Source organism: Pezoporus wallicus, unplaced genomic scaffold (assembly GCF_028554395.1).
Source record: "Pezoporus wallicus isolate ANWC-B61680 ecotype Strahan unplaced genomic scaffold, APGP_CSIRO_Pwel_v1 scaffold_2696, whole genome shotgun sequence".
Classification (NCBI taxonomy): Eukaryota; Metazoa; Chordata; class Aves; order Psittaciformes; family Psittacidae; genus Pezoporus; species Pezoporus wallicus.
This window is the reverse complement of record NW_026637439.1, coordinates 243,375-385,240: the sequence shown is the minus strand read 5'-3', so window position 1 is coordinate 385,240 and position 141,866 is coordinate 243,375. Positions and strand designations below refer to the sequence as shown.

Genomic DNA, 141,866 nt, shown 5'->3' with positions numbered 1-141,866 from the left:
GCAAACAATATTTGTAAAGGAATCTTTAAAAAGGACAGAAATGCTGAAATGAAGATAACAAGATAGATGTAGTGAATCTGTAATAACACAGACTAATATCTCCTGGGGAAAATGGAAAAAAAAGCAATCTCAAAGAGAATTTGGAAGAGCATGGGGGCTCCCAGAAGCTGGTGAAGTTTGCCTTTTCTCTTCAGTAGGCACAAGACAAGGCTCTAAATGACAATATCAGAGAAACGCAATAACAACACCAACTGACTGTTTTTCAATTGCACGATTCAAGGCTTTGTGTTGGGGAAGGATGTTATCCTGGTCTGCCCTTAGGCTTCAGTAATTGCAGGGAGAGCTGTTCCTACAGCCCAGAGCAGTCAGAGAAAGAAAGTTTCAGACAAAAACTCCATCATGAATGGTTTTGGTTGTGGTTTTACTCTTAACTCCTTTCCACAGAGAGCAATAGATCAGTTTTCCATTTTTGGTAACAGATCTTAACCATCAAAAGTACTCCACCTGTCCTGGTGACTTCATTAATCCCCATACTTGCATATGTTTTCTAGAGAGTTCAGTAAGGAAGAGCCACAGTGCAGTGACAGACCCCAGGGAAATTGTGACTCAAGGGGTAATAAATACATAACTATATGTATAATGCATATTGTATGCTCCCATCCAAGGGTGTGAATCCAGATGATAATTTAGACAGAGAAGCTTGATAGTTGCTGTGTTGATGCTGTTCCTGAGATTATGGAGGAGACTTAAAGAAACACAAAGTACATGAAGAAGCTAGTCTGTTGAGGGCACAGGTATTAGCAACAACTCTGCTTCTGTAGGTAGCATGTCCAGCCTGTCCCAGCATAGCCCTTCAATGGTGTTATCTAACACTATGGGATGCCCTGGCCCAGGAAGCTGAAGGCATGTGGCTTAGATAAACCCAGATGAGAAACCCAGAAATGGAAATAAGCTGGTGCTTTTTGCCTTCCCATGTTTGTGCCAGGAGCTGCACTAAGGAACTAAATCCAGTGTATGTGGACCCTTTCACACTACTCCTCCTTGGGATGCTCTTGGGAGCGCTGTAGGGCTGTGGGCATCCTCCTTTCTGGCCCTAGAGGTGTAGCCAAGAGCCAGGGCTGGGACGTCACTGTGCTCCTGGGAGCCCTCCAGCTCCTCTCTCTCTACCTGGAGTTTCTTCTTAGTAGAAAATTCTTCAAAAAGAAAAGGAGGACAAAAGTGATTTAACACTACATTTGTCTTCACAAATAGCAGGGGTCTGTGTGGCTTGGACTGAGGGCAGTTAAGGGTGTTGGTGTTCTCTGAGAGCCAGTGTGACTGCCTGCAAGGACAGCACTCTCAAATCGTGTGAGGAGTACAACACATAGCGGGAGACAGCAGATTTATTTAGGTTTGCTACTGGGGGTAACTGAAGGAAGGTGGGAACCTGTTTACTGGTGGACATCACTGCAGTGTAAGCAGACACAAGGGTTTACCATAACTTCCCTATGTTCACTTGTGTTAGGCTTCTGACTAGTGCAAGAAAAGGAGCTTCAGAAATCTTGCTGTTTGAATAGAATCATAGAATCATAGAATCATAGAATAGTTAGGGTTGGAAAGGACCTTAAGATCATCAAGTTCCAATCCCCTGCCATGGGCAGGGACACCTCCCACTAAACCATCTCACCCAAGGCTCTGTCCGGCCTGGCCTTGAACACTGCCAGGGATGGAGCATTCACAGCTTCCTTGGGTAGCTCATTCCAGTGCCTCACCACCCTCACAGTAAAGAACTTCCTCCTTATATCCAATCTAAACTTCCCCTGTTTAAGTTTTAATAACAAATCACCCCCAAAATACCCTCTACAGAAACACCCTGTACAGGGAGGAGGAGTATCGTTGAGATCTAGATAGCTAGATTGCCTAGTGCCTGCCCTCCTCCCGCAGTCAGACCAGTGTTGCGTCCAGGGCGTAGGGCTTCAGGACACCCCCAGAAGATGCCCTCTGCATGGGGGTGAACCACTGGAAAGAGTGCAAACTGCTCCTGGACAGGTTCAGTCGCTTCTGAGCTGGCCGTGTAGGGCCCAGATGTTGTAAATTGGTTGCCGTGCCTTGTCTCCCACCTTCCCATTTTTCTTTTGTTTCACCGTTATTATAAAAAATTGGTAGATGGCTAATATTACAAGTCCAGGACAAAACTACTCATACGTTTAGTGTAAGGACATTTAAATATTTAAAGCAGATGGTTCCCAATGACCTTACATGTCTCCTTTATAAATGTATGTACTGTCTTATAGAACCATCTGCATCCCAATATGCAGCTCATATGTTTCCAAGTGTTTCCTCGTTAACCAGCAGAAAACTTCATCTTCCTTCTGACATGAGATAAAGGTTCAAGCTCAGTTACAGTTGTGCAAAGCAGCACCCCAGCTGGGAGCAGCATTTACCCCATGGCAGTGAGGTGTTGGTGCCTTACGCTTTCCATTCCAGGTGGATTGACAAGGGTAGGATTTGGAGTGTGCCAAGAGAGACAGGGTTCCTCACAGGAGCTGAGCCTGGGAAGTCCAACAGGAGAACAAATGACCTGCAAAAGCACAGTCACTGATAATGACAGGGCATACGCATTGCCTGGTGCACCTGCACTGCCTCAGCAAGGCTTTCTGCAAAATGCAAAGCAATGCAGAGCAATGCATTATTTCCTGGCCCCTACACCAGCCCTGCTCCTTGCTCTGTTCTCATACAGAAGAGCAGAGCTAAACTAGTAAAAGCAATTTTCCATTCTCTGAGGGACCCAGGGGAGATGAGCTCTGATCTCGTGCTTGTCTCACACTCCCTTGATTCCCCAGACCAGCAGGCTTTCTGTGCGAGTCTCCACTGTGCAGAGGTGCTCTGTCATTAGAGCAGCATGATTTCCTCACTCCTTTCAAAGAAAAATCCTTTAATTTTTAGGACTCGCCCTGTGACTGGCTGTGTGCTGCATGCACTTTTTTTGTAGAAAATAATCTTAAAGAATTGTTCATAAAATATATATAAGTGGCAGGTAGATGGGAAGTGGCATGCCTCTAATTTAAATTTCGATTAGAAAAAAATACAGAAATGTATTACATGAGGAACTGCTAAGAGTTGTATGGAATATTGTGTTTTAAGACCTACTGTAGATCTATGTCGGTGCCTGTGAAAGAGAGGATAATTAGTGCCCGTACTCTCAGTCATATCAGACTAAAGGTAATGGGGTGTAAGAAATGGTTCATTAGGCTCTCTCAAGTACTTTTACTGTGTCCATACTATTTATACCAGCAGAAAAAATTCAGTGTCTTTCAAATCAAGTCAAAGCATTTGCCTTAGATTCTTCAGTTTAAGAAATAACATTGAGTGATGATCTTTTAAAGTCAAATGGGAAAAAAATGTACATAAAAAACCCCTTAAACCGGTTTTATTAGCATTCTGTGTCACTCCAATGCAGTCTCCATGCCTATGCAAATCCTACCTCCTTCATCTGTGCTTCCCTCCATATGTTTAGCTTGAATAGGGGAAAATTTGTGGACACATGAGGCAAGCAGGCAAACACATAGCATTTATTTTTGAGAGAAACACACATATGGAATATGATTTGCTTTCTGGTCTGAACAAAGGGATAAACTGTGTGGAGAACAGCAACAAATGTAAGAGAATGGAGAGAATGACTGATAAAAAGGGGTTAAAAAACAAAATATGTGTAGCTTGACTAAGTGGGGAGGACAGGATGGCATGCTACAAATGTTTGAAAGGTACAGCTATCAAATGAGGGTGGGAAAGTTATTTAGGCTGACAAAGGAGATATAAGTAGGAGTAATAGGATGAAGTTAACAAACGAAAAATTTAGGTTAGGAATCAGGAAAAGCTTCCTGACAGCAAAATATATAATACAGCTCTGGAGCAATTTCTCATGGGAAGCAGAGGAGCCCCACCACACAAAGCCCTGTGCATTTAAAATTAAATTGGAAAAGCATTAGAAAATATAAGGAGAATAAAATATAAGGCACTCTTCTGTGCACTGGAGGCTGGATTGGATAGTGGGGGGCTGCTCCCCCCACGCTCTGTTTCCGTTTTTTTCTGGTTCTTTGCTAACAGTGTGCCATTTGCACTTTCTAGAAAAGTAACTAGCACAGCAAGGGTAAATTTGGGAGTCAGTGTATTAGCATAAATTACACTATATATCTACAAGATAATAAGGGCATAGCAAAGACACATTGTACTAATACTGCATGCAATTCTGAGTGCACTTTTGAACATACCTCATTTTTTGATCTGTAGTCTCAGGCATCTGCCCCTACGTAGGTGCTTTGTCTGCTACCTTTGCAGTCTCTGTCAAGGACTGAACAAACTGCATTAGAAACCATGCACTCCACATGTGGAGTGGGAGACACTGCCAAAACCACGTGTGTAAGCACCCACAGCTCCCACTGGCTCAGAGGGGGAGTGGTAGTGCTCAGCACCTGTTGGTGGCAGGTCTTTGCCATGGCTCTCAGGTCAGTGGCTTGTGTCACACAGGGCTATGGAAATGCAAGTCCAGCAGTTTGAGCTTGGCATGGCTGGAAAATGTTTTGCAGGGGTAGAAGGTGAGAGCAGGTTAGCATGATGCTGTGGTGTCCTAAACTTGTATCCCTTTGCTTTTGAGCACCAGAAAGGGGCTGCATAAATCATTCCAGTACCCCTGGGACAACATGTTTTTCAACTGACCTATCTAGGGCACAGATTGGCCCAGTGGCCATACTATATAAAGACAGGTAGGACACTCAACTCTTTAACATACAGACAATGAACACCTGCACCCAGAGAGAATACATGGTTAAGGCATCCTGATTAATCTGATATCACAGAACAGACATACAAGCGGGAGTAGACACATCGTGAAAGAGGTAATTTTCTACCTATGCAAAACATATAACCTGTGCATTTAAGTGCCAATTTAAACTTGGGATGTTGCCACCTGTTTTAAAATTGCCCAGTGAAAATATTATTGGGAGGTTTAGTTATACTAGCATCATAAATTGCCTTTGCACACATTTTAGAAGATGTGGTGTTTTGGTCTTAGGAGGTTCAGGTTCCCTCACATAAAAGAACAATTACATCTTGGCTAAAACCAGTTTAATGTGAAGATGGGAGTATCTCAGAGGCATTTGTCTTTATGTGTACACAAATAAATGGTAACCCATGACCTCTACCCAGGGAAGTGTTTACGCATAACTTTCAAATTGTAGGGACCAGGTCATATGTTTCAGATGAGCTGTGCTCCAGAGCTTTCGTGGTGGTTATGATTGTCATGAGCACATGTAGGCTTTTGTGATGAGGAACCTCAGCATTTTCCTGCATTTCTTCAGTCTTTCACAGAAAGAATTTTGGCTTACCCTGATAATTTAGGTTTATTAAAAGCAGCCTCTACAGCCCTTACAGGGACAAGAAGAAATCCTCAAAAGCTACCAACTTCAATGTTTGATGATTTCTCTTTTTCTCCTGCACTAGCACCACAGGGCCACACCTTAAGTACTTTGTGAGCTGAGTCTGAGCTTTCAGCACTCCCTATGTTTGATGTTTGCTCCTGGAAAACAGACTGAAAAATAGTTCATATATTTCGTATTTGTTTAGAAAGCAACAACATCTCCTCTATGTGGAACTGTTATGGTTTAAACCCAGCCAGACAGCTTGTTCACTCACTTCCCCCCCTTCTTGCCCTCCCGCTACTCCCAGAGGGACTGACAGGAGAGTCAAAAAGAATGCAACTCCCACAGGTTGAGACAAGAACAGTTTAGTAACTAAGGTATGACATAAATCACTACTGCTACCACCAATGACAATAATGATAAAGGAAATAACAAGGGAAGAGAATACAACATCTCACCACCAGCTGACTGATAACTCACACCTCCCCCCCCCCCCCCAGCCCAACCAAGCACTAACCAATACCTCCTCCAACCCCACAGTCTCCCAGCCCTTCCGGCTAACTCCCAGTTACCTCCTGGGCATGACGTGCTGTGGTATGGAATACCTCTTCGGCTAGCTTGGGTCAGGTGTCCTGTCTCTGCTTACTCCCAGCTTCTCCTCCTCCCTGGCAGAGCATGAGGCTCACAAAGTCCTTGGTCAAACCAAAACACCATTGTTATCAGCTCTGTTCCCAAGCCGAAAGTCAAAACACAGCACTGCACCAGCTACCAAGAAGGAGAAAAATGACTGCTACTGCTGAACCCAGGACAGGAATGCAGAATGAAATCTGCCCTTGTGTATTAGCAGGAGAAACGTTTATCAAATGTTTGGTGAAATTCTGGTGTATGCTTGCTTTACTCAAAACCATTCTGTAAATCAGCCTGCATTTGTATTACTTCTTAAAAAGTTCTCCTCCATCTTGTGGAATTGCTTAGGGGGACCAGTAATGAGCCAACAGCCTGCTGTGCCAGGCCCTGTGCAAACAGAGAACCAAAAGATGATGCCTATGTGGAAGAGTCGATACTGTTTTATATGTGAGAGCACTAAATGATGCTTGCATCATGTTTTCTCCATGGGTGGAAAACTCTGGGGTAATTCTTGCTGGCACCAGCTAAGTCTGGTGCCTTCGGCAAAGGTAAGTCAGGTCCTCCATAAGCTGTGAAATCAGGGAAGATGACAATTGAGACTCCGTGCCCAGTGCAGGGGCATAGCACATCTCTCTTCTCTGCCATGAAGAGCACAGCACTCTTGCAGTCATGCAGAGCTGCATGTTGCAGGTGTCTTCGTCACCCTGCCGTGACTCATTTCAGTAAAGCGAGGCATTTCTGCACAGAAACACCCTTTGTAGCAAACTTTTAAACCATTTCACAGTTTCACACAGGGCACCTTTGAAAATAAATCACTCTTCATACACCACTTAGTGGCTTTCTCTAGTTACACTTCCCACCACCTCCCCCCTTCAAAAATTCAGGGGAATTCCAGACCATTTTGCAATTAGCTAAGGATTATATTTCTTTATTTTTATTAATTTTATGTAAAGTGGGATTTATCAGTGGAGCATTCATTGACACTGACTTCAATTTATTCTGATGAAACTGACTGACATCTGTGTGTGCTGTTCATCAGTCATAATTTGAACCATTCTTAATTGCATTAAATGTAAATTAAGACATTCAATTTCAGCCATTATTTTTCATAAAACACTGTGAACTGAATTTTAGTGGGTCATGAGATCTTACATTCAAAATAAATAGGGTAAATTTGAAACTTACCATTGATGTTCATATTTCACCCTTTGTCGGGTGTATTTCTTTTGTAGCTTACTAGATTGGAACAATTAATTTTCTCTCTGAAGGGAACATGAATGACTAAAGATGGTGTAGCTGGGATTTTTAACAAATGATTTTATCATTTCTAGAGCTTGCTTGTTACCACAATGTATTAAATATATTAAGAGAAAACACAATTAACCTTTCATCTAAACCAAATGATAAATTAAAACAGAAAACGCAAAACATGCCAGAATCAGCCCTCTGATTTTGAATTCACAAGGCTATGCTGCTGAATTTATTCCCTGAGCTTTCTCTAGGAGAAACCTAGAGAAAAAACCTCTTGCAAAACCTCTTCAGCAATGAGGACTTGGGTCAGGCAGTGCTCAAAATAACAGAGGACGTGCAAGCTGCCCTTTGCTGTAAAGGAAGGTGGTGTTCTGTGAGTGGCTTGCAGACTGTCTGGGCAAGGTCAGATACCTCATTTTTGGAAGTTAAGACCAAAGTCCCTGTTTGAGGGGTTTGACCAGCAAATCCTAATGTTGTGGAGGTGATTTTTAAAGTTGAACATGTTTTGCTCCAGATCAAGGGCTGGACTGAATGCTGTGTCTTAATGGAGGGAGCATACCAGGCAATCTAGCTTTTTGTTGGATTGTGACAGGACTAGACTGGGCTGCTGAGCTGTTTGGCAGGATCAGGATCTCAGGGAAGGGCCACAGGGTTTCTCTCTCTGGTTCCATGCTGCAGATTTGGATGGGCAGTTACCCACCTGTTTGCCACCTTATATTGCAGGACCGCTGGTCTGGGAGTGGGGGTCATGTTGGTGTCATTGGGTGTCCACACTGGCTTAAGCCAAACAATACACTCATTTGGGATAGCTTTCCAGCTCAGCTTTAGCATCTGCCTTGTTGCTTCTCTAGGCTATGTGCCCAGAGGGTGCTGGTGTGAAACGGTGCTGCCCCCCCCCCCCCCCCCCCCAGTGCTAGCTTTCCTCCCAACCCACTGTAAAGGAAGTCCCTGTTACACAGCTAAAGCCCTTGCATGCCCCAAATCGGGGCTCTGCTTTGGATTCATTCTTACAAGTCACTGAGTAAGGCTACTCATGAGGCTACAGCTCTTCAGGATGAAGTGCAAAAAGTTGGCCAACAACGGGGGTGAGCACAGACCTCCCCCCCTCCACGTGTAGTAAAATTTTATGTAACTATTACATATGACATTCACATTCCCATGCCAGTTCAACTGATGGAGAATGAAGTGCTGCAATAAGTCTGGAGACGGGTAGTGATGCAATCATTCTCCCAGTTTCTTGCTATTAATATATGTCTCTTACTCATTTTTAAAGATAGCATAAATGAGAGTACTGAATATAAATGGCTTTTGTAAGTCATTGAGGTCAGTGAAGCATGTCATTGTTTGCAACTTGAATTCCATGAAAGCACTGACTGGCTGAGAGGCACACTATATATTTTTCTCATAAATAAAAAACACAAACAATATTCAGCATGTTTAATGATAATTATAAAATAATACTGTGTACAATGAGTTTCCAAAGCCAAAAGTAGTTGTGAGTGCTTAATAATATGACCTTACAGTGTCATCTTTAGCATACGTGATGCCTATATGCTAGCAATGTATAAATTATTCCTCTGGCTGTACATTAGCAAACATTTGATTATGATTTATTTTGGGGTTCTCTGAATGATGAAGTAAGTTCTTAAATATTAGCATTACTAATGATTTTAATGAGGCATTAAAATGTTGCAGTATTGTAGGGACATTTTTCTTTTTTAATATTATTTCATTAATAGTTTACATGAATGTTAATGTTAAATTGATTATGGAACCTGAAAGAGTAATCCACAAAATGTCAAAGTGCCATTAGCACAATGAAAGAGCCCCCCAAAGGCAGGGATCTGGTAAGAGCTAATGAGATATCTCTGTACCACATAACACTGGAGCAGCTTTTTCTAAAATTAAGGCTGAAAATTAGGTTTTAATATCCTTCACTTTGGGACTCTCCAGCCATTTCAGCAAGTGAGTGTTCAGCCTCAAGCACGCAAAAAGCCAGCTCAGACCCCGGTCCCAGGGACTCGCACAGAATTTGGTCTTATGTATATGAACCTCAGTTAAAAACTTAGAAAAGCCACCTCCTAGAAGATTAAAAATAAACAAAAAGGTTTTTCAGAAGACGTGGTGACTGCATTACCCAACTATCGACACCTCTGCAGAGTGGATCAGCCATAGGGATTTGTGTTTCATGTGCGGTGTACTGTGTATATTGCTCTTCAGTTGAGCAAGAGGGTGCGATGAGCACTTCTGGTAAGTTTTGCAAAGCAGGTTTTTAGCTAATGCTCTGTTTTCTCACCCCAGAGGGCAGGTATGTTCAGAGGAAAACACATGGAAATATGCTGCATTATAAAATGTAAGTGGCAGTAGCAGGTAAGGAGGGCTGGGAAAGGATGTGACACACATCTGTGAGGTTGTCCACTGATTCACAGATATGGGAGCTATGAATGTTTCAAGACTTGTCCCACAGCAGCTCTGACTTTAGCAAGTGGCACTTGTGCAGCGGATGAATCAAGGTCTCACTGACCTTGGCTGCTCTACAGGGGAAAAGTTAATGTAAAGATGAAGCATTCTCAGACAATTTATCTGTGTGTTAAGTAAATCCATGCTCTCACATGCTGTCCATATATGTCTTGAATTTCTAATGATATTTCTGTTGTGGCTGGGGCAAATAACATTTACTCTCTAGATATGATTTCTTCTATATCGTAAGAAGAAATTAAGAGGTGTACTGGGTCATTTTATGGTTCCCCTCTAACTTAGCCCCATGCTATGGAACACATAAGAGTATCCAGGAATGCTAATTTGTGTAAAAGCATCATGTTCACACCAGAGATAAAAGTATACTATCTTTTAAGTATGATCATCACTAGGCATGCCTAATTGCAGTCTCCCAGCAGCCTGACAGCTACTATGGTATTCCACATCAAGCCTTGACTACTGATGTCCAGCAGTTATTTCCAGGATCCCGATTTCACCACCAGGACCAGCTTTCTCCCTGCACCTTTCAAACAGCAGTGGCCAGAATTTCAGATATCTGAGGGTCCTGGCATCACAGGGACAGACCAAGGACAAGGTGCTAGGGCAGGGGATGTGGCCCTCAGTGCTTCAGCATGAAGCATGCTGGAAGCAGGCTGGGGCTTTGGCACAGCACAGTACCCTTTGCTGTGTTTGAACAGCATCCTAAAAGCACTAAGCTCTTTCATTATGCCAGCCAAGACTAAACTTCAAGACTGAACTGTCGAGCTTGTGGTGTCTTGAGTTCAAGTGCAGAGGAGAATTTAGGCTTTCTACGAGGCTGCCAGATGCTGGCTCCCTTACGGGTGGTGGAGGGAGCTGAGTGCCCAGGTGCAATATGGACATAAGCAGGGTGCCAGCCTGGCAGCTCTGGGTGGTGTATGATTTGACAGCTCCAGGTGTTCCTCTTCAAGGTCTTCCAAACAACCACAGTGCTCAAATGAACCCCAGGAGCAGCAGGTGCTGGAGGGAAAGCCCGGTACTCCACAGCCTGAAGCTGTACTGTGCCACCCTCATCCCTCCCAGCCATCTCCCTCTGAGCCAGCGCTCAGGCTGAAGCTGAGCAAAGAGCTCAGCCTGAGATGGGACTGATTTTCTCACTCTTTTGTTCATGTAAGACTCTGGTAATGGTAATTCATTAGCCCAACAACACCCTTAGGGAAAGCGCTTCTCTGTCACACATGAGGAAACTGAGGCTCCGTAGCCCATAGATTGATCCTGCTTGTCCTCTGTAAAAACTAGTGAAAATGCTTTCATGGGCCAAATGAAAAGACTACAGGTCCTCTTCTATAGGTCTTTTCCTATAGATGAAACTTACAGAGTACTCATTATTGCTGGAAACAAAAAGGGTTTGTGAAAATTATTCTAAACCTCTGTATTACAAAATTCCATAGTGGATGTTACTCCCTCTACCTTCCCTATGAAATTCCTTGGTTGATTTCAAAATTCATATACACTGAATATCTTAATTCAACTTCATCATTGTTTTGTTTTGGCTTTTTTCCCCATAAGCAGAAAGTCTGGATTGAAAAAGGGGGTTGAATGATTTTCTTTTACCATGGCTTGCTTGTGTCCCTTTGCCTGAAAAACTGGTTTAATGTAGCTTCACCCAGTACATGGAATGAAGTCAGCAACTTGTGCTAAGCATCACTCTATGGCCAGAGAGCTCCTGGGTTTCAATTATTCCTTTCTTCTCTATGGGGCAACAGGCAGCAAAACACATTTTCACACAGCCTTGAGAAAGCACTTCAAGAGGCAGAACAAGGAGGCAGTGGTCTCTTTCTTTACTCTCCCACCTCAGAAATCAGTGATGGCAACCTTACTCATTAAATTAACAACTTAAAAAAGCAGCTAAGTAATTAATGAACAGATCATTTTCCATTAATAATGAAATGATCAGCTGAGAGAGAGAGAGAGTTCTGTCTTGTAAGCAGAATTCTTTACTCCTCTTCAAGCCCATGCAGAGCTCTTCTTCATTTTGATTTCACTCAGGAGTTCTGTGCAGAAGCTGATGGTATCATCTGGTCCATTATACTTAAGAGGGCATATATTTATTATCCCATTTATTTATGTTATCTGAATATTCCAGCTTGCATCTAATATATGGAAATTACAAATCAGCTTGATATGATGTTCTGAGTGCAAGGAATATGCTTATCCTGTAAAGACCTGTTTTGTTAAAAATGAGTGCTAAGGTTAATATGACACTAAAATGCATTGCATTACTCCCTACACTGCTGGCACAAACCTAATGGCTTCTCCCTGTGGTCGAAAGTATAAGAAACTTCCATCAAGCCTAATACGAGATTTTCCCTGTGCAGACACCACTGTTTTGCCCCTTTATCTGTTCCTAATATTGGTGAATAAGCAAAGAGTTAACCTGGAATCCTTTGCCATTTGCAATCTGGTGTGCTGATTTCCTGCTAGGAGAGCTCAGGGTGAATTCATTTTCATCTGAATATGTCATTAAGGAACAGGATTTATTAATGACTTATTAATGCAGACAGAGTCAAACTGAACTCTAGTGCAAGTCCTCTAGGGTTTGAAGGAAATACACAACTGCTTATGGGGCATGTGGTCTGTATAGTTCCTGCCATCAGATGTGGATATATGGGCAATATAAAGTATTCTGTTTAACAATGTACACTTATATTCATTACCACTCAGAATAATAAAAACTTCCCATTTACAGTGACATTTATTTACCGCCCAGCATCAGCCCAGGTGAAAGAACTCCCAGTTCACTCCTGTATATAATCTCAGAGTCTGTCAGTCACATGTAGAAAACTCGGCTCTCTATTTAGCACAGTGTTGGTGAAAGATAGACATTTACAGGGCCCCTCTGCCCTTGAGCTGTTCCATTAGTGCATGGAAAGCACCTTGCAGCCTGTGACAAGCGCAGCAGATCGGCACTAAATCAAAAATCAGTGCCAGCCAGGGATCTAAGCCACCATGAAGGTCACAGCCATCAGCTGCATGCCATCTCAATCCAAACAAAACATGCTGGATACAGGGGGATTTTCACTACTCACAATAGGAGACAAACACATCATGTTAGAGTAATCCCCTGATAGCAGTGAAATTTTAACTGACCTTTTAAATACTTTTGAGTATTTAATAAAAGTTTGAAGATGGGGAAAAGAGGTGTTGGTAATTTTTGGGTGCTTTTTAAAATGTAACTGAAGCGTTGGCTCTGTGTTGCAACAACCCAAAATGTTAACAAAGAATTTCTCTCCTTGTGCTGGGAGAGCTTGTATGTTTTAAAAAGCTCACTAATTAATTCTCTGTACTCAGGTTTTCCCCCTAAATAAATGGCCTTATTCAGTGTTATTTTCTCTACTGAATGCTAAGAAACTTATGAAAGTATCCTGAAGTGGTTGGTCAATCTGAAAGAGATTTAAGTGAAGATATAGTTGTGCATACCATCTTTCCTAAAACTATAACCCAAAGCAACGTTCAGTTGTGTACAGTAAAGCAGCACAAAGCTAAATAAGGGAGAAATACAGGGATAGGAGATTGAGGTTTAAGTAAGGCAGTCAAGGTAGACTACTGCCTGAGCTGAAAGGAGATGAAGAGAGATCAAACGGCAGGATCTGAACTGACCAAGCTGTGTGCCTTCTGTCAGCCAGGCTGTGGGAGAGGAATGAGGTGTCTGGCAGTGCTGTGTATGAACCCTCACACTGGTACAGACATGCACAGGCCGATCTTACTGGGGTCTTGCACCAAGGTGCCCATGTCCTACATAGCTCTCATCTTTTCTCTATAGAAAGTGGCGTCAAAAACTATTTCCCTCTAAAGGAGTTCTCAGGGTCAAGAGTACAGAGAAGAGAGAACAGTGAAGGAGGAGAGAAGATAAATAATTCCTTCCCCTGTGGCCACCAGTGGGGCTGGAGATCAGAGCCTCCTCTTCCTCCCACAGACACCTGGCCTCAGGGAAGGGCGGGTTGATCCACAGTGGACCTGAGTACAGTGGTTTATGTTTGGGGTGCCCTGGCCTTCTGCAAGTTCCCCCTAGGTTCACAGAGAGCTTTGGGAAACTGGAGGACTTGGGAGTTAAACTCTAGCACCATTACATTTATTTTGCCCCTTCTCTTTGGGCAAATTTTGGAGTAGACTCCCTAAGTGAACTTCAGAGAAAAAAGCCTTCCCTTTTCCAGGTCTCTTTCCTCAGGCTTTGCTCAAGGGGAGCCCTTTCCTTTCTATTCCCTCAGAATGAGCTATGTGCTCTAATGGAGTCTCATTTCCTCAGAACTGATGTTCTGCAGGCTAAAAAGAAAAAAACCCAACCAAATATACTGCTTGTGTGTCTGTGGCATAGAGGGTGTGTGAGAGCTCAGGATGGTTTCTCTTTCTTCACCATCCTAAACTGCAAAGCTCATATGCAATTATGTGAGAGGAGAATGAGGCCCCCTTAGAAATAAAATGTCAGGAGAAGAAAGGTAGAACTGCTTCCCCTTGGAGATCTCCACTTCCAGTTTTGGGAAGGACTGTTCCTGTTAGAAATATGAAATGTTTAAAACAAACGGAAAGACCCTGAATGGGTAGTATAGAAATAACATGTATGTAATCTACTTGAACAGATCTATTGAACTATCAAAGCTTATTTTAGCTATGGTATTTCAGCCTTTGTCAGACTAATTGACTGCGTTATTAATTATATAGAAAGCTAATTTAAATAAGATGCAAACCAATGCAATGGGTCAGGCTACAGGTTAATCAGTGCCCACCAGTGGATACATTTTCTGAAGAAAGGAGTGTAAGAAACGGCACATACAGAAGTAATCCCTTCTGTAGTGTTCTTCTATGGCTCAGTCAGATGCTGGACTGTCGTGGTTAAGAAACATCAATGAACATACCTTTCACATGAGTACCTGCTGCTTTCCTGAAACTATTTCAATATACTGTCATAAATAAAGATGAAAGACTTGCCAATGTGTTTCGGGCAAATAAAGGTTTCTCTTAGAGGAAAATGTTTGTATACATGAATAGCCTGTTAACATCACATTGCTGCCCTAAATGCTCATTTTTTTGCATTTGGAAAAATGTACATCCACGTATACGGGCTGATTCATAGATTAAATTTTATACAGGTTATATACCTCTTATTTTTGTGTCAAAATTATAAATGTACCATGTACGTGCGTGCATACACAAACACGCACAAGAGCTCCACAACCTGTCGTAGGCGTTCCTACTACCAGGTGCCAGCTAAAGGCAGCGCATTTGAATACCACGTGCTGTGAAGCTACTGCGAGCAGAGGGAAACCCGGCGGAGTTTTCCTCCAGCGCGAGAAGTTCCCGGGATCGCGAAAAACCCCGCACCGTGCCGGGAAAACGTGCGCTGGGGACGGCTGCCACCTGGTGGCACCAGCGGCGAGCCCAGAGCCGGGGCGAGACTGCGGCTCCTGCGCAGGATTTTCCGCCCTTCGGCTGAAACCCCGGGTCAGGATGTTGTTTTCCTTGTGCCAGAGCTTTCCGTAAGACCATGACCGCCTCTGAACGGCATTACTTGGTTTAAGTTCTCCTCAGCGGGGGTTTTGCAGACTCTCAAGCGACGGAAGCGCTTGAAAAGGAGCCAGCATGAAGCGTCCTCTCCTAATTCCTTTTTCTGTTTCTTTTTCGTTAATAAACTTCTTGCATTCATTATTTATCGGGAGTCATCCTGAGAGCGTGGTCTCTTTAAGCACTCTGGCTTTTCACTTAATGCATCCCATCTGCTTCTGAAATAGATTGCAATAATCCGTGTTTAATGTTAATCAATGTATTACTAAATATGCAAATTATATTAAAAGACGTGGTTTGAAAAAGCTTTCATTTGTAAATATGGTAGCTTAAAACAGGAAGCATATCTAAAAGCTATTTAGATACAGTAGCCTAACTCTAACAGTGTGGCTGATTTATAAAGCGGTTTGCAAGTCGATCGTTCTCCCACAAGGGGATATGTAAAACTGTTGCATATCAGATTTTGTTAACATCTGATGGGTTACTGCTAACACTGTAAAAGCCTAATATTCACAACCATGTCTCTTATTTAAATTAAAGCAATCTTATTCCAGCTTTCTAATTTTTGTGCTCATCCTAACATATGAATTTACATGAAGAGTTTATGAATCACAGTGAAAGCAATTTGAACAAGCTTTTCAATCAGTACTACATCTTAGTGCCTGATTTAGGTAATTCATTGTCTAAGGGACTCTTCTAGACTCTCCCTCTCCTTTCCAGGGGCTCTGGTCTATTAAGCTGGCTGTCCCTGAAGGTGCGGCCATGGTCTCCCAACTCCAGCACACCACTTTGCAGGAGGTGCCTGTGCAGAACCCTTGAGATGCTGCTCCTCATGGTGATGCTCCCATCACCAGTGTGGCTTTGCATCCCAGCTCACAGAGGACCTATAGCATTGCTTGTGCCACTGTGTTAGACATACAGTAGAGGGTCATTTGCAGTCATTGACTTTCCATGGGACAGTGGTGTTGCACATTGTGGAAGTGTATGTGCTGAAAGTTTACAGGCAGGACACAACCTCTGCACTCAGCATCATGGAAAGGAAACACCTAATGAAGAGCACTGGAGAGAAGATCCATCCGGGAAGGTACCTGATACACCCAGTGGACGGTCTGCTTGATGAAACCATCTCCTCTCCATGGTGGAGCAGCCCTACCTGGAAGACCCAAGGTACTGCAGCCACCAGCAGGTAGAAGAGGGAGCTGTGACCACTGCAGCACTTGCTCTTACTGAGGCAGAGGGGAAGCCCATGAGGTGCCTATCTCCATGGCTGGGGCTGCCTGTGTGACAGTAGCCACTGCAAATCTCATCCTTCCCTGAAAATGGAAACAACTGTCTTCCTAGCTTATAGTTGTCCTCCAGCTGACAGCATTTGCTCAGTTTGCATTTAGTTTGCCAACATGATTATTTCTCCATGCTGCATTACAGAAAATTCTTGATGTTTCAGGATGTCGGTTAACCTCTAAACATAGTAATTTGAAGGGCAGCTTATCTCCTACCCTGAAGAAGGTTATGTCATAACTGTATGCAGAGTAGTTTCTGGTTTGCTTTGCTTTTTATTGACCTTTTTAGTTCTTTTCTTTTTTCCCTGTTGCAGCTTTCTATGAAGCAGCCAGTGAAATTTACTGAGATGTACCAGAGAGAAGGACCAGGAAGCCATTTTATCATAAATGTACCTGTGCTCGGCAGGGCTTTCTTGGTTCCTTACATGTTTGCTGTAGTTTATACATCCTTGAGAAATGGGGCACCATTCTGAATTAATCTGAGACTAAAAAGAAGTAAACCTGGGACAGTTTTGACTGGACGTCTTTCAAATGACCATTTGATGACATATTGTGAAATGTTCTATGGCTTTGCCACACTTTTCACGATTAAGTGGGCACAGATGACTTAGCAGCTAAGTTTTGCTCCAACTTTTTTTAGATGTCCTGAAAATCAGGCCTGAGTATATGTGTGAGCAAACTTCCTAGGAGCTAAATGTGGGAGCAGGGTTATCAGAAACCCTGTCCAAACTGCTGAGTTCCACGTGGATGTATATGTGACACTAGTGATACAGCTCCATCGCCATGCAGAACCATGTGTGAGGTAGAGAGGGGGAGCAAGTGTGAGTGCTACTCATCTACTGTTATGCTTTTACATTTAAACATATAGAAGCATCCCCTTTTTTCACCCTATAAGCTTAATAAAAGTATTTTGGAAGATGAAATGCTGAGCAGTAAGTAAAACTTCCTACTTTTTCGTGGAGAAGAAACAAGAAGGACAAGCGTACAAACAAGATTTCGACAGCACTCAAAACCTGTTGGAGAAACAGCTGGGTTGAGGGCTATGCTTGCCCACATGGCATGCAGCTCTGAGGGAAGGTTAAATTGATGAACTAGTTGCTCCTAGATTTCCTTGTTGGATCGTTGTGCATGGCACTTACGGGATTAATAGCACAGGTCTAGACATTCCTGAGGGCACTCTGGGCAGGGTGACACAGACCCCTCTGTCCTTCTTGGTGGGCAGAAGCCAGATGTGAGCTTCCCCCACGAGGTACTTTTCACTGCCACATAACTGCAAGTTGAATGTCCACTTCTGATTCTGAAGTAGCAGCTTTGTTTGACCTTTCCTTTTCAAAGCAGTGCTCTTCCCTCACATCATATAGCCTAGGGTTTTCCCTCAGCCCTCTGGGGCTTTCAGTGATGGCATTGTGTTTGGTGACTGAGATTTTGTATTTTGTTTTTAATCTCCTCTAGTCAAATTGAAAAGTTAAAGTAACAACTAGGTCTGGAATGAAGATCCTTATTCATAGAGGATTTATTGACAGTACCTTTGAAAGTACTGTTTAATATGCAAGGTAAACAAATTAAAAATCCCAGCTTGTGATCCAAGGGCATTCACAAATTAGAAATGACCCCCTGCCTGCCCTGAGAGTGATAATGATGTAAAAGCTGAGAGGAGCTGAAGTCTCTCGGGAGAAGAGAGTGGGTCAGAGGGGCTTTTGTTGAATGTACCAATCTGTTTGGCTTTGACAGCCTCTTTGTCTAACTTGAGAGATGACAAGAGGAGCTGAGCCGTCTGGCAAAGGTGGGGATGTCAGCCTACATGGAGCCGCAAGTTTTATGTATTCTTCATTTTGTATTCGCTTAGCAGTTGGTACCTCTTGGCTGCCTGAGACAAGGGGAAAACATTTCCCACTGCCTGCAGCTACAGGGAGAGAGAAACAGCAGCCTGACATATCAGAAAGTGTGACACAAGAGGGGGCTTAAATCACAAATCCAGTAACTTCATTTTGCTTCACAGAAATTTTAATCACAAAGGCTGTCTCTAACCCAAAGCTGGGAAAACAAAAAGGTCATCCAGTAAACTGTGCATCCACATCTCACTCAATGGCTCTCATGAAGAGCAGAGCGGAAGTGGTGGCAGCATTGGTATCAACTGCAGCAATACATTGGTGTGATCTGAAGGCTGGGCTGGGTGTCTTGGTGCTGCCAAGGACCATGCACAGGAGCCAGTCTTCTCTCCAACACACACTGTCCCTTGGCCTCCAAACCACACTGCTGTCCATGAAAGCCTATCTTGTCCTTTTTTCATTTGCCCAGGTGGGCTGTTTTGGGGATTTTTATACCTTGCACAAGAAGGCAAAGCTCTCACCCCAAGGATGCATGCACAATTTTCTTTGACTCTAACAGGAATTTAAGTGAAATTTCTAGCTCCACTGGAATAAAAAAACCCTGTGCCATCAACTGCAGATAATGCTAAGATGCATGTCCAGATGGAGAGAGACTCTTCATTAGGGACTGTAGTGATAGGACAAGGGAGAATGGGTTCAAACTTAAAGAGGTGAAGTTCAGGTTAGATATAAGGAAGAAGTTCTTTACTGTGAGGGTGGTGAGGCACTGGAATGGCTTGTCCAAGGAAGTGATAGATGTTCCATCGCTGTCAGTGTTCAAGGCCAGGTTGGACAGAGCCTTGGGCGACATGGTGTACTCTGAGGCATCCCTGCTCATGGGGGGGTGGGGGTGGGGTGGGGGTTAAACTGGATGATCTTAAGGTCCTTTCCAACCTTAACTGTTCTATGATTCTATGATTCTATGTATATCCAGGTGAATATCCATAGAAATCCAGATAGATGTCTAAGAATTGAAGGCAGGGAAGCCTGGCTCTTCCTTGGCTGGTGTATGAAGGAAAAAGAGTTACCCTCATCCTTTTCCTTTGCTTCTCTTGAATTCTCACTTGGATGCAGAATTGATCCAGCTAAGATACCATGTGGGTGTAAGTGCTGCTACAACAAAAAAGGAGTAGCACTTGCACAAATGTAGCGCTTGCAGAAATGGAAATAAATAAAATTGTTCAATAATCAACTCTGATTTTAAAAGCTGCTGCTGGAGAAGGCCTCACTGGCAGTGTAGCACATTGGCTGGTTAGGTGCAGAGCTGCTTTAGCTACTTTGAAAGCCTGCATGTTTCAAAAGCTGTTCCTGATTTTTGGCTGTTTAGAATTCCCCTTGAGATATGTTTTCCAGAGGCACTGAGCACTGACAGTTGTGGGCAGCCCTCCTTTGGTGGGCAGCGCAAGCATTTCTGAAAGTGAGCCTAAAGCCTGGCACCATAAACCAAAACACCCCCAAATGTGTTCATTTAAGATGGAAGCTACTGAGCTTTGTTCTATAAAGGTGCACTGTATTTAGAGTCTTGGTAGTTCTTGATGGGAAACATGTCTAATCACTGAAAATGTCTATAGCAGAGAAAAGCAGGAGATTGACCAAAGGAAGTACAAGAAAGTACATGGACGTGCAGGAAAATACTTAGTTGCTCACTCTGCTGACTCAACATGGAATGAATGAATTAACTATTGAAATCTGGCAGAAAAAGACACACCAAAATCCTTGTGGTTGGATGGTATAACCAGACAAATTTCAAGAGGTTTTAAAAAATTTTTTAACAGTGAAGTGAATCAAGCTCTGAACCACACTTGTGTCAGATTCTGTCATGGGAGATCCCTACATGGACAGCAGCTGCCTTTATGAGGACTCGCTGCAGCTTGCATGGAAGCTTGCTATAGAAATGGTTGGGTAAAGATTTCTGTTCTTTGCAATAAGAAAGATGGGAGTTACTCAATATAGTAGTTCCTTCCAGCTTAATTTTTTTCTGAAGAGTTAGACTTCTTCATGAAGAATGGCCAAGAGGAAAGAAGTAAGAAAGAACTGAAAGCCTATTAAAATGTCCTTCAAGCCTGGACACCAAGGAGACCAGGGCACTACTCAAGAAAACAGTATTGAATGAAGAGATAACCTCGCCTGGTGTTGGCATCAGTACAGCCTGTCCTGTTCTAAGAGGGATCTTGACAGGCTTGAGAGGTCAGCACGTACAAACCTCATGGAGTTCAACAAGGACAAGTGCAAGGTCCTTCACCTGGGTTGGGCAAATCCCAAGCACAGATACAGACTGGGCACGGACTGGGTTGAGAGCAGCCCTGAGGAGAAGGACTTGGGGATGTTGGCTGACAAAAAGCTAAACATGAGCCAGCAGTGTGTGCTCACAGCCCAGAAAGCCAGTGTATGCTGGGCTGCAGCAAAAGGTGCGTGACCAGCAGGTTGAGGGAGGTGATCCTGCCCCTCTACTCTGCTCTCATGAGACCCCACCGTTCAGCTCTGGAGCCCCCAATACCAAATGAACATGGAGCTGCTGGAGTACATCCAGAGTAGGGCCATGAAGATGGTCAGAGGGCTGGAGCACCTCTCCTATGAAGACAGGCTGAGAGACCTGGGCTTGTTCAGCCTGGAAAAGAGGAGGCTTCGGGGAGACCTTATAACAGTCTTCCATTATGTAAAAGGGGCCTACAAGACATCTGAAGAGGGACCTTTTACACAGGCAAGTAGTGACAGGACTAGGGGGAATGGCTTTAAACTGGCAGAGGAGAGATTCAGATGAGAAGCTAGGAAAAAAATTCTTTACTGTGAGGGTGGTAAGGCACTGAAACAGATTGCCCAGAGAAGTTGTGGATGCCCCATACCTGGAAGTGTTCAAGGCCAGGTTGGATGAGACTTTGAGCAATGTGGTCTAGTGGAAGGTGTTCCTGTCTGTGACGGGGGTTGGAACTGGATGAGCTTTAAGGTCTCTTCCACCTTAACCATTCTATGATTCTATGAAAGTGAGGGAAGAGGAATATGATTCTGAGGATCCCTGTTTAGTCAGAGGAACTGATTCTCCTGAAATTCAGGTTGCTTTTACACCAGCTTTGTTGTTTCGACCAAGGCTCTGGTCTCATCCGTCACCCTTATTAACTGTTCTTACATTCTTCTTTTGCCCTTCTTACCATGAAGAGAACAGTGCAAGAGAACAGGCTTTTGGGAATAATTTGCGCACTAAGCCAAAGATTGCAGCTGTCATGTAACCTTCCTTGCAGCCCAGGTGCAGCATCTGCCTGTACTTGTTCTGGAAAACAACCATGGCAAGTTTCATATGGGTGGAGGTGAGGAAAGCCAGCACAGCAAGAGGACAAATGACACAGCTGGTTAGCTGGCGCTCAGACACCCTATGCTACACCATCCGGACTCTTCTGCCACAAAATTAACTTGAAAGCAACACTTCTAAGCTTCCAGCTGTACATTGTGCAAGGATTTATGAGATCAAGGCCAAAGAAAATGGGGCCCTCTTCTGACTTAACCTTACTCATTACTTCAAGGGGGAATTTGTATGAAAAGGGAGCAAAGGATATGGCCTAATACTGCCGTCTTTTTGTGGCATTTCAGTACTTCCATACATAGAAGGGAGTCAGAATCAGAAAACCATTTTATTTAATGATATACTGTGAATTAACATAGCAATATTTTTTAACCATGGTACACGTAGAAAGGAACTGTTCCCTAGCTAATCTTCTAAATCATTATGCCTCATCAATTATAATTTTTGTTTGAACTTACTATGCAAAGTTGAATGACATTTTATTTCAAACTGTGCAGACTGAAATGTGAAAGAAAAAACCTCAGTATATGGTGCTCATGTAACCTACGCTCCAGCGTGTTTTTTGACTGGAGTGCTGGACTTTACAGTCAGGCCAGATATCACCTTTTACTGGGGATATCTCCTCCCCAGTAACTTGATGGGAATAAATGAGTGAAATAATGAAATATTTTCAAGGATTTGTCTTTATTGTGTTGTTCTGAGTGGGCAGATTTCTCTTGAATAACAGAAAGGGTATGCCACATAAAATTTAGCTAACAGCATGTGGCTCACATAATGTTTGGGCAACATACTTAAACACAGATAGGCCTTTTAATATTTTGGTGACCCAATTCAGATAGTGCACATCGGAAATGTGGTGGAAATACTTTGCTAGATTGGACCTTGGCACATAAATGGTGAAACTTCCCCATCACTCTCACCCTCAGTTTAGAGATCAAAGCAAGCTATATGCATTTTTTTTATTCCTGTCTGATTGTATGGCAGAAGTGGTACCTAGTGGCCTTGTGCCAGCCTGGTGCAGCAAGACAGGAGCATAGGAAGGGATTTCAGAGGGCAACCACTACCTCTGTCCCTACAGGCCCTTTCTGAGGCTGTTCATATGCACAGCCCCTTAGGAGCTTTTCCTACCAAAACTTTGCTTTTGGTTAAAAACCCTTCTCCATTCTCAGGTTTCTTCTAGGGTCTCCACGATACACTAGGGAGAGCTGTTCCGCTCTTCCCTCTTGTGCTTGGTTGAACTGAATTTCTGGTGTCATCTGATGTGATCAGCCTTAGGGTTACAGTGACTGCTGCCTGCTCACATATGTGTGTGAGTTAACATTTTCTGACTGAAGGACAAGGCTTTTGTACATAACACAGTGAGTCAGGTCTTGCTAGCATCCTGTATATTTGTCTTCATAAATCCATATCTGTACTAGAAGTATTTCACCCAGATTTGTTGCACATTTGTGTCACACTGCCGATGTATTCATATGGCCAGGAACCAAGCGTCACTCCAAAGAAATGAAACAATTAACAGCAGAGGACATTCAACAACTTATTCTTTGGCAAGGCCTCAGAGGACACCAGGAAGTGACCAGTCCTCTAGGCATGGTGACTTACTGTGCTGCTGTAGGTATTGAAAGCTTTTGCTGTAGCCACCGGGCTATTCATGACAGCTAAGGCAGTGATGCTTCTTCCATTTTGAACCTCTTTCCTACAAGCATAAAACTTTATTGTGATCAGCTGTCAGGCTATCCTTTACCTCTCAAGAGGAATTACAAAATGGCAAAGGAATCTCTCGACCATTTCTGAATTAGGGAAGAAGAGAACACCCTGTGACAATTTTTGCACTCACTGTGAAGGAGACAAGCCATTAAAATTATAAGTCTATGCTTAACATAGACTTAACACAACCATACCTAAATCCCACTAGAAAATACAGGATGAAGAAAATGTGATTGATAAATAGGAAGATAACTGAGCAGAAATATGTCACTTGCTCAGTGCAAGACAGTCTAAAAAGGCTTGTCATAAGTCTTGTGCACAAACATATATGGCTTTGTTTCAAAATATGTTTAAATTAAAAGAAATTTTTCATTTGTCCAGCCCAAAGCCCAGTGATACCACCTGCAAGTGACTGGTATGAATTACAGCTTAATCCCTAAAAATATAGCAAAATGACTTTTCAGATGAACTGCTGAGGGGTTTAGGGCTGAAACACAAGACAGATGAAAGTTTGAAGTACAAATTTTCCTTCTGTGTCTCCTGGCTACTCACAGTCTCACAGTGCCACAGCAATTTGGGTTTTGTTGCTTTAGGAAGTGTGGTTGATGATACTCTGACTTAGTGACTCCTCCTAAAGTACACTATGAAAAATATCCAGGGCAGTGCATAGGTTGGTTTTTATTTATGACCTGTTACATACCAATGTATTTTAAGCAGTAATTTAAATTAGTTCAATTTGCTATATTAAATATGATTACTGTGTATTTGTGCTGATGTATGCTACTGGAATCTTAAAGAGATACAAAGATCCCATTTGTATGAGTGCTGCACAAATAGAAATGAGAATGGTCCACCTTTTAAAGAGGTTATAATCCAAACACAAGCAAAGAGACTGCAAGGAGATGCAGGTGGACAGCCCATGGTGATCGTGACTAGATGACAATTATGGTTAGTCCTATAAGGACAATCTGCAGTATATCAGCCCAGTGGTTTCTAAAAATGTTGTGGGTTTTGTTGCAAAGGCGAATTGAAAGAAGGGATTCAAGGGGGCAGTGATATTTTTCGTGTGGACTCACATTGGTGTCCACCAGCAAAGTCACGACTGTTCATGAGATAACTGAGAAGGAAAAAATACACTGAAAGAGCAACATGAGACCCCAGCCTTTGAGCCATGAATCTGAGGAAACAAATGTTTCACTAGGGAGCAACTCAAATGAGGAGCTACCTGGAGTAGTCTAAGTCTCTGTGAGAGCCACCCCTCGCCTGGTGAATGAAGGAGCTGAAGATCAACAGTCAGCACCCTCAGCACCTAAAAGGGTGCCTAAATTTCAAGGTGCAAGTTGTACTCTTTGCAAAGGTCTACTTTTTCTTCCTGGAAAGGAACAGAAATCCCATCAGAATCACTTTAGTTTCATGTAGCCATAATATCAAATTCTGCCTGGATTTCATTGTGATCCAGCATCAGTTAATAACCATGTGTTGTAAAGTACCAGTCATAATTGGATTTACGCTTTCATCATAAAGTTGTTGAAATGTAACTAATTTTACTGTAATTGTGATCTTTAAAATTTGAATGGTATCTTTTCTTGAATAGCTGTTCATCATAAGTTTATGGGCTTTAATATCTGGACTATAGTATAATCTACACGATTCCATTAAATGTCTATCAGACTTCAAGCTGGGTTTGAGGCTATTGCATTTGAATTATCAAAATGTATACAAATTGGAAATTTAAAAACAAAAAATCAGAGTACAGCTTTAATTTTTTTTGTTCAAATCTACCATGAGGGTGAAGAAAATTTCTTTTTAAACAAAAGAATCAGATCTGTTCCTCATGAAAACAAATGATTTAGAAAAAACAAGGTTAGAATGCCACCTGGGGGTTTATATTGCCATCACACTTCACTTCGGAGTAGAGCAGCTTGCAATTTGTACTGTCAGATTAAAAACCCAAAAGTTTGCTCCATTTCCTTCACAAAATACAGTCAGACTTTTAGGAACTCATGAAGGGGTTATTCTGCTTTATGGCACCTAACTCCTCAGTCGTTCAGCAAGAATATAATACAAGAAATGGGCACTGAAGAAGTAAATCAATTCGCTTTGCAAAGGAAAACACAGGGTTATAGCTCTGTGTGTTAATGGCTCTTCTGCTTCTTTTCACAGAAGAATGCAAATGAAATACAAGATACAGAAAAATACATATATTTAGTCATAAAATACAATAGCAAACAGATTACATCAGCCATATGACAGAGAAGGCCATGAAGTTTGTGGAGACAGAAAAGTAATAATCCAAGCACAAATAAACTGCATAATGCCGCAAATCAAAACATTAAAAATGGGAATATATAGACCATATCTCTAATCTATTAAATCAGTATTTAAAGTATTTCCTTGATTTTACATTTGGGGATTGTGAATTCAGTGTGACAAAAGTGAGAACTGACCTGAATCTTTGCCAGAAATTACACGTAAATAACAATTTTTTGTTAGAAATATGTAGGTAACCTTTCCCCACAATGCAATATTCATGTGCACTTTTAGTGAACTTTTATATTTCAGACCAGATAGGAGAACTTAATACACATTTTGTACACCCAGATGTTAAATGTAAAACCAAGGGGAGAGAGGTGATCCCATTTCCATGAGAATTTTAGTAAGTCACCATTTAATTTTCCCTCAGTCAAACACAATAAGATACCTTTCACTTTTCCCCAGTCTTTTGAAATTCTCCATGAAGGGGCAGATGGGAGCACTGCACTACCTGACTCCATTTCATCTTATATGATGAGCTGCATCACAATCATAAGACCCTAAAGCACTCATGTACCTACTGTTGGATCCTTCCATCAACTGAGCTGCTCCTGGGTAAAAGACCTGAGGACTTGGCTGTCCTTGTAGCAAGGTGGATCATGAACGATGTCTGTTTCTAGGGGCAGAGGTGTTATGTATTTATGCTCACATAATGGATCACTTGATCAACAGAGAAATAATCAGCATGCAACATGTGAGTTTCTAGTGTGGTTTTAAGGGTATCCGAAGCTGTTGACTGGTAGGGGTGAGAAATGTATTTTTGATAAAAATTTGCATTTTATAAAAAAAATCTGATTAAAATGCAAAACTATTTATTTGCACTTATGAATCTGAGTCCATGCATTTCTTTGGCCCGTGGGCAGCTCCAGCAGCTCTTGATAGGCGCAGATAATTTTTTCTTCAGGGAGGAAACATATCCACTCTCGGAGACAACACTGAGACTGATGCTGCAGATGCCCTCTTAGGATATATAGGGTCAAATTAATTATCAGCCATGGCTGAACTTCCATTTCCTTGCAAGTTCGTTGAGGAGTTGAGATCTACCTTCACTTAAATCAAGCTGACAGCCCACATCTGGGTTCAGGCTAGGAAGGGGAACTCAATGTGCTTAGGTGGTTGTTGTTGGATGATCTCCTGCCTGCCTCCTAAACCTCTGTATGCTGATGGTTAGATGCAAAACAGGTGGTGATGTGATGAAATTCATGGAAATCTTGAAGGAAAGCCCTCAGGTTGTCCTGGTGGCATGTTGTAGGTTGACCTTAAGCTGGTGAGAGCCATAGGGTCCATTTTTTAATCAGTATTTTCAGTCACTAAATGAGCTTGTTAAACAGTGTGGTCTCAAGCACTAGAAGGGTACAAGTGACACTTCACTGTGTTATCCCCCATCATCCACGGTCACATCATACCTCTAAGAGGACCTATGGATTGCAAAAGATAACTTCTTTGCAGGAATAACAGATATCTGAGCATTTGTATCACTCACCTGGTCTGGGGAATGCAAGGATACCCATTTCCCTAGGGGCTGGATTTGAATATAAGCTGCCTTGAGCATAAGGAACAGTAGAATGGATCTTCTTAGGCACATATGCTGACATATGCTGGTCCTGGAGGAGTGTAACATATGATGTGCATTGAAATATCATCTGCTGGCTGGGCTACTCTGCTTCTAACTCTGTTTTTTTAATATGTAAAGTGTTTCAGACTGTATTTGATCTTGTTGCCTTGGCAGGCACTTTTCAACTGATGTATTTAGACGACATAAGGGAAAATACTGTCTGGATTAGGCATGAACTGAATCACACTTAACTGTATCTTGAAGGTATATAGCCTGGTTTAGAGAAGTCACCTTTAAAATAAAATTTTTAGTACCTTCTTTGTGAAAATCTCTCCAAGTAATTCTAAGATTGATTGTAAACTATTTACTTGTCCCTAGCTGCCCCGTTCATAGTAGAAAAATTTGAATTGTAATAAGCTTCATCAATTTGTAAACAGAAAAGCAACATCAGTTCATTAAGTGGCTTTTCTCTCTCCTATATATACAATTAAATTCTGATGTACATATATGATAGCTACAGAGTTATACCTGTGTGCTTCTGTGTCTGTGTGTATATGTTCAGATATCTGTGCATATATATATATGCAAGTTCATGCAGCAAACAAATCGGTCCATTTGATTAAGTGTCCTGATGCCTGCAGTAAACTAAAGTATTATGCAGTTTAGTGATAGGACTGCAGATGACTGTGCAAAAAGGTTCTCATTGTTAATGATTATTTCAATGATAACGTGATGGGAAAATGAAAATGCCATATATGAATGTGACACAAGAGTGACAGTATTTGGAGGAGACTTACAAATGTTAAGCATCCAAATCCTGTGGTAATGCTGGACAGTACTTTTACTTTGCAAGACTCAAGGAACATTTATGTTATCAGTCTGAGGTGACTGTAAAATCACTCTGAAGACTCAGAATTTTTAAAGGTTTATCTTAGTGTATTTGGTTGATGTAATAAGACAAGCTAGGCAAGAGATATATACAATTAATGTGACATATTAGAAATGTTAGTTAAGAGAGGAAGAGATAATCCAAACAGTTTCTATGCCTAATTACAATAGCAGAGGCCAGGATCACACTGGGGTGAGTTAAAAGAGAAGCCATTGTGCTAGAAGCTAGAGTATTCCTCCATTCAGCTACAAAGGCCTGGGGACAAGAAGCGCCACATTTGTGGAAGAGAGTCTCCTGTTGCAAGTGTAATCATAACTTGTGCTGCAAACATCCTGCAGTGGCAGCTAGCCTCAAGCTGACCCTGTATTAAGGTACTAAGAACCTTAATACAACCCTTTGCCAACGGCCAGTGGTTGACAGCAACAAGCCATTACACTGCACAATATTCTGCATCTTGGCCTGACAACTAGAATGCTATGGGGATCGCACTCTTTACCTTGATCTCACAATAAACATAGCACCTGTAGAAACTGCACTGCAAAATAGAGAAGTTTCTGCTTCCAGGAAGTGTACAGTACATTAGATGTTTGGAATAACAACTCTGTTGAAATTTTTTTTTTTAATATTACAAGAAGGTTTTAAAAAAGAAGTATACAGAAATTAATACAAAGGTAGAGAAATGGAAAATGCAGTAAAAACTCTGGAAGCAAACCATGTTGTTTAAAGAAGTTATTCAAAGATGCTCAGAAGCAGAGTTCTAAATTCAGGTCTAATTAACGAGGCACAAGGCACTCTCCTGAAATCCTTCTGTGGTGGGTTGACCCTGGCTAAATGCCAGGTGCCCAACAAGCTGCTTGTTCACTCCTCAACTGGACAGAGAGAAAATGTAATAAATATATGTGTGGGTCAAGATAAGGACAGGGATAGATCACTCACCAATTACCTTCACAGGCATAACAGTCTCAACTTGGAGAAATCAATTTAATTTATTACAAATCAAATCAGAGTAGGATAATGGGAAATAAAAACCAAAACTTAAAACACCTTCCCCTCACCCCTCTTCCCAGGCTCAATTTCACTGCTAATTTTCTCTGCCTCTTCCCCCCTGGTGGCACAGAGGACAGGAAATGGGGTCTGTGATCAGTTCATCACATGTTGTCTGTGCTGCTCTTTCCTCCTCACACTTGAGGGGTCACCAGTCCTGCCAGCAATCCTGCTCCAGTGCGGGCTCCTCTCCCCACGGGGGCACAGGTCCTGCCAGGAGCCTGCTCCAGTGTGAGCTTCCCATGGTATCACAGCCTCCTTTGGGCATCCCCTTACTCTGGTGTGGGGCCCTCCATGGGCTGCAGGTGGAGATCTGCTCCACCACGGACCTCCATGGGCTGCAGGGGCACAGCCTGCCTCACCATGGGCGGCACCATAGGCTCCAGAGGAATCTCTGTTCCCATGCCTGGAGCACCTCCTCCCCTCCTTCTGCACTGGTCTTGCTGTCTATAGAGTTGTTGCTCTCAAATATTCTCACTCCCCTCTTCCAGCACAGTTTTTTCCTCTTTCTGAAACATGCTATCTCAGAGCCACTTACAACCATTGCTGATGGGCTCAGCCTTGTCCAGCAGTGGGTTCCTCCTGGAGCTGGCTGGCACAGGCTCTCTCAAACACAAGGGACGTTTCTGGGACCTTTTCACAGAAGCCACCCCTGTAGTCTCCCCTGCTACCAAAACCTTGCGACACAAACCCAGTACACCATCAGAGCCATGCAAAGCTCCATGTTCACTGTGCAGGAACCTAGCGCATTTCCATCTGTTTTGAAGAATACATTCCAGCACGGTCTTTGCAAAGACAGTGCAACACCTAGAGCCTCCAGATGCTGCCATGAAGGCCAGTGTATTTATAAAAACAGATGTTGTTTGGTGTGGTACTGCACTGGATGTATTCTGTCCTGTCTCCTCCAGATGTGTGAATTGTGATACAGCAGAACAGGTTGAAACAGGGAGGCTTGAAAGGAGAGGTAAAGTCAAGCAGTGTATTTTCCTCCCTGTATTAAAGAAGAAATAAGATCCTTACTTATGCTGTTAACCTGAGCAAGCACCATTCCCCATCTCTGTATCTGGTGTAGTAAGAACTCTTCCCTCTCTTTTGTTTTTGGAGGTATTACTATGGATACCTCTAAAAACATTACCTATGTTTTTACCTATGGATAAGTATTTGAGAATTACAGGACAGAACTATAAGTAGTGTTACACTGTGTAGTCCTTCCAATAAATGAAATGCAACAAAATGAGTCAACACTTGCCAGTTTGGGGAAGATATCAAATTATTTAGTGAGACTAACGAAAAGCAGATTGGCGATGACAAAATATTGCCATGGAAACCCTGGCAGATGTACCTGTATACACAAAGTCATCCTACCAGCTAAGCCCTTCGTCTGCAAGGACAGCACCTCTGAGCTGGGAATCTAGCACAACTGAACTGTAATGGAAAAGCAGGAGTGTGCTAAACATCTGTTTTAAAAACAGTTTATGGCTGTCATCAACTTTAGTTAGCTGAAAAGCTGCAGAGAAGTCTCAGTAGTTAACAAGTGGCAATACTCAGGTTGCACGCCACCAATACTTGTCACATTGTGTTGTGACAGTGGCATTTCATCCTAGACTTCGGATGCCTCTCGTGCTTTCCACACACAGGTTGGTCACTACTAGAAGTTCAGGTTTTAGCAAATCACCATTATCTCCTGCCCTACGTGTTTGGGAAACCTCAGGTATGCCTTGTGATACCATGTGTTATTGATTACCTGAAACAGCACTGGTGAAAAGGCAACCCGGCAGGTGAATTGTGTTCATTCAGGTACACAGAGCAGTGCCTGTTGGAGGCCTTTATACACATTAGGGGTTTCTTTTTTGTCTGTGTTTGCCCTAGAATGGGGTTTGTGTAGCCTTTTGGCTTGGGCTCTGTGACCTTGCTCTGTGTGCACGGAGAGTTCAGAAAGGCTGCCCAGACCATGGCACTGAGGACCAAGAGGAGCAGACTGAAGGAGGCTGCATTCAGTCCCGTGGTGCTGCCACACTGCTAAGACACAGTGTTTGTTCAGGAGCTGTTACTCCATCCTGACAAGGATACCGTAGAACTAAAGCAGGTTCAGCGAAGGAAAACAGCCACAGCAAAGGAGATCTGTTACAGGCAGAAAAAAATGGTGGCTGTTTACTTCAGGAAACAGGTAAGGCGGTCACAATAAAGCGGTAGTAACTATTCCTTTGTAGTAGCATAAAATTGCAAGGCAGCAAGTACAAAGACAGTATTCTATTTGTCCATTACACGGAAGGAACACGCTTGGCAGTTACGCTGCAGACACTGCCCACAGGCTGACGTGAGCCACGCTGCACCTCCCGCCACTGCACCGCCCCTCGCCGCGCCCTCTCGGCGGCGCCACGCCACATTGTCGGCGATCGACTGCTCAGGCCCTCCCGGCCCCGCCCGCTGGAGGGCTGGTCTCCGCGCGGTCCTCAATTGAGGCGGCCTTTTCCTCCTCGGGAGCCCCGCCTACGGCCGGCCAGCTGGTGCGGCGGGCGCTGGGGGACGGGGGCAGCGCCGCTGCTGTGCCGAGCTTACAGCGTCGGCGGGGGACAGGGACAGCGTCGCTGCCGTACCGAGCCGCCGGCGGCGGCGGTCGCAGCAGCCGCTCCCAATGCTGCGGTGGCTCATCGGCGGCGGCCGTGAGCCGCAGGGCCTGGCGGAGGTAGGGTGGCGGGCTGGCGTGGTGAAAGGGGCAGATCAGCTGGAGGCGGGGCTAGGGGAAGCGGTGTCCCCGCCGGCGGGGCCAGAGTGCTGCTCCTGTGGACAGCCGCTGTCCTGCGGCGCCGCGCCGGTGGAGGGCCTTAGACAGCAGTGGGAGAACCGGTGTGAGGGCGGCGGCCTTCCCGTCGGGGCGGGTCGCTGGCCCTGTGGGACCTACGCAGAGCTCCCGGGAGCAAGGGGCCTTCGAGGCTGGCGCGCAGCTTGTGAAACCTCCTGGCCGATAGAAGGGGTTACAGGCTCCGCTGAAGAGAAAGAGTTGAGAGGGAAAAAAACGAAAGCAAATAGCAAATCCCGCAATCTGAAGGGACTGGGAGCTGTCACTGTCAGGAGGGCGCCAGCTTCCTTCCGCCTGTTCAGTGCGTCCTGAGCAAGTGGGGGTTATGTTTTGTAGCTTCCAACGTATGGAGTCCTGCCCTCGGGACTTCCCGGTCAATGTAAATTATAGGCAGTAAGTTATTATTTGTGTGGCCTAGTTGTAGTTTGTAGTAGTCTTGCAGCATTTCTTCTTCGTTTCTCATCATAAAATAAAGTAAGTTATGTGAGGTGGTGTTACATCCTGTTGCTTCACTTGGGAAGAGAGTTTTACTGGGTTTGGGGGAGGGATTATCAGGATGTTCTTGTCCCTTAGACACTGCTGAAGTTCTGAGCTTGGAGTTAACTGGAATTCATTAACACTATTGCAGGGCTCCTTACACTTAGTGGTTTTGTAGTCTGGACTGCTGTACATGAACAAGTCATGACAGTATCATGGTGGCTTTCAAACACCAGTAGTTACTTTGGTGCAAATTTGAGTCTGCACCAGTTTGGAATGACAGTGTCTGGAAATGCCACTGACCTTTATCATTAGTCAAAATGTTGGTTATATTGCAGTCATAATTAGCAGCTTTGTCTGCAGTTGTTTTTAGAAGAGTATGGGAAATACAGAACAGCTTTCTAACATATCCTAGAAAACTACGTTGGTCTGCCTTCCTCTCCAAAATTTAAACTCTCGCTGTTGTTTAGTATTCTGTGATTTGAAAAAAGCATGAGTCAAGATGTGTTCCAGTTCTTCCATTTGTAATTTAGGTAAACGGTGGACAGGGTCGTTGTTGGTGACATGGATAGTGGGATTGAGTGTGCTCTGAGCAAGTTTGCTGATGACACCAAGCCTTGTGATTTGGTTGATATGCTGAAGGGAAGGGATGCCATCCAGAGGGATCTTGGCAGGCTTGAGGGGTTGGCATGTGCAAATCTCATGGAATTCAACTAGCCAACTACAAGGTCGTGCATCTGGGTCATGGCAGTCCCAAGCACAAATACAGACTGGGTTGAGAGCAGCCCTGAGGAGAAGGGCTTGGGGGTATTGACTTACAAGAAGCTCAATATGAGCCAGCAGTGTGTGCTTACTGCCCAGAAAGCCAGCGTATGCTGGGCTGCTGCAAAAGGAGTGTGACTAGCAGGTTGAGGGAGGTGATCCTGCCCCTCTGCTCTGCTCTGATGAGAACCTGCGTGGAGTACTGTGTCCACCTCTGCCCCCGTCCCCCCAACACAAGGGGGACATGGAGCTGTTGAAGCGAGCCTAGAAGAAGGCTACGAAGACAATTGGGGGCTGGAGCACCTCTTCTGGAGACAGGCTGAGGGAATTTGGTTTGTGAAGCCTGGAGAAGAGGAGGCTCTGGGGAGACCTTATCACAGTCTTACAGTAACTAAAAGGGGCCTGCAAGAAATCTAGAGAAGTTCTTTTTACAAGGGGGAATGACTTTGAGCTGACAGAGGAGAGATTTAGATGAAACATTAGGAAAAATTTCTTCACTATGAAGGCTGTGAGATGCTGGTACAGATTGCCCAGAGAAGCTGTGGCTGCCCCATCCCTGGTAGTGTTCAAGGCCAAGTTGAACGGGGCTTTGAGCAACCTCGTCTAGGGAAAGGTGTCCCTGCCCATGGGAGAGAGGTTGGAACTAGATGCTTTTTAATGTCCCTTTGAACTCTAACTGTTCTATTATTCCATGGTTCTGTTTCCATTCCTACCACTGTTTTGCTGAAAGATGGTGATCAGTTTGCTTCTCTGTTGAAAAAGTGAAGAACAAACGCTGGTAAGGGTTAGTCCTGGAAGTACTTTTCTCCTGCATTATGTAGTATTGTTTTATCTAAAGGTCGTCTTCATAACTATCTCTGTGCTCTCCTTAAATAGATAAGGAAGCCCATAGCAGTGTGTGGGCTATGGACTGACGAAGTTTGTTCCATGTTCTATGGCATCAGCCAGTTACGAACAGGCCACATGTATTCAAGTGACGTTGCACTGGGTGAATCATAGAATAATTAGGGTTGGAAAGGCCCTTAAGATCATCTAGTTCCAACCGTCCCTGCAGTGGGCAGGGACACCTTAAGCTAAATCATATCACCCAAGGTATCTCCAGCCTGGTCTTGAACACTGCCAGGGATGGAGCATTCACAGCCTCCCTGGGCAACCTATTCCAGTGCCTCACCACCCTAACAGGAAAGAATTTCCTCCTTATATCCAATCTAAACTTCCCCTTTTTAAGTTTTAACCCATTACCCCTTGTCCTATCACTACAGTCTCTAATGAAGAGTCCCTCCTCAGCATTCCTATACGCCCCCTTCAGATACTGGAAGGCTGGTATGAGGTCTCCATGCAGCCTTCTCTTCTCCAGGCTGAACAGCCCCAACTTTCTCAGCCTGTCTTCATACAGGAGGTGCTCCAGTCCCGTGATCATCCTCGTGGCCCTCCTCTGGACTTGTTCCAACAGTTTCATGTCCTTTTTATGTTGAGGACACCAGAACTGTACACAATACTCCAGGTGAGGTCTCACAAGAGCAGAGTAGAGGGGCAGGATCACCTCCTTCGACCTGCTGGTCACACTCCTTTTGATGCAGCCCAGGATAAGTTTGGCTTTCTGGGCTGCAAGCGCACGCTACCAGCTCATGTTTTCTCATCAACCAACACCGCCCATAGGATAGACAGACGTTCTGGCAAAGCTGTCCTAAATTTGTGAAATATAGATTTCTCCTTACCCATTTCTTTTTTTACTATGGAGTTGAAAATCATTGAAGACTTAAGCTCCTGAATCTTTTCAGTTGGTGTACATCTCTAGTAGTGTGGCTCTGGTAATGCTAACAGCCTAACTTCAGTAGCATCATCGTCAACATAAGCTAATTTCTCATGCTCCATGATATACATATAAATATATCTGTGTACTGTTGTTTTAATATTTTTAGTGAGTTGCTTTTGAAAATCCCTCTTCTAAGGACATGAAATCACAGGGGTTGTAGGAAGTTCTGATGTTGAGATGAACATTGTGCATTTTTTACTGATGTAATGATGCTTACAGGTCCTGCATAAAAACATGCAAGTTGGCAGTGGATTCCATTAGTGTCAGCATCTAGCCTTCTCTTCTAAAAACTTGGTGTTGCAACAGGAGAGTTCAGTTATTAGTTTATGTAAAAGATGGATTTATTAAGAGAAGGAATGTACATGTAACCCCACACTAGTAAATATTAGTAAAGATCTGAAGAGAGAATATAGCTTGTCGTATGACAGTACTGGGGGAAAAACTGTTATTTTGTTGTTATCTATAGTATATCATCAGCACTGTATCTTTCAGTATTCACAGGCATTCTTAGAAAGAGCAAGATTAGACACATTGTTCAAAAGAAGTAGCACAGTCTTGTACTAAATAGAAGACAACAACAGAATATAGAATTGGGATGTTAATGTTACAAATTCTGACTTTTTAAAAGCAATTGATTTCTGAATGTGTATTTCTATTAGTAAATAAAAATGGAAGTCTTCTACAGTATTGCTAATGTCATCCAGTGATGCTGAGATTTGCTTAGGATTTTTAGAACTTTTTTTTAAGGAATGTTTTGATGAGCTTTTGACATCTGAAGTCCCAAGTTTCATGTTTGTCCAACTTTTCTTTATAACCATGCAGACTCTACTTCATTATTTTAAATGGGAACTACTATTCTCACATAATTGCATAAAATGAGGAACAGTTGCTTCATGAAATACATCAGATAGCACAAAACCAAGATAAAATCACAAGAACTTGCATTTTGACAACCTCTTCATTTTAAAAATAAACAAGATTTCTTTCCCTGTTTATTAGCTTTGTCATTCTGAAGTTCTGAAGAATAGTATCATAGTACCCTTATGAAAGTAATAGAATATAATTTATATTACTGAAAGAAAATGTTGAAGTTTCTGGGGATAATATGTATGTCTTTCATGTAGAATTCCTAGTCATGTATTCTGCATGTTGTGCAGTATTCGGTAATTACTGTTTTACAGTCTAGGTTCTGTTGAAGTCCTCAAAGAAGAGACAGTCCTGAAAGTAAGATGGTGTTGACTATTGCATAAAATGAATCTAGGAGGAGAGTGCTGTCACTAAGTTAGTACTGAGCTATTTAGATTTATATATTTTTAAAATAATGAATAATAGCAAGTTGTTCCAGAATGTGGAAGGCCTTTAAGGTAAAACAGTTGTCATCTATTGAAACAAACTGATGATTGAGATAAGCACAACTCTTGCACTTTGAGACTGCAGTCCTGTGCAATATTTTATTGACCCTGTCTGGTGATCAGCCTGATTGATTGTTCTTTTAATTAATAGTCTAGTTGGGGGTAATTGCAGATGCTGTTCTGTAAAATGATTAACTGTCCTCGTTTTTTTTTTGTGTTTTTTTTTTTTTTTTTTTTTAATATGATTTGCTTTGGTATTTTGTGAATGGATTCCCAATGGATACTTTATATATTATGTAACAGAACAGCATTTATTCTTGTTTGTTTTAAATATGTCATCTTTATATAGGATTTTAAAATTGAATGGCAGGTGAAAGATATGAAAGGTTCACAAACCTCTCAGGAGAGGTGTATTTTAATGAAAAACTGAATGTGTGGATATTGAGTCATGAAGGTGACTCCACATGACAGCTCATGACTAAACTGTTTTTTCATCTTGGTGTATCAGTGATTAAAGCAGTACAAACAGAAAATGCTGTCTTATCATTCAGAATACATGCTATAGAAAGATATTATTTACTTGAAATAATACATTATCTTTTGTAACAATTTTCATTAAGGTAAAATTATATTTCAGTAACTTAGTTTAACTTCGAATATAACTGTACATTTGCATGATTCATATGTAGGTTGTTAGACATTACAAAGACCTAATGAAAATAATGATGTCAGTACAAAATAAATTTCATTTCTTTTTTATGAATTTTAGAAATCATCTGTACAGACAGTTGGTGAAGAACAAATACAGAATCCTTACACGGAGCTTCTTGTGTTGAAAGGTCATCAAGACATAGTACGATTTCTTGTGCAAATAGATGATTGCAGGTATGAAAATTAATTTCAAATTGTTTACAGCATCCTTGGCAATACTTCAGAAAATATGAAAATTTTGTAATATTTATAATTCAATCTTTTCATTTTTGGTGGGGAGGGCAGGAAAAGTCTGAGGTTAAAAAAGGCCTTTTCTTGGTATTTTACTACATCTTTTAGCTTCTCTTGTAAGTTATACTTTCATGAGAAAATAATGGTGATGGAGTTACATTTCTTGGTAAAAATTCAGTAGTTTGAAAGAAATACCTTTAACTAATTCCGCCCTTCTCTTTCAGGCTTTCTCCCTGGACAATATACAGTAGTGTCTGCTTCTGTTCTGAGTGGATGCATGCATTAGGTTTTTGAATTGAGGGCAGCTGCTGCTTCATCTTTTGGTTCTACAAAAGAATGTAATAGATTTCTACAGATACACTATAGCAATTGAACATGACATTCTCAGCATTTTTAGCAATACTGAATGTTGCTGTTTCTTTCCAATCTTGTATTATACTTTCTTCTGAAACTTAAGTGCTTAATTCACTTGAGTTTCAGTTAATGCAACTTTTTTCTGAACTTTTCAACGCTTCACTTAGAATGACTTCTTAGTAAAATTCAACATATGCCTAACCTCTGCATTACATATCTCCTCCAATTTGGTCTTGTTCAACTTGCTGTTCTTCTTTATAGCTTAGTGGTTGCTTTTTTTCCTCTCATCTAATTCTTAGCTTTTTGTGCTTTTGTTTTATATATTCCCTGACAGTCTTTATCTGTTCCTTTCTTAGTTCCTTGTAATTAAGTCCAACTCTATTTTGAACTCTGAGGACAGAGGTTTCTAAAAACTGGAAAACTGGTTACGAAGCAGAGATGAAGTCACTACAGTTGGCATTATCATTTTGTAGTGTGAATTCATTTGAGAGAACAAAATGTGGTAGTTTTATGTTATAGCTTCTAGCCTAGTTTTGTATAAGTTAACCTTGCATGTTCTTTAATTTAACTTAATCCTGAAAGAGAAGAAATATTTATCTGCCTTAAAAGTAAGGTTGTGAAACCTTTAGTCAGTAATAAGCATAGTGGCTCTTGGCTGATGTAGAGAATTAAATAGAAAACTGTTAGAATGTAAGTAATAGGCAATAGTCTCTCTATTAAGGAGTTCTAGTAATTTATACCTTTTATGGATTAGGCACAGAAGGGGATTTCTGATATATTAATCAATACACTACACTAAGGTAACATGGGTAAGTGTTTTGTTTATGTCCTTGCAGTGTACAGTAGGTGTTCTGTGTAGGGACATTCTTTTCTTCTCCACATTGATCAGGCAGGGATCTGTCTAAATGTGGATTTGAAGGATAGGTCATTCAGTGGATGAGGATTTGGCTGGATGGTCACACTCAAAGAGTTGCAGTCAATGTATTGACGTCCAAGTGGAGACCAGGGATGAGCAGTGTCCCTCAGGGGCTAGTGTTGGGACCGATGCTATTCAACATCTTTGTCAGCAACATGAACAATTGGGTTGATGTACCCTCAGCAAGTTTGCTGGTGACACCAAGCTGTGTGGTGCAGTCAACACACTGGAGGAAAGGGATGTCACCCACAGGGACCTTGACAGGCTGGAGAGGTGAACCAGTGCAAACCTCATGAAGTTCAACAAAGCCAAGTGCAAGGTCCTGCACCTGAGTTGAGGCAACTCTCAAGATCAGTACAGGGATAACTGGATTGAGAGCAGCCCTCTCTTGGAGGACTTGGGGATATTGTGAATGGAAAATTGAAAGCAAGCCAGCAGTGTGCGCTTGAAGCCCAGAAGGCTAACTGTATGCTGGGCTGCATCAAAAGAATTGTGGCCAGCAGGAGGGGATTCTGCCCCTTCACTATGCTCTCACGAGACCCCACCTGCAGTGCTGCGTTCAGCTGTGGGGCTCCTAACAAAAGGGACATGAAGTTGTTGGAGATAGTCCAGAGAAGGGCCATGAAGATGATCAGAGGGCTGGAGCACCTCTGCTATCAAGACAGGCTGAAAGAGTTGGGCTTGTTCAGCCTGGAGAAGAGAAGGCTCTGTTGCTGAGCTTAGAGCAGCCTTCCGGTACCTAAAGGAGGCCTGCAAGAAATCTGGAGAAGTACTAGGCATGTAGTGACAGGACAAGGGAGAATGGCTCTAAACTGAAAGAGGAGAGATTTAGATTAGCCATTAGGAAGAAATTCTTTACTGTGAGTGTGGTGAGTCACTGGTGCAGGTAGCCCAGGGTAGCTGTGGGTGCCCCATCCCTGGCAGTGTTCAAAGCCAGGTTGGATGGGTCTAGCAGAAGGTGTCTGAAGGTGTCCCTGCCCCGACAGGCTGGTTAGAACTAGATGGTCTTTAATGTCTCTTCCAAGCCAAACTGTTCCATGATGCTGTGATGAAAATTTCACAGAAGAGTCCATGGAGAGTTTTTAGCTTGCCAGTTTTCATTCTTAATGTCATAAATACGTATTTCAGACAAGTTACATGCCTTACCATGAAATTTATTTGTCTACATTATAGTAATCCACCAGAAGATTCATATAAAAATAGAAGAGTCTTGTGAGGCTTTTTGCAGTTCTTTTTTTTTTCCCCAGACAAGTTGTTAAAAAAAACCTTTCCTCTAAGTACATTTTTCCCAAAACACATAATAAATATACCTGATCTTTATGGAAATATCAGAGTATTCTCAGATTGCATGCACTGTTGGATGCAGAGAAATCTTTCACAATTTTGGGCTTTATTGAAGTAAATTATTGAAGCTAAACTAATGATAATCAGTGTAAAACTAAACTCTGCATGGGCACGTTGAAGATAGGTTATAAAAATAGCATATGGATAACAAGTAAGTTATATAGCTGGTTAATATTCTGAGGGTTTGAGGAATTTAAGGGAGTTGCTTCACTGGGCAGTAATGCTGAGGTTTTATTTATCAAAAATATAGTAGTTTCTGGATTGTTAAACAGCTGATAGTATTTTTCACTTGATTCTTTTCAGTAAAATTAGTATTGTTACTCAGCTTCTGAAATGTTTTTATTTAGTTTCTGCAGCTGTTCCATTGTGTGCTTTTTGTCAACTATTGTAAGCCAAGTTTCACGCTTCAGGTCTTTAGATAATATCATCTTAGTGAGAATTTTGCAGAAGGATTTTCTTGTTTTCTCAGTGGCTCAGCTAAAACCAGTGAGTGGAAAATTTTCTCAGATTGGTTTTTGAAGATACTAAATAAATCCTGTATAAATGTAACAGAAAACTGCTTTTCAAAAAAAAAAATTATTATTATTATTTTCTCTTGTACTTTTTGAGCATAAGGTAAGGGTCATATTGATTGGAAGATCACTAAAGAAGGCTAAGCCTCAGCAAGAATGTTCCAAAAAACTGAACTGAGATAAAATTGCATGTAATACTCCGGCATTTGACACATTAAACTAAGCTGAGTTCATAATACATTTGAAGAATAGTGGTTTTGTTGCTCATTTGACCATCTCTTGCTCCTTGGGGAAGCAGAGAAGGTTATAGATGATGGTGATCATGACTGGAAAAGAATCAGGTGACCCATGAATCTCCAACTTGGTGAACAGAATCTAACTGTAGAATAACTATACCTTTACATTTAAACAGAAATCCTGGTTAGAAGATGAGGAGGAAAATACACAGAACAGCACTCTATTGAGCTTCTATGTTGACAAATTACAGTCATGCCATCTTTCAAAGACCAGTTTTCTTCCCAAAATTTTGTTCAAGTGTCACACATCTCCAATATTACTCAAGAAGGGAGTTGGAATTTAAAGTTATTCCTGAATTGTGAGGGTCTTACTATTTTAAGTTCTTGTCATTGTCACAAAACAGGGTATAATAGAGCTAAAAGGCAACTAAAGATAAAAAATAAATGTAATTAGAAGTGTGCATTGAAGATTGTTCTTTTGCTCAAATCTTTTTAAAGAAGGGGCTTGTTTGGTTTTAAAGTAATGACATATATGAAGAAAATACAGCTTACACTTTTTTTTTTTTTCCTCCCTGTAATAGAATAAACCAGAAGGACATATGGAAGAAAGACTGGGGAAAAAACCCTGTGGCTTTATGTCAGAAAACTTACTCTGTTAGCAGTTCCACATTAGCAAGTTTCACAATCGGTGTAATTGCAAAGAGTCTAAAAGAAAGAACAAGCATATTGTTAATGGAATCCTTCACAGCTGGTAATAGAAGAATAATCAGAAGGGATGTAACTTCTCTTATTCATGACTTTCTTGCACATAGGATGAATCTTTGTTCTCTAAATATCGACTTCACCCTTAGCAAAGGCTTAAAACAAAAGGAAAAATTATAAGGTAGATATATTTGCAAGTAACAACTGAATTAAATTATCTTTGGAAAGTTTTGCTTCTGTTCTAGGCTTCTCAACTCGTAGTACACATTTACTGAGATAGCTGGGATGTGTGTGCCAGCTACAGTGTCGCTGTGGTGGTGGTAAGGTGCAAATGTAGGCAGGTAGTTAGATATTCAGTCTACCCTAAAGAAAATTGTTGAATTTAGGTCTAACTTTGTTAATGTGAAATTAACAAGCTAATATGAACCTTTTTTTTTTTTTCCTCATGTGGTATGCCTTCAAGCTGGATTTTTAGCAGAAGTCAAATTAAGCAACTTAAGCTACAGTTTAAAGTATCATGATAAATACCAGGCTCCTCTGCTCGTGGCTGAGCTCAGATGAGTGGTTTGTAACTTGTTAAATGTCTTGCAGTTTGTTAGTTCTGAATAATAGTACTTGGTTTTCCGCTGTTCTTTGGTGTGTAAGATCTCACATTTTTAAACAAAATAATTGTTTCTATAATGTGTGATTCTCTATAAAACTATGTATTGAAATTCTTAAGCCTTGCTCTTATGTATATGTTGATAAATACCTATTTAAATGTACTGACTTCAGTTTATAAACTGAGATTTACAAATTTGTGATTTACAAATGTGATTATTCTTCAGAGCTGGAAACTGAGATATATATATATATGTACGTATATTGTAAATATTTTTCTTACGTAACTGTTTATGGCTTTTCCATTACATCTGAAGATTTCACTTTTTTTATTTTTATTTTTATTTTTATTTCAGGTTTGCATCTGCAGGAGATGATGGCGATATATTTCTGTGGAATGCTCAGGTTAGCTATTTTTTGGGAGCTCTGGAGAGGGTAGAAGCTAGTTTCTTCTAACTTCTTAGAGAAGACTTAGCAGCATCTAGTAGGGAAGAAGCAGAATTAATAAGAGTTGCTGGAGGGTTATGGCTTGAAAATGTAGAAGTGGAGGGAGTCTGTCAAATCTGAGTTTACAAAGGAGAGCTAGGAAAGTAAAAGATGTGTGAACACAAGGAACAGTAAGTTCTAAAAGTTAGAATGTTTTGGAAAGACAATAGTGATTTTTATAGAGATCTGTGAGGAGTTGATGATGTGAAAAGCAGAAGTGTGTATGAACTTGTGTCTTTAAGCCTTCCTTTAAAATATGTTTGGGTTTGCTGTAAACACTCAAATGTTGACTAGTTACTCAACAAATATGTAGCAATCCTGTTAAGGTTTATGTATGTACTTACGTTTTTAAGTCTATTACAGTGGCTCTGTTACCGATATCTATTTGTAGTATAGCTGATTAGACTAAATGGAGAGGTGACACAAAGCGATATTGGAAAGACACCAAAGTCAGTGGAAGTTAAATCTTTCATGCAGTGCAGAACCAGGGCTTTATTTACTTGCTGTGATAAAAACTTTCTTATAACTTTTGAAAACCATACTAAGACATTAGTTGTATCAAGGAAATAGTGCTGTAAGTATGATATGTGTTCTGCTCTTCTGCTTTGTGTCTTTGTATCATCAACAAAATTGTAGAGAAGGGATGAGCACTAGAATTGTGTTAAGGAGAGCTGGCATACAAATTTGATTGTTTGATAGGAAGTCTAAAATAGATACATACTGTGCTGTCTAAACAGTGCGTATCAAACTTTCAAATTAAGGCAGAATTCTCAGACTGTAAAATTTTTAAAAACCTTATGAAAGAATTATGTGACATTTATTACTACAGCTGTATGCTATAGTAAGCATTTTCCAAATTTTACCTTAGTTTTCCATGTTTTTATTTTTCAGACTGGCGAAAAACTTTCTGAACTTCATGGACACACACAAAAAATTACAGCTATAGCACCATTTCCTTCATCAGATGCTTCTGAAGAAAAAAACCACTTGATTTTAACAGCATCAGCTGATAGAACAGTTATTGTATCCTTATATCTGGAGAAGATTCAAATTTCTATGGGCTTTTGTGTTTTTACTTTTAAATGTAGCATTGAGACAGGGTGCAGGTTGTTTAAATTTATTGGCTGATAATATCTAGTAGGTATAATCTAATTACACTAGGATTTCACTAGTTATTGCTCACAGGTAGATGAAATCCTTGTTACAAAAGTGAATCCATAACAGACTATTATTAATATCTCATTTTGGACAAATATTGAAAACACAATTTTGGACAAATTTGGACAAATATTGAAAATCAGTATTTAAAAGACTGACATTCTCCATACCTATTTCCCGATTTGTCATTTAGTTACAAACACAGCAGTTATATTTATAATGTATTAAAAACCTTTCAGTTTCCTTATTGAATAAAGTCAGGTTTGGGATTGCAGTAGTGGCAGACAGGTTCAGAAAGTGTCATGTTTCCATTCTACTGTCAAGGTAAGTTAAGGAAAACCTAGGTATGTCTGCTGTTTTCTTGTATATAAGTACCTATTATGTGTGGCTTATGGACCATATGGGCAGGTGTGTTAAAATGAACATGAGTGGTTGGTTTAAGAACAGGTACCTAATGGGCGGCTGAGAAGTGAGCACAATTCTGAATTTGTTTTTTGAATTCTTAATACCTCAGTTTTCTTTCTGAAAGGATGTAGAACAAAGGTCACTTTATGGCTTGGTTTTCTTACTGTGTTCGAAAAGGCAACCTACAGTCAAACTAATTCGTGAATGTTCATAGTAAAAAAAAAATGGAAAAAATCAATTTTTGCATTTTTGGTAGACAAATGTAACATATAGTATATAATTAAATCTTATTTCTCACGAAAGTGACATCTTAATACTGTATTTTATAGTACTTACAGCTTTATCTAGCTAAAGCTCATGATCATTTCACTGAGAAATTCCCTGTAGAACTTTTGCAGGGGACATATATCTGATTTTTGTTCTGCAGTGTTTGACAGTTCTTCAAAGACTGAATGTATGGTTGTCTGGAGGGAGTGATCTGTGTGTTTGGAACCGAAAATTAGATCTCTTGTGTAAGACCAGTCATCTTACTGATTCAGGTAAAAATGTAAATGACTCATTATAGCTGTTAAAGTGCAAGTAAAATGGATCTGTATAATGATGCAAAACCAACTTGGCAAATTCTCTTTAATTCTAATGATAACATTATGTATTAAAGCCACTCTCTATTTTTTTAAATGTCAGACTTAATCATTTCAGAATTAAGGCTGCTTTTAGTCTCCTGTGCTGTGTGAATTTTAGAATATGTCAGACATCAGTAAGTGTAGTTAACTTGGACTTACAGGCTTAGACCTTGGATGCTGATTTGTACATATTTGCTCTAATGTGGACTAGATGCTTTGGCTGCCTTTCTCTGTGAGCAAGTGGGAGTTTTATTATTCCTAAGTAAAGTTTTCTAGTAGTAAACCAGTAAAGATTTCTTCTTATTATTAAGAATTAATACTTTTGATAGTGCAGATTTTGATACAAATGCAGTAAATGTAATCAGATCTTAATGTCAGTCACACTTTTCTGTTAATAAGCTAATATATTATCTGACCATGCAAAGAAAATTTTTGCATGTTATTAGCATACTTTACAAAGATACCTATGAAGCTGTGAACAAAATTCAAAGTTGGAACCAATATTTTTCATATTTTTGTCATAGAATGGAGTAGTGGTAGGCAAAAGCTTCTGAATCTTCAAGTATATTAATGCTTCTTTTAGGCCAATGTGAAATACCATGCCAAATACCAGTGGAAGTGGCACTGTAGTGCTTTGCATGAGGGGCTGCTGAAACTGTTGTACAATTGATCAGTAAGATGTGCAGCATGCACCCTCTCTTCCCTCCTAATCTCTTTCTTCCCTTATGGGGAAAGACACTGGGGAGTTTTCCTTTAATGGTGTGGCAGCACCGATTGAGGGAATTCTGTGCAGGGTGAAGGCACAGTAACAGCAAGCTGGGCATTTTATCTTGTGACATATTCTTCTTCGGCTGGCTCTGCACAGTATTTTAGTATCATGCATACTGTGGTCGTAGCAGTATCTAGAAACTTTGGTACTGCATATGTTGAGAGTCTAAATAGTTACCCTTAATACTGTCCAGAATTAGGGCATAAATATCTTAAGTGTATTTAAAGTGAAAAGATTATTGATCCTTAGCTTCAAGTTTGACATTCAAAATTCTCCTGGATTCAGGAACAAAACTTCTGACTCTGTCTCCATCTGAGGTAGTCTGTTCATGTCTAATGCTGTTCAACTTTCACTTCAGGTAATATGCTTTTATAATACCTTGTAAATGGAAGGAAGATTATGAACAACTTTATTAATAAGGAATTAACAGTTTGCTGTGTTTTATTATGGTCAATTTTCTCCCTTATCTCCTGTGTTTTTTTCAAAGGTATTACTGCTTTGGTTGAATTGCCTAAAAATTGTGTTGCAGCAGCTGTTGGCAAAGAGCTAAGTGAGTATGTTTGCATTTTGTTAAATGTTCATATACATCTATAACAGCTGCTTATCAGGGATATGTGTAAAGAGCATGCTGCTGGAATTCTATAGGACCAGTGAATGGTATTAGGGTGTGATTAGCAGCCTTCCTTTTTCTGTTATTTGACAGTCAGACAATGCTGATCTCATTCAGGAATTCTGCATGACAAAACTTTCCTGTATTCTTTGTTACTGTTATTACTATTATTGCCACCCATCCAGATCTGATTGTGGTGTCTACATTTGTTCTGGAGAAGGTCAGGATCTCATTACCTGAGTTGTCGGATACTAGGCTTCTCTGGAGCCTCCTTATCCTGGCATCAGGAATGTGAGATACTGCCAATCTCATGGTACTGTCCAAACCTATAATGAGACAATGTGACAGTTTCTGTTGCTCAGTTGAGGACAGGGTTTTCTGTCTGTGCAAACTGTACATCATCAGCTAGCTGTTGATACAGTCTTTTAAATAGAATGTTTTATAAAAAAATCCAGGAGTGAAAGTACAGCACTGAATCAGCAAACCAGACTTTGCTCAATATGATTAAACACTTAGCTAAAAAATAGCAATCTGATATTCTGATAAGAGAATTGGGAGCAAATAGTCTTCTTGTATTTAGACATCGGTATGCAATGTTGACTTCCTTCTGAACTTCCCACAGTTCTGCAGTGCCCTTGAGCTATAAAAGAAATTCCAATATTGGTTAAAATAAAGTCTTAATTCCTGTCGCTCTTTATGGCCTTACTAGAGAATATTCCATCCTTTTGAATGATAGTTTTCAGTCAGATGAACCATTAAGAAGTATGTTTTGCTTTTAGTTTACTTATCAGTAAAGATGTTTATACTTTTGACTTCTACTTTCTGCAACTTCTGATGTAGACAGATTATCTGAATTTCAGTGTTGGTAGGCTGAAGTGTTTTAGCCTATAGCTGCGGTAGTAAGAGGCCTTAATAATAACACTGAAATAATTTATTCAAATTTTTTTTTGTGTTACGAATGGTCATAAGTGGCTTTGCACATCTTACACTGTCTCACTTATGTTTTTGTTTGTGTCTTTTGAAAAACTGTGTTTTACTTAATTATAGCTACATTTTATTCTGAATGATAAAGCTCATTTAAACAATTTAAACAACATTATCTCTCTGTATTTTAAGTAATTTTTAGGTTGATTGCTTGTAATGGTGAGTCTGAAGGTTGGAATGTCGTTGAAGTAAAACGCCTTGTTGACCATCAGGATAACATTTTGTCACTAGTCAGTGTCAATGGTAAGAGTCACTTTATAATGTAACTACTTTTCTTAGTTAGCAGTGGGATATTGCAACTATGGACCAAACTTTTAACTGGAGGGAAACTTCATAGCTAGTAGATGTACCTTTCTGTGTAGCTGAAACAGTAGTGGAATGTGAAAATATAGTGACTTTATTTATGGATTAACAGTGAAATAAAATCAGGCAGGTTATGATGTAGAAAGGGTACAAAAGAGGCAATGTCACTGGTGAGAACTCTTCTTCCTGTTGGGAAACTTTAAAATGCATTTTTTTTTTTCTCATTCCTTTTGATTCTTAAAATGGAATATGCAATGTCACATCCTTTGCAGTTGTAGTCCTAAGGTAACTGAAAGTTCAGGGTGTGCAGATGAGGGCCTGCATGTAGATCTATTATTTAGAGGTCCTGGAAGGTGGTGCGATCTCTGCTGCTTGTTAGTGCAATACTGAGCTACTACCTGAAATTCTGTCTACTCTACTACAGCTATAAACCATTTGTACTTTGTTCTTCCCTGTCTTTTTTTGTTTTCGTGGAGCATCCCCAGAGCCCAGGACAAGCTATTTCTGATGTGATAGAGAATGTATATGCATTGCAGTTATTTTCTCTTTTATGATTATGAAAGGGAGAACAGTATTGGCCTTAAAAAGACAAAACGCTACCTTGTTAAGTATTGTTGAAGCAGCTTCTTTCCATGTGTGATTAACAAATTCATGAGCAGCTGCTTCAATCTTGCTTCAATTAACTCGTCCATTTAGTTTTTCATCAGTATTTAAGTTTATGGTGCTGATACCCCTCCTTGTGCAAGGAATAGAAGGGTTTTGTATATAGGCAACAAATAAACTTCAAATACTTGTACATTTGACAGGTTTCCTTGCCTTTGCTATACTGAACTGTGCCCTGTGGCTGGTGGATGTTCTCCTTAGTTTTAATTCTACAAGAGAGAGCTCATCTCCTTTTGCTCATCTGAGCTATGCTACGTAATCAAATGAATGTTCAGTCAAAGGGAGAGATTTTTATCAGTTACATACTGCACATTCTACATAGCTTCACTTGAAAATAGGCTTTTTTAGGTTTTTAGGATTGTAATTTTATGTGAAATGGTTTGTTGGTTTTTGTTTGTTTTTTTTTTAAATATAATGTGATTTGTATGTATGTGTTTTTTTTCCCCTCTAGACTCTACTTTTGTGACAGGTTCTCATGTGGGTGAGTTAATAGTTTGGGATGCACTTGACTGGACAAAGCAGGCATCTGAGTGCAACTTCTGTGACGACTCTGTTCATCCAGATATACAGCCAGAAATAAAGTTATCTCAAAGCCCAAATGAAACTTCAGTTCAACACTTAACATCTGATGAGGAGGTAAAAGGCTTTAAACACTGAACTACTTCAAATGAGGTGGCATGACCATGACCTTACCACAGGAGGTCAAGTGTTTTGTGTTTTCAGTTTACTTGTTTTAATATGAGAGGTTTATTTAAAATGTGCAAGAAAGGGATTCCTGGAAATGGATTCAAAGACGCAAACTGTAACAAAATAAAAGCTGTGGAAAATCCTGAATGTAAGCTGAGGTCCAAATACTTACCTGATGCATTTGTCTGTGAAAAGAGCATTCCTGAAACACTGGAGAGAGAAACATTGGTGTGTTTGTGTGTCTGGATGTGTGTGAAAGATGTACTTGTCTCTGTGGTCTTATTGTGGGTGCTTTAGTTCTAGAGGGAGCAAAAGCCAGTCCTGTTCAGAAGTTCTGAAATTTGTCTTCAGAACATTCTGAATCCCTGCTTGAAAGCTACATGGATGGGTTTTAAAGGGAGGGGGAAGGAATTTTGGGAAGTTGAGAGGCAGTTAAAACATTGAGTGTGGAATCCAAGGCTGCTGAGGATTTTCTTTCTTTCATAGAAGTGAGCTAAACAAATTGCTGCAGAATATTGTTATGATACTTCTGAATCATCAGAGGAAAAGGTGGTAGCATAATATCCTGAAATAGAAGGTGCTTTTAGGGTGGAGCTCTCTGTATTGTAAAGTTCCTACATAGGAATACATTTCTTCACCACTTTCTATAATGAATTACTTTGTTACCTGCTACCTAAAAGCAGAACACTTCTTCATATTTAAAAAATAAAATTGGTATTTTCTCTCTTGGGAACTATGTAGGCAGCTTGGTAGTTAAGTAACTGAAGAAGATGTCTAATTTGACACCAAGCTTGTAGGCAAAACATCATCAGAGATAAATGGGATAGTAAAGGTTTGGCAATACTAGGAAACCATGCTAAGGAGTACACCTGCTGTCCTGATATATGTGTGTGTGTATTTAACTTGCCTGTCAAGATAGGTGTAAAATTTATGCTTTATGCTTCATCAGGTTTGAAATGACCAGAGTTTTGCTGGGGCTTGTGTTTAAAAAAAAAGAAAGAAGAGTGGTTTGTGAAAAGCATCTTACAAAGCTGTAAGGACTATATGGAATTCAAGAGCCTGTCCTAAGGCAGAAGACTGTAAGGGAGAAAAGGCTGAGATACCCAAGTGGCAAAGTGGTATGGAAGGCCATTGAATTAAGTGTAGTACAAAACCAGGAAAATAATAATAACGGGCATAGTGGTTTTGCTTGATTTAGTAGAGTGCTATTAGAAATCTAAGCTTAGTTTCAGAGCTATTTGAGGTCCCACCACACATGTGCATAAGAAGAAAGAAACCCAACCAAACCCCAACCAAGCAAAAGCCAAAACAATCGTGTCCCCGTCCCCCCCCCCCCCAAAAAAAAACAACCCCCAAAAAAACAGCTAAAACTAAAATGCAACAAAAACCTGGACAAAGAGTTTCGAGAAGTGTCAAAACATGGTTGAATACAAATAAGTATATGGAATCTTAGTCAAAGACACTGGGTTACCAGTTTTACAAAATGTTGACTGCTTATGAGGCATTAATGTTTGGGCTGTGTAGATGGAAGCAGGCCATTCAGGGAAATGATTCAGCCTACTATCAGCTAAACACGGTAGATTCAAAATACAAATATGTACTGAATGGAAGCATTTTGCACTCCTCTGTTTGGTACCAAATATTTATTGTGTGTACGCACATGCAGTTGTCTAAAATCATTACAAGTCATGAGAGGGTCTGGCTGTTTGTGGCTTCTTAAAGCCATGATGGCTATGAAACAGAATCCCTGCACTTTTTCTGAAGAGCATTGAATGTAAAACGGTTCCAAGTTTTTGCAGTGTTGCGTAATACCTTTCTGTGAGAGAATTCCTTTTCTACACTCTAGAACCCAGATGTTTAAGCAAGACCTCTTTTTACAGCTTCAGTTAAGTTTAAAAAAAATAAGGCAAAAATGCAGAACAGCTTCCAATATTCTCAGTCTTTCTTGATAAAACAAGAATTTGTCAAAACACAGAGTATTATTTTAGTGTAATAACATAAATATTTAATTGCAGAAATGTGTTCATGTGTTTCTGCTTAGACTGTAAGGTACAGGATGACAATACAGGAATGAAACAACTGCTTAGAATATAGGAAGATGTCTCTCATTTCCTCAAAAAATCAATTTTTTTTCTGTTACTTGCCGATTCCATATGTTCGGGATAAAGCAGTAACACAAGGACAGAAACAAACTGGATAATGCAGGCCAGATGACATCATAGTACTGCTGGAAATCCATTACACGGAGAGTGATCTTTCAGTATCTGTTTCTGCAAGTTGTTCCATTGAATTTTCTTTCCAGTGTGTGTTTGCTGCTGTTGGGAAAGGCATATACGTATATAATCTTCAAATGAAGCGTGTGATTGCCTGCCAAAAAACTGCTCACGACTCTTCTGTACTGCACATTGCGAAGATTCCAAACAGGTACAAGTCATGGTACATTTTGTTAATGCAGTAAAGAAATGCAGAACTTGGAAGGGTGGCTAGAGTCAGTCTGCAAAGCTACATCTAATTTCTGGGGCAGGGACATGATCTTTAGTTTGATCTGCCTATATTAGATGGAGCTTGTTGGTCTGATTTTTGAAAATACAACATGGTATTCAGTGTGAAAAAACTACAGTATGCTTAATTCACAGGCTTAGATTTAAATGACTGTTTTCAAAATTAGACCTGATAAAGCACTTTTGTCTACACTGAGAAAATATAGCTCAATAGCATTTTACTTCTATAAAGCAAAGGCCTATGGCTGTTCAGTAAATATTTTTCACTAAATATTTTGTAACAGTTGAAATTCGTTTAAACAAAAAATAGTAATAACTTCCAGCGTTTGTCCAGTTGAATTTCCAGATGTAACTTATTTTGACAGCCAAGTTGTACGTTTTGCTACTTTATATGTATCCCATAGTTGTGTTGTTAGATCCCTTTATACTCTTCTTCAATGAAGAAGAAGCCTGTCAGAAAATAAAAATTAGGGCCTTGCAAATGCATGTGCTGTTCTAAACTGTTCTAAATATGTAATGAAAAGAAGTATGTTTCTTTTTGTTATTTTCCCATAAGAAAAAAAAGTTTGTTCTTAATGAAAGTAAGCTTATGGAAGGCATTAGTGGAACTGTGTTTGCATAGTCTAGACTTGTTATTTTATGTTTTACAGAGTGCTATGATTTTAAAATGGGATTGAAAATTTGTAATTTTTTTCCACCTATTTTGCACCTGATAAAAACGCACCTTGTTTTGTATAAAACACCTGGATGTCCTGCTACATTTGAGAGTTCTAGCAAACTTGTGTAGACCCTGAGGCACTTGCTATTTCTTCTATAGAAACATCACAAGGTGACTTGTGCAGATAAGTATCCATGCTAGTCTTGCTTAACAACTGCTTTTACAGGCAGCTGATCTCCTGTTCAGAAGATGGCAGTGTGCGCATTTGGGAGCTCCGAGAAAAGCAGCAGCTGCCAGCTGAAGTGGTTCCAACAGGTTTGCATATAGTGCGGGGTAAAAAGAACATTTAAAAAGGATACTGGGAAAGCTGATGTTCACCATACAGTAGTAGAGAGGCTTACAGGCTTTGTAAGAAAAGATAATGTCTTGTATTCAACCAACTAGTAATAGATGTGGGTGGGAAACTGAAGAAGACAGGTGTACAAGCCTTCCAAGATCTGATACAGAAAGCTAGAAAGTCCAGCTGAAGCAGTTCTGTGCCATAAAATTTATTTAGACTTTACAGTTGTATCAGCTGATTAAACAAAAATTATGACCTCTCCTTGCAAACCTTCATCCACTTCTTGCCCTGAATTGTGCTGGATCCTCTTCCATGCAGGGGTAAATAGTTGCAGGACCTTGTGAAGAAAGCCAAAGAGAAGCTTGCAGATAAGCAGCTGGCACTGAAAAATGTGTTTTCCACATCTCCTTCTTGAACTTGGAATTACACTGGGACTTACTTTGAGCTGTATCTAACATCGTTTACATGCTCACTCTGGGCATCCCGGTTCTCAGGGCTAGTTGCAGGTATTTAGGAAGTGTTTTCTGCCAAGTACAGACACTGCCTGGGTAGTGCTTGCTGTAATTTGACCAGGCCAGCAGCTTCCCTGTGCTCTAATAGCTGTGGTCTTGGACTGGTGCTCTGGACAATATAGTTAGTATCATAGACTGGGAACAGTAGTGCGCTGTTAATCTCTCTTGTAGGACTTTTTTATTTTAATCCAAGCTGTGAATAATTTTCTTGGTGTATCTTGTCTACCTGGCTGCTTTTTAAATTTTTATTTTATTTTTTAAAATACTGGTTTGTTACCTGGGTTGATTTAGGAAGACTTTTTCAGGAACCTTCTCTCTTCAGTATTGCTGGTGACAGCTAATGTACAGTTCTGTTTCTTGTTGTGACAAGTGGTGTTTGGTTTCACATTGGAAATTTACAATGTCTATGATTGGAGGCATTTGAGAAAAACATACATAATGGTAAGATAGGTGGACTGCTGTTGATTCGCTCTATTTTTATATTCTAAGAATCCCTTGAGTAGTTGTTCAGTTCTCCAGTTATCTCCCTTGCACCAGGGCCGTGGTCTAGCATGTGTTTTGTGTGCTGATGGGGCCGAGGGAAGGATCAGCAAGAAAGTCTGATATGCACTGTATTCAGAACCCAACTTTCTTACTTCTGCCAGTATTATTCCACAGCTCTCCTAGGAGCTGTGGCATAGATGTATATTTTCTTGCTATCTAAATGGAACATGTGGAGTACAATATGTACACTCCAGTTTAGCTGATAGTTTTAAGTCTGAGGGAGAAGGCTAGTGGGCACTGTAAAAACAGGCAATTCAGGATCAGAAACTCGCTTGTTTATGTTGTAATGCCAGCACTCTAATGCTTCAGTGCGGGACACACGGGGAGAGACTGGCACCTCATTTCTCTCCTCTTTTTATAAAAGTGACAGTTTAGGAGGACAAAGAGAGAGCAAAGGTAAACATCACTGAGCTGCATCTGCCTTTGCTGTTCAGTTAATTAATTGTGGCAGTCCTTGGTTTTCTTGTTAAATCCATCTGTTGTCTCATCCAGGTGAGTAATTCAGCATGTTTGCTAAATTAAGTCTACCTAGGACAAAAGACAAACTAGCTATGTTTCTTTGCCCTGTCAAGGTGAATAATCCAGATAGAAAAGCGTGGTGTGGGACAACGATTCTGTCATTTTGCCATGCCGACCATCCTGCTTTTAGATTTAAGTGACTCCTGTAGTTCTTTCTTTAGCTAGAGGGGAAAAAAAAATAATATTTCATTTTTGCTATTATCTCTGCTGTCCCCTGCTCCAGGGTTTTTCAACATGTGGGGATTTGGAAGGGCAAACAAGCAGGCAAACCAGGCTGCTAAGAAGATGCAGGAAAATACACCCGTATATTTCTTGGAGCTGGTTGGTGATTTGATTGGTCATTCATCAGCTGTGCAGGTAGGTGAGCTTTAGTAAGAACAAGAAAAAGTGAGTATCACTTACTGATGTAATTTGGCAGTGTTTCTTAAAGAACTGTAACTTCTGACTGGCTCTGGAGGTTGGGAACACATCAGTTGTGTAGGACATTTAGTGCAGTGTGACAACAATAATACATACTGAATTAAAGTTCTAATGAGAACTCAAACACTCACCGATGCCCAAAGATTGTGTGTGCAGATTTATCCATACATGTAGGGTCTTTGGTTTCTTAATGGGCTGCAAAACATACAGCTGGGAACTGTGTGTTTGCTCCAGATCTCATCTTAATTTTGCAATCTTAACAAGGACTCATGGGAAACAATCAGGAATTTTGTAGCCCTCTGTGCTGTGAGTCTTAACTGGTATTGGGTACTGTTCTGTGCCTGTCTGCCTAATAAATTACGTTTTTGATTTAAATGGCATTTTCTCTCAATGCTTTTTTGTGTTTGACAAACCTATTGGAGTAACAAATCACTCTCTTACTGTGGACTTTTATACACATTCTTGGCAAGAGCAGGGAGAAGGGCAGGTAGAGAGGGGAATAGTGTAGTTCTGGAGTAGTTCTTCTCACAAGTATTCATGAGGTTGACTGAATTTCAGAACTGCTACTTCCAAGAGCTGAAAGCTTTTCAGTAATAGCTAAGGTGAACCTTTATGCTACAGGGATTTCTGCAAGGTTTTCTGCCCTTCTCTACCAGCTTCCTGAAAAACTGCTGAAAGAAGCCCTTATATCAGTAAGAAAAGTTGCCATTGGAGAAAGAGGACATACTGTGTAATTCAGCAAGAGCCATAGTAAAGAAGGCACATGTGGGTCTTTGCTGGGATACTGCAGGGTCACAGAGTAACAGAGATAATGGTGGGTATGATTTCCTGCAATGTTCTACATATGGAAAATTCCATTTTTAAATTCTGGGGAGACTGGAGGCTGGAAATGTTGAGTAGTGATGAAATGTGATTGTCAAAGATGTGGGTTTGGACAGACTATTCTACTGGAACTTCATAGCTAGTAAGTGGCTACTGCCAGAGCTGGTAGGCTGTAGCACAGTCCTTGGCCTGAATGCTCCCCTGGGCAGATCCCTTCATAAGCCAAAGAGTCAGGACACTGCAAACATGCCATAGTGGTATTAATGACCTGGATCCATTGGCTGTTGAACTGTGGTTAGTGGCTAATTTGAGGCAGCCTTCTGGAGGGCTCTGAAGTCAGGGATGACTACATGACTTGTCAGCTCCATTGCTCTTGCAAAATCCCTCCACTGCAGCTGTATGCTGTATGTTCTGATTTCTGTCACAATTGTTTACTCTGTGATCCTTCCAGTCCTGGTGATGGTAGCCCATGGTGTTGTGTGGGAAGGGGACAGTGTACGCAAGAGAACAGGATAGTGGCTTCTATTCCTAAGAAACCAGGTGATCAGAGTTCATGCAACTCACTCACTTCACTGCTGCTGACTTGGAACAAGTTTCTTCAATATTCTGTACCATAGCTTTCCTATCTATAAGGCTTTACTGGTTTTTCTAAACTGAGATCTTTCAGTGTGAAGTGCCATTAAGGAATTGTTTTCATGTGGGGATTTTATGATATCTCAAAACATACAGAAAGTATGCATTGTAATTTTGCATATTTATGTTCAAGCAAAATGTCTATTTGTTTAGTCCAGTTGTACACCAGACATCTAATCAAGCTGACAGTCTCCTGTGAGCATCATGGTAATAGTAATTGTCTCATTGCAGATGTTCCTGTACTTTGGTGAACTGGGACTGGCTACGTGTTCTGCTGACCACCTCATCATTTTGTGGAAGGATGGTGAACGAGAATCTAGACTTCGCAGTTTAACACTGTTTCAAAAATTGGCGCAAAATGGTGTTCTGCAGCTCAAATTTTAAATTGGGTACAGGCTATGTATGTGTAAACTGGGTACATGTTAAGTGTGAGTGTGAAGGAAAGTCTGAACTACTTGGAATAACTACCAGTAACTACCAGTAATATCATTTATTATATTAGAGTTATTGTTAGTTGCTGCTACTCTTCTCAAAGGAGAATTTTGCATGTTGAAACTTACTTTGCTTACTCTGTCAGCAGAAATGGTGTTCTCTTGAAACACTGAAGATAATGCTAGTTTCTAATATTATTCCTAATGTTTAAAAATATCATGGTCAGATGTCAAAATTAAGATTTGTGAAAGTCCTTAAATGGATCAAAAGTAAAGCAGCTGGGGGCATTCCACAGTTTTATGTGCAGAAAGGAAGCATATTAAAAAACACTGAGTCTTCCTGCTTGATGTAACATATTTCTTGAAGCTAAACTTCAGTCAGTTATGGCTGAGATATGTACCTAGAGAAAAACCCCAAAGAAACAGTTCTGAGATAGAATTCTTCCATTTTGTTATCCTGCATAACGGTAAGTGCAAGAAAGAAAATTAGGTAATACTGGTTTGTCAGGTTTTAATTTTTTGGCAAAGTTACTCCTAAATTGCAGTAGCTGCCATTTTACTGTGGGTTAACCTACACTACTGGATTTTATATAGCACCATTATCATGTTTAGCATGAAGTTTCATTGGCTTAGCTTAGTCTTTCCACAAAACATTCATCAAATTAATTTGTATCTAATAAAAAGCACCAGTGTTACCATGGATTTTCAGGATGTAAAATGCTTTCTTAAGCAGTAGCAGTCGGTGTGTTCAGTATTAGCAAAACATTTCTGCCAGAGGAATATAAAATTCTCAGCTGAAGTTTGCAGAGAAATCTGCACCAAGTTTGTAAGTATAAGTAGTATTTTAGAGTTTAAAAATAAAAAGCATCTAAGTAAGTACACAATGCCTTTTTCGAGTCTGAGACAGCATTAGTAATCTGAAAACTAAACAGGAGTGGGAAAAAAGTTCCAAACTAAAGAACCCCAAACCACAGCAACAAAACCCCAAAAGCACAAACCCCTCCCCCCCCTCCTCCCCCAACTGATACAAAGAAAGTGAGAGGATGATATAATGAGTGGTAAGTTACCATTTGAGCTAGGGAAGGGGGGAATTGGGGAGCTTAGTGGTCATAAAGCTATGAGAAGAGGGTGCTTGAGTCTACTCAGAAGATCCAGCACTTAAACATCTTAGGAATAAGTCACTTGCAGTGTATCAGTTGAAAACATGATAAGCTTATGTTCTCAACAGTGAAAACCATGAGAACAAGTATTTAATTTTTATGTGACTGCTTTTGAGTGAATATCTGGTAGAGAAACAGAGCTATTCAGCTATTCACTCTGATATATCACCTGCTACAAGCTCAGGAGTGTTGCATCCCAACTAGAAGGAAGTGCAGCAGGAGGGCCAGGAGACCTCCTTGGATGGATAAGCAGCTCCTGAGGAAAATTCAAATGAAAAAAGAGGCTTATAATAAGTGGAAGCAAGGACAGGCAGCCTGGGAAGAGTACACGGATGTTGTCCTGGAAGCTAGGGACCAGGTTAGGAAAGCTAAGGCCCAGTTAGAATTAAACTTGGCTAGGGTTATAACAGGAAGGGATTCTACAAGTACATAGCAAATAAAAAACAGACAAGGGAGAACCTAGGCCCTGTCAGGAAGCTCTCAGGAGAACTGCCTACACAGGATTTGGAGAAGGCTGAGGTTCTGAATGACTTCTTTGCCTTGGTCTTCACTGGCAAAGCTCTGACCACACCACCCAAGACTTGGAAGGCAGACGCAGGGACTGTGAGAATGAAGACCCTGGGCCCACTGTAGGAGAGGATCTGGTTCGAGACCATCTTAAAAATCTGAACGTGCGCAAGTCCATGGGACCTGATGAAATCCATCCACGGGTCCTGAAGGAGCTGATGAATGAAGTTGCTAAGCCGCTGGCCATCGTATTTGAGAAATCATGGCAGTCAGGTGAAATCCCGATGACTGGAAAAAGGGAAATATAACCCCCGTTTTCAAGAAGGGGAAAATGGATGACCCGGGGAATCACAGACCAGTCAGTCTCACCTCTGTGCCTGGCAAAATCTTGGAGCAAATTCTCCTGGAAGGCATGCTAAGGCACATGAAAATCAACAAGGTGCTTGGTGACGGCCAGTATGGCTTCACTAAGGGGAAATCCTGCCTGACCAATTTGGTGAGAGACCTCATAGCAGCCTTCCAGTATCTGAAGGGGGCCTATAGAGATGCTGAGGAGGGACTCTTCATTAGGGACTGTAGTGATAGGACAAGGGTTAACGGGTTAAATCTTAAACAGGGGAAGTTTAGACTGGATATAAGGAGGAAATTCTTTCCTGTTAGGGTGATGAGGCACTGGAATAGGTTGCTATTCCAGTGAATGCTCCATCCCTGACAGTGTTCAGTACCAGCTTGGACGAAGCCTTGGGTGAGATGGTTTAGTGTGAGGTGTCCCTGCCCATGGCAGGGGGGTTGGAACTAGATGATGTTAAGGTCCTTTCCAACCCTAACTATTCTATGATTCTATGATTCTATTTAACTGAACAATTCTAGTCAAAAAACTCGCTGTGTATTTTACAGGGGTGTAATTCAGCCTTAAATGGTCCTACATGCACATATAAGTATTTCTATCTATCAAAAGTGCCATTGTTCTCAGATAATGCTCTATTGGTAATAGAGCTCCCACAGGTCTTTTCCTTTAAATGTGGTTGAACTGAAAGTATTACATTGAGTTCTTTCTTTTACAGGTGAACTTTGAGCATAGCAGTGAGGCTATAGTAGCCCACTCCTGTTAAATAAAAGTTTGTCACTTGCTGTTGGAAAGTCTAGTGAGCAGAATTTGGGTAACCAGATTAGAAATTTTACTTCCGCTTTGTCCTTTTAAATTTCTTTTTCCACATCTCAGCAATGCAGAATTCCATGTTCACCTCACAGAGTTAACCAGCAGACCTGCTCTTAATACTTCTGTAACTCTGACGCAGCTGTTAATCAACTGGACAGGTCAGAATCTAGGAGATCTGACACAACTGGCAGATGACAGTTACTCTTGATTTCTTTTGCTCTTAAAAAGAACATACTGCCACATAGATTACTTTTTTATTTAGGCCTCTGTCTGTGGGAAGAAACACGGGTTCTTGCAACAAATATACTGATCACACATCAATGCCTTAACTTGTGAACCAGAACTGAGGCTGAATTTTATTTCTTAGGTTCCTTCCACCATTGCCATTTTCTTCCTTGTGACAAAAAAAATGAATGTTTTACATGGGTGTGGTTTTACAGTGTTGCTATGTTTAACAAATCAAGATAACAAAGCTTTAAATCTTCTGAAATCCTTTCCTCTAATGCAAGCTGCAGTGAGCATTTAGTCATCAAAATACTTAAGATACAGCCACCGAGAACACTAGTTCTAAACAAAGGAATGGTAAAAGCAAACAGTTACAATATAAAAACCAGATTCAATTTACGTGACTAAAAATTCATTGAAGAATGTTGCAATAGGTAATAAGAAAGAATGAATAAACATACTTCACCAGAAACACCATTCTTCAGATATACACAATGCAGCATTTTAATACACAGCGACCTGCCTTAGCTATGACAAAAGTAAGGGTCTGTTACAATTCTAACAAAAATATAGCTTATATACATTTATCTGCACTTACATTTTATGAATGTTTCCTTTTGTTTCAGAACTTGGTACAAAACATACAAAAAAGGTTGGCACATTATGTAAGCTACCTGCAGTAGACAGCAGTCATTGTCACTTCTACAGCGATCTAAACTCTATGTGTTTGGTTTTGGTTGTTTGGGGTTTTTTTTTAACTTTTACTAGATTCAATTCATGATACAGATACAGCATAGGAGAGGTAAAGAGTATGTCTCAAGACCTTTCCATTTAAGGAGTAGTGGACTGCTTCTTCAACTGCAGCCACAGCTTTGAAGCTCTTGCCTGCAGCCTGGAGTGCAGGTGTTAAAAATCAGCAGTTCAGCTAGTATTTATTAACTGAATAGTCTGAGAGTAGTCTAAAATTTAAACTCATGTTCTGTGAAGGGTTAAAATGAGATGTACAAAAATACACATTTATGCTTTGGAAGCATAAGCATAAATTTTGTATCTTAAAACTAATGAAAAACTATGTTTGATTTCTAACTTATTTACATATTTTGAAATACTTTTTACCTCACAAAACAAACCAACATTTTAGTATGGGGAAAAAGCAGTACAAATTATAATGCTGTTACAAATTGTAACCTGGAAACCTCTTTTAAAAAGCAACAGGTTCATCCTAGGAGTAAGTAGCATACATGGGCTTACCATAAAATTTAGATCAGTTTAATAAAATTGATGATGTGTATAAACACCACTTTATAGAAAAGGATGTTGACCAAGTGCCACAATGTTATTTGTGTAAAATTTGATGAAACATCTCATGTTAACATCTCTTAAGATGGCAGAGAAGCATGTGGATGGCACCAATTTTATAGAACATCTGTGACTAATTTTAAGGGAATTTGACTGCTACCAGGATTTTATATGGAAAAGAAAGAACAGTGGTGCTCTAAGAGAAAGTCTGTATAATAAGGAGCTTATGTTAAATGGTGCAGGGGTTTTTTTTACTGTGTCCTGTTTATCAAGGTTACTTGTTCTACTGTGCACGTTCTCTTTTAGAACTGTTCTTCAGCTCTCTAAACCGTATCAACAGAATTGGAGAAAGCTTACGCTAGATAAGTGGGAAGTTTTTATGCTTATTTGTCAACCTATTCTTACTCTACTGGTGACGAGATTACCCCTCTGAGAAACAGCTGTATGAAGTGTTAGTGAATACAGTTGTATCAATTACAAGATTTGATAGATGTATATTCAGTATTAGAAATCAGCTTCAGAAGTAAATCTTTTGCCACAAAATGTTATTTCCAAAGAGCACTTATTAATCTGTGGATTATGTAGCCTTCTTGAAAACGTTTTTCTTTAGGATTCAGAGAAGCTTAGAAGTGAGTGAATAAAGTATTTCCTTCTTCCCACAAAGTCTCAGTTTCACTGGAAAGGTAACGCCACCCCTCTTGTATCCACGTCTGTAAGTGATTCACAGTGAAACTGGTAGATCAAGAGGTCTGGTTTTCTTGGTTTAGTGTCAGTTGTTGTTTTGTGATGGGAGCCTGACACTCTTGCACTTTAATTCATCCAGTGTTTTCCAGTGTTTGTAGTTATTAGTCAAGTGTTGCATCAAAACAGGCAGATGTGCAAATGCTGAAATGAATAGGAGGATCAGTTGTACTATGTGCAGAACAAGCAGAAGAACAGCACAACCTAATCTGAAATCAGCATTCTCCTACTTTTTCTTTTTCCTTCAGCTGTAAGCTAATGCTAAAAGAGGAAAGATCTTTTCAGTCTGTTTCTTTCTCAAGCAACTCCCTTTCTTAATGTATGATGACTTCTTTAAATTGTGCTAACACACAACCACTGTGGCCTCAAGTTTCTGCTGCTCAGAAGAAATACAATGCTAAAGGAAAAAAAAACCCTAAGCATTCTAGATGAAAAAAAGCTTAGTTTAAATCCATTACTCGTTTACATAGATTGTCTGGTAAGTGTTCAACTTTCATAACGTGTGTTGTGTGCAGTGCACTGGGTTTAACCAGCATCATTGCTTAGCTCTTATCGTGTACTACTTATATATGGGTACTGTCCCTGGAAAAAACTGACTCAAGGCCAGCTTGAGATTGTTTGGTTTAGTCTGTTGAATTCTCTGTCTCGGAGCAAGGAAACAAAAAGCAGAAGTACTTACCATCCCATGCATCGAACATATCTGTTATAAAATAATCAATGAAGGAAATTTGAGACTTGGGGATGCTGCAGGTGTTTCTATCAAATACTGGCATTACAACAGGCAGACCCTGTCTCTTCTCTTCATCAGTCTAAGAAAACAAAACTCCAGTTAGCCCCTAGAACTTTGCTGGCTTTAATGCTGGAGCAGCAAAAGCCAGGGGATTAGATGAATTGCAGTAGGAGATTTGAGTCACACCCTAGAACCCCTGAGGTGACCTGCCTTCATTTCATGTGCTTTATTTTGTCCCAACAGGGACTGAAATCAACATCTCTTCGCTCTGTTACTCTCCTGCTGTGATTGCTTTTAGCTCTAGTAAGACAGAATGCTCAGCTCTGGTGGTTAGGGCACATCAGCTAAAAATGGGAAGTGGGGTTGCAGCATTCTTTAGCAGAGGGCTGTTTTGATCACACAAAGGTTGAGGCTGGAAGGGACCACTGGGGGTCACCTAGTCCAACTTCCCTGCTTAAGCAGGGACAGCCAGAGCACATTACTCAGGACTGTCTCCAGACAGCTCTTTAATGCCTCCAGGGGAGGAGACTACACAGCCTCTCCAGGCAGCCTATTTCAGTGCTCAGTCACCCTCACAGTAAAAAAGTTTTTCCTTGGGTAGAACACCCTGTATTTTAGTTTATGCCCGTTGCTTCTGGCACCACCAAGAAGCATCTGGACCCATCCTCTTGACACCTTCCCAGGGATCTCCTTTTTTACCACATCTCTAGCGTCTGTTTCAAACCATTTGTCTTTTAAGAAGAATGTTGCTGTTGCTACTTTCTCTGTGTTAGGTTATAAGATGAATAGAAGTAAGGGTATGCCCTTTAACTCTGTGGCCACAACTGAAAGAGGGATAAGAATCTCTCAGTTGTTCAACTAAAGATCTGGTAGAGCGTTTCAGGAAAGTGGTGCATTTGTGCACCAGTAGGAAAACTGATTATTGAGAAAGGAAGTTGAGCTTCCATTTCTGTCCAGAGAGATCCCATTTATTAAGTTTACACTGCCCATATGTCTGCAGTACTGGCCTACCACATCGTCTGCCTACTGTGACGGTAGTTCAGGTGCCATCCTAGAAGAGAAAGGACCAGCCTGATGGCTCAGCGGAGGGCTTCATCAAGCAGGATCTTCATGCTCTCTTCAGGGAAGGTATTGGGACTAGAATGTTGACAATCTTGAATTTCAGCCAGTTAAATTGACCAAGGCTAATCAAATAGTTTTTGTTTAGCCAGATGGAGAAAGTATAAAAGCTCCTTTTCACCATTTTGTACTGCAAACTTTGTGGTAAGTAAACTAGCTAACTTTGACTAGAGTGAATTCTTCTGTATGAAACTGAAGGTCTGGGGACAAAAAAGCATACATCTGGATCCATAGTGATGCCAGGCAGACCCCATGTGGAACAGAAGACCTGTTCATGTGTGCTTTTTTACCTAACCCATTAGTCATTATAAAAATACACATACCTGTGCAAAATACTCCTCTGAAATCCTCCCTGCCCATTCGATACACAGCTCTAGGGGGCGACACGGATTTGCTACGTCTGCACATTTAATCATCATACGCTTGATCAGTGTCTGGTTATCTGGAAAATTCTTTATATTGGCTGTGCATTCACAGTCACTGCCTTCACTCTGTAAAAGAGAGTTGGTTTCAGGAGTCAGTGGCCAGTATCCCTGGCAGCAGGAGCAGGGCATCATTATCAGTTCCATTGCACTTGTAGGCAGTAAGTAGACATGCTGCCTGAAGCCTTCTAATTTCATACAGAGCACCAGGAATTTGGAGGAACTGCGAAGGAGAACGGCAGCCTTGCTAAGTAACTAATTAAAGTCCCATTACACATGACAGTTGTGGAGATTTTCATGATTAATAGCAAAGTCTGTGAAATAAAACAATCACAGGCTCCTAATTGGGTAGAGTGAGTTACCCTTCTATGCATCCCACCCTTGCCGTCTTGGAACAGGACCAGGACGGGATGCATCCACCAACTGTGATGTGATAAATGGTCCTCCTCGCTGAGCTGTTTAGATTTAGGGATGGTGATAGTAGTGGTTGCTTCATTTTTTTGGTCTTAGTTATCAGCTAGGATGAGGTTTTAGATAATCTTTGAAATTAACAGTAGGAAAATGCAGGAGTGGCAGACTAACTGCGGGGAGTCTCTGCTTTCTAGGCAGTAAAATACTTAAACTGCTTATCGACTGCTCTTGAGAATGGGTGAAGGGACAAAGTAGTGGTTACAAGTCTGCTATAGCATCATCTTCTGCGTCTTGAACAATTTAGAAGGGCACAGGTATATTATGTTCCTTATTGAGTAATAAAAAGCCTCTACCTCAGCTCACTATGGTATTAACACTGTTCTCAAAATAATGTGTAGTTATAGCCCCTCTTCACTGCAGTTTCAGCTGGAGTAAAATCCCGAGCATAAATACTTTTTACCATCATGGCTAAATTAACCTCTTTGTGGTTTATGGGGAGATATTTTGCAGTGACTCTTGCCAATTCAGACATTAATCTTCTAACGTCATGTTTAACAGTTAATTTATTTTCTTTTCAGCATGCTGAAAAAGATGCCAAATTAACGCTGCTCCTTAGCTGCTAACCAAAAGTAGGGAAGAGCCACCATTAACCATGAGGAACAGAACAACCTATTATCAGGGAAAAAAAATCAAGCCTGCAATACAAGTGTTTCTGTGCTCCACTTTTATTGCCCTCCAATTCTTGTACATTTTGAAACAGACTCTGCTATAAACTGGTAAGATGAAAGAGAATGAGTAAAGAAAAAGTATTTAAGAACAGCTCTTTACGAAGTGCTGGAACAAATGCATTCATGGGATAAAAGCAAGATTTCCAGAAATATGTTCAGAGCTTGGAAACACGTGGTTTCAGTGAGGCTTGTGAATCTAAGTCCCACAGGCCAGTGTGGGGGTACCAGAAAACTAAAGACATTTTAAAGGGGTGTAGATTGAGGAGACATTGAGACATTTCAGAATAATTCTTAAACTGTCAGAGGGAGAAATGAAGCACTGTGAGAAGCCACATTTCCCAGTGACACTTCAGGTGCCTTTTTTAGAAACCAGTGGAAAAAGTTGCTATCTGGTCACCACGTAAGTACAGAGAAATCTGAGTAGTATTTCCACTAATGTGGACCCTCCTTTCCTCTGGGCCTTGATCTAAAGTGGGATCCTCGCTGTCCTGGCTTAGTCCATGCCTGGAGGGCAAACCCATGAAACACAGCACGAGGTGATATGCTGGGAGCGCCATGCAGAAACAGTGATAGGTGCCGTCAGCAGTGCCCAAAGCATGTCCCCTGTGCTGTGGGACTTGTGACACTGAAGATGATCAGGCTAATTCAGACCCAGTGCCACATCCAGTGAGGCCTCCAGAGACTGGAAGTGCTGGGGCATACAGTGCAATGTATCCACAGAATCCATGAAGTTCAGCTGTATTTGTGATTTCCAGCTCAAACTGCTGGGCGAACAGAGCTCAGCAATCCCTAGAAGCAGGTCCGTTAACTGATGCAATGCTGTCTCCAAAGTTGTAAACACTGACTGGTTTCTGCACCCATGACAATCTATGGAGCGAGAATCTGCATGACATGACAACCTACAGTGCAAAAAGTCTAGTTATGGAGAACTGACAGAAGCTACTTTTATTTATTTTTAATACCAGTGAGCTTCAATTTGGTCTTTTTTTTTTTCAGTCTTTCTAAGCACTGTTTTCGCTAAGCTGTGATAAGATGGTATTTGCTTAGGTGAGTAACAGTGCCTTGGAGAGCACTCCAGGCACTCAGCACTCAACTGCAAGTGGCAACAAGAGAAGATCAAGAGGGGCCTGGGCTGGGAAGCCTGGAAGCATCTTATGAAAGGTACCCTGGCTGGTGATGGAGCATGAGGGTGTATAACTGATGGGAATAAAGATTTGGCCATTTCTTGGTACAGTGAGGAATGGGGATGGGGTGAAGAGCTTGAGGGCTCCAGATTACACTGACACAAAACTGCCAGGGCAGATTCCTGAGTTGCAAGCATGGGTTTAGGCAATCCCACTGTTTGGAGGTGGGACCACAGGCTCAAGGGCAAATCTGGTGCCATGTGCAGAATTTTGCATGAACAAAAGAACCCACCCACAGGTTTTCTGAACACAACTGGCTTTTGAAGGAAAGGCTTGTAAAATGAAGTGTTTAAATGAGCTAAGGGCAGAGCCAGACATAGAAAAGAAAACAGCAAAGTATTTTTTCACAGTTTGAGATGTGAGGTCACCAACCCAGCTGCATCTTTTGGCCACTACCACAGTGCAAATTAATACAACATGAATGAAAACAACACTTAAAGTTGTCTCTGAAGAACTTCACTGAAATGACTGAAGGCAGGAAGACCTGCAGCACTTACGTGTGAACTGGTCTCCTCAGATGCCATGGGCTTGTTGATACTGTTCACAAATTTGTTCACGTGCTCGAAGTGCTTCGTCATCTCCGTGGCCAGAACCATATCAATAATGGCCTGGCGCAATGTCCGGTAGCGATTTCTGGGGAAGAGAAAAGAGTTCCTGCTTGCAAGCCTGACAGACAGAGCTCCATCCTTTCTCATCCCTGCCCAGACTGCACTGCAGAATGCTGCTTGGGAAGAGCAGCACTGGAGGAATGGGCTGTATCATGCTCCTATGGCTTCCTCCAGCTCTGAATTCCCGTATTACCTAGGTTTTTTTGGTTGGTTTGTTTTGGTTTGTTTGGGTTTTTGTTTGTTCTGTTATTTTTACCTAATGAAAAGCAATCCCCTGGAGTCAATAAAAATTTACAGCTCAATTTCGTAATTGTAACACTGTAACACTAAGACAACTCCCCCAGGAATGGCACCAACACATTTCCATCTCACTCTATGTTAGCTTGGAATCAAATCTCAGGTTTTTCAAAACCCAGAAGTGTTATAAAGTGCAGACAAATTCATCACCTTCCTGAGGTCAGGCCCCGTCACCTTTCTCTTACACATCACTTTCTCTCCACCCTGTCCCTGCAAAAGCTAGGCTGATGCAAGGGGAACTCCCAGGCTATGTGCACACCCAGCAACAGCGTGTTTCCAACTCTCCCAGAGGTTTCAGCTCCTTCCACTTACCCCCCTTTCTGTCCCATGTGAATGCGGCAGTGCCAGCAAGCATAGGGCCACACGCAGGCACATCTAGCTGCTTTGAAAAATCACGCCTACATGGGATTCTGGAAGAGGTAAAATATTGATGTCTTTATCTAAATTGTATTCCTGGTTTAGAAGGTAGGCTCTCAATCCACCTCAAACTAAAATCACCAAAGAAGCAACTCACACACACACTCCCCTTTCTCCAGCAGACCCACCTATCAATGTTCTTGAAAATGTTGCATTTGCTGTCTTTAATTGTAAGCTGAAATGCCAGTGCTGTGTGATGACTCTCTAATACAGCTGTATCATTGTAAAGGACAGCTAATTCACTGCCCGCATTGCACAGGAAAGAGTTGGTCCGTCCGGGGTGGTCTACATCATGAATAGTGGCAGCTATTAGTGCAGCTACTTCATCTAAGTGGTCGAGACTTCCCTACAAGAAGAGAGAAAAATTATGATGTGGCACAAAAATTAAAGTAAATAACCTCTGATCATTTCCCGGTACCCACAAACACTCAAGTGTAAGCTTGACTGCAGGGATTATAATTCTTTACACTTATTTTCCATGCACTCTGCCCACAGGTTACCTACTCCAAAACCCTCCCCCCAAGTTACCAAACCCTTTTTTCCTTAACAAAGCTTTCTACTGTGCTGTCACCTCAACCATATCTTTGCATTAAAATTCTCTAATGGTGGATGGATTATCTAATGGTGTTCTTCTACTTTGTGTGCTTGCCTGAATGCCTCTGTATTGACTCTGTTCCTATACAGCTCGTGTATTTTAGGATAGGAGAGGATGTGATATTTCAGTTGGAAGAGACCTAAAATGATCAGGCAAGTCCAACTGCATGACCACTTCAGGACTAAACAAAAGTTACAGGATGTTATAAAGGGCATTGCCCAAATGCCCCTTAAACACCAGCAGGCTTGGGCATTGACCCCCTCTCTAGAAAGCCTGTTCCAGGGTTTGACCACCCTCTTAGTAAAGAAATGCTTCCTAATGTCCACTCTAAACCTCTCCTGGTGCAGCTTTGAACCATTCCCATGCATCCTGTCATTGGACCCCAGGGAGAAGATCTCAGCACCTCCTTCTCCAAAGCTTTTACAAAGCCTTATTAAGAGCTGTTAGTAACAACCATTTACCAGGTGACAGAAAAGAGACGGGTATCCCCTCTATTCCTGCTACTTAAAAATGCAAATTCCTTACTCATATAGACTTTAGATAAACTGTGTGGGCAGTTTATCTAAAGATTAACAGGAATACTTCAGGGGCAGAGAGATGTTATGAAGCCAGGACCATTATTAAAGAAAACAGCTGACTTTTGAATGACAGACATATGATGGCAAACACACTGAGACACACCTTGACTCTCTCCTTCCTGAGAAAGAAGGCGGTAGCATGCAGGACATCTGCTGCATGCGTGGAGTTGTGGTATGAGTTGGAGGAGTGGTAGTTAGCTTCAATCATTTGCAGCCACGCTCGCAGTGTTCCTTCTGAACAGTTTAAAAACTCAGAAACCCCAAACCGGGCAAAAATCTTTAAGCCCAAATACACTAATGGCCTGCAAAACAATAGAATTAAAAAGCACTGCTGTAAAACAGGAACTTCTGACGTTCTAAAGAGAGAGTTTTGGTAAAGGAACCAGTAAGACCTTATATATGAAAGTTGGAGGGGAATGGTAAACAGTTTTAAACTGCACACCTACAACCTCTCACAAGCCTGACCAAGGTTACAAATCACTATATCTGCTATCCTTTCAGACACCCTTTCAGTAGAAAGGCCACTGTTCCACTAGAGTTTCACCAATCCTTCTGGCTTCAGAAAAAAATTTAAACGCTCATATTTTTCCTGAGGAGAAAAAAGCAGACTTTGAACATGACGCAGGCACATCCCAAAGGCTAAAATGATTGAATGTCTGTCCTGTGGCTTCAGGGGGTCCAGATTTCTACTTACTGGCTGTTTGAAGTTGGCAATATGCAAAGTGTATTGATGTCTCCCAGAGCAGTTCTTATTTCATATTTCATATGAACTCTTCTAGTTTTAGGACTGGATCACTTTCTAGAGCTGAGGCATGAATCTGTCATCAGTAAACTGCCCTCCCTTGAATTCCACATGCTAACAGGCAGTAGGTAACTGCTTGTGTGTGTGTCTGTAGGGGCTTAATGTCTAAAATAGAACTTCTGAACTCTCAAGCAAAAGCCTTCTACTTTCTTGCTTCAAGCGATATGGGCTGCACTAAACAGAAGTGGCATGTCCTGAATCCTAACCAGTAGTGATCTCCTGGCTGGAGAGGGAATTCGAGGTCTGGCAAATGTGATTCTGGGGAGGACAGCAGCGAGCTGGTGGGTGAAAGAGCAAATAGAGTAAAATCTCTAATCCTTTTGGTTCTTAAGTCCAAATTCACTCTGGGTTGTCATTTACTCTGTGTGGCCTGTGACAGAGCCCCTATCTATCAGTCACATTTTTCACTCCTGCAAGGTGATCTACAAAGCTCTGAGCTGAGAAAGGCATAACCAAAAGCCAACATCTGCAAATTAAAAACAGGCAAATGCAAATTTCAAAAATGGCCACTTTCTCCAAGCAGAGTACAAAAGTCCACGTAGTCTCTCCAATTCTTTGCATCTTGGAATGAAAATAACTTTTGCCTGTGCATGACATGTTTATTTTTGTGGTCTGCATGACCTCAAAACTACTGGCATTTTCTTTCATCATAAACTTTAAAAGGTCAGGCTCTTGACCCTATCCCTGGTTTATCCTCTATCTCAGCTTTTCATCCCTATAATCAAAAGCCACAGTTGCCTCAGAGCTTCCTAAATCATAGGGGGATCTAGGTGAGCAAAGCAAGAGGCTTGCTTTTTCCAGCAGTACCATTTGCATATCAGCAGAAGAGAGGGGCATCTGTGGGGTATCCAGCATGTAACAACACAAGACTATGCCAGACATCGTCAGCTGGACAGAGTGGATGGGAGTCATGTCCCAGACAACCCTGGAGGGCTGCAGATGCTGTCAGGAAAGACAACAGGCTGCACAGCTCTATCCATGACCATCGTGCATGCCTGGCTTGTTAAATGGGACCGTGGTTATCAACACACACACGCAAAGAAGACTGCTTTCACACATTTGCTGTGCCTTGTGCCAAAGCAGCTACAGCTCTTCAATAACCTCTTTGCAGTCACTCCGGGAAAGGAGTCCAGTACCTTTTATTTGTAACAGCCTCCAACTCAAAAATATTGAAGTCCCAGCTTTCCTCATTATCCAAGAGCTGTGCAATACAGGGCGGAACATCATTGATGGTGTTTGGCACTGAAAGGTGACTATGGCTCAGGTTCACATCTGTTGAGATGGATTTTGGGAATTACAACATTCCTGGATTATTTTTACCTCCCACATGCAGACTTCCATTTAGAAAACAACTCATTTTCAAGTAAAATAACTCTTTTCCTTCGATAAAAAAGTCTGTAATAAAGCCTACAATACACATAGCTTATATTATTATATGTGATTTGGACATAAACTAAAAAGATCAATGAACATTTCTTTGAGTGACAATTTAGTATTTTCCTAGTCTTATTTTCTACAGTCTTATTTTTCTACGGTCTATTGGCTTTTCTGTAGTTTTTTCTTACTTCTTTCAATCTGCTTCAATTCCAGAACGGAGGCAGTCTAGTACTTGTTCTGCAGTCAGTTAGCAACTGTTTCCAAAGATGGACATCCTATTGCACATTAGCTACCAGCATTTAGCAAAGATGTTACATATGCAAAGGGAAATTTAAAATGGTGGCTTACTCTTAGAAAACACATACTCATTTCCTGACAGTCTTCTCAAGCCATCCTGAAAAAGCAAATTTACTGTAAGTTTTAGGCAGAGCAACCATCATTAATTGCTAAAACACTACATTCACTTTTTCCTCAGCTACTATTCCTATTGTAGCACTATAAGCACCATCCTTTTTTTAAGTTCTTTTAAAACAGACATGAAAGGATCCAAGGAGCACAGTCTGAGATCTCCAGAAAGGACATTATGAACTATACAGTGTTTTGCCCTCCTTGACCCTTTCATTGGCACCTGCAGGATTTCATCATTCAAATTAGCAACTATAACTTATTTTTCATTTTCTTTATATTATTTTGACAAGGATTGGCTCAGTGTATGTTAAAAAATCAAGTATTCATTGATGAAATCTAGGCAATCTGTCTCTGGCAGACAGTGTTGCTGCTATTACAGGACCAAAGTCAGAACCTGATTAAAATAACCTTCCCCTTACACTGGACCAGCTGTAGAGCAATCCCTCTATTCCCATCTAAGCTTCTAGGATTCCCCAAAAGTATTTCCTTGACACAAATCAGAATGGATGATACAGTTTTCAGTGGCAACTGTGTTCACTTATGTAAGAGGACGAATGCACCGAATGGACTGAAACGTGGCCATATCTGACTACATCTTGGGGTCTACTGTTCGTAGAAAGACCAAAATACTTAAGTGAGATGGTGATGAATTATGAGTCCCCTTCCCATTGCTTGTGAAGTTTTATCACAGCAGAGCATTGAACTGTAATGTAGGGCACTAGTAGTGGTAATTTCATCTTTATTAATTTTACTCACAGTCATCAGACCTCCAACAAGATCACTTGTGTGAGGATCTTCATCTTTGGTACCTAGCTGAGGGGAGTAAAGTTCTGTTGTCCTCAGGATTTCCAGAACCCTGTCCAAGGCCTCTGCTACTGTGATGGGGCTGTTTTCCTGGGCAGCATTAATTATGTTAATAACCTGAAAACAGATTAAAGAGGCAGGTGAGGAAGACTGAATGGCACTTTTGTCTTTTCTTATTAGAAAATTTTCATCCTTGGCTTGATTATGCTACTTCCCATTCAGGAAGTGCTATGTTTTTTCCTCAACCCTTAAAGTACAACTCTGAAAATGTGAATTTGTGCTCAGATTCCCTGGTGTCCATCTGCTATTTATAACTGGGAAACTCCTGGGAAGTGAAAGCAGAAGGGGGTGGGGTATCTGAAAAAATGGCAGGTGGGTAGTCCAAAAACTAGTCATGTCCCAGTCCCTCAGCATAGCCAGGGCTGCTCAGAAGCAATCATTCAGCATCTAGAGGAAAAAACAACAATAACTAACAACCAGACTCCTGGATGTGACTCAGATATCCTGATACTGGATGTAAAGCCTTAGTTTATCAATGTGAAAACTAAGTGCAGAGAGCAGAAACAGCTGGGCTATGGTTTCGGGAGAAGATAGCTCTTCTCTGCCTCCCACCTTGTGTCTCAGCTGCAATGAGGGAATGCAGCAATGACATAGCAGCAGCAACGACTGCAGGGACTGAGGGAGAAAGCCCCAGTGCTCTCTTCTGCAACGACCAGAAGCTGCTGTGGGTGCACTGAAGGCATCTGTGGGTGTGCTTGGGGAGAAGGAAAAGGAAAGTTGTCAGCTGTTCTAGCAGGAAGGTTGCGCTGGGAAGTAAAGAGCTTGGTGGTAGGAAGAGAAGATGGGGAGAGGGGGAAAAAACCACTTTGAGAATCAGAGATGGCAGGCACCTTGGTTTGTGGGACAAGTGATGTGCAGCTGCTTTGTGACAGCAGTCTGTACAGCACGGATAGTGAAGGAAAGACTGCAGGAAAATGGAGGACAGAATATGGTGTAGGTGCTCCCTCCTCTTCATGCTATCTTTTAAATATCCATGGTAAAAGCAAAGGTGAGACTGGAAGCACATGTCCTCCTACACATGCATGGCTCAACAAAGCAGGGTCCTCTTCCTGCCACAAGCAGTGCCTCTTGCAAGGACACCCCTTTCCCCTGTTTATTATTCTTCCTTTTGGCTAGGATTTAGAATGAGATGTAGAAAGTAGTAAGAAAACTAAAGAAAAAAAATAATTTAAGTTATTCTGTTAAATAAAAGGTGCATGAAACCCCTAGCTGTCCTGCCACAAACTACAGCGTTCCCTATGAGAGAAACTGAACTCCGAGTCAGTGGAAAAGGTAGTGCTCAGGGCTCACCTTTGTAATAGGAGCTTCTATTGTCATTGAGTGGATCCTTGCCATGGAAGAGTACCGTCGGGTTGGTAAACTTGGAGCTGCTGTTAAAGAGAGCACTGTTTAAGTGCCACAGAGTGTAAATCAGGTGACAGCACGCGAAGAGTGCAGAAGGTTGCCATTGGGGAACAGCACAACAAAATCCAGCCTCATCTCCCATTTCTCCTATATCTCCCTTTCTGCAAGTTCTTGCTTTACTGTTTCATTTTTTGCACTGTTGTCTACCTCCTTTGCAGCTACCCCTCATTTCTGCTGTCAGTTTTTCCATCCATCCTTCACTTCAGCTGTAGTGAAATGAAGCTACACTTAAGCTATATTATACTTAATGCTCAGTACCTGCCACTTGCCCTTTGCAATGAGTCTCTGTCAGTGATGACTCCTTCTGTGAGAGTATGTCCCTCATCTCAGTGATACAGCTGCTGTAACAAAAACCATTCCTGCTCCCTGTAATCTCTGCTTTCTCACTACATACTGGGGCAGAAAGAAATCTCTGCCATCACTGTCCCAGCCCCAGCAAGCAGTTACAAATGGGATCAGAAGCAGAAGTACTGCTCTCAAGTTATCAGCAGCAATAGATCCCTTCATGTCCCACGCTAATGAAAAAAAAAGTACTGGTTCAGGAGCACAAGCTGCAGCTTTCTGAGAGAAGTGGAGTCAATGCTTCACCATGCACTCTTTTAGCAGGCTGCCCCTATCCCACAGCACAGCTACTCCTCCTCTACTTGAAGGCACTGAATGCTGCCATGCATTGTATATTGACGCTGGTACTCAGGTTTGGGAACTGTTTTGCAAATAATGCTAGAGAAATTTTATAGCAGTTATAAAAAAATGGAGTGATCTCTTTAATCAGATGTGAATCTGTCTGTCTCCTCTTTCATTCCACATTTGTACTGTCTATGGCAAGTCTATTCTTTATTTATAATGTCATTCTGGACAGTTTACTTTCTTACCATCACTACTTTGAGATGTTATGGACTTAACATCAATTGAGTCTTTCCTTCTGTTCTTGCATTTGAAGGAATGGGATTCTGTAAACACAAAACAAAAGCTTTAAAAATTCATCAAGTAAGACCTCTACAGAGACTCCTCCATCTAAAATTCTGAACATCTCATTAAATGACCTTAACAATACCGCATTAGCGGGGGAAATACTGTAATCTCTGCACATCAGAACAAGGGACGCACTGTCTATCACTTTGTCTGAAGTGCCTGGAAAGCTGTTTTCTCAAGGAAGTCCAGATGCTGTGGAACAGGGGACTCGCTTGACCTAAGTTTAACTGCCTAAAAGCAGCAATTTTCAGGCTGTCTTTGTCTAAGGTAGTTGTCAGAGATCCTGCTTTAGAACAGATGTCTCAGGCAGGTGGCTTGAACCCCTCCTGCAAGTCCCTCTTGTTCTTCACTGACCATTGAACAACCCTGAGTTTACCTGCCTAGAAATTTAGCCAATTAAGAAAAAATTATCATCTCCCATGAAAGCCTCTACACTCTTTCAGCCCAAGCACAGTTCAGACTCTGACAGCTTCTGCTTTTAACTGCAATAATTTTTTGTACCCTGTGTGTAAGAAAAATCCAACATGCTGAGAATGATTATAAACAATCAATTCAGTTGCTGTGAAAATTAACTACGCACCAAGCTGTCATTCTTGAAACTGCCATTTGCTAAAGCAAGAGAAATTATCACATCCAGACAACTCCAAAAGTGGGATGAAATGCCTGGAAAGAGCCTCAAAAAAAAAAAAATTCCTCCAAAATATTACACTCTCCCTTGTGTTTAAAAACAGCAACCACGCATCTATATATCTCTGCAAGAATAGGTGTAGTACCTATTCCCAGAGTATCTGAAATGATACTCCAAGATCAGAGACCCCAGAAGGGTTTCAAAAAAGAGATAACCATCATGTGAAGAATCAGAGATATTATAAAATTGATACTCCCAACATAAGGACCAATTAGCATAACACTGTTAGAAGACACGTTACATGCACCCTGTCTTTGGCACAATAAAATGGTAATATACAGTTCTCCAGAATTAAAAAGTTATGCATCTTATGAATTACTGATATACAGTTTCTGTTTGTATTTCAGATTTACAGGACAGCTTGAGTTTTCTTATTCTGTTGCAGTCCAGACTGGAGAAACTGCAAGCCTTTTCCTCTGTTGACACCTAAGAGCAGGGCATAACTAAAGTGTGTTACATGATTTTAGTTATTTATTTGATAGGACTTCTCTTTCGAATCCCTTTCCTGCAGTAACATTTGGAGGAGTTTAACATAAAGCACTTAAATGGGAGCAAACATTTTTGCATAAACACAACTGGGAGTGGCAGTAGCTGACAAGACAACTCTCCTCATGTTAAATACCAACTAGCAAGTCTAAAACTTTGCCACCTGAAAAGTCACAGGGGTATAGAGGCTGCTTCATGCCACCTGACAGTTCTGGCTGAAAATATTTAAATGCCTAAATAAGAAAAATGTCCTTTGCCTGGTGAGCTTAATGTCTCCCTATCAGATTTATTACAAATCAAGCCATCACAAGCAGCATGATACACACAGAGTATTTTCTACGCTCATCACATACTGGTATATGCCCATGGCTCTGGGAATTTACACTTGGAACACAACCACGGACAGCAGGGAAGGATAACCTGCATCACATTCAAGACTCTAAGGTTGCCTGTCTTTACTGCACAGTAGCCATCAGTGCGATGTGGGTCCACAGTCTTGTTGAAATCTGTCACTATAATAAGCAAACCTAAATGCCCGCATTATCTGTAAAGCACATTAGTAAACTAGTAACAATGTGTTAAGTAGTTACAAGCATCCTTCATCTTAATCATGGGTGTTCTCAACTTCCTCTTTGAAGGAAGCAGTGAGAAAGTAAAATTGCATTTATTACAAGGACACAGGAACAAGCAGTTTAACACACCGTGGATCAGTTCTGATGGCCATGGAAATGAGAACAGCAAATTGCATATATTGTCTCTTCTTCCCCCTGCCCATTATTATTTTGCACCACAAAGATCTCCAACATTTATGCTGCTTGAAAAGGTAGGGGATGTCAAACAGTCACTTCCCATCTATCGGTATGTTATATCCTCCTCTCGTGCGAAAATCAGAAGCTGCCTGACATTGCATAGCAATGTTGTCCAGTGTTTCACAGCAGGAAGAACCTCAAGGTGCCAGAAGGTAAGAGAGCATGAGAATCTGTTCACTCAGAATAAAACAGCAGTGAGCATCTGACTCAAGATTGCTAGAATCACAAGCTTAAAATCGTCCTTTAGTGCCACCTTCTTCAGCAAAAAGTGTTATTCCAAAGATAAGACAGCAACAGACGAAGAGATTATCCCCTTATGCTCTATACCTTTAGTCAAAAACTATCTGCAGAAGTTACTGAGAGCTTGAATGTACTGTCTGCAAGCAAGCAAACCTGCCCAGGAGACAGGTTCTTCAGACATGCTGTGACGACTCAGAGCTGACTGGACATGACTAGTTCTTACCCTGGCTCTACAGGCAACTATCTTAGTTCAGTGCTGGAGCCAAACCAGTTACCTGCTGACAAGTTCTAACTTGAAAACACTAGGGCAGATCTGGCACAAATCAGCACAGTTCTACATTGATTTAAAACACAAAGAGGTGCCAAGGTACACCAGCTTCAGGATCTGACACAGTGTTTTAGTACAATGAAGAGCAATACATCTTAACTTCGAATGCACGGGAAGAGCTCTGCACAGGATATGGAATTATTAATGATGGTTACAAATCCAATTCATGGTGCAACATCAGAGCAGCTGGCATCCATCGCTGGCCATCTGCTCTGACCACTAACTTGACAGAGAGAAGAGACAACATTTCATACCAGGAAAGAACCTGGCCATGACCTCAAGTGCAGCGGTGTATGAAGGTAAATGGTAGAATTCTAACCTGACTGAGAATTGTCTCCTGTATAATTCTCATCACGGTGACTCTTGTAGAGCTGAAGATGCATGAAGAGTGAAATACATATGTAAAGAAAAAGAACACAAAAATATTTTAAAAGGGCTACGTTCAACACTGTCCTTATCCAGCATTTTCTGTTCAATTTAAAAAAATAGTGTTTGGAAAAGACTCTTCTTTAGGTGTAATCAGACGTAGAGAAATAATATGAAAGTAAGCAGATACGCAATGCAGAAGATCACAGATACAATTGTGCTTTTATGTACTAAGTTGCTGTTTAATGCTTGTGCCTGCAACAGAACTTACATTCATTTTTAGATAGTGTTTGAAGTGCAAATTACATATTAACCTGAAAGATTCAAGAAATAAAACATACACACACACACACACAAACATGTAAGTTTACTTTTGCCCTCTGTAAAATAATTTAAAAACCATTTTCTTAGTACTATTTAATTTTGTATGCATCTTTTCATGGGTGACTGATAAATTGGACTTCTAAAAACTCAGTTACAGAAATCACTCTCCAGCAACTGAAGGGTAGAAGTAGGTATCATTTATCAAGACTTTCTTTATTTCCTAGTAATTTTTAAACATTCTCAGAAATGAAAAGTTAAAAAAATCTTTATTCTTTGTTCTTCTGACACATATTGGGTAGCTCCACTGAAAGATAGTTCAAACTTTCCTAGTATCTGGATAGGGTATTTCCATCATCTTGAAGTTTATGCCTATTGCTTAGCCTACAATAACACAGAATAAATTCTCCATGTTTTTCCATCCTGCTAGACCCAAAAAGCACAGTCTGTCCATTACATGACAGTTTAATATCTGCTAATCACTTCATTCTGTTCCTTCGTTACACAGGTACAAGAAAGTTTTTTTGCTGTTAGTAGGAAAACTGAGCAGAGCTTCCAGTTCCTCAAGCCTTCCCTCTAAAGTTAGCACATGATGTATTTAGGTAAAGCCAACAAAGACACTGAAAACGGCTAAAACCATTCCCTCTTTTCCCTGTAATCACTAGCAAATATATACATACCCTTTACTTCAGATGAATAAACTTCAGTGCTTGACACTGCACTTACACACTATTCATGACACATCACAATCTAATCTATGGTGATTGGTTCCTCTGGCCAAATACATCACCTGCCTATAGCAAGGCACTAGATTGCATGGAAGAATGAAATCATGGTTGCAAGTGGTGAGGAATTACACAAATTCTCTTTTCCTTCATTCTTGTGCAACTTCCACATTTTTTCCTTTTTGCTATTGATGGGAGGAGAGATGAGGGTGAATGAGAAGAGAATGGAAAGGGAAAACAAACCAACCAACCAACCTCCTTCCCCCCACCCCGCAAAAAAAAGAAACCAACCCCAAAAAAACCAAACCACCAAACAACCCTCCCACCCCAAAAAAAAACAAAACAAACAACCAAGAACCCAAACCCCCAAATTTAAGAGTGGCTTTCTGCAATGAATTAGAAGGAAAATAAAAATGGAAGGGGAAATCCTGCACCCATGGTCCATATAAATCTGGAGCCTAAGGAACATTTCTTCCCCGGGAAAACTGATTTTAAAAGCTTAAGCACCTGTCTTGTAATCATGCAGGAACACTCAGATAAGTGGTCTCATCCAAACAGAGTAAAATCGAGTAAGCTCATCAGACATGGTACAATGACAAAATGCATCTGAGCTACTTGTTCTGGTCCTGAACCAGAGCCTACACATATATCTCTGCTGCACAACTGGCAGAAAACATTACTTACTGTCCTTTAAGTTTTCTACTGGGAAAGTATAACAAATCATAATTGAACTCTGAATACTTCTATTACCCCTCCTGCAGGCATGACCTGAAAAAGCCACATAAGGTATGTTATGAGGCTAGTTACACAGCTAATATTGGGCCAGTATGTTCTTAAGAGAAGAAACACCATCTCTGTTGTAAAACTATGAATGTGCAAACACTGGACTCTATCCTGCCATGGCTCAAATTGACAAAGGCAGCATTAATCATTAGGCTTCAGCACACAGGAACAGTCACATGAAAATCAATCCCTATTCATAAATCTTCACTGTAAGAATGCTTGATAGACTCTCAGATATATTTTTTTTTCCATGCATAAATCTAACATGCTTAATTTTTGTATGTGATAAATGTGGCACAGAGATCCATGAAGCTTCTTACACTGTGATCTCTAACCATGCTGTGATACCCCTTATGGAGGCTGTTGGTATTGACAAAGAACACTTCTACACCTTTTTAAGGTGGAACAATGCAGAATAATGTAAGGGTGTTTCTAAGTTTGCACACAGAGTCTGAATGCTGACATCAAGCCATTTATAATTATGTGAAATATTAGACATTTGCATTAAAATTTGGATCATCAGTTTTTATTGCTCTGTAACTAAAAGTTCATTTGATTTCTTTTTATTCCTCTGTAAAGAATTATCTGTGGCTTGAAGAGAAAAATGTTTTTTTTTTAGGCCAGGAAAAGTTCTATTACTGCAAGCATTCTGGCATGGATTTTAGGAGACTTCAGTGTCCAAATGTTGATCAAGATTGGTAACATCTCATTAGTGATTACTGCTACAAAATAATTGTAAAGAGTCTTTTGAATATAATAAATATTCACGTCACCATCACTGCCCAACTAAAATGAAAAGAAAAAAGAGAAAAGCAAAACAAACCCAAGATGAACCCAAAACCACCCCCAAGCCTCCCAAAATTCCAAGAAATGCTGTGAATTTGACATGCAATCAGAGAGCACCTGGTGCTCTACTCCAGGCAGGAGATATTTCCACCACAGAACTGAAACACAAGAACTACCTAGTTCTGTTGGTTGCACCTTGTTTTTTTTCCGCAATGGACCTTAAACCTCTACAGACCATGCCTTCCTGTTAGGCTGTGGTCTTTTACCTCTGTGATGTCTATCTGCATTTTTGTAAAAAGCCATATTCCCTGCGATGACCAAATGTGTAGAGCTCCCCAAACCTGTAACTCACCATGTCCATGCTTTTTTACCAATAAGTGCTCATGAAGCAGTGAGAAAAAAATGTGAATTGATGGTGCTTTCCAACACTTCCAGTAGTACAGAGAACATGAATGTGGCCTTGGACACAAGTCCCCAGCTAAAATATATTTCTTACACTTACTACTGGCTTTGGCAGCCCCAAAATGAGGGTAAAGAAAAACAGGAAGGAAAAGGACTTTTATCTGTATTCCTACTGTTGCATTTTACACATGGCTTCAAGCTTGCAACTGTTCTGTATTCATTATCTTACACTAAGAGTATCATATCTACACTTCCCTGTACCAGCCTTTCAGCTGTGTGTACATTCTAGGGAAAAAAAAAAAAAGTCAGCTTGTATCTAAGAAATACCTGTAACTTTAGCACTGCTTCTATTATACAACTCTTGCACTCTGCCTGAGCACTTTGAAACATCCTGCTATAGTAAATGGTACTTTGCTGCTAACACTAAAATCCATGTTTTACTTCAAAGATGATGTCAGTTTATAGTATGTCGAGCCTTGTTTTTCAGTGATCAACCTTCAAAGTTCTTCCAGAACATATGCAGATTTCTCCCTTGGCTCCCTGTAGCCACAAAAAACTTGTGCAAGGGGCATGGTTTCAACAGCCAGATCTTACAGAATAACGCTTACAAACTTCTTCCAGTAGTAGAGGTTTTCCCATAAGGTGTTAATATTCACCATTATTACACTGAAGAAGGATGAACTAGAAACAGTAGTGGTTTCTAAATACCTTTTATGCACAAGCATCTTTACCCACAAAACAGATAAAAGAACATTAAAATTCTAAACAAAACAAGATTCCCTTGTTTTATTTCCCATGATCCCTGAAAGAACATGGAAACACATTATGTTTCCCAAACACATCCTCAGCCTAAACTGTTGCTAGCTACTTCTTATGCTTCAAACTTTCTATCTCACCCCTACAGATCACAGGCTAAATATAGATTTCACTCCTTTGCTCACAGAAATCCAAACTTCTTTACTTTACAAGCCATGTAATGGAATATTTTTGAAGCAAAGCATGTGATACGATCATTTGCTTTGGATATTTCCAAATTTCCAAACATCCAAAGAGAGAGGGAACCAGGAGTAGTTGACAGCAAACAGCTCCCCATGCCACCAGCTTTGTTGTAGGACCTGCTCGGGTGGATATGTCTGGCCTGCAGAGACCGGTGTTGATTGCTTCTGCTGCTTTACTTGGGTTATGATGTGGATTGCACCCCTCTGTAACATGTTCTTGTGACGCAATATCTCAGGTCCTGCATGAAAGCTACACGCTTCACCCACTGGTGAACCTTGTGACAGCTAAACACAGGTCATTATTAGAGCTGAACACACCAGAACAGACTGGTAAGAGCAGCTCTAGAAAAAAGCCCCTGAACTCCCTTTGGACTATGGTCTATGTTGCTTCACAATATTATGGACTCAACTGTCATAGCCACACTCCAAAAAATTAAAGCCATTCTTCCTCTACTCAGCAGTCCTACAAAAGGAGAATAGCCCATGCAAATGAAGTTATTTTCTTGCTCCAACAATCGATGAGAATCTCATTGACAATACAGACACTTCCTCTTGGAAAAATACATTATTTCTAAACCAAAAACATCAGTTTACTCAAAGCTATGAAAATTACGACATGAAAGGAATACAATACCTGTTTGCTGTTTTCATTGGTGCAATGCAGCCTTTTGAGGGACACAAAGTGTCTTATTTTCCTAGCAACAGAAATAACCACTCATTACCATATCAAATGGTAAAGAGAGAAGTGAAGCGATATACTGCTGTTTTCTTAAGAAGAGGTCTCCAAACCCTCATGAAACAAGGTACCAAATCCAACACCAAACAGACAACTGGGTGGCAAGCACTTCTTCAGTGTCACAGCTATGTTTTTGCACCTGATCCTTCTGCTCCTGCAGGCATTCACCTGCACATCTGGGAGCAGAACCTGGCAATGTGCCCATACCACATGGCAAAGGTGTGAGCACATCCAAACACGCACATAGATATTACCCAGCTGCTGATCCATTCTGTAGAGTAACTGCATAAAGAAATGCCTGATAACATGAACATAAATGTCAACTTGCAGGTATCTATAGCAGTAACACTACTAATTGTTATGACTTTGCAGTCCTTTTAGTCAGCAAATGATGATACTAAAATGGACATGACCTTCTCAACTTTGCTTATTCTTTCCAGACTACTTGAAGTCAGCAGTTACATCATCATCCTGCTACTAAATACATGGAGGTTAATGTTAAACTTACAGGTGGGGAAAGCAGAGAGAAGGCCCTAAAAAGCAGAAAGCAATTATGTTCTGGACAAGTAAGTTACCCTCCTTGACCAATCACAGGTGTTATCTTCACATGCTGTTGGATATTGTCTCCTGTTTTGCTTCTTGCATAGTAAACTCCTTGCCATTCCTAAGCAAACACACACAACAGAGACATCATCTAAGAATACACAGCTGGCAGTCAAATGTTCATTTATTATTACATAATCCTTACATAGTAAATAATAATGTATTATTTCTGGTTGTATTTTTTAAAAAGTGTAAAATTTATTAATACAGAGTAGCACCTTTCATAGGCATTTCCTAACATACAGACAATGGAAGTATGTTTCTCTTGTGAGAGAATATACAATTTTTACAAAGAACTTTAGCAATCATCTGTTTTGAAGGTTACAAACAATGCCGGCTGCAACACATCCAGAGGATATCTCCCCTGGAAGCAGATGAACCAAACTCTGCATTGAATACCATTCAGCTTCGAAGTTGCCAATCATCAAGCAATATGTATGCAAAATCACAGAAACCCTTGACCTAAGGATGTCCTTCAACTAATCTCAGGTAACCAACAGCCTATTCTCACTCCATGACTCATTTCCCATGACCATGAATATCTGAAGCGCTCTAGATCAGCAAAAGGAATAAACAGTTTCTTCATGGCAACTTTTATCCTGGTCTCTCATGCAAACGCCTGTTTCTCTGACTGGCCACTCATTTTCCCTCCATTCCCACTGCTACAGGAGAGCATCAGTAGGACTGCAGGCTAAACAAGAACCATATATGCCCCATCCTCAAACACTCTGCTGATGCAGAGATAAAAGATATCCTCTAGTATGGATTGAAAAAGAAAGGAAGATAAAGCAGAGGGTATTGTTCTCCTTAACAACTCAAAGAAAAAAGATTTTAAGGAAGGAACTATTTAGCCATAGAGTAGAATGAAGCTGGAAAATGGGTCGCAGATACCTTCTCCATCACAAAGACGGATGGATGCAGAAGACACAGGGTGCCTCTGAGTAGGCAGGGCTGGCATCTGGGCAGCCTATGTAAATGAGTAAGAGCAAAGCAAGAGTGGCCTGTAGGTGCTGCTAATGAACCAAAGCAAACCTGCAAACAGCTCCAGCAGTGACCCCCAAAAGTTCTGATCATTGCTGTAAGTGACTCAGAGGTTCAAGAGCTCCCCAAAGTTCACGAAGCAAAGAGTGAGACAAGGAAGGGTGAGATGTACTTCTGCAACCTCTAGGAGATGGGATAAGAGACTGTTGCATGTGCTGCATATGTCAGGAGAGCATATCCCCAGGAACAATGTAGTGCTTCTGTGGCCCATCACCATCGTGACAGGAGTTCATAGTGCACTGCAGATACTTTGACTACAGTTAGAAAACAAAACCCCACTGGGTACTAATATGTTGTGGTGCTTACAGCATGCAGGTGGTGAAGGCTCTGCAGTGTGACAGAACAGTTAAACCTTTTGGCTGGATGATGCAACCACCTGAGAGACTGACTGAAGGACAAATTACTACATTCCAACTAACAAAACCTCCATGGGCTCTAGGCAAAACAGAAACACAGAAAATGTTCTTACACTGCTCTTAAGCAAACAGATCAGTAAAGGACTTCAATCAGATCCTAAAAACAAAGCTAAAGAAATCTAGTAGTCACTTGTCTGAGGTGTGGGCTGTTGTGCTTCTAAGACATCTGAGAAGCAGAATTCTGGTCTTACATGTACACCCATGAAAACCACACCTTGTGTTCTTAAACCTATACTACTAAAAATGAAGCAGAGTAGAAATTTAAAGCAATTTTGCATGGGTTTATTTTATTTGCTTACCTTTCCTTTTTTAATAAATGTGTTGATATTGTCTAAGAGATCTGCACAGTTTTTATCACTTTTTGGTAGCTCAGTAAGTTCCTTGCCAATAAGCTCTCCCTTGGGATACCCCATCATCCGTTCAAAAGCTGGATTAACATACTGCCGAAACAAAAGTACTTTAAGATAATATGAAAAAGAACATATTTAAAGGTTAATTACTCACCTATAGCTACTAAATTGTTACAAGTTATGCATCTAGAGCCATTTCATATAAATCATAATTTCATATAAAAATACTATGTAATGGTGAAACATTTTATTCATGCAATGAGCTGAACACAGAAGACAATACGTAAACTGTTACCAGAAGGCACAGAAAGAGAACAAAACTCTACTGTACAGGTTACCTAGTTCTGCTGCACATTTCATGCTGTTTTTACTACATGTAACATTACTGAAAATTAGAATCTAAGTAAAGTTACTGAAGAAGAAGGTCTTAAAATTTCAGCAGGCACCAATGTGCAGCATGCAGAAATAAGACAGTTCATTGTACATGGCCTTCTAATGGGCAGCAAAACTAAAATACTACAAAATAGCTAACGTTTCCCCCCTACCTGAATGACATGATCTTCACTGGTTATTTCAATGGCTTCCTGACAGTGGTCTAATGCCGTAAACGCTGCATTACAAGCCCTGAAATTAGCAAATGATTCATGTTAGTTTTATTGTTAGAACATTTTGCTTAAAATAAATACATTATTATATTGTACTTATCAGCAGATGGATCACAAAGTAGCATGTTGGTTTGGCTAAACCGTATCACTATCTTATCAGCAGATGGACCACAAAGTAGCATGTTGGTTTGACTAAACCATATCACTATCTCCATTATGGTTTTTTTCAGGAAATTCAGCTTCAGACATCCATGTTGTTAACGTGTTTTTCCTGCAGATTACACTGTAAAATTATTCATGGGTCTTAACATGTTAATAGTATGCTTTTTTCTCCAAACATGCTCTAGACTGCAGGAGCTAACAATCAGCAGCAAAAATAAATGGCTGTTACAGCAGAATAGAAATTTGTGATCGTTAAAGACAGGGAAAACAAAAATCACCACAATAGATATATACAAAGGTTTCAATACAGCAAATAGTTTGGTGCTATCAAAGATGTCATGATACAACATCATTAAAGAAAACAGTATAAACCATCTCAAAGTCCTAGTCAGAAAAATACCAATTTTCCTGCTTCCAAGTAATAATTCAGTGACCTGTTTTCCATAGATCCTGATTTTTATGAAGGGCCAAAATGATCTTTGTTTTCCTTTATTTTCAGGGCTATCTTTAAACTAATGCAGGAAAACAAAAGCCTTACCTTCTTGCTACACAACATAAATTGATTACATGATTATTTACACAGAATGGGATTAGCATTAACGTAGGCTCCTAATACTATGGTGGGCGGGAGCAGAGAGAAAGTAGAAAGGGAGAGAGCAAGAGAGAGCGCATACTAAAAGAAACAACCTAGGCATACTTGCTTTGATAGATATCAGTACTCCACCTTTGATTTGGACTAAACACAAACTAATTATCTACTGTGTACCTCTCATAGCAGAGAGTTTAAATGCACCACACATAAACATTCTTGTATAGTTATTACCTAAAAGGAACACCTTGCTCCCAGACTTCATAGCAGGGCTTGAATTAATACCGATGACTAGAGAATTAAGAAATACAGGACATTGCTAGGCCTGCTCATCATGGAAGTAACTCAAAATCAAATCAGATACACCAAGAGATAATACACACAGAGACACAGACATGCAGCCACGCAGATGAAGATTTGTAGGAAAAAGTGTTGCATTCAGAAGACAGCAGTATTTCAGCTCATACAACAAATGGAACTCCCAGTGTTAATTTACAAGTGATTTTCTAGCAGCCCAAACTGGCTCTAATGCGTGATTTTGTGCTGTGTGAAATAACTAATTCATCTCAGCAATAGGTGCATGCCTGGTACACCAGCTGCTAACAAATATCATTACATGAACTTTCTGCAAGAAAACACACATCTATGTTTGCAGTATTAAAACCTCAGTATTTTCATTTGATGTGGCAACCAAGCCAGTCAAATTACAGGTTTAAATGTCCCATATCCTCTGATTAATACACACCTCCCACAGATGTCCAATCAAGCTTCAAACCAGGAACAGCTCTCTGGAGAAGCGGAGCACCCGCTTGGAATGGAAGACACTTCTGACCACTGACATGACCTTACACACTGCTTTGTTGGGCTGATCCAGCTTTCTCACCACATTTTTCTTGTATCCAAACACCTGAAATATCCTGGTTTTAATTCCATTGACTAACTTTCTGAAAATACTCTCTCCCCTTTCACTTTCACAAATCTGCATAAAAGACCTACTGAAACAGCAAATAGATCATGGGCCCGGTGGAATAGACACACAGTGCAACACTTTTTCCCCCACTTAAATAAAACACACAGATGAAAGCAAATTATAGCTACACAGCAATACCAAACGCTAGTTCTGCTTTGTTTTCAGTGGCAAATTCATTTAGAGCACTTACCTAACCAGGCAGAAGTAGGGGGAGGTCCTCTGTTGCAAGACATTGACTTCTCTAAGTTATATATATGCCTTTTCAAAAAGAGTAATCTTCTAAAAGTCTACTTCATACCCGCAGATATTACAACAAATGTTGCTTATAAGCATTACTTGTGCTTGTTACATGATGAGGAGTATTTAACTATTTAACTATCCTGGGCCTGAATCTATTAAACTCTTTAAATTACTTGACTGGTCTGGGTCTGCATCTGGCAGCAGCAGTAGCAAACCCCAAAATACCACTGGTTGGGGTTTTTTTTCATAGTATTTTGCAGTGCTGCCAACGTTTCCAAAACAGTCATGTTCAGAGGTGATGTGAATGTATATACACACATAAGTATATAGAATGTGTGTTCTCAATATACAAAAGATACTATAACACTGAATACATTTTCTATAATGTTATTATTTACATAATCAAAAAGAAGTAGGCTCACAGTTTATGTAACTACATTCAAGAGACCAAAAGCAAGCAGAATTATGAGTTGTCTAATGTTGTTTCCATAAACAATATGGATGAAAAAACTGTCAGTAGATGAAACATCACTGGAGACTGACTTTGTTTCCTTCCAGTTTTAATGAACTTTGAGATGTTTTTGGTGATGACTATACACAAACTTGCAGCAAAATGTGGTAGACAATATGAATCATGCTCCCTGTATTGGAGGTTTAATTATCTGCATTCATAATTGATACTTGCATGCATAGATGATGCTCAAACTGTATTTGCATCTTGTTTTTGAAACGAAACAAACTACAAGCATTGTGTTTATGAATGACAGCTTAATCTTTCTATATAAAACTAGTGTTTCTGATCTATGCTGGTTTAATTCAGAAGTCACTCATTTCATATTGCATTTACAACTGAACAACAAACCAAGTCAGGACCACCATAACATCTAATTAACTTCTAAAATTTCACAGGTGCTTTATTTTCCTGTTGAGTTTTGGAAAGCACCTATTAAAAATCATGGAAGCCCAAATTCTATTTTTTTTCCCCTGAAGATTGCCCTGTAATTGCACTTTGCATGTACAAATACGTAGCCACTTGAACATGAAGTCTCTTTGGGATCAGTTTGCAAATAAAACCTCACAAAAATCTATTTCTTAAACAGAAACACTGAAACCTTTAGAGAAGTGATATTATTTTCTGTGGATATAAATGGAATTAAGTTATGCCACCGAGGTAACTACACCTCTGCGTTATGCAGCTCAGCTTCAAGGTTGGGTTTTTTTTCCATATAGTTGTATTGCAAACATATCTATGTGCATGTATACGCACCCGTATTAAACATAAAATTAGAATCTTCATATTAAAGAAAAAGTGATGATAAGAAAATTAATTTCTCACTAAGATACAAAAACTGTGTTGCTGCTTTTCCAAGTCTTGTCCAAGCAAGAAAAAGCTCAAGGTATGAAGAGCTGGATTAAGATTGCATTTAGCTGAAGCCATCATATATGAAATCTCACACACGTAAGATCAAGAATGACTTTTTGAAATTTTACTGTCATGTAAGTTTGCAGCCCATAAACCTTACCTGAGATAGCATTTTCAAAATGTTATCCTTGCAATTAAACAGGCTGAAGTTATTGTTCTGCAATATTTCTGCTAAAGGATCTTTCCCTGAATCTCATGTTGGTAAGAATGGTTGCTGAACATTGCCAAATTCCATATGGGCACCTCAAGATATATAGAATCATAGAATTGTTAGGGTTGGAAAGGGCCTTAAGATCATCCAGTTGCAACCCCCCTGCTATGGGCAGGGTCACCTCCCACTAAACCATGCCACCCAAGGCTCTGTCCAACCTGGCCTTGAACACTGCCAGGGATGGAGCATCACAAGGAAGCATCAGAAGACATATACTGCATTTTGCATTAAGAAAGGCTGTCATTTACACCACCAGTGAATGAAACATACACAGACTAAGGTTTCTCAGGGTACCAGTTACTAAGACACTTACATTGGTCCTTTACAAAATAACAGAATAAGGAAATAAGGGCATGGTATAGTATATTAGTTAAGATACAGATGAAAAACACATATATGGGCAGCTGGGAAGAAGCAGAAAATAACCTAATAAAATATGTAGACCAAGAAGTTGATGTTTGCAGTTTCTTACACTTCTACATACCGTAATTTGAACTGAGATCGCACTTCCCCATGCTCTATTTGAACCAGTTCATTGTAACAAGCAGTTATGCTGCTATTCTCCTTGAATTGCTGGAAGACAAATCAAGAGTGCATGAAATAGACTGGAATGGTTTAAAACTGTTATTTCTGTTCCTGAATCTAAAACTCTAACCTTCTAAAGAGAGCTGGCACAAGTCCAGCAAAAGGCTATGATGGTGGCTAGGCATCTCTCCTGTGAGGAAAGGCTGGAAAAGCCAGGACTGCTCTGCCAGAGAAGAGAAGGCTCAAGGCATTAAAATATCTGAAGAGACTGCGAGTGCCCACTAACAGAACCAGAAGGTAACGGGCACAAACAGAAACACAGGAGGTTCCCTCTGAACATCAGGAAGTAGTTTTTTTGACTGTGAGGGCTGCTAAGAACTGGCACAGGTTGCTCAGTCTCCATTCTTGGAGATCTTCAAAAGCTGTGCGAACATGGTCCTGGGCAACCTGCTTTAGCAGAGAGGCAGGGCAAGATGACATCAAGAGGTCCCTTCCAACCTCAACCATCCTGTGATTCTGTAGAAATAAAAAGCTTTAGTTGCACCTTTTGCATTCTTTTATCATCTTTTTCTCAAGAATGATTTTATAGTTCTTATGACAACATGGCTATCTAAATACAAAGCAGGTACAAAAATATGCTAAAACCTCAACTGTGAGTTTTCTTGTTTGGTTTTAGCAACCCAGTTAGAAACAGATAGTCTAAAAAAAACCAAAAAAAACAAACCCAGACACAGTCTCACACAAACTGGTATTGCCTTGATGTTTCATTTTCAACATATATCCTTAGTTCAGGATGGAAATGGAATAGAGACATAAAACATTTTAAAAATGTTAAAAAAAAGAAAATAAAAAAAAAAAGGATATTTGATTTTTCAAGGAAATACTGCAGCTGAAGCTCAGAAGGTCAAAGTAACTTTGCTCCACAAGTAATCTCACTGAGCTGTCACTGAATTCAGAAGTGCAGAAAAGTACATAAAGTAAGAAGCAGGATGACAACAGTTAACAGACTTTTATATACTCCAGACCAGAGTGAACAGCCTCTCTTTGTAGTAAGCTGGAAGGTCTTGTGTTTGGTCCTGCTGAAATCAGAAACTTACGTTGATACAAAAGAAGTAGATTTTCTGACTTCAGTTAAAGTTTACTGCTCATTAGTAAGCTTCTGCTATGAAAAGCTAAATCACTCCTTCAGAAATACATGCACCAAGTCTACCTTTCACAGGAAATACCCCGTGTTGTCACTAGTTCTCACAGCACAGCTGCATGCAGAGTCTAGAGGCAGCACGCTAAACCTCCAAGGAACAAACAACAGCTTTAAACAAATCTATGCTTCTCTCCTGTATGAAAAAATGTTTTGGGAACCAATGGCTTAATCCCAAATTGTCAGCAAAATGTAAAAAAGTAAAATTAAAAATATCTCTTGACATGGGTCTGCTTCTCTCCTTTATGTTAAGATCTCAAAATACATCTGTAACTCTCACTTGACACACTAAGTGAATGCACGGGAAACCAAAAGGCACAATACGAAACTGACAGAAGCAAAGGTCTAGGGATGTTGTGTTTTTGCATAACAAACTGCCTGCAAACAAATGCGTCTTCTACAGCATGGCAGATTTAGATTTTCAGTTTTAGACTGCTCTTTTAAATATTCAAATATGCTTATGCTAAATTAAAACCAATATAACTCCAAATATAGCAATAATATACAAGTTAACAATGATGGCAACCTATTTCACAAACTAAACTCACTAGAACATACTAAAGCTCTTTATAAACTGAATTTTAAAGTACTGCTGTTTATTGAGAAAAATCAACCACTATCTTGGCACAAATTATTGGCTAAGAGCCAGGAACTGCAACTTGCTGAAGTGCTAAGCTGCTCTTAACTGTTGCATAGTCTTCTTCGGATATGCAGAATCTCTTTATTTAAGTTTATAGCCCTAATACCACTCGTTCACTGGTTCACTTAAATCTGAGAAATCAATTGGGACCTGAAAAAAGTACAAAGCATTTCCTTTCCTTCCCTAATCTGTGCATCTAAATGAGGCACAGGGAGATGAAAATCTATTAGCTCTCAAATATTAGAAGGCAGACAACAATACCTTCTTTTAAAAAGTTTAGTATTTATACATTACATTTTGATTTAACTAATATATACAGAAGGTGACACAAGCCTCAAGAGCCATCAGGTAGTAGGAATACGTTATTCTTTATGCTTAGCAATAAGTACTGAGTTTAATATTAAAGATTTATTTTGTTGCAAACCAGAAAGTTTTGATAGTAACTGGTCAATGAGAACCAACATGTCTTTAGGGAAAGAAGTAAAGTTCAAAACACAAGACAAGATTGTAATTGAGTAACTGCAATCATTAAGGTCCTCTGTTTGCTAATTTAAATCACAGTTAAAAATAATTCAGGATGCCAAATCACTTTACCAAATCACTGAACCAAATTAGTTCATCTTAGGTAGGTCATTACTGTAAGATTTATGAGGTTGAGAGGGAAAAAAAAAAATCAGTGTAATAAATGTGCTGCATTAACAACACCATTAAGACAAACACAGAAGGTGCTGATGATATAGGGAAAAAAATCAGAAGGTGTAATATAATGCACTTCCTTGAGAATGAGATGGAAAAAAACAGAAATGATTCAGCATAAAGAAAAATGCCAAAGGAATGTGTAAAGCTAACAGAAAAGACTCCTGAAATCTCTTTCTGTTATAAGATTTTTAGTGATTGTAGTGATCCAGGTTTGGATAGCAATCAATCATCACTGATTTCATTAGAAGAAATTAAAAATTATTTATTTAAGATTACTTAAAATATACGTAACATCTTAGCATAAACATAGAAAGATAATACTCTAAGTACACATGAAGGTAACAGAACATTTTAAAGCAGATTCAAATAAAATATTCACTGCATGAAAAACATTCATGGTTATTTACAAGAATATCTCCAAAGAAAGATTAAAGGAGTTCTTTGGAAAGAAAACCTGATGCAAAAAGTTTGGTTTTGTCTACAAAACTCTACAAAAAGGTGTCAGATTAATTGACTAGATGCACAGACTCTTTCCTAATAAGGTTGGAGATGCATTTGAAGAAGCCACCACCACAGCAATTGCATTCAGTGTTTTTTCAAGGGATGAGAATCAAGATGATGAGCAAAACCAGGAAAAATGCCAACACAAGGAATCGTGATGATGCAAAAATTAAGCTACCAGAAAGTTTGGACTCTAAAAATAAAAATAGTGAAGAGAAACTTCTAATTTGAACAGATAGGATATTCCAAAAATAAATTTCATATTATTGCTGATGAAGAGATTGTCTGAAAATATTGTCTATTTGAAGAAGGGCATTTTAAAATCTTTGTGTGCAGGGTGTGTGTGTGGGTGTGTTAATGGTTTTAGTCCCTACTGATCCCCATCCAAGTAGAAGTAATTCCTATGTCCACCCCAATGTGAAAATAGGATATTTGACATCACATGTGTTTTAAAGGATTAAAAATAATTCCATTAGGGAAATACTATATTATGCAAGCTCCCTGATAAATTTGGGACAGCTAGAAGGAATAGTCAGAGCAGCTGCTACGTGCAAAAAGATTTTACTTTCCTAGGCAGACATTGTGCCGCTGACATGTGTCGCAGAGCCTCACAGTGTCTCCTCTGGTTCTATTCAGTACTACACCTACAGTTACAATCTAGTCCACAAAACTCATTGTCCTGCACTGCTTTTGAATAAAATGCCAGACTTGAGAAGAAATAAAGATTTCTTCGAAAAGTTTTAAACCCTTTTGGTTTTTGTTTGGTTGTTTTGTTGTGGTGGCTTTTTGGGTGGTTTTTTTTGTTTTTTTTTTTTTGAGAGAGGGAGAAGACTACACTAAGGAAGCACTGGCATTCTGGGGCTGACCTTTTAGCCTCAACTTTTCAAATTTTCAGGGCATCGAAGCATTTCGGAAATGCTTTTGCTTTTAATGCTTTTGCACCCACAGTACCCTTACATGCAAGGCAAGATTTACTACCACGTGTTGGAGATGATCCGCAAATGGTGACTCCAGTGCATGCTCTTTCTTTGTAAAGAAACTCAAGCTAAATATGAGTTAGCACAGACGCTGGACTCAATATGAGCATATTAGCCATGCATACCAACATTGGGAAAGGGTAAGAAATTGAACACAGATTTTCAGAGCTGAGAACTGCTGCCTTTCGCACTTCTTCTCCAAATCTGTTTGGGAAACAGTATGAACAGTATGTTCCCCTGAGCTGCCTGTATAGGACAGCTTCTAACACTGTCCTGAGAAGAATGGGTGCAAGTCAGCACAACAGACCTCATGACAAGAAAAGAAAATGTCTTCTTCACATCAGACGGAGCTGGAATGGGTTTGTAGTCTCTTTAGAAGAGAAATCCCAGCAATCCGAAGTGCACAGAAGTGTCTGGGTGACTAGTTAACATGCTGCGATATGCAGCACACAGTGATCAAGGTCACCCATCATCTTTTTAATGCAGTCATAAACAAAAGCCACCCACACAGACCACAAGAAGTTAACCTCAGTATTCCTGCTTATTCTGGAAGGATTAGCTAGATCACAGATTCTTCTATTTCATATGCTTCTTGGATACACTGTTGAAAAGAATACCCAATCAATTGCCACTGGTTTCTCATAACTAAGTTTTTGACAGAAGCAAATGTATAGTTTTCAATTTGAGGAATTAGAAGTGTCTGTAACTTATGAAGCAATCATGATTACTATATTAAATATGTAATTTATACGTACCCTATCAAAGCCTGCATTAAGAAGTGGAAGAACAGAAGTTTCTTCTTCGTCAGCAGATCTACAAAACAAAAATAGACTCATAGGATCATTTTGGTTGGGAAAGGTCCTTAAGATCATTGAGTCTAACTGTTAACCTAGCACTGCCAATTCCACCACTAAACCATGTCCCTAAGCACCACATCTACATGTCTTTTAAATACCTGCAGGGAAGGTGACTCCACCACTTCCCTGGGCAGCCTGTTCCAATGCTGGATAACTCTCTCAGTGAAGAAATTTTACCTAGGATCTAATTTAAACCTCACTTGAGGCCACTTCCTCTTGTCCTGGGGAAAAGAGACCAACATACACTTTGCTACAACTTCCTTTCAGGTAGTTGTAGAGAGTAATTAAGGTCCTCTCAGAGCCTCCTTTTCTCCAGATTAATCCACCCCAGTTCCCTCAGCTGCTCCTCATCACACTTGTGCTCCAGACCCTTCACCAGCTTTGTTTCCCTTCTCTGGCCTGCTCCAGCACCTCAGTGTCTCCCTTGTTGTGAGGGGCCCAGAACTGAACATAGGATTTGAGGTGCAGCCTCACCACTGCCCTGGCCCTGCTGGCCACGCTATTGCTGATACAGGCCAGGATGCTGTTGGCCTCTTGGCTGCCTGGCCACAAGCTGGATCATGTTCAGCTCCTTCAATCAGCACCCCCAGGTCCTTTTCCATGAGCAGCTTTCCAGCCACTCTTCCCCAAGCCTGGGGCATTGCATGGGGTTGTTGTGGCTCAAGTGCAGGACTGGCACTTTGTCTTGTTGAACCTCGTACCACTGACCACAGCCCATCGATGCAGCCTATCCAGAAGGCTCTGCAGAGCCTTCCTATCCTTCAGCTGATCAACACTCCCAGCAAAATTGGTGTAGTCTGCAAATTAGTTAACTATTCTACATAACATTCTTATATTAAAAAAATCTTTTACAGAACAGTAATACTTACGTGTGTGGAACCACAGCAAGTATCACAGTATGCTCTGATGGTTTTGTGGCACGAATAGATCTAAAGAAACAAATTTCTCAGTTACCCCACATGCTTTCCCGATGTTACTTTGAATATCTTCACAGAAAATATAAATGAAAACCAGGACTGAAAGACACCATTGAGGCTAGACAACGGGATATCACACTGCCAAAATCTACTTATCCCAACTTAGCCACTTAATTTCCATTTTGCTACCAGATTCCTCAGATTTTCCTTAGTGCAGTGAAGAGGCAAGAGCTCCAAAAACATAGGGCATGAACAGCAGCTCTTCAAATCCACTCTTATAACCTAGCAAAGGGTTGCCCTGTTTACTCAGCTTATTTCGGTCTGAGTGCCTTGAATGCATGGGTTGAGAAAGCTCAGTCTAAACAATGCCTTTTCAATACGTATTAGCTCATTTAAATATCTCCACCACTTTCTTCCATATTTACCAGTCCTCCTAGATACTGTAAAATTTTCTTTAAAGGGTGGAAAGTGCTTTTGGGGCATGCAAGTAAGGAAAGAGGATATAGCAGATATAGATGATAAGCTGTCATTTATGAAATGCCAAATAAAATTTTACCACTTTACTTATTACTGAGAAACTGAAAAAAATATGACCAACTATCAGAAGAACACCCCACTCACCTTTCACTGGCTAAAGATAACCTTTTTCAATCATGTCACACTGTCCTGAATAAACAGTCTTGTTCTTTTAGAAGAACTTCCATCAGCACAAGTATTTGAGCTTTAAAAAGCTCCCTGTCATACACATGGGACATTTCAGCTCAGGGTGGACTGAGTAGCACAGAATCGTGTATGGTACAAACATGCTTCAGCTGACACAGTGTATTTTAGCAAAGAATCACTTAGAGTTCTAAGTGCTTGCAACCTTAGAGCTACTAACACAGTCATGTGAACCAGAAGAGTGATGGGAACTTTTGTGAAGAGCTGGCAGTGCCTGACACAGTGAACAAACATGCACATTCCTTTGAAGCCCTACAGCTTCAGACTTTGCGGCAGCAGTAACCCAAGAAAGAAGCAGGCACAGACAGGAGGGAATAATTTCACAACAGCTCTCACTTATGCTCTGATAGAAGTCCATGATCTACAGAGACAGTTCTACAATTCAGCTTTGACAAAGTGTATTTTTTTGTATTGTTCTGCTCTTACAAATGCATGCAAACGTCCTGGCCTCAATCCCCAAACTTTCTTTTTACTGTAGGTTTTGGGCTTCTTATTTATTTATTTATTTTTAAATGTTCAGCATGTTCTGAAATTCAAGAGAAGCAAAAGAGCGTAAGATCCTTTAGGTTACCTGCAGATATCTTCTGCATCAAAACATCTGGAGTTCCTGTGATCTATAACAATTATTTCCTGGTGCTTATCAAGAAAACATTCAAGTGCTGACTCTGGAGTACGTGCAATATTGCACCTGTATCCAGCTCTGTCACAAGCCCACCAGAAACCATCACTCTGGCTGTCTTCTTTTGCAAAGATCAGCAAAACCTGCAGAGCATGCAAAACAACAGCATCACATTATGCATACAAAATAGTTTTCTGCTTGGTGCAAATCTTAACAAACTTCTGCTACACGAAAGACTGAGTCTACTTTGAAAGTGGAAAGCCTGATCTACAGACTGTAAAACAGCTGATGCAGTAACACAACTTTCTTAATAGATTATCAATAGATAATCAATAGTTAATTGCATAGGACGGATATTTAGAACAAAACTGGCTGCCAGATTATGAGTCTCTTCTATCTGACATTCAAAGTCAATCAGCAGCCACCCAGAGTAGGTAGGTACGTGTTCCAACATCACTGCCACTCTCATCAGGCCATCCCAGCTACACACACCTTTAACTGTAATGACATGTCTGAAATGTAACTGCCTTAATTATCACTCTTCAGGGACAATTAACATAACACAGTTTTATTCATTTTATCTTCTTTGATGTACAACAAAATGGAGTTAACCCATGTCCTTTCAAAACTGAAAAGAAAAACAGACAAGTAGGAATAGACAGGGCAGAGCACGGCAAGAAAACCATTCTTTCAAACATAACAATTTTTACCCAATAAATTATCTCTAATTATGTAAATATATGGGATAGTTTCAACAACCTCAAATGAACACTTAAGGAACTGCTCACACAAGATCAGTTAGGATGTGTGCAAAGGTGTTGTTCAAAAAATCAAATTGATGCTGTAGGAGGTCTGTTTGCTAACTGGCATATAGAGTAACAGAATATAGGTTGAAAACAGCTTTATTTGTGTGCTGCTTGTGTGAAAGAAAGAGCGTTTTTAAGAGGCAATGGATTTTTCATCCTTGCTGTATAATACATGTATTATCAGCATTTGAATTATATAGCTAGGAACACAAGTCACATAGACAACCCCTTCACAATTTGCTTATATTTGCCATAGCAACTGATCACTAAACAGGCCACCCTGTGTGACAGATGAAATAAAAAAGTTAATTTAGTGCAAATATGCTGTGAAAAAGAAGGCCTCAAAACTGCACAGAAAGGCAATGGGCAGAGAATAATCTATGTATGAAACAATATCCTGTTCATTTCGGAAATAAAAGTAATCCCCTGACTTCCCTGAAAAACAAACAACTGTCTGAGCAAAATGTGAGATTTTGCCCCAAATGCCCATAGGAAATGTCAATAACCTTCTATCTGTGCTTCTCTATGAAGCTGTGATGTCACCACATGAAGTTCAACACCATCAGTCTAGAAGCCAGAAAAAGTGGCCACAATTTTTCTTGTTTCTTGAGCTGTCTGGATTGCTAACTTCTAAACAATAAACAAATCAATTAATGTTACTTTGGTGGGATAACCAGTCAAGGTTTCATTGAGCAGGGAAAGAAAATTGTATGCTTGGAATTTCCATAAGTATTAAGAAATAAGAAGTTTCAACTTATTAGAGACAGTATTTTTAATTACAGTTAAAGTAATTAAAAAAAAAAAAAGTAATTAATTACAGTTAAAGTAAGCAGATTTGAGCTACTGATACTCAACATCCAAGGCAACTGCTGTCACACTACCTAATCCCTGTTTTTTTTCCAGCCATCAAAATGCTGGGAAGGAGTGACACAGTTGAGCTGCAGACTTTGTCTGCAGATACTCAGGAAAGTCCTTACTTTCTCTTGTTTGGTTACAACTGGTATTAGTTTTATTTTGCTCCTATTTTGATCGGTACAATATGGCTCAGAAAACTGATATTTTTAGGGCACATATTTTGATATCTTCCTTCTCGATTTCCAAACTGGGAATGTTAAAAGGATTGCAAAATGTGATCATTCACCAGCTGTAAAATAATGGAGTTTAATTAAACCACCTAATATTCCACTGGTAGCTAACTATCAGTTTGTGAATCCTTCTGAGAATATTAACTTTTGAAGTTTTTTTTAAGTATTACTACCATGCTTTCTCATTAACATTTGCATGGAGCTTACTATAACCAGAAGTATATTGCAGGATATGTTCTCAAAGTCAAGATAAAAACATAACAATACATATAAACAATACCACAAGGAAAAGCTTAAATTCAATCCGTGTTTCTTGGCAACCCCCCCCATGTAGCCTCTGTGTGTGTGTGCAATTTGTCAGTAAACTGTAAAACTGTAAAAAGATCATTCTACTCAGTGCTGCCTTTGTTTAGGAGCTCTGCGACCTTCCCCTATGGAGAGCTTTACATTTGTTTGTGATTTACTGGAATTTTCACCATCTTTCTAAGTATTTGCTTTGCCCAAGTATTGCATGTCTTGTTCCCAGTTTATCATACAAACACAGAAAACAGACAGATTTGCTTTAAAGAGTTAAAAATAAAACAAGAGACACCAGCTGAGTACAGCCAGTAGGGTACCACAATAAAACTGAGAAAATTACAAACAGCAACTTAAGAAGTGAAAATAAAGTTACTTAATTATTTTTATGTTATTGTATCTCAGCAAGAGAGTCTTAAGGTGGAAAACACATAGTGGCTTTGCTCTTGTGACATTGAAAATAAGCATGGGGAGACAGTAAAATGCTGTGCATCATTATGCCTCCTTTGCAGCTCAGCAGGGAAGATGACCATCATCAGAACAGAAATGGAGTTTGCTGTCAATGCTGTGAAAGAGATGGTGGCAAATGAATGTCCTAAGAAGTGAGAAAATGCAATATTTGAAGGGTGGGAAAGGAAGGAACAAACACATCCAAGCCTTGGTAAATAGTAAGGATAAGACAGGGTTTTTCATGTGCACTAAACTTTTATAAAACCCACCCTTCTCCTGTGTCCGCTGGAGAAGGTGGATTGATATGTACTTTTACCATGATCATTTCTAAGGTCTCAGAACCCAACTTGCCTATTTGCAAGTCTTGGTACAGAATCAGGCTAAACGTGCAAGCAGCATGTGAGGAGGATGTTTGGAGTGTCAGAGCTGGTAGGTTTTCTTTGGAATTTTCTCGTTGCCCCTTAAGGCGAGCAGCACCTGGGTCACAATCTAGTACAAACCAAACCAGATTTGTCCTTCAACACAGATGGATACGAAGTCCGGTGAGGAATCTATTAAAAGGTTTATGGCAGGTCACAGTCACAAGTAAGGTCACCTCTCAAGACAAAAAATACGGGCCATTTTGAGGTTGGCACAGGTGTCCTGTAACAGCATAAAACACCCACCAGAATAAAAACAGCCGCTAAGAAAAACTCTGGTGGCAATTGTTGTAACAAAATAAGTGGACTTATCAGACAATTGTGAACATGATTAAGCACCTGCAAATAGACATTTAAAATATGGTATTCAGTAGCTGTTTGCATTGCATAGAGAAACACGTAATTCCATTGTCTAGATGGAATAAAAGATTAATACACATTTTTCAAAAGCATAGATGTGTGCAATACTTGCCAAATTAGCTGAGATAATGTGGCTTGTTCCACAAAGGAGGTGAATTTACATAAAGTGTTTTCCCTTTACCGTAAATAAGTTAGCATATAGCAATGTCTTTAAGGAAAACACATCAGTTAATAGTTTTACTTCAGGTCTGCTTTCTGCTTTACTTAAGGACTTCTGTGGCAGCACCACAGATTCTCACTTGTGAACCCTAGAGACAAAGTAACATCCACACCTGACACGATACTAAGAAAAATGCCGAACAGTTAGAAAGAATGAGAACCCCATTTTCCTTTCTTATACGGAAAATCTTCCCTTATAACAGCTAAGACTAGTACTGTAATACTTTGGCAAATCGAGTTTCTACAAAGTAAAATCCTGACATAAGCAGTGAGTATATCTGTGTTTGTTAAACATCTGCTTGACATTCTCTCCGAAGATGATCACAGTCTAAAGAACATTTTTCTGTGAAGAGTTCCACACTTTTATGTTGAAATTCCTTGCAAAACCAAAGACTGGCCTACTGCTGAAGCCACTGTTCCACAGTCATCTTATGAAATACAGAGTTTCATCAGATCAAGTCATCATTAAGACTGAATGCTTAATACAGAAATAAAAATGTAAAGCTTTATGATGCATATACACATGATTTATTTTCCTTGGGAACAGCATTTCTTCCACTTGTAGGTTTTTCCTCTCACAGCCAGATACAATGAGAAAGAAGCCAACCCACAAAATGAAAAGGTGACTGGTGACTAAATGTCTCTGTGACCCAAAAAGTTAATTCAAACGAATGCTGTGTCACTACAGCAATGTTAAAAACTAAGATTATTTAATTTCCTGACATCTGAGAGCTCTAATACCCACTATAAGCTAAATTAAAAAGGAAAAAAAACAAACACTTGGCATCTGTTTACTGGCACAGGAACAAAATGTACAGAAGCAAGTGAGGGTGAGAGCTGTGCTCCTTAAGCTGAAGTTCAACCTGTATTGTTGGAGACGGTGAGATTTCTTGGATTGGTGACCTGTAGAAGCAGTTCTCTGTTTTATTGTGCAAAAACCAGCAAAACTCAAAGGGTACTTAAATTTTATAATGGAGCTTTCTCTGCTTTTGTGTATCAGAACAGAACAGATTTTAGATACAGAGAGGCAGCTCTTTCCCCTGCAAATGCACATACACACACACTCCTATTGACAGGACTTATAAAAGGAATGATTTCATGTTAATGGAAATCTAAGCACCTTGTTTACCAAGTTAATTTACTTGTACATCTCTTCTGAAGCAATCAGATATACGAAAACACCGATTACCCCTCTCACAGTCCTTGAACAAGTAAAATGAAAACATTATGCTTAACTACAGGGGTTGAACCTTCATTTCTTCATCCATTAACACTGAATTGATTGTATCAAGAAATGAAAAGAGCATCTCACCTGAACTGGATCTTGTGTCAGTCTCATGGGCCCAATTTGTACTTCTGTCGCTGAACCCTGCTAAAGAAAAGCAATACGGATATTTTTTCCCACTCTGGTTCTTAACAAGATGGCATTTTACATGCAAGAATGAAAGATCAAACAGAACCATGAAAGACTCTCAAAGGCAGGCAGACATATGACTAGCAGCACTAATACAGTTGCTTTGAAGGGTATTGTTCATGAGCATATTTTACCAAACTCCCAATTTTGTTTTATTTAAGTTTAAAATTGTAAGGTTTTAAATGAGGAAACAAGAAACACCACTTCCTTTCCCCTCTTGCCTCAACAGAGTACCTTGGTTACACAGAAGGACTTGTATTTTGCTTAGGACTACAGAAAGCTTTTTTTTTTTTTTTTCTGGCCAAAATTTGCTTATTCGTTTGAATGGGATACAGAACTTGTACTAAAGGTCTTGTGACATATATTCAATAATACCTTAATCGGTTTGGTTAGGAAAAAAGTTACTTCTTTAGACAAGAGAACTTCTTTGGATTGCAGATTTAAAACTGTTTTTCAGAACCATAGCCTTCATTTTGCAAGAAAAAACCTGCTACCATGTGAACCATGACATTTTCAGAAGATATGAGAGCATATCATAATTTAAAGCAACTGTAAGAGAGCCAGCACATATTGGCTGTGGCTGCTTTGGTTGCCAATATTTCCTAGGAGTTGAATTATGTTAATAATTTTTGTGTCTTGATACATTTCAGTACACTTCTGTACACTACTGATTTGTTTCACTTCAGACCATTAGCCATAGAAGGTTGTTAAGCAACTGAACAATACCTATGTCCACCCACAGATGCATGTACTTAAGGAAAAGAGCCTTTGAAGCCTTAAAATACTGCTCCCCTCTTGCGTATGGAGGATTATTTGCAAGTTCGCGATCTCCAAAAGGGCAGATTCTCTGCGTTTCTGGTACCAGTTACCCCAGGTGTTGGCAAGTTAGAGCAATTGCTCCTCAAGGCAAGTAGTCTGAACGAAGCCCTAATTGTAGGCAGATTCCCAGGCTTGCTCCCTGGCACACAGGAATCCTGGAGCCTAATTTGTGCAGCATTTTTCTCTGCAGTTACTGTTAGTTTGACACTTCTGTCTAGGTGTTACCTTGTTCTTAATTTCAGTATTTTTCAAAGGAATGCATATGAACATTCGAAACGGATGAGGTTACCGGTATTCAGCTTTTTCCCGTAGAGAATACAATACTGTGTTAAGCATTAACAGCCTTGACTGCACATGAGACAGTGGTATTATGTATAGCTACAACTGACACGCTGGACTTTCATGCACCACTGAGCATCCATTCTTCTCAGCCCAACAACGTACGTCAGAAGGTGGTAACTGGCAGGACTCCAAAAGATCAAACCACAAAGCCTGCAACTGTTTTCCAAAGCAAAAACTGCCCCCAATATAAGTGTAGTTAACCTCTCCTTTTCTCATACAATAGCTTAACTTCCCACTTGAGCTCCTGCCATAGCAAAATGTAACTTAATGCCAGAAAGTGCATCAGAATAGAAACGAAAGTTAGCACCCACCACTAACCATGAGTTGTGAGTAAGGTTTGAGAAACAGCTGTCTGAAAGCTCCCGACTGCTCTTCCCACCCACCAAAAAAGAAAAACAGCACATTTACCCTCCAGTGGAGGGTCAGTACCAATGAAAAACCTTCTTTTCTTACAAGCTCTGATTGTCCCAGAATTTACTTATCAAAAGCCGAGCATCCTTCACAAAAGACAGTCGGGACACAGATATTTATATTATTATCCATTTATTAATGGGATACCAACATAGAATCATAAAAGCTTAGAATGGTTTGGGTTGGAAAGGACCTTAAGATCATCTAGTTCCAGCCCCCCCTGCCATGGGCAGGGGCACCTCACTCTAGACCATGTTGCCTAAGGTCCTGCCCAGCCTGGCCTTGAATGCAGCTGAATAAATGGAAGCGGGGAAGTCTATAAATACTTTTATAGAGATTCCTTTACAGGGTAGCCACTGGTCTTAGCCTGACTGTTTTAAAATAACAACAACAATAAATCCACACCACTGGGACTTGAGGTTTCTCTTCCTACTGCTTCTGTGTCAGTGTCCTGAATAGAAAATACCTGAATATAAGAACCTAAAAATCAAGGTTTCTTTCTCTTCCTCCCTCCCAGTTTCCGGGTGTTCCTGCCTTTGCTAAGGGTACGAAAGCTTCATGAGATTAGAAAGCCTGAGAGCCCCAGTGTAGGTGAACTTGTCTCTATCCTGCTCCGCACAAACACAATAGGGCCAGAACCACATGGATGCAGAAAAGGTGCTGCTATACCTGAAAGATTGCCATAACCTTTTAAGTCCCTAACTTGCTCAACTTTGTTGCTTATACAATGCGTGGAAACAAATGGCAATGAACTTCAGCATAGGAAGGATTAATAAACTTCATCAGACACAGCAAAAAAGTATGTTTGAAATCCTCCTACCTGGACTTGGGGTTCTGAGTTTTTACTTTACAAGCTAGATCAAACCCTTGGATTTATATGCCCAAATTGCTCTGGGAACAAGTGACTGTCTCACTTTTCCCTTTCAAAACACAGCAACAGGATGCAGGAAGAATGAGGGCCTGGCCTTCACAAGGTCCTACAGATCTCTCTTTGGCCTGAAGGAATTAATTCCACATCTTTCTACCTCCAGAAGAGTCTGATTGTGTGGACGTTGCATATTAGTGATACCATGACCATACCTCTGTTCATTTCCTGACTTAAGTCAATATCTCATTGCTGATGATTTCCAATTTAAATAAATCTCTCATTGTGTGATTGACTGTCAGGAAGGGCTGATAGTAGATCTGGAACCTAAATCAATTAGAACAGTAGCTCATGACAAACTTTTCTGGTAAAATGGTGGATACAAGCCTGGTTCCAAAGAGGTCAGTGAGAAAACCCCAGATTTCAGTGAGCATGTTTAGAAGCAAAGAAATCATAAATAAACTAACCATGAGCAAACAATAAAAGCTGAAAAACAGTGAAGAAATTTTTATTTTAACATTTTAAACCATATTCTTTCCAATATCATTCTAATCTCCAAGGCAATCTCACTGGGAATCAGCTATTAATCAAGTAGTTAAAGACAAAGTCAATGATACTTTCTTAACCTGCATGTTTTTATGTAAATCAGAGATCGTCAATTTCCTTACTATCACAGCAGTACCATTAAGCAAAACATACTTACCACTTCATTAAAGTTCTGCCCTTTTAAATCACCAACACAAAAATTTTCACCCCCATTATGACTGCAGATTTACAGCCCCTGCAGTTTATGAATCATCAATAGTTAGTAACACAACCACTGTAAAAATAATCACTAATTAGTACAGCAAATCTTCTTGAACGATTCTTGATTGCTCCAGAGCAACAACAGCAACTAAAACAACCAACCAGTGAAGCAAAGGTGCTGGTGAATTTAGCCTCCTGGAAAGGCTTAGGATGGGTGTGCCTATTGAGAAGCACAGATGCCAAGGATCCTATGGACACCCTTTTGCCCTGAAAGCCCATTCCCCCTGCCCCCTATATCTTCTTTCCTCTTTAGTCACTCCCACAATGATGCATCCCTTCCCTCACTTTTGTAGCATGTTTTCAGACATGCTTTGTTTTGTAAGCAGGCAACAGGACTCTCTTTTTTGACCTAGCTCTCCCCATCTTTGCTAGGGCTCATTTGCAATTCTCTCCAGCTCAGCTTTCCCTATCCACACAGTTAGTGAGGGTTGACACCTATGCCCATCCTTTGGCTATTACCAGTTAGATATTCAATTATACCACTATTTTCAGCCTCAAATCCCTTCCTTTTTTTTCCAGGCCAATCTTCAGTCCTGAAAGGGATTACAACTGTGTGTGACTTTATCCCTGCTTGAATTCCCTTACAGGACACAGGGCCCATATCTTGTTCTTCAACATCCCTGGCTTGGAGCTGGTGTCTTGCTCCTGCTCCTGCTACAGCACCTCTGACCAGGGTGTCCAGCTCCTCTTCTACTGTTTAGCAACATTCTACCACTCACTTTTTCCCGTTCTTTTCTTTGCCAGTCATTCTTAGAAGAATTATATCCCAATCTTTCTCCTGTTCTTTTACTTTATGATCACTTCTGCTCTATTCAGCTCCCACCCACTGGAATTTTCCTATCGTTTTATACCTCACCACTCTTTCTCTTTTTGGAGTCTTCCTATGTTCCTTTGCAAGCTTCAGCTGTTTCAGAGGATATCACTTGACCTATCTAGCAATTTGTGTGTATCAAAGAAGGGGCAGATTTACAGGGGAAAATTTAAGAATTCACAAAGATGAATTCAGTCAGATGTTACCGCTGACTGAAGAAACCCCGTAACAATAAGCTGGCAAAGGCTGTGAGAATAAACAGGATAGATCACTACACACTCTTGGTGGAGTCTTGGTCCTGAGCTAGATGGCTTTTGCCCTGACTGCCACGGCTTTTCCAGACACCGTCTTTCCCCAGTTCACTCATTTGACAAGCTGCCTCTGCTCATCTTCTCCACCCACCAATACAGCTACTCCCTCCAACTCTCTTTCATGAATCACCACTCTTTGCCACCTCTGCTGTGAAGTTCTGATCGGTTTTTGTAGGTTTTCTTGGTAGTGTTTTTTCTCTCCCCCTGCCCTCTCCTTTCTGTGGTTTTCAGTTAACTTGTCTCCCACCTTCCCCGGCCGCTCATACCCTGCACTCCGCCGGCTCCCGCTAGAGGGCTGCCAACTCACTCTGTTCCACAAGCTGCTCCCCTTACGCCGGCCGATGGCCACGCTTCCAAGGAGACCGGAGGAGCACTAAATAGTTAGATAGCGCAACTCTAAGGTTAATGTAAGGTCATGATGTTTTATTTATTGAAAATAAGGATCAAATACACATAGCATTTAGAAGAAATAAGGCTTCATCTTTGTTGATATTGTTGACAACTGCAAACTCTGCAAGCATCCATAACAGAAGCCTCACCCATCAGATACACAGGAACTGGTAAAAAATACTCATTTTTAAGAGCTAGATTTTCACAATATATGTGACAACACACACTGAGGCACATAGCATGAAAACACTATAGACACAGGCAATAACCTGGACCCAAACCTATAAAGACACGTAGGTTTGGCAGGCTTTCCCGTACTTTCATGCACCTAGCTCAAGGGTAATGTTCACAAACCTGCAACTGGTTCTCTTGCTTCTCAAACTGAAGCAAAATTGGGGTGAGGCCCTCTCAATGCCTCCAGTTAAACCTATATGTCATTGCACACAATAGAACTGAAAATTTGTGATGGAGAGGAAGAAAGTCAGGGGCCTTCCCTTCTGTGGTCACCCTCACCTCTGGGTGGTAAAGTGAGGCTCCTATTGCATACTGACTCCTTCACCCATGAGGGAGACCTGTGCCAGAAAAGGAGCATTAAGCACTGTCTAAATTCCTTTCCCATCTCCCTCTTCCCAGCTAACAATGTCTTACCCTGGTGGGGGAGCACTCACCTGGGAAAGGACCATTTGAAACCAAACTTGGCTGGACACAGGCTATCATACACCAGGTGACCCAGCCCACTATTGTTCCTACATTTCCCATGAACTCTGAGAATACCAGCCTGACTAGATCTTTCAGGGGACCTGCTACAGAAGTGTCTCCGGGTGTGAACTCCACATGTCCTTCAGTGCGTCGTGTATGCCAAGACTGTGTATCTCAGTAGAGCGAAGATTGGCAGGAGTTCTCATAAAAACAGAAGTCCAAGAACCAAATCGCTAAAATTGAGCTTCTGTGAATTACACAGTTGGTAGTACGTTGGATGCTTAAGCTGTTTTTGACTTTGGTTTTCAGAGTCTGCTCCTACAACTGTTTCTTTGCAAAGCTGCAAAGATCTGTATGATCAGAGTCAGCTTCAGGAACAGATGTTAAGATTCCTATCTTTCTTCCTTCATCCTCATTCCACTCTATATGATTTCCTGGCTTGTGTTTCAAATAAGAAATTAGAAAAGTAAGTATTTGAAAAGTATTTCTTCTTTGTTTCCCATTCCTTCTGCCCTCCCACCCCACAACGTAACTAGTCGCTTTTTAAGCAATTATAGATAGTAGTGATCTTACTGCTTAGATATAAAATAAGTAGTAAAGGAAGAAAAGCAAACCAGACAGATTCAGGTAAACCTCTGAAAGACATGGGGAAGAGAAAGGGGAACAAACAACAGATAGCACAAACAGGTCACAAAAATTGGATCACCCTTAGAGAAAAAGAAATGAGAAAGAAAAATGTACCAGTGTCAAGTTGCTAGCAATTTTAGGTAATCACTTGAAAAAGCAAGCTGACACTTGCCAAATAATTCTGTGAGCTCTAATATAAGTAATGTGTACCTGGTATAAAATGGTAACTGAAGAAGGAATATTATATCAGGACTTTTTGCATTCTGCTTACATTTTGGTAGCAGCTTCCTTATGAATACGTTACCAGTAAAACAATCAAGTAGAAAAGACACTATTTTGGGCTATTATTTTGTTAAATTTGACATACAAACTACCATTGTCAATCAGTCCTCAATTGTACTCACAGCAGCAACTGCTTTGAGACCTGTTAAGGGAAGATAGGTTACCAAAAACCCCACAATGCATAAAGAGTGGTCCGTGTCTCTCTTATTCCTACAATTTGCAAATTAATGCTTCCAACAGGATCTGGAAGCAGTCCTGCAGGTGTTTGTACATAAAATTTCACCCCCAAATTTTTCTTACATGGATTCAAGGCTCATCTTCTGAACATTGGTCCTATTAAGACTAGTACCACAACTCTGGTCTTTGATATTAGCACAAACTAGCTTTGGTGTCCAAGCTTCAACACAGTTGATTAGGACATCTGTTAATAAAACCCTACAAATCTCTGGAGAGGTTTCTAAACACATTCCCATGCCCTTTATACAATGTCTTTGAGGAACAACTGAAAGTTGGCCAGAACAACCAATCCTGGCCCAACATTCTGCCTCCCGAAGTGGCCAAAAGCAGATGACAAACACAAAACCACAAAACCAGGGCAAGCACAAAGTGACACTGTCCCTTATACCACCTAAACTCAGTGCTTTTAAGTAACCTCAGCGCTCTTAAGTAACCTCAGCTTATGCTTTCCTTACAGAAAAAGCCATGCTAACTCTTCCCCAGACCATCATTTTGCCCAGTTACATTCCACATGTACTTGTGCTGTGCTGTATCTCTAGACATAGTGTCTTGCCCAGTATGGAAACAGATGCGGTTCCTAGATCATCTCTGGTACCCTCTAAGGAAGACTAATGTGTCATTATCTGTTTTTCACTCCCCTGGCACTGACATCAGTTTAAAGGATAGCAGATACATCTTAGTAGTTCACCAATTCCAGATTTATGTTCCTTATGAACCCCTGGGTGAATAAGCTTACCTTCTGTCCTGGGTTCAGCAGTAGCAGTCATGTTTTTCCTTTGTGTTAACTGGTGCAGTGCAGTGTTTTGACTTTCAGCTCGGGAACAGAGCTGATAGAGATGTTTTGGTTTGGCCAAGGACTTTGTGAGCCTCATGCTCTGCCAGGGAGGAGGGGAAGCCAGGAGGAAGCAGAGACAGGACACCTGACCCAAACTGACCAAAGAGGTATTCCATACCACAGCACATCTTGGCCGGGGAGGTAACGGGGAGTTAGCCGGAAGGGCTGGGAGACTGCAGGGTTGGAGGAGGTATCGGTCGGAGCTTGGTCGGGCTTGGGGGTTGAGTTATCGGTCAGCTGGTGCTGAGGTGTTGTATTCTCTTCCCTTGTTATTTCCTTTATCATTATTATCATTGGTGGTAGCAGTAGTGATTTGTGTTATACCTTAGTTACTAAACTGTTCTTATCTCAACCCGTGGGAGTTGCATTCTTTTCAATTCTCCTCTCCATCCCTCCGAGAGCAGGGGGAGGGCAAGAAAGGGGGGGGGAAGTGAGCGAACGAATTACCTGACTGGGTTTAAACCACGACACCTTCCAACCCAGCAATCTTTCCTTCTCCTTCACCTCCTTCCTACAGCAGAGCAATAAATGGCCCACATCCCAAAATCTACTACCCACACGTCTCTTGTTCAAGTGCAAAGTGCCCAGAGAGGTGGCTCAAATGACTTGTCAGCTATGCACATTGCTTGAGAAGGGCATGGTATCAAAAGATGTAGCTATCACTATCGGTGTACTCACTGACAGTGAAGCTTTTATGCCAGTGATGTTTTTTTTTTTTTAAAAAAAAAGCTCTAAATTAATTTTAATAGGTTAAATATACATCAAATTACAAAATGCTGCATCACAGTCTGATACCAAACACTTTTCTTTCATAAAATTCTATCTTCAAGGCATCTTGTCTTTTTCACTCTAAATTCAGTATTGATTTTTAGGAAAAAAAGTAATATTCCTTAATGGGTTTTCTGGTTAATATTTTACATGCAAGTCTACAGAAACAAGAAAAATATGGCATAGTTGACATTTCCTACCTTTTGATAAGAAAGCTAAGCATTTATTCCTCTTTACCTTAAGCTATTCTAAGGTATTGAAGGTTCTTTATTCTTGTGTTTATGTAGTTTAGAGGTACATTTGTTTGTTGGATTGCTATACCATATGAATACAAAAATTTGAGAAATTATATTGACTATGACAAGGTATCTTTTCAAGATAACAGCTTCTTATCCAGGTGCTGTTAAAATTTCAATCCCCTTGCCCCACAAAAAAAAAACCAAACAAAACCCACCACTAAAAAAAAACAAAAGCAAAAAACAACTTGCAGTGTTTGTTCCTAATTAGGGGATTGAGACATGTCAAAAAGTCTAATGCATAGCTTTCAAGTAGCATTTTGACTAGGTGCTCCTGCACACATTGCAGCAGGACATATAAATTAAGAGCATACCTTTCTCCAATGATCACCTATAGTGCCTCAAAGTCTATAGCTGTAGGGAACTTCCTCCCTTTCCCCCAGGTACTCAGAACCTGAGTAGGAAGAAGGGCCTGACTAATGTCTAGAGATGTCCAGTGAACACCAATGAGTAAAGAAACACAAAACTGTTGGCTTGAAGGAACTCCTGAATAGCATTTAGTCTCTCCAAGTGACGCTATCACAGTGCTCAGTCGGGTCAACCATGCCTTTGCTTATCCCCTTCCAGCATGTCTGCTGCTCAGGCAATCACCTCCAGCCTGCACTGACAAGAAAGGAATTAAATTCCATAGACCAGCCAAATGCTTCTGAACTACTGTGTAAGAGAAATTTCATAACATAACCCCTTTTTATTTTACCCCTTCCTCTTAACTGTAATATTGAGCAAGTTCAGATCAAATTGGCACTTTTTTTTAAAAAAACAAACAAAAAATCAACAGGCAAACAGATTTCTGTTTGAAATGCTTTAAAAAGTGAACATTGAACAGACACTATGGACTCCTCCAAAGATAAGAAACATTAGTAACTCTCAGTATAACTATGGTGGCAAGTTAAAAAATGGCTTCTCTAAGAAAAATATAGTTCCACATTTTAATCCAGCAGCACAGAGATAGTAAAGAGACTCATGTCACAAATGGCAACATTTCTGTGGAACAAAAGCCAATTACGGAATGTAGTCCCTAATAACATCAGATTTATTTTAAATAAATAGTGACTTTGTCCACAGAAATTTCTCTCAAAGTCTATTTATTTTGTTAGCACACATACTTCAGTAAGCATGCAAATATGCATGGCAGGTAAATTATGTTACTGTCCTTGAAGTATGAAGTGGAGTGGGGAAAAAACTCTTCCAATTATCTGTCAAAGTAAGCAGAATCTGCCCAAGGCTTGTGGAACTTGGCTTGGTGAGACCTCTTTCTGTAGATCCATTTATCATTACTGTCCATTCTCAACTTTGTAAGAGCATGAGTTGCACATATTACTGGAGAATCCAGTCAAGTCTTCTTATATCAATCTTAAGGAAAAATACAGCAACCAAACCTGAACTGTTTCAGAAATACATGCAGAGGTATTTAGGAGAGAGCAAAATCCAAAAATATAAACACAGAAAAATTTAAAAATTAATCTTATTTTAACCTTGTATGTTCAGCTAGCCAAAAAAGCAACCAGTATGAGGTTAGGAATGAAGAGCCAAACAAAATGACTTTATGCTGACATGTAAATTTATGATGAACCCACACTTTCAATACTATACATTATCTTTTTTTTTTTTTTTCTGTAACTTAATAAATTAATAGATATTCCAAGACATGTTCAGGGAACTCAAAAGACTAGGCTGCCTATGCCAGGAAGAGAGGTAACTAAGGAACACAAGAGGCATCTATGAAATCATGAGTGGTGTAGAGCTGAATGAAGAACGATTCATCAATAGTCTTCACAATACAAGAAATACGACGCTTTCACTTAAACAATCAGGCCACTGAAGGGGGTATTGTTTAAAAAGCAGTTGAACAAAATTTACCAAAGGTAGGCCCCTGAGTTGCTGTGAAATACATCAGTAGGAACATCACAACGCAGAAGCACTTTAGTGACAGGTTAATAGAAGCCCAGGAAGTGATCCCTCTCCATCTGCCCTCTTTTCTATCTCTTGCATAAGGCTCTTTGCTCTTGCCCAAGGCAAGATAATGGGCTGGCAGACTTACGGTTCAATATAGTGTATCAACTCTGAATATGGCTATTAAAATTGATAAAAAAAGATATGAAGTGAGTTTCAATATTGGAAGATTCAGGTAATATGATCATATAAGTATGAATGGAAAAAGCTAGAACAATAATTTGTAGCAAGCTGCTACCTAAATAATTCAAATCTTCTTACGTCAGCTCTTTGTCTGAATAAATACTCACAACTTATGAAGCACGCCATTAGTCTGCAATCAAACAATAATTTTAAAATGTAAAATTAACTCTGACTTCCAAAGACTAAGAAAAAACATCTGGAGGTTGTCTGCACTCACCAGAGGGGCTGCCAGCTCACCATTTGCTCTACAGACTGTTCAGTTCCCTCCAGCTCATATGGAAGGTGCTGCCAAAACAAATTTCAAGTCTCACTTCTGTAATGAGTCGTGAGGAGTATACTTCCAAAGCTCTGGGACGTCAGTAAGAGTTTGCTGAAATATAGTTATCATATTTGAAATTCCTCATGGAATATGTGAATATTCAGGAGCTTTCCACAAGTCTACTTCTACTAAGGAAGTGCAATCTGAATGAGATTACTGAATGAGAACAAATTAAGATTGAGCTGAATTCACAGGTTCTCTCTTGCCTTCAAAACCACTAAGATTATGCTCCTCAATAGCTGACAGCAGTCAGAAGCAGCACCTCAAATACCACTTGAAAATGCACGCATAGGTATTATGGACTCCAAGGGTTAAAAGGAAAGCAGCTTTTTGACCCAAGGTATGTACTATGTTTTCAGTCTACCATTTCTCCAACACCACTCAGTGAAGATGCTTCTGGCTTTCAATATCAACCTTAGAGTGGTTAGCAGGCTTCTTCAGAGATTCATGATGGAAGCATGATGCATGACAATGCTCTTCACATCAGAGATTTGTCTTAGTACCATCTTCCCTTATTTCTTAAACCCAGGTGGGCATAGCTGGAAAGAATTTCTCCCTGGTTCAACAAGGTGTGTTTATATCTTTTTTTTCTAGGTAGTATAAGGTACCTACATATTATCTCGGCCTAAACCCAACACCATATTTCTCTTTCTGGGACACAGAAGAACAAACAAAAACCTCAAAGCCAGAACAAAGATATTCTGATAAGCACTGGGCACTTACTGAAGTTTTCTGCGTTGTCTTTCTCTTAGAAAAAGCTCAGCTGTGAACGTTGATCTACATTTTACAAAAATACCAAAACAAGTTCTAGTAAAGAATAGGGTATTTCTCACTTCTTCAACGACATGATGATTCTCTCTCCTCCACTCCTTCACACTGCCAGACAGTGTTTGCTTCACAGTTCTTGCGTTTTGATTGTTCAAATCTGGGGAAAGGTAGCTGAAGCCAATTACTTTGGCATTTTAATTGAAATTTTACCACCCACAAGATAGATCTTAGAATTATACCTAGAAACTCTATTAAAAATAAAACTAAAACCAACCAAACAAAAACCCCAAACCAAAATAATCAAGAGGAATTAGAGATAAGTGCACATCTATGGGGTATGATATCATTGGCATCAGAGAAACACGGTGGGATGGCTCTGTGACTGGAGTGTTGGAATGGAATGTTATAGACTCTTTAGAAAAGGCAGGCCCAGCAGATGGGGAGGGAGAGTATCTATTTATGTAAATGATCAGCTGGAGAGTTCCTCAATTGTGTGGAAGACAACTTCCTCTTGCAAGTAACAGAGGAGCTGACAAGGAGAGGTGCCATGCTTGATGTCTTGCTCACCAACACAGAGGGGCTGGTTGGAAATGTGATGCTCCAGGGCAGCCTTATGAGATTATGAGATGGTTAAGTTCAAGATCCTCAGGACTGTGAGAAGAGCGTGCAGCAAGCTCACTGCCCTGGACTTGAAGAGAGCAGACTTTGGCCTCTTAAGGAACCTGCTTAGTACGGTTCTATGGGATATAGCCCTAGAGGGCAGGGGGGGCCAAGACCATTGGTTGATACTGAAGGATCACCTGCTCCAAGTTCAGGAGCATTGCATCCTGACAAGAAGAAAATGAGGCAAAAATGTCAGGAGGCCTCTGCGGATGGATAAGCATCTGCTGAGAAAACTCAGAAGGAAAAAGGAAGCTTATATAAGGTGAAGCAAGTACAGGCAGCCTCGGAAGAATAGAAGGACATTGTCCAGGAAGCTAGGGATCAGGTCAGGAAAGCAAAGGCCCAGATAGAATTGAGTCTAGCCAGGAATGTTAAAGATAACAGAAAGGACTTCTACAGGTATGTCACTAACAAAAGACAAAGGGCCCTCTCTGTAAAGAAACAGAAGTGGCTACCCTGGATTTGGAAAAGGCTGAAGTTCTCAATGACTTCTTTGCTCAGTCTTCACTGGCAAATGCTCTGACCACACTGATCAAGTTTTGAGAGATATATGCACAGGCTGGAAGAATAAAGACCTTGGGCCCATTGTAGGAGAGGATCTGGTTTGAGACCCTCATAGGAACCTGAATGTGCACAAGTCCATGGGACCTGATGAAATCCATCCGTGGGTCCTGAAGAAGCTGGGGAATGAAGTTGCTAAGCCACTGTTCATCATATTTGAAACATCATGGCAGTCACGTGAAGTTCCTAATGACTGGAAAAAGAGAAATATAACCCCCATTTTCAAGAAGGGGAAAATGGATGACCCGAGGAACTACAGAGCAGTCAGTCTCACCTCCATCCCTGGCAAAATCTTGGAGCAGATTCTCCTGGAAGGCATGCTAAGGCACATGAAAAACAACAAGGTGCTTGGTGACAGCCAGCATGGCTTCACTAAGGGGAAATCCTGCCTGACCAATTTGGTGGCCTTCTGTGATGGGGCTACAGAACTGATGGCCAGGGGTAGAGCAGCTGATGTCATCTACCTGAACTTGTGCAAAGGGTTCGACACTGTCCCACACGACATCCTTGTCTCTAAATTGGAGAGACATAAATTTGATGGATGGACCACTCGGTGGATAAAGAACTGGCTGGATGGCTGCACACAAAGAGTTGTGGTCAATGGCTCAATGTCCGGCTGGAGACCAGTAACGAGTGGTGTCCCTCAGGGATCGGTATTGGGACCGGTCTTGTTCAACATCTTTGCTGGTGACATGGACAGTGGGACTGAGTGTGCCCTCAGCAAGTCTGCAATGACACCAAGCTGTGAGGTTCAGTTGATATGCTGGAGGGAAGGAATGCCATCCAGAGAGACCTCGACACACTTGTGAGGTGGGCTGATGCCAACCTTATGAAGTTTAACCATGCCAAGTGCAAGGTCCTACACCTGGGTCAGAGCAATCCCAGGCACAGCTACAGGTTGGGCAGAGAAGAGATTCAGAGCAGCCCTGTGGAGAAGGACTTGGGGGTGTTGGTTGATGAGAAAATGAACATGAGCCGGCAGTGTGTGCTTGCAGCCCAGAAAGCCAAACGTATCCTGGGCTGCATCAAAAGGAGCGTGACCAGCGGGTCGAAGGAGGTGATCCTGCCCCTCTACTCTGCTCTTGTGAGACCTCACCTGGAGTTTTGTGTGCAGTTCTGGTGTCCTCAGCATAAAAAGGACATGGAACTGTTGGAACCAGTCCAGAGGAGGGTCCAAGAGGATGATCAGGGGACTGGAGCACCTCCTGTATGAAGAGAGGCTGAGAAAGTTGGGGCTGTTCAGCCTGGAGAAGAGAAGGCTGCGTGGAGACCTCATAGCAGCCTTCCAGTATCTGAAGGGGGCCCACAAGGATGTTGGAGAGGGACTCTTCTTTAGGGACTTTAGTGATAGGACAAGACAAAATGGCTTTAAACTTAAAAGAGGTGAAGTTCAGGTTAGATATAAGGAAGAAGTTCTTTACTGTGAGGGTGGTGAGGCACTGGAATGGGTTGCCCGAGAAAGTGATAAATGCTTCATCTCTGGCAGTGTTCAAGGGTGCAAGGAGTCTTGGGCGACATGGTCTAGGATGTGGTATCCCTGCCCATGGCAGGGGATTAGAACTAGATGATCTTAAGGTCCTTTCCAACCCAAACCATTCTATGATTCTATGATTCTAAAAGCTAACAACAACTCCAAATTGCAAATACACAGTACAACCACCAAGAGAAAATTAAATTAGAAATAGAAAATGAAATCTTTCAAGTTTTCAAGATAACTTTTTTCTTTACAATCTTTCATCGATTTTAAAGTCAAAAAATAACATATAAATATATGTTAAAATTAACTATTTTGCCATTGATTCTTTTATCAGAAACCCGCAGATAAAAAAATTATTCCCAAAGTAGACCCTACCATCTTAGTATCAAGAGTGATGCTGTCTCCAGTAACAAAGCCTCCTGCACAACACCACCTGTTATTGTGCATCTATAAATCATCAACATGGAAGTCTGTGCCATGTCTCACAGTAAAAACTGTTCAGATAACAAAAACGAAAGCCAAATTCTCATCAAAATAAACAACACGGAGGCTTTCATGCTGACTGAGTAACTCATGGTCACATTTAAGTTTCCAATTTAACTTTGAGAAAGACACTGCAGATAACCCAGACAGCAGCAGTAGTGTGTGAATCTAAGATTCTAAGACTAACATCCAGATATCACCTTCTGGGATGTGCACAGTGCCTTGCCCTATGGTGATTCATGCGACTGAGCCATGTGGATGTTATCCCAAACAAGCATTTTCACCCTCTGCATTTTGTCATTCAAGAATAAAGTGGTTATGAAGCTTGTCTCATCTATTTAGATTATAAACCTAAGAGGCACTTACTTTTATATTACCCCATATAATATGGCACACAGGCTGACTAATTCTATAAGCCCTACCCAAACACAGTGAAGAGTGAGGAAGAGTAAAAGTAATACAAGGTGGGTATAAGGGCACACATGAAATGGTCAAAAGATTGGGAAGATCTGACCCAGAGGAACAGAGTAGTGGGTGTTAGATGCATCTGAAGCATTCATACCTCACACAAGTAAGAATTGCCATTATATACCTGGAAACTTTAACTACCCAGTCTTGCAAACTTGAATGCAGTCATACTAGTTTCACTGCCCTTACGCTACTCATGTAAATGCTGGCAGGATCAGCATCTTATGTTAGGGTTTAACTTTTGCACATGGCTGCAATCCAAAAAAGCTCTGCAGAAGTATGAAGAGAAGACATCACGTACTAGTTAGCTGCACCAGGGCAAACTATTACTTACATAATAGGCAATAATCATTTTGTTGTCACACATCACTATTCCCACAGTGGTAGTGGGGGAAATCATTAAAAGCTTTCTGGAAAAAGATGGGGTTTGTTTTGGACATTTTATCCAGTCATAACAGGAGAAGCACCGCCAAATTAAGTGCTGCATTCCAGACCCAGCATTGCAAGAGTCACACCAGTATTCTACAGAGAACTCTTACTGCTACTGCAGTTTTTACATACTGACATCTATTTGAACAGAATATAGTCATTTTAGTTCACCATTAGGACTGTCCATCATTAGGATGTATTATGCAACTCATTACCAACACAATACTGAGTGGATAAAAAAATTACAGTTCTATTCACTAACCAGATAATGAAACACAACTTTCTTGTAAACCTCTCATCAACTGATCTTCAACCATAGCTTCCATATGTGCACAGTATGAACTTCCAAACTCAAGAATTAAAAGCAGAAGTCTGGCCATCAAATCAGTGTTAACTGCCTTGCTTCCTCTACCCAGAGAATAGTTACAGCTGCCTATTTTCAACACACCTTATGATGTAGAAGCCAAATTCTGTGCACCACAGCCTCAACTCAGCAATCTGTCTAGTTTTGTTTTATGAGCAGTATTACTGGAGAAAAAAAGGGCTTCTTATAAGGTTAAAGGTAGCATGGTGCGAATGCTCAACTTTTTGCACAATTAAGCAACTATTAAGCAACAGGAATTATATACATATCTGTATATGAAGTGCAGGAGAACATTAATCTCTCTAAGAGATCACATGGACTGTTCAAAGCCTGACACTTTTCAACCAGCTTTATCTAGAAATTCTGTCTCTGAAAGTCTTTAAACATCTGAATTCCAATTCACTGACAGAATTTTTACAACAAAGTTTTTAAAGGGCATGATCTCTTCATTTTAGTGGATTAGATTGAGTATCCCATACAGCTCCACTGAAGAACTGTTTATGTATGCATTATCCACAATCTAACGTTAACAGCACATGAGATTACAACAGAAAAATATATTGCTGTTATGTATCTTTCTTATATGTATGTTTTTATTTTACAACTGTCTTTGGTTAGGCTCTGTAGAGTAATATGTGGCAATTCCTGTTAATATTGTCTTTATTCACAAGTGCATATCACAATATAGAAAACCATAGCTATAAATTTCTTGCTAAATTCAATTTTCATTCTGTTTCAAATAAAACATTCCTTTTTCAAAGAAGCTGAGAAATATTTGATTGACATAAGCTGGGGGAAATGACCTGCTCAGAGAGCAGGGAAAGTGGTCTGGGCAATAATAGGCCCATCATATTGGCACTCATGCTAGAAATCTGTGCCAGAGTTGTACAGAAGAATAAAGACATACAGTTATATTGAGCAGAAGATGCAATTCAATTTAATTTTACCAAACTTACTGGGTCACCCTGACATGGGTGCTGATAAAAATGTATAAAATGATAAAAAATATTTTCTAGAGAAAGGAAAACTAATAAACCTGTTCTGTTCAAGACTGCTGAAAGGCATTTGTTGGCATGCCACAGGTAATCCTATTAAATGAGCTGAAGAAAATCAAGTGAATAAAAGAACTGCAAGGTAGGTAGGGTAATAGAAAACCTTGAGGGCATGAGTTGCAGAAATGGGCTGAAATTCAAACAGTGTGAAGTGCCACACTGCTCTTATGTAGGTTGCTATATGTTAAAAGCTTCTTAGCTGAATACAACAGAAAAAGCGGAAATGACAGTTTAGGACTCCCATCAGTCAAGTCAGAGAAAAAACTTTTCCAAGGTTCGGATGAAGTTAAAGAGGCTATAAAAAGTGGCTTCCTACAGTTTCAGGGGTCAGCTCTCTGGCCCAAGAGTCCTTCCACAAAATCACAGAATCATTAGGGTGGAAAGGGACCCCTGGAGATCACCTAGTCCAAACCCCTGCCAAGGCAGGGCCACTTAGAGCAGGTTATATAGGCAGGTTTTGAATGTCTTCAGAAAGGGAGACTCCATGACCCTCCTGGGAGCCTGTTCCAGTGCTCTGACACCCTCAATGTAAAGAAATTCCTCCTTATGTTGAGGTGAAACTTCTTGTGGTTTAGTTGATGACAATTGCTCCTCATTCTGTCCCTGGGCACCACTGAAAACAGCCTGGCACCATCCTCCTGGCACTCACCTTTGAGATATTGATATGCACTAATGAGATTCCCCTCTCAGTCTCCTCTCAGCTAAACAGGCCCAGCTCCTGCACTCTCTTCTCATAAGAGAGATGCTCCAGAGGCCTGATCATCCCTGTGGCCCTTCGCTGCACTCTCCAGTAGCTCCTTGTCTTTCTTGTACTGAGGAGCCCAGTACTGGGAGCCCAGAAACAGTGCTCCAGATGTGGCCTTACAAGGGTTAAGTAGATGGGGAGGATCACCTCCTTTGACTTGCTGGCCACATTCCTACTGATGAACCCCAGGTTACTACTGGCCCTCCTGGCTGCAAGGGCACACTGCTGGCTCCTAGTCATTTCAGAAATTGTATTTTACTTCACATAGCAAGTTACTATTAAAGTTTAAATGCTTCTCCAAAAGTAAATGAGAGTTGACAGGCTGCAAGGCATCCTAACAAAATACATCTGTAATGAAATGTCTGTAATTGTTTCAGTCATTGAACATAAAAGCCCACTTCTGGGCACACATAAAAGAGACCATAGCTTACTGGTCCCATCTGCAGAAACCTTGTGATGAAGTGATAACACAGTACTGATAGCTGAATCCTCCACACTGAGTGACAAAACAGCATCATGAATTATTTCAGTTATGGTAGTGCAAATATATTAGTACTCCTAACAGAATTTAGGCCTCAAGTCTTAAGATCCATATAACATTATCAGAACAAGAAATTTTCACATATGAAGCTCTTCTAGGGGAAATATCACCTTTCCTTTTTAGACCTTTGTTGTGACCCGGAGCTAATCAATTGTTCTATATTTAGCTGCCAGACACAGGTTATAACCACCCCAAGGCTGTTTTAGACTTCTTTTGAGTGCAATGACCCAGTGGTAATGTAAAGTCAAAGTGGTGCTCTGGTTTTTCCAGCCAAGCTGGGTGGTTTGACTCATGCACTTAAATATTCTGCTAAGTCAGGCTTCAATGGAGGCCAGGATTGCAAACACACAACAGGTGCACTGGGTCAGATCAAGCCACCAAACTAACATCATGTCTCTGAGAATGATCAACACTGTGTAATACATACAAGGCCAGGACAAGCATGTATGAAAGCTCCAGCATCCACTCCCCACTGTGGGCCTTAAGAGATTTACCAAATTCACAGAAGTAATTTTTGATCTATTAGTCTTCAAAAGATCTCTAAGATCTCTTTTTCACTCAGTGTCCTGGTGAACTCACGTTATGTGGTTCATGGAACACTACCTTCTTTTTAGACATATAATTGTAAAGAAAGGCATAGGCTGACACATTCTGTAATTTGCAGTCATTATGCTTTTCACTGAAACTGCCATGTATCAGGTACAGATTACACAGAAAACTTTAATGAAAAATAAAGAAAAGCCATTTTTTAAGTCTTCAAGGCAGATAAAGATGTATTTTTAAAGTTAGTGTAAATCAACATCTCCCTGAATCCACAGTGTGTCTGAGACAACAGCTCTGATAGCCTTTAGGGCAGTTTAACAGGCAGCATGGTTAATTTGTCTTGAAGACAGATCTGTTCTGAAATGGGAGTTTGCCTTCTGTAAGAAAAGTGGCCTTGATATATCACTTAGATGAATCTTGATCAGTTGTGTTTTTACTGACAGACACTGAGGATGCTGCTTCTCAGATCCAAATCAGGATAACTTGATTCTAGGGAGACTTTAGGAAAATACACCCCACCCCCTCCCCAAAGTTAGCAATAAGATGAGAAAGAAGGTGAGAAATAATTTTGTTAGTTACGAGAAATGTATGGAATTTACAGAAGCGTGCACTGTTGACCCATTTGAGCATCAATATTTTTTTTTAAATATGTAATGAATACATACAAAATGCTGAAAAAGCGACATTTTTCCATAAAAGTCTGAGTGCTGGCTTATGCTCCGTTTCATGTTATAGAAATTTCTTGTGGTTTAATTCCTCTTTGCTTCCAGTAAAGAGGTACATTTGCAGATACGGTTCTTCCCGTAAAAGTTCTAATGCAACATGTTTGCATTAACTGGCATTTTTATATTTCACTTTATGAAAATAGCCCAAAAATATTTCCTTTGCCATTTAGAATAAAAACCTCAAAAAAAGTCATTCACCTGTTATTTTAATTTAAATCATGATGTATGCAGAAATATTTTAACATTATTCAGTCACTTGTACCACATGTAAAGTATGATTGCCCAAAAACACTTACCATGAGTCAGCTAAGGAATATACATTTGGAAGTTTTCAAAGGGTAACTAAAAGCAACTCAGTACACACTTCCCATTTTTCTCCACAATGGGATCTTCATCTCTAGATTGGAAACTATCCATCCAGCCCAGGAAGAGACAGCTAGGAGCTTGCTTCCACTTGGCGACACTGAGACAACCTCTGTGATGGCACAGGAATCCTCATGGCAAAGCAGGAATTCTCTCTGCATCCAGCCATCTCAGGGAAGGCAAAAGCCACAGCATTAAAGACACCAGGCCATTTCAGAACTTCAGACATAAAACTTTCAAACTGACTTTGCTTCTATCAGATTTGAAAAAAGTTTACCCTATTTCTACATGCAATAAAATGTATGATTTTGTAGTTACAGATCATGAGATTACAAAAGTGAATATATGATGTTGGACTAGAAACCTTACCTGTGTTCACAGCAAGTAAGAACTATTCCCCAATTTCTCATGCATGCTTGTTACTTTGAGTTTTTCCTTATTGCATAAGACACTTGCTATAATGAAGTTTTACACAGGTTCAAGTAACTATAGTATGAACATAGTAATTTCCCTTGTACCCACCACAAGTTACTTTATTATCCTTGAAAGACTAGTGAAGATGCTGCCACTGGTGTACAGAAATAGAATAGATACACTGTACTTGGGAAGGACTTGTAAGTGAGATCTACTGAAAAGACTAACTCTCAGAAAATGAAACAACTGCAACAGCACCTATCTTATTTAAGATGGCTTGGTTTAATGATTGTCTTATGCTACTGTTGGAAGGTAGACTGCAGACATTTCTGTCTGAGATTATTACTTATCACTGAAATGTGTACAGCATGAAGTAGTACAGAAGTCTCCATGAATTTTTATGTACAATTGACTGCTGTTCGCTTTACTTTTCTGTTGCTGACAGTAATATCAAGTAAGCATTTAACTCATATGCTTCCTCATATGACTAGGTTCTCCATGAAAAGAAACATAATGACAATGGATCGAGTAACAGCCTACTAGTCTAATTTAAAACCTTGCTTGGATTCTTTTGACTGATTTGGACACAGATGCAAACCAAGTCAGAAACCGTATTTATTTAAAGATAGCTTGCTAAATTCTTCACCTTAGTGCTCCACTTCATCTTTTCCTTCAAAGGGAATGATTTCCCTATTCCACATGTCCTCACTGAATGCATCTGCAAGCACTAAACACAAACAGCAAAGCCCAATCTGTGACAATACAAATGATGTTTTATGGCTGATGGTTAGAAGAGTAAATAATCACTCATTTTATTTCTCGCCCTGAATTTTGATCTAACAGTGCAACCTCTAACAAAGATGCAAAATACATCATTGCAAAAAGAAAAAAAAAACAAACAACAAAAAAAATCAAGTAAGTTACCAGAGGAGAAGGAAGAGTAGCAACAAGCACTGCAATCTCATCTGTGGAGCCACTGAGCCTTTACAGATCTAACCCAGTTGTCCAAGCCCAGTTATTTGTCCTCTACAACAGTGGCACAACTGAGGTGTTTAGGTACCTGGTCAGGCCCCTTAGTACAAAGCTGGCTGTATCTCAGCAAGGACTACGAGATCTCAGTCCTATAATTCTAGCCTCAAAAGCATACATCATTGGACTGTAGTTAGGCATAACCAAAGCATCCAGCTGCTAAAACTAGCCAGCTTCTCAGTGTGTGTTTTACAGCTGATGTTGCTGTAATCATTAGACCTTGAGCTTTAGTAATTTAAAGCTGGTTATCTCTATGTGGGTATCTCTATGGCAATCCATCTTTGGACCTCCCAGCTGCAACATGAAGTGATCAAAGTTACCATTGCCTGACAGTTATAAATTTTCTAGCAGATCCTTCAAGGCACCAGACTATTTTAATTTCTTAAAAGTAAAGCTTTATGAAGAAGCAGTAAATCAGGTGGACATTTTTATCAAAATATAAATATTATCTGAGATGGACTACAGTAAGCTCTGATTGATGTTGAAACATTTTTCCAGAATGCTATCTTTGAAATACTTTTCTTGTTGAAGTGACATTTCCAAATAAGCAGGAAATCCAACTCCCACTAGTTTTCCATCAGTATGCAGGCCAGTTTGCTAAGCAAATTTATGAGCAGATAAGCAGCAAAAGTTTGGAAGGAGTTTAAAGAGTGTACAGAGCAGACTATCTTTCCTGTTTTATGCTTAATCCTATGATAGGCAGCAACGAAAGTACTGTTTTAAGTCACATCTTTCCTGTCCATGGCATACATGCTAGTAGCAGAAAAGAAGATAAGCTTACTGTCATCAGATACTTACCAGTTGTGACAGTACTTGGAACAGGCAGACAGAACTGCTCTCCTCCAGAGTGAGAATGTTCATGAAAGAACAAACGAAGAGACTTGGTGGCTGGTAGACGCAGGATGTGAACTATGACCAAAAAGATGCAGGAAGTCCACACTTTTAAATGTATCCTGCTTTGATCCCATTCTCAGCAATGGCAACATCTCTGCAACTTGTCAAATGGGGGGAAGAAAACCCACTCAACCTACCAAAACTGGAGAGGAGAGGCCAGAATATGGCTAATCTAATCTGGAGACAATCTTACACCAAGTGTGCATACAAACATACAAAAGGATCACCTATTATCCCAAGAAGGCAGACTATCCTCTTCAGTGAATGAGTGAAAAGTTAAGAGTTCTGTAAGAGAGTGTTTTGTATTTTAAGCTCCTTCATTAGATTTTGAAATAAAATGCTGTTCTTCCTTCAGCGGTAAGTGTTAACACAAAAAATCCTGAGTACTCCTTGTACCTTAAGAGTACCTTACAAGAAAATCGCACATGTTCTGATGTCCATTTAGAAAGCTAGCTCTGTTAAATGTTCTTAAAATGTGCACACAATCAGAGTTGACCTGATCTCTCTTCTAAAAATTTCTTAAGTGCACAAAAGTTTATAGCTGCTCTTTACCACCCAGATATTCCCAGATCTGCCCAATGACAGTATCTTGTAGGAGTAGCTCTTTAATGCAAAGAACCTATCTCATACCTATCTCATATTCCTTTTACAGAACAGAAACTGAAACACCTTGCAACTGTCAGCAAGTTGCCTCCATTTTCTTTCATTTTGTTAATTTTGTTTCAGTGGATCCTGTGCAGCTGTCCTACTTGAATTCCCAAATAAAACAAGGGTATGTTGAAGGCATTCTTTATTCAACAGCTGTTTAGCATGCTATACGCCAAAAACTGTATGTCTATCATAAACCACCAATTTGTAAACATAGACATATCTCAGACTTGGATAGTTAAACTGCATTATGTACTGACACCCGGGAGTAAGCATGAGCATGGTAATGAAGGGTCGTCCTTTCACAGGGAACCATCCCCATTAATGATGCAGGAAAACAGTGTTCTCTGGAAAGACTTGACATGTGAGCTACACAACTATAGAGCCCTTTTCAATTTTAAGCGATTGATAGATAATTTGCAATCAGATGAAAAATAACAACAAAGTGAACATGAAAAGATGGCCTTAAAGGAGTTACTTTCAGCACAGATTTTTCAAATCTAAGGTGAGGCCACAGATGTCTCATAGCTCTAAGGGGGCGGGGAGGGGGAGAAATCCTTGATCTAAAAATAGCCTTTTGTACAAATCTGGTGGAACTCATGAAAACGATTCCCTTCTTTGAAGATGATTCATTACTGAACTCTTTGAACTGTATGGATAGTTTCTAAGCCACTAAAATGCCAGAGGGCCAAGAAGGATCTACGTGTGCATTGGCTGTTCCAGTTAACACATATGGGCAAACTGACAAAAAAGAACCTTCTGAATTGGTAAGGTAGGAAAAAAACAAACAAATGTAAGTCAAAAGTCTAAAACTGGTGGTTCAGGCTATTTTTAAAAAGAGTTTCTCACCACCTCCTAGCTTTCCTTCCCAAACTCTAGAACCATGTGTTGAGATAAAATGGTAGGTATTAAGAGCACACTGAACATACAAGATTTTTCCACATATGTTTGTGAGGGCCCAAATCCCCCAAAGTACTATATAGATCTAAACCCCCCAAAGCAGTATACAGATCTAATTCACTTCAGGATCTTAACAGCGATACAGGTGTTGTCTATCCGGAATTGTGTAAAGCCTTTGACAGAGTCCTCCACAACACCCTTCTCTCTAAACTGGAGAGATATGGGTTTGATGGGTGGACTGTTTGGTGGATGAGGAATTGGCTGGAAGGTCACATCCAGAGACTTGTGATCAGTGGCTCAATGTCTGAATGCACACCACTGACAAGTGGCACCCTCAGGGGTCTGTACTGTGATCAGTGCTGTTTAATATCTTCATCAATGGCTTGGGCAGTAGGATTGAATGTACTGTCAGCAAGTTGATACCAAGCTGAGGGATGGGAAGCTATCCAGTGGGACTTGGGCAGGCTTGAGAGATGGCCCCACGCAAACCTCGTGAGGTTCAACGGGGCAAGTGCAGGGTCCTGCACTTGAGCTGGGGCAATGCTTGATATCAATACAGGCTGGGGGGATGAAGGGATTGAGAGTACCTCACAGGAAAAGCACTTGGGCGTACTAGTGGATGAACACAAGCCAGCAGTGTGCACTTGCGGCCCACAAGACCCATCCTATCTTGGGCTGCATCCAAAGGAGCATGGCCAGCAGGGAGGGAGGTGATTCTGACTCTCTGCTCTGGTGAGACCCCACCTGGATACTGCAGCCAGCTCTGGAGTCCTCAGCACAGGACAGGCATGGACCTGATGGAGAGGGTCCAGAGGAGGGCCACAAAAATGATCAGAGCACCTCTCCTGTGAGGAAAGGCTGAGAGAATTGGGGTTGTTCAGCAGGAAGAAGATACAGGTAGGTCTTATTGTGGCTTTTCAGTTCTTAAAAGGGGCCTATGAGAAAGATGGGGAGAGACTTTTCAGCAGGACTTGTGATACGACTGAGGGGTGAAGGTTTTAAATTAAAAGAGGGGATTCAGGCTGGATGCGAGGAAGAAATTCTTTACAGCGAGGGTGGTAAAATACTGACACAGTATTTTACCCAGACAGGTGGTGGCTGCAGCATTCCTGAAGGCATTCAAGGCCAGATGGATGCAGTTCTGGGCAACCTGATCTAGTTCAAAGGTGCCCCTGATCATTGCAGAGGGATTGGATTAGATGACCTTTGGAGGTCCCTTCCAACCCAAACTATGCTATGGTTATCCTAATGCTTTCTGGTTGAGTGCAACACTGATCAGTCCCACTAGTTTTTATGCTATAAATAATTTTATGGTAATCCACTTTTTTAAAACACCTGGCTTCATACCTGAAAGAAAAAGCATGTTATCTCTAGCACTAGAATGCACAGTCTAATTTAGAATAATGAAATTTTAAATATACTATTTTTAAGACTGTCACAACTTGTCTTGAGCTTGAGTCTTTAGTAGCATCAAACTCAAAGAGTTTTCAACCTACTAATGGTATGAGAAACAAACAAGCTCTGTTGCTTTCTCCAGGCCCACCTGAATGACCAGATTATACACTGAAATGACCAAAATGCTAAAATGCACCAAAGAAACTTGCACCAAATAAAATTACATTTATACAAAGTCACTTTAGAAAGGAAAAAAGTGCCATTAAGATTAAATTCACTCCCATGCATTGACCCACAGAGCTGATAAGACTGTGCTCTAATGGACTATAGATTGAATCCTCTCCTCGAAATATCCTATCTGAGCTTGGAATATAGGCATGCATGCTGTTATTTCACAAAGTTGTACCAGAAGTATCTCCGTATTTTAGTAATTTTGATTGACTGTTACACCCTGCTTGCTGGTGGTTTGTTGTTGTTCTTTTGTTTTGGCAGGGATTTTTGTTTGTTTGGGGATTTTTTTGCTTTGTTCTGGGGGGCGGGAGGGGTTGGAGTTTCTTCCCCTCCCCCCCATCCCCTTCTGTCAAAGCTCCCTTTCCTGTCTTACAGTAAAGCACTCATTTAGCTGCCAGCATTCTTCCCCCAGCTATCATGACACCACAACAAACCAGCATGCTTTGGCTGGAGCAGTACTCCAGACAAGGAGAAAAAACATGTGAAGCCAAGAATTTTCTTCCTTCCAAGAGTATGGAGTTTGCACTGGCAAACAAAATGGCTAGCAGACATCAATTTGTTTAGACAAATTTTCGGTATTTCTTTCTTGCTCTCAAGTATTAAATCGCATAGGCATTCTCTGATGCTGTGATGGGGTGGGAAACAAAACCACAGACTATTAGGTGACTTTAGGCAGCAGTGGATACATTACTACAACTCTATGCACAGAACACCATGTAGGCATTTCCTGTTGCAGTGAAACCAACATATGATTGAATTGTTTCAGAAGCTCATGAAGACTACCTCAAATAAAATCCAGAAATAGCATATTCAAGACAATTGCTACAATCCACGAGATTTCTTAGCACTGAGTTGCAAGCTATATTTTTCGTTGTGTAGCTATAAGATCTGGACAGAAATCACTAGATTCAGACGATCAAATCTCCTCAAGACTTCCAAGTGTCACTGGGATCCCCTGACATCAAGACAAACCTTTCTTTCATTCCAAACACTTCTACTCTACTTCTCCTTTCAGAAGGCAGATGCAGGGACTGTGACAATGAGGACCTTAGGCCCATTGTAGGAGAGGATCTGGTTTGAGACCCTCTTAAGAAACTGAACATGCACAAGTCCATAATGAAATCCATCTGTGGGTCCTGAAGAAGCTGGGAAACAAAGTTGCTAAGCCACTGTTCATCATATTTGAAACATCATGGCAGTCACGTGAAGTTCCCAATGACTGGAAAAAGAGAAATATAACCCCCATTTTCAAGAAGGGGAAAATGGATGAGCCGGGGAATTACAGAGCAGTCAGTCTCACCTCCATCCCTGGCAAAATCTTGGAGCAGATTCTCCTGGAAGGCATGCTAAGGCACATGAAAAACAACAAGGTGCTTGGTGACAGCCAGCATGGCTTCACTGAAGGGGAAATCCTGCCTGACCAAGTTGGTGGCCTTCTCTGATGGGGCTACGGAACTGATGGACAGGGGTAGAGCAGTTGATGTCATCTACCTGGACTTCTGCAAAGTGTTCGACACTGTCCCACACGACATCCTTGTCTCTAAATTGGAGAGACATCAATTTGATGGATGGACCACTTGGTGGATATAGAACTGGCTGGATGGCCGCACACAAAGAGTTGTGGTCAATGGCTCAATGTCCAGCTGGAGACCAGTAACGAGTGGTGTCCCTCAGGGATCGGTGTTGGGACCGGTCTTGTTCAACATCTTTGTCGCTGACATGGACAGTCGGATTGAGTGCGCCCTCAGCAAGTTTGCCGATGACACCAAGCTGTGTGGTTCAGTTGATACCCTGGAGGGAAGGAATGCCATCCAGAGGGACCTCGACACACTTGTGAGGTGGGGTGATGCCAACCTCATGAAGTTTAACCATGCTAAGTGCAAGGTCCTACACCTGGGTCAGAGCAATCCCAGGCACAGCTACAGGTTGGGCAGAGAAGAGATTCAGAGCAGCCCTGTGGAGAAGGACATGGGGGTGTTGGTTGATGAGAAAATAAACATGAGCCAGCTTCAGTGTGCACTTGCAGCCCAGAAAGCCAACCGTATCCTGGGCTGCATCAAAAGGAGCGTGACCAGCAGGTCGAAGGAGGTGATCCTGCCCCTCTACTCTGCTCTCGTGAGGCCTCACTTGGAGTATTGTGTGCAGTTCTGGTGTCCTCAGCATAAAAAGGACATGGAACTGTTGGAACAAGTCCAGAGGAGGGCCACGAGGATGATCAGGGGACTGGAGCATCTCCCGTATGAAGATAGGCTGAGAAAGTTGGGGCTGTTCAGCCTGGAGAAGAGAAGGCTGCATGGAGACCTCATAGCAACCTTCCAGTATCTGAAGGGGGCCCTCAAGGATGCTGGGGAGGGCCCCTTCATTAAGGACTGTAGTGATAGGACAAGGGGTAATGGGTTAAAACTTAAACAGGGGAAGTTTAGGTTGGATATAAGGAAGAAGTTCTTTACTGTGAGGGTGGTGAGGCACTGGAATGGGTTGCCCAGGGAGGTTGTGAATGCTCCATTCCTTGTGGTGTTCAAGGCCAGACTGGACAGAGCCTTGGGGTGACATGGTCTAAGGTGAGGAGTCTCTTCCCATGGCAGGTCCTTTCCAACCCTAATTTTTCTATGATTCTATGATGTTCAATATATGAAATATTTGGCACTGGATGGCCAAATCAGTGGGTAGAGATACACTACACAGGGCTTTGTTTGTTTGTTTGTTTGTTTGTTTGTTTTAAACAGTCTCCACAGTACCTCTCTATTTGCAGTGTCACAGGTAACCAAACGGAACAGAATGTCTCTAACATGTTTTGTTCTTTTAACAGGTGAGAGAAAGACATTTGTAAGTAATTGAATGCTGAAGACTGGGGCAGTGACAATACTGATTGACCTGCAAGTGAAAAATAAAGCTCGTGAGCAAATGGACTAATGGTTTTCTCAAGTGAAAGAAGTTATCTGCAATAGACACTATCTCCAGAAGGCTTTGCAGCTTGCCATCTTTCTTGGAACTCATAACTTATCTCTGACAGCACTTCTTTCTCACACAAAACGAAAGCTGGTTCAAGCTGCACAAGCCAAAAGCACCAGTGTTTTGTGGGAGTTGTGCGAGCTCCTATAGAATGAGCCCAACATACCTTATGGCCTGTGAGAATTGTCCCCAAAAAGATACTCTCAGAGAAGCAAGGGGCCAATCAGCTGCTGCTGCCTGGTAAGACTGGTCACTTATTGGGCTAGAAATGCACCAACTAGGCCAGAGGGAGACAGTACTGCACAAGAGATCATCAGGTGTCAGTCATTACTGTAAGCTCATGCCCTTCAAATCCACAATGGGATAATGGCATATTTATCTTTACATTGGTAAAGGCAACTGCTGATTTTCTGAAGCCATAATCCCACTGCTATTGACTTATACTGAAGTCCTGAAAATACTGGGCTTGGTTACCATGACAATACTGCCCCTAAAGAGTTAAACTCTGCTACAGCATAAAACGCTTCACATGCTATTTCCTAGCAACCACATAGGTACATACAGCCTTCACTGAAGGCAATTTTAGGGAAGTTACATTAAAGAATACTCTACAGGCTTCACATACACCATGCATCTTTCACTTTGGGCTACACTAAAAAAAGCCTGTAATAGAGACAGACTTGAATCTTTTTTAAAAATAAGAGGTGTGACCAACAGGCAGACAGGAAATAAAAGCAGAGAATGATCAACATGAAAACTAAAGCACACTGCTATCTGACAGCAGTGGAGGTGGTGTAAGAGGAGAATTTAACCCAAAGCATGGTTTCTTTTCCACCTCTCATTCCCCTTCACACCACTACTTACATTTTCACCCAAGTTTACTCTTCTGGCCTTGAGTTTTCAAGCAGCAATACTTTTGAGGGAGTACACAGATAATCCAAAAAGGGACTACAGTGTTCATGCAAATAGCATGTCTGCCTTGTGCTATGAAGATTTTGATTAAAAAAAAAAAAAATTTCCCCCAAAACACACACACACAAAAGAAACAAAAAACCCCAAACAAAAGCCCAAACAAAAAAGCCAAACACAAAACCAAACCAGAGCCCTCAGCTCTCCTGCTTTTTTTGCACATAGGACTAAGACTTATGAACATACCCAGCTCCACTTGCATTAATCTGACAAGCTTTCTATGAGCACCCAGCATTTCAGAAATTACTATGATCTCTTTTAGAGTACAAATAATACTCTTTTTAACTTCTGCAGGCTTTAAGCATCATTACACAAAATTACGGACTGCTTCGCAGAAAATTACCAAGTTATTAAAAATACATACTTGCATTACTCCTTACTTCAGGAATGCCTAGGCTGTATAATCCAGCCTGGTACAAATACCTCATCTAGGAAACCATGGATGTAGAAGAGGTGCAGCAACCTGTCTGAAATAAGAAACTCCTGGAGAAGCTGAAGGACCCCACCAGAGACAGGAAAATTTTTGTGAGTCAGGTGCTCAAACACTCATTACAGCAAATAGAGCAAGCTCATCATCTTAATGTGATAGATGTCCAAGGCACAGAGGGGACACTAAAGCCATGTGAAAGCAAATGCGTGCAAGAGGTGTTTGGTAGCCTTGTCTCTCTCAGACTACCTGCAGGGCAAGTGTGGTGCTTAATTTCACAACGTTAATCTGCTCAATTACTATGCTGTCTAAACCACTATTTAAAGGATGATAGATGACTGGATTATTCCTCAGCTGAAGGAGAGAAATGAGAAACTATGTGCCCATTTTCTGTATCACACCCTAACAATCATTAAGCATTCTCAGCTGCCAGAATTCAAACCTACCCCTTCATCCCAAGAGCATATGCTATTCCCCATGGTCTATGACACAGCTTCTTAGCTTTCATTATGTCTTTCAGGCCAGTTTTATTTGAAATCTCTCTTCTCTGCATTCAGTATGATCATGGAGCATTAGAAATTGTTAAAAAATACACATCAAGCTCCTCAGACAGTAAAACTTCAGAGTCTTATTTTGCACATAGCAAACGATACAAAGTAGAAAACAGATAATATCAATGCTCAGTTTACCTACAAATGTTTGGTGTTTTGGGCAGCGAAAGCAAATGTTCCAAAATAACATCTTACTGGAGGACTTAGAGGGGTGCATGCGTCCTTGAGGCACCTCTTGACTCTCAGTGCTGAAATGGCTGAGGTCCATTGCTCTCTGACAAGCTTCCAACACTCCTCTTTTCCTATTACCAAGGGAAGGCAGGGAAAAAAAAGAAGCAAGCATTTTCTATTTTATGATATAAATGCCTATCACTCAGAACAGTTGTGGAAGTCCAGAATGTTGTGTGACTCAACACCAAACAAGTTTAATCTACCAGGCTGCTCAGTTTCCTTTGCCAGCAGATACATTATTTTCTGAAGAAGTAGTTTTCTCCATTCAGTAACACTTCTCCTGTCCAGCATTACCTAAAAGCACACCTACAGTGCTTACTGAAGTTACCTACACCATCTGAAGGAGAAACTGAAAGGTCAGATACAGAGACAAATACCTTGCCAAAGTCCTTTTAGTGTATTCATTAAAATACAGGAAGTCTGGGCTTTGTCCAAGTAAAGCATCCCTCTACTAACAATTTTCTTTATGGTAAGAGTTACTCAGGCCACCATCTCTCAGAGAATAGCTAACCTAAATTAAAAATGCTTTGCACTGTATCATAGTTCAACTCTATTTGGTCTGCCCAAGTCTTTTGAACCCCAGAGTATGCTCAAGAGGACTTTGAGGTCTTAGGTAGGTGTCCTATTGAGTTGTGAAATGGACCCTGATCACACTAAGTTACAGAGTTGGGAGGTTTATTTTCCAAGTTTACCCTACTTCTGGTACTGTCCATATTCTGCAGAACATACCAGCAGCCAGCTGAAAAGCAATACACGTCAAACAAAACAAGAAGTGAGAAGTGACTTTTCCTAAACATAATACTGCTTTAAAGAGAAGAATTGTATTTGAAATCAAGGCAAAGCTTAGGGTTGCATTTCTCCAGAATCCATAAACCTGATGAAACTCTGGATTTCTCAATACTCTCCATAGCAATTTGTATTTGGCAGCTGCATCCTTTTCCCTATTCCCCCAGGTCTAAAACCCCCATGAAAGCTAGGTGTTTCATACATTGGGGTGCATTCTTCTCCTCAGTGTTTCCACCTTGGAACTTAAGACATACCAACATTGGTAAAAGATACTGTCTCACTGTATTTCTTATTTCTCAGCTTTACTTTGAAATTTTATTTTGCTATAGAAAAAAATAAAAACTCTCAAAAGCTGTTCCTAGTGTGACTGGCTTTCGAGAGAGTTTCACAGACAGGCTTTTCTCTTCCACGAAGAACACAGCATATGAAGAACCAAACCATTACACTAGCTGCACTTGTCATTTCAAGGAGGAAAATACAATAAAGTAATCAACAGAAGTCTGAAAAGGGTTGGGGTCTTTTTTCCCACCAGGCTATATGTTAGCAACAAGAGCCTTAAAACTTTTTTGTCCGTTTATTTGTTTTGTCCCCTAAACACAGTTACATGAGATTTCAACACAGCATATGCATGCACCCAAGCACTACATCCATTAAAACCATGTGGCATTACTAGACACTTTTTCTGTATCAAAATGACTAGTGTTTTTCTTCGTTTTGAACTTCCATGGAAATAAAGATTGTTATCATGTAAAACCGGAGAACATATATCCATTATTTTCAATTTCTTACAGCCCATCAGGTGCCAAGTAGTATTTTGCCACCATGATAGTTCTGCAATACCCCAGCCTTGCTTTGGCCAGACAAACATGATATTAACCTGTAGGAAATTGTGTCAGAAATACCAGCAAGAATGGAGGCAACAGCTTAGTTTAAAAAAATACATAAAGTATTTTACAGACCTTAAATCTCATGAGAATGGAAACATTTAAATTGTATCACTGAAGCAGTTGTTAAATAAATAAATGAATAAACAAACAAACAAAAAAATAATAACCCAACCCACATAATTCCCCTTAGATGCTTGGGACTCTAAAATTGTAAAAAGAACTGAAATTATTCAAAGTAATATTACAGTGCCAATTATGAACTTCAAAAATATCTAAAATATATCCACTTTTAATAACCAGAAAACTGACAAAAGTGTTTATTTATAAGAGCACACGATGCAATCCCTGATAATAAACAATTCATAAGAACAGAAAGGGGCATTACCACTTTAAAAAAAAAAATATCTTTTTTCCATATCTCAACTTAATGAATTGTGCAAGAATTTCTATTTTGCTCTTCCCTACATTAACAAACAAACCAACCACAATGTATTTCATCAAAGTATTCTACTCTGAAAAAAACCCAAATAAATCCCTAAGTCCAAAAAAGTGGGTTTACTTTCTCTGTGATGTCTGTCACTTGTGTTTTCCTTAGATGATGTCTGGAGTTCTTCTTGTTTGTTATTTTCTTTTTAATTATGTAAGATTATATAACCTTTTAAGTTCTTAATTATAGTCTAAGAAAATACCAGGATGTATGTAATCCCCTGGAATTACTGTGTGACATGATACCCTGCTTTATTAGTACAACATAAGAGTAACCCAAGGTGCAGTGGGATCACAAGGCACCATTTGTTTTCATAATAAGATTTGGAATATGGCAACAAAGTAAAATTTGATTCTGATCTGAAAATTTTCAGGGAATTAATGAAATCTGCCCTGATACTAAGAAAAAAAAATAAATACACCACCTTCCCTTCCCTCCCCCCAACCCTGCCACAGCTGTCATCTCTTTTAACTGGTAAACTTCAGCGAGGAAGCTGACCCGCAGTTACAGCAGTGCTGCCTTATTCAACTGAGAGGGGGACTCAGCCTTCCAGATGTGGATGAGAGGACCCTAAAGCACAGCCACTGCCTGCCCCTCCCGGGAGCATCTCCTAGCCCGAGGCGTATTTGCCTGTATGCAGAGCATAGCGGCTCGGTTCCACGCCTCGCAGCAACAGTTCATTTTAACCAGTTACAGGGGAGGAAGAGAGAAAAAAGGGGATGAAGAAAACCCAACAGCAAGTACGGGCTTTCTGCTCTTGAGAACTGAGCAGAGGGAGATTTCATTCCGCCACATTAACACCCCTCCCAGACGCCCAACCTCTGCCATCAGCCGCAAACCTGGAAACGAACCCTGCCCTCCGCCCCCTGAGCGATCGCAGCACAGGGGATCCCCCAAGCCACCCCAGTGCTGGGGGCGCGGCACTGCCTCCTGGGGTGCTCTGGGCCAGGCGCGCCCCGGCGCGGCCCCCCCGCAGCAGTGTCAGCCCGGCCCGGCCGCCGCAGCTGCGGGGTGTCAGTGGGTGCCAGAGCAGCCGCTCTCCGCAGCTGCATCCCGTCCGAGGAAGCATCACCTCCCGCCCTGGCGCAGGCGGTGGATGCTCCGGCTCCGTTCTCCCTCTACCGCGGCCGGCAGGGAGGACCCACACCGGCCCCACCGGGGCCCCCTCCTCCCTGAGCGGCAGCGGTGTACCTTGACGCTGGCGTTGCTGGTCTGGGTCTCCGCCTCGACGCCGCAGCAGGGGGTGGCCCTGGCCCGGGCGGAGGCTCCGGGCTCCCTGCGCTCTTTGCGGCGGGGGCCGGCGGAGGGTGGCGGCTGCTGCCGGCTCTGGTAGGCGAGGACGGAGGGGATGGAGTCGGCCGCGTCTGTCTTGATGAAGAGGCCGTGCAGGGTGGTGGCGCCCTGCGAGATGGTGGTGGTCTGGTGGGAGGAATTGGACTCGTCCGAGTCGCGGCAGTAAATCACGCCGCTCTGAGAGACGTGGATGCTGGGGGCGCAGCCCATCCCTTCCCTTCCCCTCCCCGCCCCGCCGCACTGCCAGCAGACCGGCCAGCTCCGCTCCCACCTGCCGAGCGAGCGGGCTGCGGGGCCGCCGCCCCTGCGCCGCGCACCCCGCGGCGGCACCGGCACCACCCCTCACCGCTGGCGCTGCCCCTGCCCCGGCCGCTCCCGCCCCTCTGGCGCCTCCCCGGCACCCCCGCCCGTCCCCCCGCGCCGCCCACAGGGACCCCAGACCCTTCCCTTCTCGGCAGTGTCTTACGAAGCGCCTGCGAGCACAGGGTCGTTGAGCCGTGCGGGCAGGGGCGAAGGAGGAGAAGCGTCACCAGCGGTGCAGCCCCCTCCCGACCCTGGCAGAGGGTCTGCTTGCAAGCGTTCCGTACGCACAGCATCACACCATCCGCCCCCCCGCCTCCCCATTGTGACAAATACGTTTTCCTTTCTTTTCCTAAAAGCAGTTAAAAATACTTATTTTGTCGGTCAAAATGCACCTACTTTTCTTAGCCGTGGGTGAGCAAATCGCAATTGTCTGGGGACAGTTCAGAGCCACAGAGCACCCACTGCAAGCCAGGAAAAAGGCCAGGATTGTTCCACGATTTTTAATGCTGTTTTTCAATCGGGCCAAAATTCAAAGGCACGAGCTGCTCTTTTAACCTGTATGTCTGATAGCTGCCAATCCCTGTTTCCACTCCCTGGGGAGACAATCAAGCAAAATGTTTAATGCTGCAGAGATTTACACACCTTCTTAGCTTTCCACAGTGAATAGTTTCATTGACCTAAGCGACACTACCTATGAGGTGTAAAGCTAAACATGTGGGGTTTAAGTCTTTGCAAGATTCTAGTTTAAATCTCCCTGTTTTCAATGGCACATTGTAGATTTTTCAAGTACTGGTCTTGTCATCCAAGCAGCATGCTGCCTGCCTAATAAAGCATTTATCTGACACCCAGTTACCAATGAACACTTGTGAATACACCTTTTCTTCTGCTTGGAGCACTACCTGATGTTTGATCACTGTTTCACCACCTAGTTTTTAGGAAGCGATGTTAAAATACTACCAATGTGAAGCACAGTTAGTGCAAGGATTGTGATGCTGAATGACAAAGTTCTTTGAAAGTGTTATTTTGGTTCCTAAGGCTCCTGGATTGCTTTCATGCATTAGCAACTGGTTTATTCAGAAGTGGAGGCTTCACAGATAAAACACCTCAGTTTAGAGGACTGTTTGAGCCTTTAGCCTCTGCCCATCCAGACCATGGCTTATTCTAATTATGGCGATATGGACACTCACTCATACATCAACAGCTGGACTGACATCAATCTATTTGACAAACTATGGTTTTCCAGTTACCAGAGAAAACCTCCCTAGTTTTCCTTTTAATTGTTGATATTCACAACCCAAGTCATGACTCAATCCTAACATACTGCTCTGCTGGTGGCTGTCTTTGAGGACTACCTTGGAGACGGGCTTAATACCAATGAAATGAGACAGACTGCACTTCATCTCCCAACCATGCAGCCCTTCTTGCTGCTCAGGCTGCAGTTCTGGACCTCCCAGTCTCCCAGAGCATAATACATGAAGTTGCATATTAATGTACCCTAAAACTGCATTTAATAACAAAAAAGCAAGAAATAGTATGTATTCCTTGCTGTATTTTCAAGTCCCTTTTCATTTCTATTAACAGTTTGGAAACTGAAGTTGGGGATTTGAGTTACCTGCCCTAGACCACACCTTAGATGTGCAGCAGAGCCAGGAGTTCAGGAATGCCACCCAGGACATGCACATTGGTGTAAACAACATTGCCCCAAAAGACCTCTGGGGGTTGTTGACTATCTAGTTTGAGACTTTGCTCATAGGAATTTACGCACCCCAGGTATCAACAGCACCCAGCATTTTAATAAAGGGAGGAGTATTTTGACTTTGTAGACTGAGCTTGGTGAACATGTCATGTCACATCCTAAACTGTGTTACTAGCTATTCAAGGTCCATTTTTCTGAGTAGATATCAAGGATAAGTTATTTCACTCATCAATATCTAAGTTTCCTTAAAGTCCCAGCACTCAGGTTTCTTTTTTCAGGTTTTTTGTCCTACTGAATACTTTGACAACATTGCTACATTATCAAGACAGTGTTGTAGGCACCTGCCCATCCTTACATGGATTTCCCTTGCTTAGGTTGAGTTGATGTCAGAGAACAAGTCGTAGGAACAAAAAGCCACAGCTCTGGAGAATGTCTGCTAAACGCAGCTCTTGGCTGTTTCTGGGTAATGGGGAAGGATCACCACTGAAGAGGATAATCCTACCTGTGCACAGTGCCAGAGTGTTTGAGAGGAGTGAAAGCTGCAGGATGGGAAACTATGTGGACTGCTGAAAAGCAACAGAGAAGTGGGGAGAATAACTTAATGCTTTGTCTGACAGCAGAATCACAGAACTGTAGGATGGTTGAAGCCGGAACAGTCATCTGGTCCAACCCCCTTGTTGCTTAGGAAGGGCCTATCTGGGTGGTTTTTTAGTATGCCCAAGGATGGAGACTCCATCACCCCTTTGGGCACTCTTTTCCAGTGCTCAGTCACCCTCACAGTTCTCTCCTGATGTTCAGAGGGAACTTCCCATGTTTCAGTTTGTGCCCACTGCCTCTGGTCCTGTCACTGGGAACCTGCACTGTTTTCTTTGCACGATCCCTTCAGGCATTTACATCCATCAATGAGATGCCCCCGCGACTTCTCTTTCCCAGACTGAGCAGTCCCAACTGCCTCAGCTTCTCCTCATGTACGTGGTGCTCAGAAGGAACTTAGAGAGATGGAACAAGCAAGTGGCGATAGCACGAGTGGAGACTGGAATGGGGCAGAGTGAGCGGGTGCAAAGGAGAGGGATGTCTGTCTGCTGCTGGAGTAGGAAGTAAAGAAATGGAAAATTAAAGATTCGTTTTCCTAACATTGGTATTTGTCTTGCACCTTGCCTGTGAGAGGACAATCATGGATTTACTGGACAGGGAGGGAAAAGGGAATATTTAAAACACATGCATGCATACTAACACCACCTTTTATGGCATGCTTAAGTCACACTCCTGCAGGCATGTTGCTGCCACCTTCCCTGACTGATACCCACTAAAGCAGAAGGCTTTACAGTGAGCAGCACATATTAATTCAAACAGGGACTTCCGTGAGGGACTGTTAATGTACTGAAGCAGACTCTTCCCTCAGAAACACATATTTAGTATGGCCCAAGAATTAAGGCAATCCTCTGGAAGATATTCACATATACCATTTTTTCCACTACTAAAGAACCGTCACTGCCTTTAGTTGTGACTGCATAAATCCTAACAATTTATTTAACCAATTTAACCAATTCCTTACATGTGACTAATTTTAGCATGATGAATTGAAGTGCATGAGTGATTCTGGAAGCCGTCAGTGGAATCCTGAAGTGTCTCATCTTTTTTTTCCCCCCCAGTAAAACCAGTGGATATACATTCTTTATGGTGTTTACACCTGCAAATCCCTCCACAATGAAGAAGATATACTCCTCTAAACTTTATATCCCTTCCAAAGCCAGTCATAGGCTTCACTCTGACCTCAATATTAACACTCTATGCTACGAGTCGATTGGTAAGTTTATGTTGGCATTATTTGAAGCAATATCTGTAAATCACAGTTCATTGCAGTAAGAATATACTACTTCAGAGGTCACATTTTACAGAGACTTAAAAATCCGGTACTTGACAACCAGCTACTGAAGACAGTTACCTCTATTCATGGTTCATTTACTGTAAAACCAGTTTAAGAATGTATAAATAAGCCTGTACAAAAAAAAAAAAAAAAAAAACCAACAAAACCAAACCAAACCTAGGCTCATAGGAAGCTCAACAGTTTCTGTGTCCTTTTATACTGGTCCAAAAGATTTCTAAACTACACTAAAAATCTAACATGCTGTATTCCCAGATTAGAGCAAAGTAAATAGCTATAAATTACTTAAATTATCCCGACTATATGCTACGTTTTTAACTTAAAATAGATATGAGGAAAATAATCATGGCAGCTAGAATAGAACTCTTCTCTGTATACCTCTATTTTGTTAAAAATAAAAAACCAAAACCACCTCTACAATAATTTGGTAATAGATTATCAAATGTTAACCTTGTGCTTTTACTCATCAATACAAGAAATAGCGGTGCCTGGAAAAGAGACAGATATTAAATACAAGAGGAGAATATTATTTCTTTTGCCTAAGGAAAAGCAGGATGTATTTTTCAGCCCACAAATCCAATGACTATCTCACCCTTACGATCAAGAGTAACTTCACTGAAAACAACCACCTTTCTCCAAATCAACCAAAAAGCAAAATCAAGTCCTTTTTTATTTTCCTGCCCCAAACTCCTTTCATTTCATAACTTTGAAAAATCAATTACTGCAGCAAAGCTGTGGTTTCATTTACCATGGGTTGGTTAGACTGCATTTGCATGCTATATTCTGTGAGTGCTGTGAATAACAGCCTCCCGATAGCAACACCCTACAACAAAATTCCCCTAGGTAGGTATTGCTCAGACAGAAAGGTTTTGCTGGGATTGCCTCCTAATCACACCATAAACCCAATCTTTGGCCTCCTCTTACAGTCAGATTTTGACTGGCTTGGACAATGCCAGCTATCCCAGTTTTCCCCAGAAGTTTGTGGAATACTTTTCATCCTAGACTGTGTCCCTACCTGTATCAGGTGGTTGGAACTAGATGAACTTTAAGGTCCCTTCCAACCCAAACCATTCTGTGATTTTATGGAAATTTTTCAAGCTCACTCAAAGAAGCAGAGCTGAAAAGGGAACTCAGTCTGGCTACCCTTCCACCAGCAGTCTGTGCCACCGTAAAGGCAGTGAGGCACAGATTCTGTCGAGAGAGCATGGAGGGGCATGCACCTTCCTGCACTCTGCCTCTCCATCCCTTTTTGTGTGAGCAGGGAAGAGCTACCGGTTCTGTCCTCCCCTGTCTGCAGCTGCTTCTTTCTCCCCAGGGGCAGGAGAAGATGCAGTCCTGGGTGTTTGCTCCTCAGTGCTGATAGGTGATGAGCTGCCCCAGGGATGCAGATTCCCTCCTGGGGACAGACACCTGCAGGACTTTTTCCTAAAATGGGCCACTGTCGTCAATATCAGCATATTCTCGGGAGACACAGCAACCCTTTACTACACTGCTGTGAAGAGGAAGAGTAACATATAGCACGGTAACTACAGGCTTCAGCCAACGGCAGTAGCCCTATGTGTTAACATTATTCCCCTTGAGGAGCTCAACTTTTTGCAAGACAGTGGACAGATACTTGTGGTTACAAGCAAATTTTCTACTACAACAAGATCCGATCGCATTTAAAAGGCTTAGATATCTGCTCTTCACCAAACCCTTTGCTTCGGTGGACAGAGAACTGGAGAGCAAAAGTTAAGCAAGAGTGGCGCTCCTACCAGCATTGAAAAGTCTTCCATCAAGACTTCGTTTCTTCACAGGAAGCTTGTTCTTTGCTAGGTGTTACTTTAGTAACACAACTCCCTTGATTTATTCTTGTGCGGGAGTATCTGGGCAGAAAACCGCACTCGAGTGGTCCCTGCATGCGCAGAGAGCCTCCGGCGCTGCGCACCGGCATAGCTGAGCGCAGCTCCGGGCGAGACAAACCGTGTTGAGCGGGGTCAGCAGGCGCTGCGGCAGCACCAGCACTCGGACACTTCTCCACCGGCCCCGGGGTGCCGCCCCCAGCTGGAGGCCACCCGCAGAGTGCTAGCACCCGCCGCCGCTGTGCCGCGGTTCCGGGCGCCCCGGGGGATCCCTCGCCATCGCCTCGCTGCCCCTCGCCCCGCCCGGCTACCCTTTACCTTCGTCCCCGGCCCGTTCATCCTCCAAGCAGCGAAAGGGAGTGGGATCGGCGCTACGGTGCGGCTGCCCAGGTGAGAGGGGCGGGACCCGCCGATGCCGCCGGCACCTCCCCCGGGGCCGGGCCTCCCCCCTGGAGCTCCCCCGCCACCCCAGCGGGCTGGAAGCGCTCCAGGAAAATGAGTCCGTGCTCCGGGGCTCCGCTGGGGAAGGAGGACAAACCGGCTTCACAGAGTTGTCCCTGCCCTCGCCCCCCCGGCCTCTCCCCGTGCCAGTGCCCCGAACACATCGTTTTCTGCCCCGATCAGGAACATTCAGTAACGGGGAAAAGCGCTCGGGGAAAGTAAGATGAACCGTGTTCTCTGAGCCCGGCTTGGTTCAGTATGCTAATAGTTTCACAGCCTTCGGAAAGAGGCAAACCCCTTAGAGAGAGCGATGAATCCATCCCTAAGCAGATAGCTGTTTGCTGATGGTTTTCAGGATCC

General features: G+C 41.0%; 2 protein-coding genes across 7 annotated transcripts; one reads left to right on the top strand and one right to left on the bottom strand.

The window, feature by feature from the left end:
- The first annotated feature begins 31,814 nt into the window (after positions 1-31,814).
- Positions 31,815-56,460, top strand: WDR41 (WD repeat domain 41). The gene is made up of 13 exons (XM_057405434.1): positions 31,815-31,927; positions 37,218-37,333; positions 42,411-42,459; positions 43,432-43,563; positions 43,960-44,022; positions 44,531-44,642; positions 45,983-46,045; positions 47,222-47,332; positions 48,507-48,691; positions 51,045-51,166; positions 52,128-52,216; positions 54,039-54,172; positions 55,922-56,460. The coding sequence occupies exons 1-13, from the start codon at positions 31,877-31,879 to the stop codon at positions 56,072-56,074; spliced, it is 1,380 nt and encodes a 459-aa protein (XP_057261417.1). The 5' UTR covers positions 31,815-31,876; the 3' UTR covers positions 56,075-56,460.
- A 4,244-nt stretch (positions 56,461-60,704) lies between these two features.
- On the bottom strand, positions 60,705-141,398 carry PDE8B (phosphodiesterase 8B). Of its 6 annotated transcripts, none has more exons than XM_057405432.1 (22): positions 141,384-141,398; positions 101,008-101,067; positions 96,012-96,202; positions 94,673-94,732; positions 93,702-93,759; positions 88,891-88,979; positions 84,752-84,830; positions 84,156-84,296; positions 82,372-82,460; positions 81,695-81,755; positions 76,999-77,050; positions 74,029-74,106; positions 73,043-73,122; positions 71,645-71,809; positions 70,829-70,874; positions 70,240-70,375; positions 68,405-68,603; positions 67,257-67,474; positions 66,304-66,439; positions 63,385-63,552; positions 61,892-62,021; positions 60,705-61,356 (listed from the first exon to the last, which is right to left on the bottom strand). In XM_057405432.1, exons 2-22 carry the CDS (start codon positions 101,032-101,034, stop codon positions 61,241-61,243), a joined length of 2,319 nt encoding a protein of 772 aa, XP_057261415.1. In that variant the 5' UTR covers positions 101,035-101,067; positions 141,384-141,398; the 3' UTR covers positions 60,705-61,240. The 6 variants fall into 6 exon arrangements, with proteins under 6 accessions (XP_057261415.1, XP_057261410.1, XP_057261412.1 ...); XM_057405427.1 differs by lacking the exon at positions 141,384-141,398 and adding an exon at positions 135,239-135,602; XM_057405429.1 differs by lacking the exon at positions 141,384-141,398 and adding an exon at positions 135,239-135,602 and having other exon boundaries at positions 73,043-73,119.
- Positions 141,399-141,866: the final 468 nt, after the last annotated feature.

Bases quoted from the DNA above. Each gene is read 5' to 3' on its own strand.
- WDR41 (XM_057405434.1), top strand. From the start codon at position 31,877: ATGCTGCGGTGGCTCATCGGCGGCGGCCGTGAGCCGCAGGGCCTGGCG. The intron at 44,643-45,982 runs GTAAAAATGTAA...TTTTTTTCAAAG, and splicing joins CAGTCATCTTACTGATTCAG to GTATTACTGCTTTGGTTGAA. The intron at 52,217-54,038 runs GTTTGCATATAG...CCCCTGCTCCAG, and splicing joins AGCTGAAGTGGTTCCAACAG to GGTTTTTCAACATGTGGGGA.
- PDE8B (XM_057405427.1), bottom strand. From the start codon at position 135,550: ATGGGCTGCGCCCCCAGCATCCACGTCTCTCAGAGCGGCGTGATTTAC. The intron at 96,203-101,007 runs GTGAGATGCTCT...CATGCTCTGCAG, and splicing joins TGACACAAGATCCAGTTCAG to GTTTTGCTGATCTTTGCAAA. The intron at 88,980-93,701 runs GTACGTATAAAT...TTTGTCTTCCAG, and splicing joins TTAATGCAGGCTTTGATAGG to CAATTCAAGGAGAATAGCAG.